The sequence below is a fragment of the Macaca fascicularis genome, chromosome 1 (genome assembly GCF_037993035.2).
Source record: "Macaca fascicularis isolate 582-1 chromosome 1, T2T-MFA8v1.1".
NCBI classification, from domain to species: Eukaryota; Metazoa; Chordata; class Mammalia; order Primates; family Cercopithecidae; genus Macaca; species Macaca fascicularis.
The window spans coordinates 222,926,147-223,051,248 of NC_088375.1; the positions used below are offsets into that span (position 1 = coordinate 222,926,147).

The following is a 125,102-nucleotide window of genomic DNA, read 5'->3' on the forward strand; positions in this document are numbered from 1 at the left end:
TGCAAGGACATTAATTAGCCCACCGTATCCTCCCTGCTCCAGCCCCACCAGCCTGCCAGGGCTCCTGAAACCACCTACATCCCTTCCACCCCTGCCTCCTCAAGCCCTGGCTTTGGCTCTGTCCTCTGCTGAGATGCTTTTCCCGAACTCCGGCTCTTCCTTATTCCCCCGAGCTCAGTTTAAACATCACCTCCTTGAAGACAACCTCTGGCCTATTCCAAGAAAAGAGCTGTGCCCAGTTACCCTTTGTGCCTGGCACATAGTAGTTGCTCAGTGCAAAAGTGTTGGTGACTGAGAGGCATAGAAACCCTCTGAGCACTTGACAGCCCCAAAGGGGAAGCCGGGCTTCCTGATGCCTGGAACATTCCTTGAGCCCTTCTTGCCTTTGTTCTCCCACATCTGGGCAGAGGATTTGTTGACAGCCCCTGCCCCTTCAGACACCAGTAACAGCCATCCGTGTTGGGCAGAGTTTGAGGTCTATGTCCGCACTGGCGTAGGCCTCAGGAGATGGGGCCTTGGTTTTTTTTTCCATCAAAGCTCATAGAGTAGGATGGGATGGGGAGGGGAGGGGAAGGGAGTGGCAGCACACATGTTTAGCTTTCGCTGCGGGCCCTGGACAGGAAAGGTCACTGAAGGGACAGCGTCTCAGGGCCCAGCTCAGCAACATCTGGCTTACAGCCTGCCTTCCCAGCATGTCCCAGAGGCCCTTGAGGACAGAGTGGCAGGTGACAGCACTGACATTAGTGCCAAACTTCCTGGGCCACTGCCACCCACCGGGAGGGGCTTTGGGGAAGGCATCTGGCCTTTCTATGTCCAGTATAATAAAAATAAGAGCCGACTTTTATGGAGCACTGACTCAGCTCCAGGCTGTGCTCATTCAGTCCTCGCAGTCACTGAGATAATGGCCTTCAGTGTGTAGAACCATTCATGGCAGCTGAAGAAACACCGACTTATTTCCCGGGCGAAATTCTTTGAAGGTTCTTGGTGTCCATCTGAACACAGAAGATGGAAGGGGGGAAAGATGAGGCGGGGGGAGGGAGAGAGCGACCAGGCTACAGGGTCCAGTATCCTGGAATAAGTGCTTCACTTCCCTGGAGGTGATTTCTGGATGATTTGTCTTGCTCTGGATGATTTATTCATTTGTTGATTTATTTGGCGTTAGCGTCCTGTTTATATAGACTCTGGATCCAGAAACAACTCGCCAGCAGCCGGCTGGCTGGACCAGCACACGCTGACCGGGCTGGACTATTGACAGGCCCATTGTGGGCTGTACCTTGGCCACCTCCAGGGACAGTGCTCAGCTGTGACCCCAAAATAAGTTAGGGCCAGCTGGGCGGGGTGGGGTGGGGCAGGGATGGGGTCTGTATGCGCCATGTGCTGGGGGCTCAGGGCCTCAATATTGTCGAGGGCTGGGGCAGTAAAGATGGCTGAGGCGGCCCTGCCCGCCCCTAGTGGTCAGTAACAACTAGAATCAGAGCAGCTGGGCAAGGCCGGGAGGCTCAGGCGTCCGACAGGCAGCTCTGGATCCGGTCCACCCACTGCTGGGCCGAGGGCCTATCCTGGGTACAGAAGTTGTAAACGCGAAGTGTTGTCTTCACATCAAAGAAGGCTTTGTCCCACAAAGACCTGCGCAGCAGCTGGCCCTTGCATTCCCCCTTCTCCTCGTACAGCATCCCCAGTTCAATGCGCTCAGTGTCAGAGTCAAGCAGGAAGGTCCAGAACGGCAGGACATATGGTGGCAGCTGAGGAAACTACGGTAGAACTGGCTGAACTCAAACTCTAGGGGAAACTGCAGATGGGCCCGGTATTACGCAGTCCAGGAACTGCAGGAAGGTGGGTGTGAAGCTGCTGCTCTGCCCAGTCAGGGTGTGGGCCCCGCAGTGGCTGAAGTGATGACCGAAGGACAACTACTCCTTCTCCACCAGCAGGCAGAAGCCCTCCAGCGTGCAGTAGAAGGGGTCTGAGAGCAGCTGTACCAAGGATACCACCTGGCTGGTTATGTCCCAGCCATCCTCTAGGCCCACCAGCATGGAGGAGTCTGAATCCAGGGCTTCCACCACCAGCACTGACACCTGCAGCAGCTTGCGGATTGGGGTCAGCCGCTCTGAGTCCTCCAGCGAGCGCAGGGAGGAGTCTGGGCTTATTAGCGGGGCAGCCCAGGACACATGCCTTCAGCAGCTTCTTGAAGTTGGCCTTCACCTGCTGTGCCTCGAATACCTCAACAGGCACCAGCTCCCACTGCCGCAGGGGGTCTGGCTGCACACCCTTGAGCTGGGCTTTGTTCCCGAGGATGCAGAGGGCTGCTCACTGCAGCCACAGGAAGCCCGGATGGGCGAGGGGGCCCTGTTGCGTGGGGTGGGGCCAGTGCATCTCTGCCAGCTAGCCAGGAGCCCATATTGGCGCCAAGCCCACTGCTGCGCCCACTGGTCTAGATACTGCCCCACTTACTTCAGGGTGCAGTCTGTCTGGAGGGCAAGGTCTCCATGGGGTTGGATAGTGTGATGACCCTGACTCTGGGGCTGGGACCGTGACTGCCCATGTGGGCTGAGGAGAAGCCGCTAAAGCACGTTGCATCCCGATGCGTTGGCATAGCGGGGCATGGAACTGATCAGAGCTTGCAGGTGCTTCTCCCGCTCCAGGCTGCTCGAGTCCACCTGGGGCTGGCCTGGAGAAGGTGCGTTCTGGGTCTTGAAGAGGCCGAGGACACCTCTGCCCTGCAGGCCCCCAGAGTGCAGCAGCACTGCCTTGGACCGCCCACTGCACCAGCAGACCATGGGGAAGCGGTTCTGGCGGTAGCAGCGGGACACCCACTGCAGGGCGTTGTCCTGGACACCCTGGGGCATGACCAGCAGCCCCGAGTAGCTGTGGCAGATGGTGGTCAACATTGACCAGAGAAATGCGAAAGGGCTTTGGCCCAGCTCAGGCTGCTGCTCAGGGTGCCAGCCCGAGGTGCTGGTAGTCGCGGCAGCAAGCCTCTTCCACCAGGATGCTGACGGTCATGAGGTCTGAGGGTTTCAGAACTGAGGACGGGGTCAGCATGCTGGGCTCCAGCTCCTCTGACACTGAGATCTCGTCCCCCGGTCCTCAGGGGGCGGCTGGCCCTGGTGCTCCCAGCTTGGGGGGTTGTACGTCTTGCAAGTGACATGCTGGCGCCCAATGGTCATCTTGGCATTCTTGAACAGGTTGCGGGACAGGGTTCTGAGGGAAGGACCCTTGTCCTTGGTGACTCGGGGTGGCCGGCCGAGTGTATGGACAGAGCCCAGAGTGAACGCCAAGGTGGCTCTGACGTCCGGTGGGTCCCGCAGCTTATGCAGCTGCCTGTGGAAGTTGCTCTGGATGATTTTTAAAGCTCCCTTTGGCTGGACGCAGTGGCTTATACCTGTTATCCCAGCACATTGGGAGGCTGAGGCAGGAGGATCCCTTGAGCCCAGGAGTTCAAGACCAGCCTGGGCAACATAGGGAGACCTCCATCTTTACAAAAAAATTAAAAAGTTATCTGGCTGTGGTGCTGCACGCCTGTAGTCCTGACTACTCAGGAGGCTGAGGTGGAAGGATCACTTGAGCCCAGGAGTTTGAGGCTGCAGTGAGCTGTGACCATGCCACTGCCCTCCAGCCTGGGTGACAGAACAAAATGCTATCTCTGAAATAAATAAATAAATAAATAAATAAGTAGTCCTCTTCATTCTTGTTTGTTTTGGAGGCTGAGAACGGCTGACCTGTCTTGGTGACAGGGACCAGCCTGCGGGCATGAAACTTAAAAACTCACCCAGACAGAAGGAACCGCTCACTCTCAGAGCACAGCAGACAGCTCTGCTGGAACTGGGATCTAAGTCAAGCAGGGAGTTGCGTGGCTCTTGAAGAAATGGCTTGAGTATGACCCTCACCCCAGAGTCAGAGACAAAAAACAGACTGATGGACTCCCAAGAACAGGAGTCATCTGTCACTTATGATGAACAAATTATGTATATATATAAAATATATATGTGTGTGTATGTGTATATATATATGTGTGTGTGTGTGTGTGTGTGTGTGTGTGTGTATTTGAGACAGAGTTTTGCTCTGTCGCCCAGGCTGGAGTGCAGTGGTGCGATCTTGGCTCACTGCAACCTCTGCCTCCTGGGTTCAAGGCATTCTCCTGCCTCAGCCTCCCGAGTAGCTGGGACTACAGGCGTGTGCCACCACACCTGGCTAATTTTTGTAGTTTTAGTAGAGATGTTGGCCTGGCTGCTCTTGAACTCCTGACCTCAAGTGATCTACCTGCCTTGGCCTCTCAAAGTGCTGGCATCACGGGCGTGAGCCACCATGTCCAGCCCGAATGGCATTTTTTTTTTTTTTTTTTGAGACGGAGTCTAGCTCTGTTGCCCAGGCTGGAGTGCAGTGGCCGGATCTCAGCTCACTGCAAGCCCCGCCTCCCGGGTTCACGCCATTCTCCTGCCTCAGCCTCCCGAGTAGCTGGGAGTACAGGCGCCCGCCACCTCGCCCGGCTAATTTTTTTTGTATTTTAGTAGAGAAGGGGTTTCACCGTGTTAGCCAGGATGGTCTCGATCTCCTGACCTCGTGATCCGCCCGTCTCGGCCTCCCAAAGTGCTGGGATTACAGGCTTGAGCCACCGCGCCCGGCCCCGAATGGCATTTTTAAATGATCTCTATAAGGGTTGAAGTTCTATCTGAAGCTACTTCACGTCATGCTAGAAAAGTGACCCCATTAAGATAAGCACGGTAGGTGCTGGGGTGGGAAGCAGAAGCTCTTGGTCGGCTTTTGTTCCCCAAGTGCTCACACCCTGGGGCATTCCCGCCACTCTCCTCCCTCCTCAAAGCTTCCTCTGGGAGCCCAAGTGCTAAACCCCAACAATGAGGGCAACGTGGGGCGGAAAACACTGTGTGTCTTCTTCGCCCCGGGAATGGAGCTGAACTTCCAATGGGAAGGGTTCGGTTCTCTCTCTCACCTGCACTGGAGGAAGAAGCTGGGGTGAGAGACAAGAATTCAGCCTCAGAGGACTTTCTTTGTAGGGTGAGAAAGCCCTGGGTGTTAGGATCACAAAAGTAGAGATTAGATTAGATTAAAGTTCAACCATTACTAAGCCTGTCTGTATCCCGTGCTCCATGAATGAGGGGTCCTGTATTCCTTGTTTCTGCTGCGGTCCCAGTGCTCAGACAGTGCTTGGCATACAGCAAGCACTCACTAAATAGTTGAATGGATGAATGGATGCCTCACTTTCCTCATTTATACAACAGAAGTCATGGTACCCCCCTGTATTCACTATCAGTTGCTACGTAACAAATTAGGCCCAAATTACTTGGTGGCTTAAAACAACAGTCACTTTATTCCTGCTCATAATTTCCATGGGTCAGGAATTTGGGACTTTTTTTTTTTTTTTTTTTTTTTTTTTAGGCGGAGTCTCGCTCTGTCGCCCAGGCTGGAGTGCAGTGGCACGATCTCGGCTCACTGCAAGCTCCGCCTCCCGGGTTCACGCCATTCTGCCACCTCAGCCTCCCAAGTAGCTGGGACTACAGGCGCCCGCCACCACGCCCGGCTAGTTTTTTGTATTTTTAGTAGAGACGGGGTTTCATTGTGTTAGCCAGGATGGTCTCGATCTCCTGACCTCGTGATCCGCCCGTCTCGGCCTCCCAAAGTGCTGGGATTACAGGCTTGAGCCACCGCACCCAGCCGATTTTTTTTTTTAAGACGGAGTTTTGCTCTATCGCCCAGGCTGGAGTGCAGTGGTGTGATCTTGGGTCACTGCAACCTCTGCCTCCCCGGGTTCTAGCAATTCTCCTGCCTCAGCCTCCACGGTAGCTGAGAATACAGGTGTGTGCCACACCACCCGGCTAATTTTTTGTATTTTTAGTAGAGACAGCGTTTTGCCATGTTGGCCAGGCTGGTCTCAAATTCCTGATCTCAAGTGATCTGCCCGCCTTGGCCTCCCAAAATACTGGGATTACAAGTGTAAGCTGCCGCACCTGGGATTTTGTGTGGCTCTGTCTCAGGGTCTTTCATGCCACTGCAGTCAGACAGTGGCTGGAGTCAGAACAGGAGGGGACTGGCCAGGCATTTCTCTCTCTTCGTGGAGTCTCGGGGTTTCTCCAGAGGGTGACTTTGGGCTTCCTCACACCATGGTTGCCCCAGAGCTCCCAGGCAAGTGCTCTGGTGGGGAAAGTGGAAGCTACTTCACTGCTATAACCTACTCTGAGAAGTCACAGAGCGTCACTTCTGCCACAGGCCCAGGCCCGTCTGGATTCAAGAGGAGGGAACGTGGACTCTGCTTCCAATGGGAGGAGTGTCGGTGTCCCATAGTAGGAGCACGTGGGGTGGGGGAGCTCGTGGCCATCTTTGGAGATTCAATCTGCCGCTGCTAGGAGGAGGCCAGACTGACATTCGAACCCAGGCAGGCTGAATGCAGGCCCTGACCTCTGCATCACCGCTGCATGGGGCTGCCCCAGGAGAGGCCAAGTCTCTCAAAGACCTGAAGGAGAACTACGCGTCCTACGCAGTGAGGCCCACAGCAAATACCCTTTGCAAATACAAGATGCCTGGGTTCGTTTACTGTGGCTGTTCTAACAAAGCACCACAAAGTGGGTGGCTTCAAGCAACAGAAATGGTCTCCTTACAGTTCCAGAGTCCAAAAGGCTGAGACCACAGTGGGGACCTGGCCATGCCTTCTCTAAGGGCTCCAGGGAGGGGCCGTCCTTGCCTCTCCCAGCCTCCAGGGTTGCTGGGAATCGGGGGTGTTGCTTGGCTTGTACATGCACCACTGCAGCCTCTGCCTCGGCTTTTACTCGGCCTCCCTGCTGCCTGTCTGTGTCTGCGTCTCTCCTCTTCTTACAAGGACATCAGCCGTATTGGACCAGGACCTACCCTAATCCAGTATGATCTCATCCTAACAAATGACATCTGCACAGATCCTCTTTCCAAACAAGGTCACACACTGAGGCTCTGGGTGGACATGAATTCTGGGGACATGATTCAACTCACTGATTTCCCAGTCATGCCCTGCCCAAGTTCCCGGCCCCTCATGAGGCTCCACACAGCCCTTTAAATGGGGGGACATGGCTCCTGGGTCACTGAGCACATCCAGGAGGATGCAACCAGTCTCGGAGGGCCTAAAACGCTGAGCCTGAGCGGCAGTGGCCACCTTCACTGGGGAGTAAGGTCGGGGAGGGGAGGCAGCCAGAGGGCCTTTGGTGGCCTGCCAGCGCCTCCCTCACTTCCCACCTGTCACAGGACTTCTTCCGGTCCAGCCAGCTCTGCTCCTTGGTTGACCCTCCCAAGCACAGTGCGTCCTCTCCTGGGATGGCTCTATTAATAACCCTCATGTGGATGTTCTGGGAAGGCCATTCATGCTTCCTGTCCTCACGTGTGGCCCCCACTCTACGCCATTCATGAGAGTGACCCCCAGGCGTGACTGGCTCCCTCCCTTTCTCCACCGCCAGCACGTCTGCAGGATCCAAGGTGTTTGCTGTTCACAGCGACCCATGAGTGAGAGGCGGCCGTGTTCACACCATAGTTTAAGTTAACGATGCCCGGCTGGGACGTGCGCTGTGTGGCCCTCCTCAGGGACTACAGTGTGGCAGAAACAAACACCCTGAGCTTCCTCTCTTCTCTTTCTCCTGCTGATATTTTGCTGCCCCCCCAACAATTGTTGAATCCAATGTAAGCTGTAAAAGGCAGCCTCACGAGTGCTAAGCGGGGTGGGGGGGAAGGATGGAGAGGGGTCTGCAGGGGCAACTAAAGATTCCTAGCATGAAAGGCAACCACTATCTATCAAGGATATTCATCCATCTAATGGGGATAATAATTTATCCTAGGGCTGTTGCTAAGGTTGAGTAAATACATCTAAAGTGTACTAGCAAGGTTAATGGCACCCACCTGAGTTCAAATCTTTGCACACGTCCTCACCTAAATGTAAAAACTCAACAAAGAATGCAAATGATGCCTTGACTCACTCCTTCAACATTACTAGGAGACAGAACCCAAAAAACTTCAAATAATCTGCAGGTAGGAAAAAGACCAAATACCAGCAGACCTCCCACTGCCACTATAGGTCAAAAGCAGCGTCAACAGGGCAAGGGAGGCTTAAAGGACTCAATACAGGCCAGGCATGGTGGCTCACACCGGTAATCCCAATCCTTTGGGAGGCAAAGGTGGGAGGATCACTTGAACTCAGGAGTTCGAGACCAACCTGGGCAACATGGTGAAATCCCGTCTCTACAAAAAAAAAAAAAAAGAAACAAAAAAATCCCCCCCAAAATTAGCCAGACATAGTGGTGCATGCCTGTAGTCCCAGCTACTTGGGAGCCTGAGCAGGGAGGATCACTTGAGTGCAGGAGGTCAAGGCTGCAGTGAGCTGTGATCATGCCACTGGACTCCAGCCTGGGTGACAGAACAAGACCCTGTCTCAAAAAGCACAAAACCAAAAAACCTGTACATGGATTTTAAAAATATAGATTAAAACATGTAAACACAAAATAAGTAAATGTAGTAAACATTGCTCAGGCAACACACCTTTGGTGAGGCTCCTTCCATGTGTCCAGTCCTGCACCAGCCATTCCAAGTACAAAATGGCTCATGTCCTGTGCAGCTTCCATCCCAGGGGGTGAAACAGACAAGGCACTGAAGAATGTACTGAACAGTGGCCTCCAAAAAGGTGTATTCATTTCCCAGCTCTTGGAACTTGTGAGTGTGACCTTATTTGGAATAAAAAGCCATTGCAGATGTCATGAAATTAAAGATCTTGAGAAGAGATCATCCTGGATATAGGGTGGGTCCTAAGCCCAATGACAGGGGTCCTTATAAAAGAAAGGGAGAGAGACACTTGAGACACAGAGATGCAGAGAAGGTCATGTGAGGACAGAGTCAGAGATGGGAGTGGTGCATGGACGAGCTGAGGAACACCTGGAGCTGTCAGGAGCTGGAGGGGCCAGGAAAGATCTCCCGTATAGTCCCAGAAGCAGCTTGGCCTGGACGGCATCTTGATTTTGGATTTCTGGCTTCCTGAATGATGAAAGATGCTTTTCTGTTGTTTGAAGCTGCTGAGTTGGTGGCCATTTGTTATAGCAGCCCTGGGAAACAAATGCAGGGAAGGCATTTCCCTTGCAACCAACTTCAAGATCATTGCTTGAGGCCAGCACGATGGCTCACACCTGTAATCCCAGCAATTTGGGAGGCTGAGGTGGGAGGATCATTTGAGGCCAGGAGTTTGAGACCAGCCTCAGCCATATAGTGAGGCCCCATCTCTACCAGCCCCCACCCAAAAAGCAAAAAAACAAAAAAAACCCAGAAATTAGCCAGACGTGGTGGCACCTACCTGTAGTCCCAGCTGCTAGGGAGGCTGAGGTGGGAGAATGGCATAATCCCAGGGTTTGAAGCTGCAGTGGGATTCCAAAGTGCTGGGATTACAGGCATGAGCCACCGAGCCTGGCCTGTTCCCTTACGAATATCTTTTAAGTCTTTGTTCCAACATCACCTCAATATATATATATATATATATATATATATATTTTTTTTTTTTTTTTTTTAGTCTTGCTCCATCCCCGAGGTTGGAGTGCAGTGGTGCCATCTTGGCTCACTGTAACCTCCGCCTCCCAGGTTAAAGGATTCTCCTGCCTCAGCCTCCCTAGTAGCTGGGATTACAGGCACCCACCACCATGCCCAGCTAATTTTTGTATTTTTAGTAGAGATGGGGTTTCGCTGTGATGGCCAGGCTGTTCTCAAACTCCTGACTTCAGGTGATCCACCTGCCTCAGTCTCCCAAAGTGTTGGGATTACAGGCATGAGCCACTGCACCTGGCCAGCATGGTCACCTTCTAAGACACAAAATACTCTAGTGATTTGGGTTATTGTTCATCTCGCCTCCACTAGAAGAGAAGCTCCCCCAAGACAAGGATTTTATCTCTTTTGTTTGTTGCTGTATCCTCAGTATCTAGCGCAGAGTAGGCATTCAGTAAATCTTGGTGGAATGAATGAGTGAATTAGGGCCTTTCCCAGGTTAAATGCAGCGACTAGGGAAAGAGAACTTGTTGGGTGCTACCTCTGAGTGGCCCTGCCTGCCCTCCCTGTCCCTGTCAGGACACAGGTCATGGGGGCTGTTCTGTCCTGGAGAGAACTGGAGGCTGGCCAGCTGCTCCCTGATCCATGGCCATCTGGAGCCTCTGAGCCCACTCCAGGCCCTCCAGCAGGAAGAAGATGTGAGCTTCTGATGGCCCAGCTCCAGTGCTGTGGGCCAGAGCAGCCAGGCAGGGAAGGAGAGCTCGGTGGAAAGGTAAGTATGAGTCACCCTCACTCCCCCAGACTGCATGTCCTGGGAGCCTTGAGGGAGATAGTGGCTGAGGGTGGGTGACAGGCGCCCAAGAGCTACCTCAAAATAAGTCCCTAGCAGAGCCATCCTGTGGCCACCCTGGCTTCCTCCTGCCCCATTTTCAGGCCTAGGACACTCCCTTCTCCCCCACCCACAGGGCTCAGCTCAACCAGCCCTGCCCCAACAAACTATGAGAATTGTCCAAATGGCAGGCACAGCAGGTGTAACTGGGAGGAACAGCCACTGAGCTCAAGCTCGAAAACATGTGGTGGAGGTCATGTTGATGGCCATGATGATGATGATGATGATGACAAAGGTATCAGTGAGAGTCCTAGTCGAAAACCAATAGCACACTCACATTAGAACAATTCAAGAAACATTAATAAAGGCTGTTTACAAAGATGTAGGCATAGCGTATAAAGGTATTCAGAGGCCAGGTGAAGTGACTCATGCTTGCTATCCTAGCACTTTGGGAGGCTGAGATGGGAGGATCCCTTGAGCCTGGTAGTTTGAAACCAGCCTGGGCGACACAGTGAGACCCCATCTCTAAAAAAAATAAAAAATTAGTCAGGTAGGGTGGTGCATGCCTGTGGTCCTAACTACTTGAGAGGCTGAGGCAGGAGGATCACCTGAGCCCAGGAAATTGGAGGCTGCAATGAGCCATGATCACACCACTGCATTCCAAGCTGGGTGATAGAGTGAGACCCTGTCTAAAAAAATACCAAAAATAAAAATAAATAAAGGCACACAGATAGAGAAACCACTAGACATTGTGCACAGGGAGGCTGGGTGCGGTGGCTCACACCTGTAATCCCAGCACTTTGGGAGGCCGAGACGGGCAGATCATGAGGTCAAGAGATCGAGACCATTCTGGCCAACATGGTAAAACCCCGTCTCTGCTAAAAGTACAAAAATTAGCTGGGCGTGGTGGTGCTCACCTGTAGTCCCAGCTACTCGGGAGGCTGAGGCAGGAGAACTGCTTGAACCCAGGAGGCGGAGGTTGCAGTGAGCCGAGATTGTGCCACTGCACTCCAGCCTGGCTTCAGAGCGAGACTCCGTCTCAAAAAAAAAAAAAAAAAAATTGCGCGTGGGGAAAACATCAACAGCCCAATTGCCACCCCTAAGTATGCAGGATCCTGACACAGAGAGAGCTGGGGAAGTGGTAGGTGCCAATGCTAAGTGGCATGGCAAGTCAGAGCTGGCAGAAAAAAAATACCCTGAGCTCCATCTCTTCTCTTTCTCCTGCTGATATTCTGCTGCTCACCAGCATTCATTGAATCCAATGTAAGCCATAAAAGTCAGCCTCATAAGTGGTGAGCAGGGGAGGGAAGGAGGGAGAGGGGTCTGCATGGGCGACTAAAGATTCCCAGCATGAAAGACAACCACCATCTATCAAGGATGTTCATCCATCCAAAGGGGATAATAATTTATCCCAGGGATGCTCTGAAGGCTGAGCTAATACAGCTAAAGTGTACTAGCAAGGTTAATGGTGCTCAACTGAGTTAAAATCTTTGAACGCGTCCTCACCTAAACGTATAAGGTCAACAAAGAATGCAAATGAAGCCATGATTCAGTCCTTCAACATTACTAGGAGACAGAACACAACAAACTTCAGATAACCTGTAAGTAGAAAAAAGCCACCAAATTCCAGCAGACTTCCCGCTGCCACTGTAGGTATTGAGCAGGGTCAACAGGTCAAGGGAGGCTTAGAAGACTCAACACAGGCCAGGTGCGGGGGCTTACGCCTGTAATCGCAGCACTTTGGGAGGCTGAGATGGGAGGATCGCCTGAGCTCAGGAGTTCGAGACCAACCTGGACAACCTGGTGAAACCGTGTCACTACAAAAAAATACCAAAAAATTAGCTGGGTGTGGTGGCACAGGCCTGTGGTCCCAGCTACTTGGGAGGCTGAGGCGGGAGAATCACTTGAGGCCAAGAAATGGAGGCTGCAGTGTGCAGATAATTGATCCATTGCCCTCCAGCCTGGGGGACATAGCAAGACCCTGTGTCAAAAAAGAAAAAGAAAAAAAAAAGGCACAGTATCAAGAGGAAGGAGAGGGGAGCAGAGTTAATAAACAAAGCACACACAGAGTCATCTTCAGAAAGGGTAAGTCCAGCACTGAGTGTCCAGATACCAAACACGGGTTTGGGACTCAGTGGCTCACAACGCCAGCTACAAGAAAGAAGCTTGGAAGTGAATGGCTCAAAGCCAGCAGCCTCAATAACGCATTGCCTCTGGGAGAGAATCTGATTAATGGAAGAGGTCGCTCATCTTCAGGATGGTCACCACCAATTCTCTCCTTTTCTATAGATGCATGTAGTTCCCAACGGAGAGGTGGAATCCATTCCTCTGCTCTCTTATATCTGGATTTCCCTGTGACTATTTTTGTTTTGTTTTGTTACGGGGTCTGACTATTGCCCAGGCTGGAGTGCAGGTGATCCTCCCATCTCCGTCTTCCAAGTAGCTGGGACCAGCTAGTATTTTTGTTTTTATTTTTAGTAGAGATCGTGTCTGGCTATGTTAGCCAGGGTGGTCTCAAACTCAAGCAATCTTGCCTTGGTTTCCCAAAAGTACTGGGACTATAGGCATGAGCCATGGCGCCCGGAACCCGTGACTGTTTTGTTTTGTTTTGTTTTGAGATGGAGCTTTGCTCTTGTTGCCTAGGCTGGAGTGCAATGGTGCGATCTCGGCTCACCGCAACCTCCGTCTGCTGGGTTCAAGCGATTCTCCTGCACCTCCGCCTCCCAAGTAGCTGGGATTACAGTCATGCACCACCACACCCGGCTAATTTTGTATTTTTAGTAGAGATGGGGTTTCTCTATGTTGTTCAGGTTGATCTTGAACTCCCGACCTCAGGTGATCTGGCCGTCTCAGCCTCCCAAAGTGCTGGGATTAGAGGCATGAGCTGCTGCGTCTGGCCACCCGTGACTATTTTAACCAATAGAAAATGATGAAGGAGATGCTGGGCCATTTCTTAGAAGAGGACTGGCAGCTTCCACTTTGGACCACTTGCTGTGGGGAAGTCCATCACCACTGAGGAACTCAGGCTGGCCACACAAGGAGGCTGCATGCAGAGAGACACAATGGACCAGCCTCCATCTGTCCTTGCCATTGCAGCCCAGGTAAGAGGCATGGGTGAAATCTTCAGGTGACTCCTGACTCAGCCACCATCCGGCTACAACCACATGAAAGATCCCAAGTGACAGTCATGCAGCTGAGCCTCAACCATCCCTAGGATCATGAGATACAATCAAGTGATTGTTCTTTTAAGCCACTGAGTTTGGGGTGGTTTGTTGGACATTGAAAATCATCAAAACAATAGAGAGTGGTGGTGCACCTTGGAGATGTGGCAATGAACAGAAGTGAGGAAATAAGGGGGTGTAACGAACTGAACTGAATTGTGTCCCCCCAAATTCGTATGTTGAAATCTGGCTGGGTGTGGTGGCTCACGCCTGTAATCCCAGCACTTTGTGAGGCAGAGGCAAGAGGAACGCTTGAGCCCAGGAGCTTGAGACCAGCCTGGGCAAGGCAACATAGTGAGACTCTGTCTCTATAAAAAATCTAAAAATTGGCTGGACGTGGTGGTGTGTGCCTGTAGTCCAGCTACTCAGGAGGCTGACATGGAAGGATTGCTTGAGCCTGGGAGGTCAAGGCTGCAGTGAACCATGATTGCACCACTGTCCTCCAGCCTGGGCAGCAGAGTGAGATCCTATCTCAAAAAAAGTTAACCTCAGTATCTCATAACGTGACTATATTTGAAGACAGGGCCTTTAAAGGGGCAATTATTAGGTTGGTGCAAAAGTCATCGCAGTTTGCCATTACTTTTAATGGCAAAAACCACAATGACTTTCGCACCAACTTATATTTTGAAATGTGATCATTAAGGTGGGCCCTAATCCAGTACGACTGGTGTTCTTATAAGAAGAGGAGGCCGGGCGCGATGGCTCACACCTGTAATCCCAGCACTTTGGGAGGCCGAGGCAGGCGGATCACTTGAGGCCGGGAGTTTGAGACCAGTCTGGCCAATATGGCAAAACCCTGTCTCTACTAAAAATACAAAAATTAGCCGGGTGTGGTGGCACACGCCTGTAATGCCAGCTATTCAGGAGGCTGAGGATGAGACTTTCTTGAACCCAGGAGGCAGAAGTTTGTTGCAGTGAGCCAAGAATGCACCACTGCATTCCAGCCTGGGTGATAGGGCGAGATTCTGGGATGGAGCGCTCATCCTTTCTCCGGCAGCCTCACACCGGCTGAGCCGTGTCTACTGTTGAGAGACGTGAAGAAAGCCAGGTTTCTGATTTTTCTCTCCAGCTCCTCAAAGTTATTGAACACATTTTCTGCTTTTTGTGTGACCACAGGGGACTCACTCACATTACAAAAGGAGAGAGTTAAATCAGACAATGTTCGGGACATTTGTCTGCAAAGACTCTGAGACCCCGGCTGTTATCAAAGGCTGAAATATCTTGTTCTCACACATTACTAAGAAAAAGGAAGGCAGTTTCTTTTGGAGATTGTCAGTTAAGAATCTTTAGAATGGAAGTGACAGAAATCTAACTTAAGTTGCTTTGGGGAAAAAGAGGTCGAAGGGACAGATTTATTGGCTCACAACTGCAAAGTCCAAAGTAGATTGACATCAGGCATTGCTGGATCCAGGGACTTTAATGCTGTCACCAGAATGCCAGCGATGGGGAAAATATGGGTGCAGCACAGTTCTTTCTGGAGGTGATAGGAAGGATAAGGTGACCCTTTCAGAGTCCCTTGCTCCTTAGCAAGGGGAGGGAGGGAGGAAGTGGAGGGGGTGGGGAGAAAGAGAGAGAGAGAGAGAGAGAGAATATTACCTGGCAATACACAGTAATTTCTATGCTCAGAAATTGCTGGTGAGGCTGGACATGGAGGGTTGGAAGTTTTTGGTTTTGTTGTTGTTGTTATTGTTGTTCTGAAGACAAGGTCTCACTCTGTCGCCCAGGCTGGAGTGCAGTGGGGTGATCCTGGGCTCCTGGGCTCAGGTGATCCTCCCATTTCAGTAGCTAGGACTTCCAAGTAGCTAGGACTATAGGTGACACCACCATACCTGGCTATTTATTTTATTTTATTTCTTTAATTTAATTTATTTTCTTTCTTTCTTTCTTTCTTTCTTTCTTTCTTTCTTTCTTCCTTCCTTCCTTCCTTCCTTCCTTCCTCTCTCTCTCTTTCTTTCTCTTTCTTTCTTTCTTTCTTTCTTTCTTTCTTTTTCTTTCTTTCTTTCTTTCTTTCTTTCTTTCTTTCTTTCTTTTTCTTTCTTTCTTTCTTTCTTTCTTTCTTCCTTCCTTCCTTCCTTCCTTCCTTCCTTCCTTCCTTCCTTCCTTCCTTTCTTTCTTTTTTGTTTTTGTAGAGATAGGGTCTCACAATGTTGCCCAGGCTGGCCTCCAACTTCTGGGCTCAAGCAATCCTACCACCTGGGCCTTCCAAAGTGCTGGGATTACAAGTGTGAGCCACCACACCAGACTGCATGGTGGGAATTAACTATTTTCTTTCAAGCTGCCAAGCTCAGCCCTCCCTCTGTTAACCCTGTCTAGAGATTTACTTCAAGAGCAGAGAAGATCTACAGACCCATGCTGGTTTCCAAAACACCCCCTAACACACACACACACACACACACACACACACACACACGCACTCTTGCATGCACACCTGCGTGTCTGCCACAGCTGTGAAGGGTCTGATGGTCCTATGCAGCTGGTTTCTGGCTTTTGGAGGAAGTCTAAGGGTCACAGAAGACAGAGGTACTACTAGGGGAGTGGGAGCAAGCAAACTGATCTATAAAATGGGGTAAGCTGGCTGGGCATGGTGGTTCACACCAGTAATCACAGCACTTTGGGAGGCCAAGGCAGGAGGATAGCTTGAGCTTAGGAATTCAAGACCAGCCCAGGCAACATGGTGAAAGCCTGTATCTACAAAAAAAAATACAAAAAAAATTCTAAAAATTAGCCAGGTGTGGTGGTGCATGTCTGTAGTTTCAGCTACTCAGGGGGCTGAGGCAGGAGAATCACTTTAGCATGAGGAGGGTCAAGGCTGCAGTGAGCCAAGGTAGTCCCACTGCACTCCAGCCTGGGTGACAGAGTGAGACCCTGTCTCAAAAAAAATAATAAAATAAAATAAAATAAAATAAAATGAGTTGACTTATTACAGTTAGGGCTTTTGTGCCTGGCAGAAACCTTAGTCTAGCCCTTTCATTCTACACAGAGAAACCATCCCAGAACAGAGAAGCAAACCGAGCAGAATCCTTGGAACAGGCCACGTGCGGTGGCTCACGCCTGTAATCCCAGCACTCTGGGAGGCTGAGGCGGGCAGATCACCTGAGGTCAGGAGTTCAAGACCAGCTTGGCCAACATGGTGAAATCCCGTCTCTACTAAAAATAAAAAATTAGCTGGGTGTGGTGGCACGCGCCTGTAGTCCCAGCTACTCAGGAGGCTGAGGCAGGAGAATTGCTCGAACCCAGGAGGCAGAGGTTGCAGCGAGCTGAGATCGTACCACTGCATTCCAGCCTGGGTGAAAGAGGAAGACTGCATGTCAAAAAAATTAAAAAAAAAAAAAAAGAATCCCTGGAACAGAGCCACACAGTGAGTCAGCCACGGGCAGAGATGAACTTGCCTCCTGCCTCCTGGGTCAGTGCTCCTCTGCCTCCTCCTTTGCCTTCCCCCAGGTGCCCAGTGCTCTTATACCATCCACTTTGGCTGCCCAGGATTGGGCTGGAGATTGAGGCCAAAGGAAAGCTACAGAAAAATCTTGCGGCTGGAGTCCTGCTCTCTGACCAGTCAAACCTTGTATTCTGCACAGCTTCTTCCTTCTGCAGAGAGCGTAGGGGTGGTAGCTGATCCATTACCCAGCCCTTCTAGACTCTGCTTATGCATCTGCCCTGTCCAGAGTGCCCTCCCCATCTTCCATCTTCCTTCTCGTGGCTAACTCATTCTTATCCTTCAAAGCCTTAGCCCAGCCCCACCTTCTCCAGCAAGCTCCCTTCTCGACTGCGCGCTCCTGCTGTGCTCACAGAGCATCCAGGACTCACTGCCACTGTATCTGTCACTCACTGTGGCAGCCTGGGGAGCCTGTGATTGTGCTCACCTTTCCTGCTGCACTGTAAGCTTCTCAATGGTAGGGACTTTCTTGTCCATCACGTATGCCCACCTTCCAGCAGAAATATTAGATTTTCACCTGCACAGTTTCATTTTATGCTCACAACAACCCTATGAGGTAGCCATGAGAAAACAAGGAGAGAGGAAGCAACTTGCCCAACACAGAGGTAGCAAGAAGTTGATATGAAATTGTGTCCAGACTGTTATTTCAGTCTTGACTGTGGGCTACTATGACCCCAGGCTCTCGGTGAAAGTTTGGTGAATGACTTAAGGTCTTATTTCTGTCTCTGTGGCCAGATTAAGCACTGAGAGTTGGACGGTGGTGGGGAACCAATACTTCTACCACAATAACCTTTACTGAGGGCTTACTATGGGACAGACACTATGCTTGGTGTTTGACATATACTCTGTTTCTTTCCCATCGCTGCTGAAACAAAGTCTCACAAGCTTGTTGGCTTAAAAGAACATGACTTTATTTTCTTACAGTTCCAGACATCAGAAGTCTGAAATCTGTTTCACTGGGCTAAAACTAAGGTATTGGCAGGCCCATATTCCTTCTGGAAGCTCTAGGGAAAAGTTCATTTCTTTGCCCTTTCCAACTCCTAGAGGCTGACTACATTCCTTGGCTCGTGGCCCTTTCCTCTATCTTCAAAGCCAGCAGTGTATTCTCTTCTCTCCTCTCTGACATCTGTTTCCATCCTTACATTTTGTCCCTCTGGGCTTGATCCTCTGGCCTCCCTCTTATAAGGATTCTTGCGATGACATTGAGCCCTTCTGAATAATCCAGGATAATCTCTCCACCTTGAGGTCCTTAACCACACCCGCAGAGTCCTTTTTACCATGTAAAGTAACATATTCACAGGTTCTGGGTATTAGGATATGGACATCTTTTGGGGACTATTATTCAGGCTACCACAGACATCATCAAATTTAGTCCTTGTACATTAATGCTGCAACAGAGGTGTTATGATTGGCTTCACTGAATAGACTTGGAAAGCACACGGCATATGACAGGCCCTTGATGCATGTTGATGGGGCTGATCTGCTGTGAGAGTTGATTGACAACATGTCCTCCTCCCTGTACAGTAGGCCTTGGAGGATGTGTTTAGTTCTGTGTCTTCCCTCAAGTCTTCTCCCACAGTCCTCTCCACTGGGGACAGATAGAAACTGTCAGAGTGTCTGACACTTAGACACTTAATTGTCCCACTTGGGGTCACTTTGTCTCCCCAATGAAATCACAATCTCCTTCTGTGTAAAGACCAACTCTCATATACTACTAATTATTTGGCCTTTTATACAGTGCCACAAGCTTTTGCAGACATCATTTTTTTCCTTTTAGTCCTTGCAAGGACTGTCCATTTTACCGAAGAGCAAAGTGAGGCTCTGGCGAGATGCACAGTCAGTTTTTAATGGTGCTGGTTGATGAACCCTGCCTTGCTCCAGATCCTTTATCTCATGGTACCCACCATGAGGGACTTTCTGCACCCCCAGCAGCCTCTCACCCACTGACTCAGCTCTGCACTTGACTGAATTTTCTTACATCTTTAGCTTCCTCTTAACCTTTTGATACTCTTACTGTGGCATGCTCAAGCACACACACACACACACACATAAACAGACACAAAACTACCCCAGCCCCCAGAACATTTCCAACACTGGTGTCTTTACACAGCCCTTACCCACCCACCCCCATTTATATTTCATCCGCAAAATGCTCATCTGAGCCGCTTCCCATTCTTTCTCCTGCACACACAGTCACCACTAGACTTGCACATCCCCTACAGCACAGCTCCCAGAGCCTTCATAGATGACAGGAGTTTCACCTAAGCTTGCTTTCTGTAGAAACACCTTGTGATCACCCTGTCAGTGATTATGAGCTTCAGGTCTGGAATCAGCCTGCCTGGGGTTGGAATCTGGGCTTTGTCATGTGTCAATTGTGTGACTTTTGGAAAGTAGATTAATTCATGAGCACCATTTCCTCGTCTGAAGTGAGGAATAATAACCATGCTTTTCTCACCTCAGGGGCAGATGCTATTTTTTAGGCAAGATTTGCTTAGAGGTCCCAGTTTCTTATTGCTGCCCTTCTCTGCCATAACTCTTCTCCCCTCGTAGACAGCTCCACTCCTCCAGCCTGCTGCTTCTTGACCCCAATTCTCTGGAAGGCGAGTGACATCAGTTGTATGCTTGAGGTGGGTATTTTAGCTGCCATGACTCTTTCCAGGGCAATTTCTCTTCAAAGTCTCATTTCTAATCACAGACAGGAGGCTCAGGACACCTGCTAATGAGAATTAGTTCATGGGTGACCAGATGAAGGAGGCACTGGGAGAGGGGAACTCCCCATATCTCTGGTGTCTCAGCAAATAGATAACCACCATTCCAGCCCTCCTTTTGTTTTCTTTCTTTCTTTCTTTCTTTCTTTCTTTCTTTCTTTCTTTTTTCTTTCTTTTTCTTTCTTTCTCTCTCTCTCTTTCTTTCTCTCTCTCTCTTTATTTCTTTCTTTCTCTCTCTCTTTATTTCTTTCTTTCTCTCTCTCTTTCTTTCTTTCTCTCTCTCTCTTTCTTTCTCTTTCTTTCTTTTTTCTTTCTTTCTTTTTTTAGTCTTGCTCTGTCACCCAGGTTGGAGTGCAGTGGTGTGATCTCAGCTCACTGCAATCTCTTCTTCCCAGGGTCAAGCGATTCTCCTGCCTCAACCTCCTGAGCAGCTGGGACTACAGGCATGTGCCACGATGCCCAGCTAATTTTTGTATTTTTAGTAGAGACGGGGTTTCACCATGTTAGCCAGGATGGTCTCGATCTCCTGACCTTGTGATCCGCCCGCCTCGGCCTCCCAAAGTGTTGGGATTACAGGCAAGAGCCACCACGCCCAGCCCATCCTTTTGTTTTCTATCCTGTGTTGGCTTGGTGGGGGAGAGGAGGTGTTGACACCTGGAGGACACACATATAAAGCATTCCTGGGTGACTTCGTCATCACTGGGCCCTGTCTCTCAAAATTCCAGCGAAATCTGCTCTTCCCTTTAAGGGGTGAAAGAAGGGTCAGCATTCCAGAAGTTCCTGGTCATACCCAGGCTTTTAATGAACTGCCATTGGGGAATCAGCAACCCGTTGCTGTAAGGGCTATAGGATGAGGGGTTGTGAGAGCATAGGGAAGGGTCTCAGAGGTCTCTTGTCCCTGCTCTACGCAGGTCTTTCTGGCCTGAAAATCCTGTCGAAGAGAGCAGCTCTTAAGAGTTTGCTCCAAGTTCCCTTGGGACGATCAGCACCACGGACAGCGGCCAGGGCGCCCTGAGGACCCGCAGGCGAGCAGGGTGCACAGCCGCGAGCAGGTGCTGCGCTACGTGCGGGCCAGGGAACTCGCGCGTGGAGGGAAGGGGAGACACGCCGTGGGTGGCGGGGTGTTGGCCGGGGTTGTTTTCGTTCTGAGTCACCCTGTGCGCCCCGCGCTCACGTCGGGCCTCGGAACGCCGGGGTTCTCCCTGCCTTTTCCAGCAACGGTGGGTGGGGAGACAAGACGCAAGCGCCAACCTAGGACACCCAGGCTTTTGCAGGAAAGGAAGAAGCGGGAGACGTGGACTTGTCTGTGTCTCCAGCGCGTTCCTGCCCCCTGCCCGACCTGGCCCATTTCTATACAAGGTCGGCTCTGCCCGGTCTCCACCTCCCGCGTTGCAGGCGCGGAGGGGCTCATTCCCGGGCCCTGATCTCAGCGGCCCGGAATGTGGCTGATAAATCAGAGATAACCCTGCAGGGCAGGGCGGGCGGACACTCAGCTCCAGGATAAAAGGCCACGGTATCCCGAGGAGCCAGGAGGAGCACCCGCAGGCTGAGGGCAGGTGGGAAGCAAACCCGGACACATCGCAGCAGCAGCAGCAACAGCAGCAGCAGCAGCAGCAACAGCAGCAGCAGCAGCAGCAGCCTCCGCAGTCCCTCCAGAGACATGGATCCCCAGACAGCACCTTCCCGGGTGCTCCTGCTTCTGCTCTTCTTGCACCTGGGTCTCCCGGGAGGTCGTTCCCACCCACTGGGCAGTTCGGCCTCGGACTTGGAAACGTCTGGGTTACAGGTGAGAGCGGAGGGCAACTCAGGGGGAATGGACAGCAGCAATGAAAGGGTCCTCACCTGCTGTCCCAAGAGGCCTTCACCTTTCCTTTGGAATTAGTGATAAAGGAATCAGAAAATGGAGAGATTGGCTGCCATGACCCTGTACCCAAGGCAGTCAGTTCACTTGGGTGCCATGAAGGGTAGGTGAGCCCAGGGATGGGTCCCTGAGGCTTGGACTCCCTCATCCATTGCAGGAGCAGCGCAACCATTTGCAGGGCAAACTCTCAGAGCTGCAGGTGGAGCAGATATCCCTGGAGCCCCCCCAGGAGAGCCCCCGTCCCACAGGTATCTGGAAGGCCCAGGAGGCAGCCACTGAGGGCATCCGTGGCCACCGCAAAATGGTCCTGTACACCCTGCGGGCACCGCGAAGCCCCAAGATGGTACGAGGGTCTGGCTGCTTTGGGAGGAAGATGGACCGGATCAGCTCCTCCAGCGGCCTGGGCTGCAAAGGTGAGCAACCCCTGCCACCCCGGCCGCCTGCCCCCATTCCAGTGTGTGACACTTTTAGAGTCACTTTGGGGTTTGTTGTCTCTGGGAACCACACTCTTTGAGAAAAGGTCACCTGGACATCACTTCCTCTTGTTAACAGCCTTCAGGGCCAAGGGGTGCCTTTGTGGAATTAGTAAATGTGGGCCTCTTTCATTACCATGCCCACAACACTTTCTCCTCACCTCCTACCTCTTATCAAACGGGCAGAATCTCCTTTGGGGTCTGTTTATCATTTGGCAGCCCCTCAGTGGTGCAGAAAGAGAACCAAACATCTCCTCCTGGTTTCCTCTAAACTGTCTATAGTCTCAAAGGCAGAGAGCAGGATCACCAGAGCGATGATAATCCCCAATTTACAGATGAGGAAACTGAGGCTCAGAGAGTTGCATTAAGCTTCAAACGTCTGATGACTAACAGGGTGGCGGGTGGTACACGGTGAGGGAAGCTCAGCCCCTGCCTCCATCTCCCACCCTAACCATCATCACACTCTGTCTTGCCCTGACAGTGCTGAGGCGACATTAAGAGGAAGTCCTGGCTGCAGACACCTGCTTCTGATTCCACAAGGAGCTTTTTCCTCAACCCTGTGGCCATCTTTGAAGTGACTCTATTTTTTTTAAATGTATTTATGTATTTATTTGATTGTTTTATATAAGATGGTTTCTTACCTTTGAGCACAAAATGTCCATGGTGAAATAAAGTCAACATTATAAGCTTTATCTTTTGAAACTGATTTGTCTTGGCGCATTAAAAATAATCCCTAATTTCAAAGAAACCAACCCAACAAAAACCACAAAGCCCTGTGATCTCAAGGCATCGTCATGGTGGGATGGGGACATGGCCTCAAGGGTAGCGGTAGCAGGCTTTCTTTTCTTTCAGAGTTTTTAATGCTCTGAAATGTTATTAAATATCTCAAGTACTTGAGGCACTTGGGAGAAACTGCTTTTCAAAGCAGGGCAGTTTCTTCCTGGGTGTGGAACGGGTCCTGACATATGTGTGCAACCTGAGGGCATGTGTCCAGCCATTTTCTCCACTCGTCCTTGCTCTGCCTGGAATTCCACCATTAAAGCACTCTCCCTGGGGATTATTGCTTTCAGGTCTCAGCTAAAATGTCAGTGACTGGGGGCAGTGTGTGTGTGTGTGGCTCATCTACATTCCCATTCGGGGGTGAGCCCTCCATCCTGCCCCAAATATCAGCTTTGAAACTCCAATTCCTGGGATCATCCCGCAAAGGAGCCTTCAAAACTCCAACCCACAAAGTGAGAGGGGTCTGGTGATCGGTCCAGCTTTCCAGGGTGCTCCTCCCCTGGGGCTGCATCATCTCTTCTTCTCTTTGCCTTAACCAGTGGGGAGGCCATCTCCCCTATGGGTCCCCTTCCTCCACACCTTGCAATCCAGGCCTCCCACAGTGCCGAGTTCCTCTCCTTTCAGATTCCTGGGAAGGGCCTCATGTCATTCCCTTTCTTACAATGCCATTTATAATGCCAGCTCAGCTGAGGGGTAAGGCATCATGAGGTCCACTATTATTATGCCCATTTTCCAAATGGGAAAACAGACCCAGGAAAACTAAGCGTCCTATCCAAGAGCACACAGCAATGAAGCGCTGGTGCTGGGAACTGAGCGGAGATCCAGGTGACTCTCGAGCCTGCGCTCTCCAACTCTTGAGCCCCACGCTCCTGGCCTTGAACTTCACTCTCAAGTCCTTTCTGATGTTCTCATCAGATGTTTCTTTGAATGAGAGGGACCTAGAGGGTGGGCCTTTGTGTTATTTAACCCAGTGTGCATCTGAGGATTTATGGATATCTAATGACATCAATTAAGATTGTTTAGACTGGGCGCGGCGGCTCACGCCTGTGATCCCAGCACTTTGGGAGGCCGAGGCCAGTGGATCACCTGAGGTCAGGAGTTCGAGACTAGCCTGGCCAACACGGTGAAACTTCATCTCTACTAAAAATACAAAAATTAGCTTGGCATGGTGGTGTGTGCCTGTAATCCCAGCTACTCAGGAGGCTGAGGCAGGAGAATCACTTGAATCTGAGAGGTGGAGGTTGCAGTGAGCTAAGATTGCACCATTGCACTCCAGCCTGGGCAACAAGAGTGAAACTCCATAGTCTCAAAAAAAAAAATTACTCAAAAGTGAGGTTTTAGGCCAGGGACGGTGGTTCACACTGTAATCCCAGCACTTTGAAAGGCCAAGGCAGAAGGATGGCTTGAGCCCAGGAGTTCAAGACCAGCCTGGGCAACATAATGGGACCCCCATATCTTCAAGACATGAAAATGAAAAAAATCATCTGGGCGTGGTGGTGCACGCCTGTGGTTCCAGCTACTCAGGAGGCTGAGGTGGGAGGATTGCTTAAGCCTGGAAGTGGGGAGGCTGCAGTGAGCTGTGATTGCGCCACTGTACTCCAGCCTGGGGACAGAGGGAGATCCTGTCTCAAAAAAACAAACAAAAAAAGAGAATAAAATAAATAAAAATGAGGTTTTAGGGGCAACTTATTTTTCCACCAACTGTGAGTCATGTCTAGTGTTTCCGACCCGGGGAGAGCAATGAGTAATTAGAATAGTTAATATTTGGCCGGGCAAGGTGGTTCATGTCTGTAATCCCAGCACTTTGGGAGGCCGAGGGGGGCAGATCTTGAGGTCAGGAGATCGAGACCATCCTGGCTAACACGGTGAAACCTCGTCTCTACTAAAAATACAAAGAAATAGCCGGGCGTGGTGGCGGGCGCCTGTAGTCTCAGCTACTCGGGAGGCTGAGGCAGAAGAATGGCATGAACCCGGGAGGCGGAGCTTGCAGTGAGCCGAGATGGTGCCACTGCACTCCAGCCTGGGGGACAGAGAGAAACTCTGTCTCAAAAAAAAAAAAAAGAATAGTTAATATTCATAAAATCCTCATTCATGTACCAGGCACAGTCATACAGTCCTCACAACAACGAAGGAGTTAAAACTATTTTTTGAGACAGCTCTCACTCTGTTATCCAGGCTGAAGTGCAGTGGTGCAATCTCGGCTCACTACAACCTCCGACTCCTGGGTTCAAGAGATTCTCTTGCCTCAACCTTCTGAGTAGCTGGGAGTACAGGCATGCACCACCACTCCCAGCTAATTTTTGTATTTTTTGTAGAGATGGGGTCTCACCATGTCGGCCAGGCTGGTCTCGAACTCCTGGACTCAAGTGATCCACCTGCCTCGGCCTCCCGAAGTGCTGGGATTACAGGCATGAACCACCGCGCCTGGCCTGGAGTTAAAACTCTCACATCCCTCATTTTACAGATAGGGAAACCAAGGCACAGAGAGATTATATAACTTTCTCAACGTCACGTAGTTAGCAAGTGACAGAGCCACGATTCGAGGACCCGGACCCCTAACCACTGTCCCACCCAGCTTTTTCCAAGCCAGTGAATCAGGCTTGTGGGTGAGGTGGAGGTCCCCCTCCTAGTGGCATCACTCAGTTCAACGTTTGGGGCCACTGCCTGCTGGTGGCCTTTCCCCTCTGCTCAGGTGATGAGGACACACCCCTCCCAAAATACTCACTCTGCACACCCAGCCAGCATTTCGAACTGCTGCAGATGACTCTGGCTCATCATAAATGGGGTTGAGATGGTGGAGGCTGTACATGCCATACATTCTGTTACTTGGGTCATTTCCCCAAGCAGGATAGAGGACCCCAAAGTGACCTGTGAAGGAGCCAAATGTGACAGTTGGACCTGGTAGGGGTAGTGAGCTTCCTGCTATACCCAGTGAGTGACGTCTCATCAAGCTCTCCACGTGGTTGGTGTTTACAGGCAGCTTTGTGGTACATACAGTCTGTGGCTGCCCTTAAAACCAGCCCTCCCTAACCTTTCCCCACGTAGCTGTAGCCATGGCCTTAACCTCCCTGACTCCCTGTTACCAACCTTGTCTCCCAAAGAAGCTGCCAAATGGTTTATCTCCATAGACACTTTTTTTTTTTTTTTTTTTTTTGAGACAGAGTTCTCTGTTACTCAGGCTGGAGTGCGGTGGCATGAATACAGCTCACTGCAGCCTCAACCTCTCAGGCTCAAGCAATCCTCCCACCTCAGTCTTCCAAGTAGCTGGGACCATAGGCTCATGTATCACGCCTGGCTAATTTTCTTTTTTTTACTTTTTTTTTTTTTGAGACGGAGTCTCACTCTGTCGCCCAGGCTAGAGTGCAGTGGCCTAATCTCAGCTCACTGCAAGCTCCCCCTCCCGGGTTTACGCCATTCTCCTGCCTCAGCCTCCCGAGTAGCTGGGACTATAGGCGCCTGCCACCTCGCCCGGCTATTTTTTTGTATTTTTTTTAGTAGAGACGGGGTTTCATCACGTTAGCCAGGATGGTCTCGATCTCCTGACCTCGTGATCCTCCCGTCTCAGCCTCCCAAAGTGCTGGGATTATAGGCTTGAGCCACCGCGCCCGGCCTCTTTTTTTTACTTTTAATTTTTTGTAGAAATGGGGTTTCACCAGGTTGCCCAGGCTGGAGTCAAGCTCCGGGGCTCAAGCAATCCTCCCACCTTGGCCTCCCAAAGTGCTGAGATTACAGGTGAGCCACTGTGCCCAGCCTTACAATTGTTATTTTATTTTTCATTTGTTAATTATTTTTTGAGACAGTCTTGCCTTGCTGCCCAGGCTGCAGTGCAGTGGCATGACCTTGGCTCCCTGCAACCTCTGCCTCCTGGGTTCAAGCAATTGTCCTGCCTCAGCCTCCTGAGTAGCTGGGACTACAGACGTGCACCACCACAGTTGGCTATTTTTTTTTTTTTTTTTTTTTACTTTTTTTTAATTTTTAGTGGAGACGGGGTTTCACTGTGTTGGCCAGGTAGGTCTTGAACTCCTGACCTCAAATGATCCACCTGCCTCAGCCTCCCAAAGTGCTAGGATTATAGGCATGAGCCACCGCACCAAGTCTCTTGTTATTTTAATCTTTCCAGAAAGACATGCTGGTGAAAACAGACCAAGGAGATTTAGTCCGTGGCTTAAGAGCTGGAAGAAGCTTCAATAGGGAGTGAACTGGTTTTTTCAGGTCTCCAGTGTTCAGGTCACACAAGTCAGGACCACGCTGGGCCTGAAAGCTTCATCTCATGTCAGTGATTTCGCACCTGGGACAGTCTCAAGGAACACTGAGCCCCTCTCTCTTCCTCTTATGGCTGCTTTGATCCTTTTTTTTTTTGAGATGGAGTCTCACTCTGTCACCCAGGCTGGAGGGCAGTGGCGCGATCTCGGCTCACTGCAACCTCTGCCTCTCAAGTTCAAGTGATTCTCTGCCTTAGCCTTCCGAGTAGCTGGGACTACAGGCACCCGTCACCATGCCCGGCTATTTATTTTTGTACTTTTCGTGGAGACGGGGTTTCAGCATGTTAGCCAGAATGGTCTCCATCTCCGCCATGTCCGGCCTCCCAAAGTGCTGGGATTACAGGCATGAGCCACCGCGCCCCACCTACTTTTTGGCCTTTCTGAGAATGATTTGTGGCAAGGAAAAAAAAATGCATTTCTCTTCCGGCAGAGCTGGTTCTAAACCACGTCATGAACTTGGCCGTTCGTCTTTGTTCATGTTGTAGATCTCAGCCTCTCTCTAGGATTTTTCATCCACTGCCTTAGCTTAAATAATCAGTGTTATTCCACCAAGCGATCCATTTCTCTCTCGGAGTCTGGAGCCTGCCCCCTACAGCTGCCTGGAGCATTTCTAAAACCAAACTCAGTACCTGCCCTCGGACGCTGGCTCCCACTCTCCTGCCTCTAGCTCTCCCGTCTCAGGCACGGCAGAGGCCCATAGCCCCTGATCTCACTGCTCCAGCACATGTCAATCCTTTCGTCCAGCAGCACCACACTTTTCTGCCTAAGAACTTTCTCTGGCAGCCAAAGCCCACTCAGCTCCTTGGGGCTGGCTGGAAGTGCTGGGGAATTGACATTGGCCTGAGCAGTGTTCAACCAGCATCTGACAGGAGTTGGCTTTTTTTTTTTTTTTAATAGACAGAGTCTTGCTCTGTCACTAAGGCTAGAGTGCAGTGGCATGATCATAGCTCACTATAACCTCAAACTCTTGGGCTCAAGTGATCCTCCTACGCCAGCCTCCCAAGTAGCTAGGATTACAGGAGTGTGCCACCATGTCCGGCTAATTAAAAGAATTTTTTTTTCTCTAGAGATGAAGAGTCTCACTATATTTCCCAGGCTGATTTCGAACTCATGGCCTCAAGCAATTCTCCTACCTTAGCCTCCCAAAGTGCTTGGATTACAGGTGTGAGCCACTGCACCTGGCCAGGAGTTGGCATTTAAAGACCCAGCTCATGCCTGGTGCAGCAGCTCACGCCTGTAATCCCAGCACTTTGGGAGGCTGAGGTGGGAGGATAAATTGAGTTCAGATGTTCGAGACCAGCCTGGGGCAACAAAGAGAGACCTCATCTCTACTAAAAATAAAAGAAAAAAAAATTAGCTGGGTGTGATTGTAAACATCTGTAGTCCCAGCTACTTAGGAGGCTGAGGTGGGAGGATCACTGAGCCTGGAAGTCAAGGTTGCAGTGGGCTGAAATTGCCACTTCACTCCAGCCTGGGTGACAGAGGAAGACTCTGTCTCAAAAATAATAATAATAACATAAAATAAAGCAAAGACCCGTCTCCCTTGAGTCATAGGTGGCACGTGTCTTACACCTGCTTGGAGTTCTCTGTGGGAAGAGCATTAAGCATCTGTTGCCAGAGGTGGTCACTGACTTCTACTTTTCCTGTGTCACTTCCCCACTCTCTGCTGACATTTCCTGGGCTTGTTTCCAAGATCAGTCACTAATACTGGAATCCCTGTCTCCGGTTCAAGAGAACTTAAACTAAGACACTTCCAAATAAGTCAGCCCTCCTGCAGAGCCCCGCCCTTGATGATTCTCCTGCCTCAGCCTCCCAAGTAGCTGGGACTACAGGTGCACGGCACCATGCCTGGCTAATTTTTGTATTTTTAGTAGAGACGGGGTTTCACCATGTTGGTCAGGCTGGTTTCGAACTCCTGATCTCAAGTGATCCATCCACCTCAGCCTCCCAAAGTGCTGGGATTACAGGCATGAGCCACTGCACTCAGCCAATGTCACCTTACATTTGCTCTCCTTCCTATTTGTGCGGGCAGTGATTTCAGAGGACCCCTAAAGATGCCCTAACTCCTGGTCTTCACACCCTCTGTAACCCCCTCCCTTAGACTGTGAGCGAGACCCAGAGACTCACTTCTGAGGGACACAGAACAGCACAACATGAAGAATGGGATGTCACTTCTGAGATTAGTTTACAGAGCCTGTGGCTTCTTCCATAACTTCTGTCTCTTTCTCCCCTGACTTTAACAGAAGACAGTTGCATCTCCATGGAGAGACCCATGTGGCAAGAAACTGATGTTTCCACCAGCCACCAGCCAGCAAGAACCTGTGGCTTCTGCCAACAACTGCAGGAGTGGAGCCTGAAAGCACATCCTCCCCCAGCCAACTCTTGAGATGACTGCAGCCCCAGCCAACGACTTAATTGCCCAGGGGCCCCAGGCCAAGCAGGGCCAGATCCCTGATCCACAGAGCACAGAGGCAATGAGATAATAGTTGTGCATTGTGTGAAGTTGCTGAGGTTTGGGATAACTTGGTTGTTTTTTTTTTTTTTTTTTTTTTTTTTCAATTAAAGACAGGGCTCTTTATGTTGCCCGGTCTGGTCTCGAACTCCTGAGCTCAAGGGATCTTCCTGCCTCAACCTCCCAAAGTGCTAGTATTATAGGCATGCACCACCATGCCTGGCTTTTGTTTTTTTGAGACAGGTTCTCACTCTGTCACCCAGGCTGGAGTGCAATGGCTTGGTCATGGCTCACTGCAGCCTCGATTTCTTGGGCTCTGGTGAACCTCCCACCTCAGTGTCCAGGGTAGCTGTGACGATAGGCACGCACCACCGCACCCAGTTAATTTTTTGTCTTTTCAGTAGAGATGGGGTTTTGCCATATTGCCCAGGGTGGTCTTGAACTCCTGGGTTCAAACGATCCTCCCAGAGTGTTGGAATGAGAGGTGTGAGCCACCACACCCAGTCTGGGGTGACTTGTTACCCAGTAGTAGTTAACTAAAGCACCCTCTCACTTCCTTTCCCCCTCACTCTTGCTTCCCTTGAATAGGAACCCCCACAAAACTTTAGTGAGTGACCTTTTGCCTTGGGCTTTGTTTTCTAGGAAAACTGTCCCTAGTGACCTCCATATTAAACCAAAGAAACAGGCCGGGCGCGGTGGCTCAAGCCTGTAATCTCAGCACTTTGGGAGGCCGAGACAGGCGGATCACGAGGTCAGGAGATCGAGACCATCCTGGCTAATAACACGGTGAAACCCCGTCTCTACTAAAAAAAAATACGAAAAACTAGCCGGGCGAGGTGGCGGGCACCTGTAGTCCCAGCTACTCAGGAGGCTGAGGCAGGAGAATGGCGTAAACCCGGGAGGCGGAGCTTGCAGTGAGCCGAGATTGTGCCACCGCACTCCAGCCTGGGCGACAGAGCGAGACTCCGTCTCAAAAAACAAACAAACAAACAAAAAACCAAAGAAACAAAACATCATTTTCAAAGTTAGCAATGATCATCCTTAAATATGTACCAATTTCTCCCAACTGGGGCTTCTGCTTCAGACCATCTGGGTCCTGCAGAATCATGCCACGAATGCGTTGGGGTTTTCGTACCAGCTCTGCACGTGGGTGACACTGCACACTCTGGGGCTCCCTGCAGCAGCCCGCAGCATCCCCCCAGAGAACCGTGAAGCCAAACTCTGGGCTGGAATCTGGCGACACCTGGATTCTGGATTCTCCCACCCATTTGCAGTGCTCTGCCCGTCGTATGACTAAGATGACTTCTTTCCAGTGATCAGGAAATAAAAGGCTTTTGATTTTTCAGCACGGAAGAGGTGGGGATGGGGGTGGGCCTGGCTTTCTGTGCCTGTTACTTTTCTTCTCTCTCACTCCCACAAGCTGCTTCTAACCACCCTATTAAATACCAGATCCCCCCGCACACATCTCTCCAGGCTGAGCGGGAGTATGGAAATGAAGAGAAATTTTATGTCAAGCTGCTTTCCGGTGTGGGCTTTAATAAGATTGGGGGTAATAAGTGCCTTTGAGGATGGTTTGTGTTTTTGCGGCGCTCTGTTAGTGCAGGCAGTGATGCTGGTTCTATTCAAAACGCGCAGCGCAGCACAGCTGAATATCCATTTCCTCCCCCTGGCAAAAAAAAAAAAAAAAAAAAAAAAAAACCTGGCTAAGAGAGACTCCACAGACGACACTCACGTCTCACTCGTTTCACTCTGGAAGAGGAAAAGTGACTTTAATAAAAGGAAGTGGGAAAATTCTGAAATTCTCTTTCTAGAACCTTGGATGGGACTTCCGCTTCTCCTTGGACTACCTACAGACTTCAGCAGTGGCTCAGGACAGAGGAGCAGCATTGCCACGGAAGTCTCTGCTTATATCAAAGGTTCATCTCAAAGGGCATCTCCAGGAGACAGGCGGAGTGACGCACACAGCACCAGCACGCGTTTCCCCCAGTGAGGGTGCCCACTGGATCCTCTTCGCTAATAATAACCCTTCCAACTGAGCAATTACGCTGTGAGCACATTCCAGGGACTCATCAGGATATGAGAGGTTTTTGTCCTGTAAGCTCCTACTTAGAATTGCAGCAATTTCAGGCTGGGCACAGTGGCTCAGTCCTGTAATCACAGCACTTTGGGAGGCTAAGGCAGGAGGACTGCTTGAGCCCAAGAGTTTAAAACAAGCCTGGGCAACATAGCAAACCCTGTCTCAATTTAAAAAAAAAAAAAAAAAAAAAAAAGAATTGCACCCATTTCAGGTTTCTTTTTTTTTTTTTTTGAGATGGAGTCTCGCTCTATGGCCCAGGCTGGAATGCAGTGGCGCGATCTCGGCTCACTCTGCTTCCTGGGTTCACGCCATTCTTCTGCCTCAGCCTCCCAAGTAGCTGGGACAACAGGCGCCTGCCACCACGCCTGGCTATTTTTTTGTATTTTTAGTAGAGACGGGGTTTCACCATGTTGGCCAGGACAGTCTCGATCTCTTGACCTTGTGATCCACTCGCCTCGGCCTCCCAACCATTTCAGATTTCAAGTTGAGCTTGGCTGACTCAAATCAATTGCCAAATCTGTGCCTGTTACTTTTCTTCTCTCTCACTCCTACAGGCTGCTTCTAAACATCCCATGAAATATTAGATCCCCCACTATACACATCCCCCAAGGCTTGCGAAAGAGGGTTCCTTTTAGCTTATCTTAGAATAATATCACCCTGGATACCTCTGTGACCTCTGGTCACTTGCTGCCCTGATTTCCAACCTTATGGCTGCACAATGCCCTGTCCACCTGGTCAGTCATGAGGTCAGCACACCTGGGGACAGATCTGGCCAGGACAGAGCTGGTCACTTAACACACATTTTCTGAGCTTCTAAGGAGTGGATTAAAACACATTCGGTGTAGAAATAGATCAGGAGAGCAGCCAAACACACACAGCCTTGGTAAGTGCACAAAAAAGCTACAGCCCCAGGGGCATGGGGAAGGTGAAGGAGCTCCCTGGGGCATCTGAAAGATGGGGAATGGTAGTTTTAATAGGGGAATGCAGCTAAGGGGTAAAGAGGCAGCACCCTACGTGAAATAGGCTAGGATGCGGACATCAGTGTCAGACCTGGGGTTCCAGTCCTGGTTCTGCCACTTAGGCACCTAGTGGCCTTGGGCAAGTGGCATAGCCCCTCAGGCTCAGTTCTGTTCCCTTGTAAGCAAGGACAATGCGGTCTACCACCAGCTGGGGATGATGATCAAAATAAAATCATTTCCATAAAGTTCTCAGCACAGTCTTTCTCATTTTACACACAAGGAAAATAAGGCTGCGAAGATGTATGCAACTGGTTGGTTTGGGGCTAGAGTGCCAGTCTGTCAGTCCTTCAAATTTAGTGTTTTCCCCCAGTATACGTTGCATTGAATGGTAATGGCTAACACTGAGTTCGGTGCTTAGCAAACAGGCCATTCGTTAAACATAGACAGGCTCGTTGCCTGTTATTTCTCTTTTGGGGGCCAGAGAAATTGTGACCTTGGTGGCTCAGTCACTTGCCCCTTGCCACGTCCTCAGGGAAGGATGTAGACGGCATTGAAGGAAACCGACTATACCTCCTTCACCCCCACCTCCCTCCCTTCATTGGCTAAGTTGCTATGGGCACAAGCCCAGGAAGGGCAGGGGGCTGTTACAAACTTCAAACACGAAGAGTCTGAGCATGTATAAACAGCAAAGGAAGAAACGAAATTCGCTGCGTCCTCTAAGCCTGTCCCCACAGCATGTTGGAGGAGGGTCGCGGGGGACGTGGAAGAGGAGGAGCTTTGGAGAGATGCTTGTGCTTCCCCGGCTTTTCTTGGTATTTCTATTCGGGGCTTGGAGCTTCATCACATTTGGTTCCTGGCTGACTTTATACACTAAAAAATAACTCCCTTTTGTCTGACCATGGAGAGGGACTGCCAGGGGTGAGGGCAGCCCTGTCTGAGGCCAGAGGTCTGCCCACGTGGCGGATGAGGCAGGTGTGAGGCCAGCTTGAGCATATGGACCCATTTGTCTCGGGCTGCTGGCTGCCTGCCATTTCCTCCTCTCCACCCTTATTTGGAGGCCCTGACAGCTGAGCCACAAACAAACCAGGGGAGCTGGGCAGCAGCCAAGCGTCACCCTCTGTCTCCCCGCATGGGTACCAGCATCGAGGAGAAAGAATCCTGAGGCATGGTGGTGAGATAACCAAGGACTCTTTTTTACTCTTCTCACACCTTTGAAGTGGAAGCCTCTTGAGTCAAATCAGCAAGAATGCGGCTCTTGCAGCCGAGGGTCTGGGGGGCTGTTGGGGCTGCCCAAGGCAGAAGGGCTGTGACAAGCCCTGCGGGATGATAACTTTAAAAGGGCATCTCCTGCTGGCTTCTCACTTGCTGCTTTATCGCTGCAAGTGACAGAATGGGGAGGGTTCTGTCTCTCCTGCGTGCTTGGAGAGCTGGGGGGCTATAAAAAGAGGAGGCACTGGGCAGCTGGGAGACAGGGACGGACGTAGGCCAAGAGAGGGGAACCAGAGAGGAACCAGAGGGGAGAGACAGAGCAGCAAGCAGTGGATTGCTCCTTGACTACGCCAGCATGAGCTCCTTCTCCACCATCAGTGTGAGCTTCCTCCTTTTTCTGGCATTCCAGCTCCCAGGTCAGACCAGAGCTAATCCCATGTACAATGCCGTGTCCAACGCAGACCTGATGGATTTCAAGGTAGGGCCAGGAAAGCGGGTGCAGTCTGGGGCCACGGGGCTTTCTGATGCTGTGCTCACGCCTCTTGATTTTCTCCAAGTCAATGAGGTTTATCCCTTTCCCTGTATTTTCCTTTTGTAAAGAATTTGCTGGACAATTTGGAAGAAAAGATGCCTTTAGAAGATGAGGTCGTGCCCCCACAAGTGCTCAGAGAGCAGAATGAAGAAGCGGGGGCTGCTCTCAGCCCCCTCCCTGAGGTGCCTCCCTGGACCGGGGATGTCAGCCCAGCCCAGAGAGATGGGGGTGCCCTCGGGCAGGGCCCCTGGGACTCCTCCGATCGATCTGCCCTCTTAAAAAGCAAGCTGAGGGCGCTGCTCACTGCCCCTCGGAGCCTGCGGAGATCCAGTTGCTTCGGGGGCAGGATGGACAGGATTGGAGCCCAGAGCGGACTGGGCTGTAACAGCTTCCGGGTAAGAGGAACTGGGGATGGAAATGGGATGGGATGGACACTACTGGGAGACACCCTCAGCAGGAAAGAGACCAATGCAGAAGCTCATTCTCTCTCAAGTTTCTGCCCCAACACTGTGAGTGCCCCATGGGTGTCAGGACACGCCATCTATTGTCCTTAGCTACAGTCTGCTGAGAAAATGCTTAAAAAAAAAAAAAAAAAAAAAAAAGGCCGGGCACGGTGGCTCACGCCTATAATCCCAGCACTTTGGGAGGCCAAGGCAGGCGGATCATGAAGTCAAGAGATCGAGACTATCCTGGCCAACATGGTGAAACCCCGTCTCTACTAAAAATACAAAAATTAGCTGGGCACGGTGGTGCTGGGTGCCTATAGTCCTAGCTACTCGGGAGGCTGAGGCAGGAGAATCACTTGAACCCAGGAGGCAGAGGTTGCAGTGAGCCAAGATTGCCCCACTGCACTCCAGCCTAGGTGATAGAGTGAGACTCTGTCTCAAAGAAAAAAAAAAAAAAAAAAAAAGAAGCAGCAACTGCCACTAGCACTGGGAAATTAAAATAGTCATAGGGCCAAGTTATCTTTGCATGGCTGATTAGCAGCTCATGTTCCTCCCCAGAATTGCAAGATCTTGAAGGGCTAAATTGAAATTTACTCTGATGAGTAACTTGCTTATCAATTCATGAAGTTCAGAGGGTCATCAGGCTGGGGTGGGGGCCGGTGGGAAGCAGGTAGTCAGTAATCAAGTTCAGAGGATGGGCACACTCACACATGAAGCTGACTTTTCCAAGACAGCCAGGTCACCAAGCCAGATATGTCTGTGTTCTCTTTGTAGTACCGAAGATAACAGCCAGGGAGCACAAGGAGGGCTGGGCCTTGGGACAGACGGCAAGAGGTTCCTGCCCGCTGGGGTCTCTCCTGCATTCGTGTCATCTCGTTGTCATGGAGTTGTGATCATCCCATCCAAGCTGCAGCTTCCTGTCAACACTTCTCACATCTTACACTAACTGTAGATAAAGTGGTGTGATGGTGGCTTCCTTGCCTCTCCCACCCCATGCATTAAATTTTAAGGTAGAACCTCACCTGTTACTGAAAGTGGTTTGAAAGTGAATAAACTTCAGCACCATGGACAGAAGACAAATGCCTGCGTTGGTGTGATTTCTTCTTGGGGAAGAGAATTCAGGCCGATCGATATTCCTTGTCATTTTACTCTTTGTCAGAGAACAGAATGCTGAGGTTTTCTTATTCCTTTCATTTCACCCTCCTTTTTTGGTGGGTGGTTGGGGAGGCCTCAAATTCCACTTAGTGCTTTTTGGTTACGGGGGTTTTTGTTGTTTTTGGGGGGAACATTCAGAAAATGAGAGTATTAATTAGATTTCCTCTGATACATTTCGAGAGAGTTAGGTGCTACAGCTAAGTTAATGGCACTTTTAGTTTTGAAAAGAGTAGGCAGAGTGTTGAGCTTAAAAGCTGAGTAGGCTGGGTGTAGTGGCTCACTCCTGTAATCCCAGCATTTTGGGAGGCCAAGGTGGGCAAATCACTTGAGCCCAGGAGTTCAAGGCCAGCCTGAGCAATAAAGACCTCATCTCTACAAAAAATTGAAAAATTAGCCAGGCGTGGTGATGTGCACCGGCAGTTCCAGCTATTCAGGAGGCCAAGGTGGGAGGATGGCTTAAGCCTGGGAGGCGGAGGCTGCAGCGAGCTGGTATCGTGCCACTGCACTCCAGCCTGGGTGACAGAATGAGACTTGTCTCAAAAAAATAATGAAAACCGAGCAAAGTGAAGAAAAGTTTGCCATGCAGACAAACTGCGAGTTCATGTACCTTTTGTGTACTAACAAGTATTTGGAAAACAGCCATAGTCTTTGCCTAATTTGGGTCCAAAGGGCCTGGACTTGTATTTTATTAAGATAAGAGCTGCTGGAGAAGAGGCAGCCTTTTTGTATCTGCTCCTGAAAAGGGTATTTGCTCTGAGCACACAACACCAGGCAATAAATTCACCTTAAACAGAGTTAGCTGTTTTCCCACCTGTTACCCCCATGGACCCCAACCTCCTCATCAGATCCTATGACACTCTAACACCCCACACCCACACATGCCCCTGTGCCTTTATTTCTGCTGTTCCTTCCACCTGGGGTGTCCTTCTTCCGGTCCTCCTGAAGACATTGTACTGATTCCTTAAGGCTCATGTGAACACTTCTTTCCTGATACCTCGTGCCTAGTAACAATGAGTCTCTTGGTAGGCAGTGTTGCACACATAACCGTTATAATAGCACACAACACGAATTGCCCATGTGCAATTGCTTGTGTCTATGTCCCTAGACTGCAAGCTCTTTGAGGGCAAATGCCCCTTCGGCACTCTCAGAGTTGATGCCCCATAAATGTTGGTCAAATTGCCTTGGTCTTGTCCAGAAATTGGGAAAAGAGGAAACAAAGTAGCAACTTGCTCCTTGCAGAGGAAAGTCGGAGACCCCCAGTGAACTGATGGCAAGGGGTGGAGGTCGGGGGAGAGCCTCATCTAACCACCTCCAATCAAAATGTTCCCTACCTGGACTTTAAATACCAGGACCAGGGGGCAGAGAATGACAAGGATGAAAGTAAGAGAGACAGGAGACAGCACTGGCCCAAACCTGGCTCCTGAGGTCTGGGATGGTGATATGGGTTGCTAGGAGGGGAAGTAGCCCATTCCCAAGGTGTCACCGTAACACAGGGAGTTCTCATTGAATGGGACGGACTGAAAAATGACAAAAACACAAGGCAGAAAACGCCCCTGGGACTTACAGAACACGTGGGGATGGGTGCAGGAGCTGAACTGGCCGCGACCACTGATGGAATGGCCACTTCTGTCACTATGGAATGATGACTTGACGCAGATCAGACAGAGACAGAGGTCATGCTTCTTGCAAAACCAAAAGCAAGGGAACAAAAAGCAATGGCAGATGGCGGTGACAGAAGCTGGCCACGGGGCTTCACCTCTCCAGACCCACAGCAGTTTCACTTCTTCGGGTTGGACATCAGGGCAATATGTTTGGTGGGGCAAATTCCTAAACACCACGAAGAAACAGAATGGATTCCCCATCTGCTGCTCCGGGACGCGGCTGCTAGCAGGAGATGATTTCCAGAGAGGATCAGGAAGAGTGTTCATCTGAAGGGAGAAACAGACATCGGTGACTTCTGCTAAGAGCCACAGGATGAAATCCGTTCTCATTAAGGTCGCTGCCTAGTACAGAGAAGTGGACCCCCATGAATGAAGAGGCCCCCTGCCCAGCTGCACAGGGAGAGCTCTGAGACTCGGAAACTATGTCCTAGTGTAATTTTCACACATCAGAAAGAGGGGAAGTAAAATACAACCCAACTATCCCTTGAAAGAAAGAGCAGCATGGAGACAAGAGGCTAAAGGAGACAGAAGACATTTTATTCTGACATGTTAGGGTTACAATGAGAACTCCCAAGTTCCAAAGGTTCAAATAAAAATAGCATTTTACAAATTAAAAAAAATACAATTTATATACACAGTGGAATTAGCTAACATCATACAAACAGTGCAAACAGAAAAAAGGAAGCTGACTGCGGCAATGGCCAAGGTCTGCAGAGCCGTGGGGCAATACGGCACATCAACACTGCAGGGCTGGCGAGGCCACCGTGGGCCTCTCGAAAGGCTTTCCTGTCACCCAGGGTCATGTCAGTGCATAATTCTGCATCACCAATGCCATACAGTGGACTGGGTCCAGAAAGTGTCCCTTCCAGCTGGGAACTGTTAAGTTAATCAAGGTCAGCAGCAAATCATCCCTCAGCACAAGGTCCCACAGCCAGGGCCGGGGACCCACTGGCCCCACTCCCTGATCACCTCGCCTAGGAGCCATGGAACACCGAGCTGGAGACAAACACAAACACCACCTCTGGCCACCGGCAGGCTCCCCATCCGCGGATCTGCCTTACTGAGGCGCCTGATCGCTGGGTGGTGGGGCGGCTAATGGGTGAGGTGCTGAAAAGGCTGGTTTCTAATGGACAGAAATGGAAGGAGCGAGGCTCACAGTTGATTTGTCACGAGTGGAGAAGTTGTTGTCTTTGGGCTTATCAGGAAAGGGCAGATGCAGAGAGAGGAGAACAGGAAACCACGTGCCTCTGCATGGGGCTGGGTTTGGGGCCTCCTTGGCAGCCGTCCAGTCAGTTTACGGGAGGGAGGTATTCGCATTCTACTGTCTATCTCTGGGCTAAACTGATGGGAACAAAATATCTGGTGACTTAAACACAACAGGATGTGCACGAGGGATGAATTCCAGCAACATTCACCAGGGCAGCCTCGAGGCAGGCGGCTGCTGATCCAGCCCTCGAGAGGCCGGGGTCCTCCTGCAGGACGTTAGCTCTGCCAGCTCTGGGAAGGGGCGGGGAGAGGGAATGAAGTGTCTGTGACAGGTGATCATATCATTCTCCTGACTTGGACAATTGGCTTCCTTCTTAATAAAAGGAAGAAATAATGTGATCAAGCTCTGAACACTGCCATAAAATACAACAGCAGCTGGCCAAACAGTCACATTTAAGTAAGAATTGCCTTTTGGGTCCTTGTGATGTCCTGCACTATTTCCTGGGAGTATCATCCCCGTTTCACAAGCCAGGTGCATTCTGGGAAGCAGAAACATTTAGAAGTCAAAGCAATTTTGGTCGGAGTGGTAAGAAAATGGGGGAAATGGAGGGGCCACAGTCAGCTGGAGAAAGACGTCGAAGCAGCCCTGTCTCTGGAGTGGTATTATTCCCTAGAGTGTGCTGAGTGCAAGATCTGGACCGGCAGAGCCAGGACTGACGCCCACCCCAGGGCGAAAGGCAGCCTTGGCCAAGGAGGTCGCCCAGGGCTGGGCCTGAGAGAGCTGTGCTGCCAGGGCCGGGTGCCGAGGCCCGTGGGCAACCTCCACGGTTTTGAAAAAAGCTAAACGTAAATGAAGGCCATCTTGAGCCAAAGCACGCCTGCCCCAGGGATGCCTGCTGGAACGGAGATGCCATGGAGAAGGTGGGGGAAGATAAGTGCAAATACTCGATGCCCAGATGCTCACTTTGGGTGCCTAGTCAGAGGGGGCCAGCCAGCCTGGAGAAGAATGACGTCACTGAATGATGGGGTGGTTCCCACGCTTCACGCGAAACCTTCAGGCATGTGCTGGCAGGAAGCATCCTCCCCACGCACCCTCCCTGCGGCGCGGAGGCCCTCCCGAAGGGCCTCTGTATGTGAGTGTGGGACGGCTAGTGCAGGGGGGAGAGAGGTGTTTGTGAAGGGCAGACACCCTCTTCCTCGAACAGGCCATCTGCATTATCATAGCGCGCACCTCTCAGTGGTCACTGGCTCAGAAGTGCTTCCTTTCTACCTTGGAAAAAAATGGCACCATTCCCCAGAGTTCAGTGAAGCTGTTTTACCTAGGAGTGCCCTGCTTTCAGCTAACTTTGGTGGGTGATGCCAAGATCCTCTGAGCTCTGCCTGCTTCAGCAGGAAGACGGAGATCAAAACTTAAGGAAATGAAAAGGCTCTGGGTAGCAACGTGTTACTGGGAGACTGGGAATAACCTGCAGATGGAGAGAAAGCTGAAATGTTAAGAACTAGGGTAGATGTAAATCTGATCCTATTATCAGATTGACCATCGGGGGTTATTAGTGTGATTTTAATGCTTTGTATTTCTGGTGGGTGGTGGTTCTAAGGAGAGTCAAACCACAGGGGCAAGACCAGAGCCTCTGCCCACACCCAGGAGTACAGTGTTTCCCTTAAAACAAACCAGTGAGGATGCCGTGTTCGGAGTCCCAAACAAGGGAAGGTCTCTCTGAAATACGGAGAATTTTCTCAGTGCCCAATTCCTAAATCTAGTCATGAACTGAATGTTGTCACTGGCGTCTCCCCAGCTTTTGCCTTGGCCAAGTCCCTCTCACACATTTAAGGCAACAGCCAGGTTCTCTAGGAAAGTAGCGAAGACGGCCAGGAACACGACTCGGAGTGCAGCCCGGGGCCCGCCTGATTCCACCTCTGCTTCTGGCTCTGGTGGGGCCAGGGGTGGGCCTGTGCCAACACTGGAGGGTGGGAACACGGGGAGCAGGAAGTGGGAAGATCCTTGCTGGGGAAGTCAGAATCTAAGTCCAAGCTCTGACGGTTCAAAACCACCCCCAGGACCTCTGACCAGCAAGGTGTCCCATGACTCCAGGCTTTCTGAGTGGGTGACTGGGAATCCTCCATGCCCCGGAACAGCCCCAGCCGCTGTGCCAGCCGGAGCGAGCATAAGCTGCCTCCCCAGGCAGCCCCGGGAGAGGGAGGGCTGGGCCGTCAGATGGTCTGGTAGTGCTGCCTCAGCCGGGCCTGCAGAAATTCAGAGGTCAGGTTGTGCCGTGTGACGATCCCGACGATCTAGGACAAGGAGAAGAAGGCCCGAGTCACCTTCAGGGTAAAACCCACTGGTAAGAAGAGGAGTGAGAGGAGCTGGCCCTGTTAGTTTGTCACAGAATGCGGAGGCCTGGATAGTGCAGAGCCAGACACAGCTTGACTTGGATAAACAGATAATGAAGGCTCACACACTGGAGGCTGAGGGAACAAGGTTAGCTCCAAAAAGGGCTTGGGCCAGCTGGCATCTGAACTAATATGTCCTTCCACAGGGCACATTCTCAGCGCTCAGCTCCCATCATGACCAGCCTGCTTCACAGATGTGCAAGTGGTGGGGCCCCTCAAGTCTCCTGAGATTATGACCCCTGCCACGCCTCATACTCACCACCTTGCAAAGTGACCTATGGGAGTCATTTGTTACAGGTCATTACAGGGGTTCCCACGTGTCACTGTTGTTGGGAACTCCAAAATCACGTCATAAACTATATTAGGACTCTGTCAGCGTAGTTGGCAATTACATTTCAAGGGACATAAGTTAACCTACTGTAACAAAACCTGTGTAAGTACGCACTATGCATGCCAGGGTCGTGCCACGTAGAAGACTGAGGTCAGGTGCAGTGGCTCACACCTGTAATCCCAGCACATTGGGAGGCCGAGGCAGGTGAGTCACTTGAGCTCAGGAGCTCAAGACCAGCCTGGGCAACATGGTGAAATCCTGTCTCTACCATAAATACAAAAATTAGCTGAGGCATGGTGGCACATGCCTGTGGTCCCAGCTACTCAGGAGGCTGAGGTGGGAGGACTACTTGAGCCTAGAAGGATGAAGCTGCAGTGAGCCGAGATCTTGCCACTGCACTCCAGCCTGGGTGACAGAGTGAGACCCTGTCTCAAAACAACAGCAACAACAACAAAAGACTGAGAGGGTGGCCTTGAAAAGTTACCACAGCTACCGCTACAGGGTAGGGACGAGGGTTTGGTTTTTGATTGCTTTTTGCTCATATGTGTTTTTGCATTTTCCTACAATGACATAATATTTGTGTAACAAGAAAATAATGAAGTTCTAAAAAGAAAAAAAGGAAACTCTGAAGCAATCATTACTAGGTGTTTTATATCTTTGTAAAACTCAAAGTACTTTGCTTGAAATTCTCTCATCTAATGTGCGAATCCCCACACAGGTGGAGAACCAAGGAACACAAGTGGTCCCGATTCCAGAGGAAGACACAGCCTGGGGGAGGCGGGGCTCTGGCCGGAAAGGACGGCCAGTGGGACGCTGGTGCCATCTGCTGGCAGGCAGGGGAAAGGGTCCCGAGTGTGTAGAAGCCAAGCAGGGTTCAAAGCCACAGTGTTGGGCCCCCCTCTCCCCTCCTGGTGGGATGCCTACATTTCTGATGAGAAACCTGGGTGCACAAACAGCACCTGGCTGGGGGATCCTTTCTCAAAGGTGGGGGCAGGGCCAGGGCCTCACTCACCTCTCCCACAGCATTCACCACGGGCAGGTGGCGCAGGCCCATCGTTCTGAACAGGTTGAAGACTTGGGAGACGTGGGTGTTGGGCGAGACGGTGAAAGGCGAAGGGTTCATGTATGGGGTGACATCCTGCAAAGAGACCGTGTGTCACCGGTTGCCTGAGACGCCAACAACGCGAAAAGGAAGCTCCACATGGGACAGGCCAGGGCGGCCCTTCTCACCACGATCATGCGCGGGTTGAGCAGCGTCAGATCCAGGTCGTGGATGTCAGGGTACCGCGGGTAGTCCTCGGCCATCTCGGCGTAGGAGAGGCGCGGCTGGCTGGCGCTCTGCAATTCCAACCCAGACACTGTCCGTGCTCGGGCAGCAGTGGCCAGCGGGGTCACCCGAGAGCCCCTTCCCTTGATGCCTGAATATGCCCAGCTCTGGGCTGCTGAGGCAGGTGGCACAGCAGCAGCAGGCACTCCAGAGTGAGAGCTTTCCAGTCAAACCCAGTCCTTGGCCAAGTCCTAGCTGTGGCACCCTGGGCCGTCTCCTGATCTCTCTGCACTCCCTTTCTTCCTGATTCATGAGACGCAAATGGCTTATTTGGAAGTTTAAGTGAGAAAGCGCTAAGTGGCTGGGGGGTAAATCTGTCCCCCCACCGAAAGATATGGCCAAGTCCTAAGCCCTAGTACCTATGAATGTGACCTTTCTAGAAACAGGGTCTCTGCAGATGTGACCAAGTTCAGATAAGCCCATGCTGGATTCGGGTGGGCCCCAAATCCAGTGACAAGTGTCCTTAGGGAAAGGAGAGAAGATACACAGAACGCCTTTGATGACAGTGGCGAGGATGGGGGCTGCATTCAGTCAGGAGCAACAAGGACTGCAGGCAACTCCCATGAGCTAGGAAGGGGCAAGGACAGCACCTCTCCCAGAGCCAGGGAGCGCTGCCCTGGTGACACCTGGATTTTGTACTTCTGGCCTTGAACTAGGAAGGAATAAACCGCTGTTGTTTCTCGCCACCCGGCTGTGGCAACTCCTCCCCTAAGTCCACTCTGTACTTCTTGCCTTGCATTCAGCTTTCCCTACAGCACTGTTTATGGCCTACCGGGCAGCGCCCAATCCCTCAAGCTTCATCAGGCCTGGCCTGGCTAATTTCTGCCTTGGAGAGACTTACCGACTGGCTTTCAGAGTAACAAACTCCTCGGACAAGCAGGGTGACAAGCTGCGACCGAAGGATCAGGCCGTGGAAGGTCAGAGGGCGGAAGCGCTCCTCCATGGTCCAGTCTTCACTCGGGGACTGGTCAGGGTATAGGTTGGGGTAGGGAGTGTATCTGTTACACAAAAACCAGATGCTGCCTGGGATACCCTCAGCGGGAGCTCTTCTGAGCCATGTCCCCAGCCTGCTCCCCATCCAACTTTCCCAGGAAACTCAGGAGCCACCTCACAACATCTGAGCCAAGGGCTGACCCTGCCGCCGTGTAGCCCTGTGGGCAGCGGGGGCCGCGCCCGGCTCTCACCTCCTCTCCAGCATCTGCTGCAGGAGGTCCTCCTTCTCGGCCGGCTCCTCAGAGGCGATGTGCTCATCACACATGTTCCGCAGCTCGCTGGAGGGGTAGGACTTCATGGACTGGCTCCGTTTGCGCTGCTCGCCGGCCCGGGTGAGGATGCTGGATTTCTGTGGGTGGGGAGAACACAGGCTACTGCGTGTGGGCAAACGAACACAGCAGCACTGATGGAGCTTGAGGATTTGGGTGACAGGGAGGGTCAGAGGCACACCCGGATGCAGGAACTTAAAGGGGCTGAGGTTCAAAGAAGTGGCTTGGGCTGGTGGTTCAAAGGAGTCTGAACCCTAGGACCTGGCTGCAGCCTCTGTGGTTTCCTTTCATCTGGGAAGAGCAGCCTGATTCTCCAGAGGGGAACAACATCCTGTCTTGATAGAACTGCCAATCAACGTGCCTGCCCCCAAAGCCAAGGAGTGGCACACGACCCAAGTGAGGCAACGGGATGCCCCCTCTCCCTGGATTCTGAATCGGAATCAAGAGGAACCCAGGGCCAGTGCCCCTTCCTCCTGGTACCCGAGGGGTGTCTGCTAGACCCTTCACCTGGTCCCCACAGCACATGGGTTGTGGTCCTTCAGCTTTCTCGGCTGTCCTGAGCTTTCCTGTGGATTTCCTTCTCTTTCTTAAGTAGGTCCAAGTCCATTTCTGTTGCTGGCATCTCTAGAACTTATCCTGATTCTCTCACACGTAAATAATAAACCATGAAAGCTGCTGACTTGAAAAACAGATCTATCCATACGCTCACTGCGGCAGGAACGCACACACGTCTTCATGGCCTGATAAAGCTGCCCCTGCTGTCAAATCTACTCTCCCTGTCGCATGTGATGAGAACAGCGCCAACTTCCCGAGAGCTGGCTGGGCAAAGCACTAAGCCGCGTGAGACGGGACCGCTTGTCTCTCACCCGCCTTTCCTCTCATGCCGTTTTCTTTACCTTGAACTTGATATTGTTGCTGATGAGCTGGTTGCCCTTCATGAACTCCTTCTCGTTGCCGCGGTTCTCTGTGACCACCGGGAAGGCGTGGTGGACTGTGGTGCGCAGGATGCTCACCAGAGACTGGATGCGGGTGTGCGGGTAGACGTAGGTCAGGTTGGGCTCCATGATGTCGCTGGCTCTCAGCCTGGGGGAGGAGGGCAAGTCATCCAGCCTCGTGACAGCGCCTGCAGGCCCCTGGGATAAGCTGTGCTGGCTCTCCAGCCCTGCTCAGACCACGCGGGGAGCTCCCTTCTGAACTGCTCCAGCCCTCCCTCAAACCCAGTGCATTCCTTTGTACTTCTATCCCCCACACATGCTGTTCCCCGCACCTGGAATGTCCTTCCCTGCTGTGCCAGGCTGATGGGCCCTGGCTCATCCCTCAGCTCAATAGCAACATCCCCTCACCAGGAAGTCCTGCTGCTAGTCCAGGGGCTGGCCAGGTCCTCCTCGGTGCCCTGCAGCACACTCCACATACTGCCCCTGAACTGCTAATTGTGCTACAGCATTTACCACAACGTCCGGGCCGGACACAGTGGCTCACGCCTGTAATCCCAGCACTCTGGGAGGCCGAGGCCAGCGGAATGCTTGAGCCCAGAAGTTCGAGACCAGCCCGGGCAACACAGCAAAACCCCATTTCTATAAAAAACGTTACAAAGTAGCCAGGTGTGGTGGCACGTGCCTGTGATCCCAGCTACTCAGCAGGCTGAGGTAGGAGGATTGCTTGAGTCTGGGAGGCGTAGGTTGCAGTGAGCTATAATCATGCCACCGTACTCCAGCCTAGGTGACAGAGTGAGATCCTGTCTCAAAAAACAATAATAATAATAATAATAATAATAATAATAAAAACAGCACTTGGGTCCCCCTTTAGATCAGGGCACAGCAAACTGTTGCCCACTGATCAAGTCCATCGTGCTCATTGCTTTCCTGCTGCAATGGCAGAGTCCAGTAGTCGTGACAGAGACCATACGGCCTGGAAAGCTGGAAATGGCCTCCCGCCTGGCCGCCCACAGAAACAGCTTCCTGGCCCCCGTGGTATCCCGTAAGGGCCTTGCCTGCTGTCTAGACACAGGAAGCCCAGGTACCTGTGGATTAGCAGGTGGGTTATGAGGTGATTATGCCCAGAACAATCACGGCTAGCAGCAGGGCATTCTGATGGGCACATGTGTAATAGGCTATTCTCACTCCTGGGGCTTGGCATACCCTTAAGCATTCAATCACATCACGAACTTGATCCAGAGACCTCACCTCATATCCAACCAGAATGCCATGGAAGCCAAACCACCATGAAGAGGCCCTGCCCAGTGCAGTCCCCGTGTCCCCTGCCCTGTCCTCGCAGCGCCCAGCCCATGGGCTGCTCCACATTCTCACACATGCTTAGGAATGGGTGCGCTGCTTCTTTCAGCCCAAGAAAAGTGAGTTACTGTTTCCTACCCTAATATCAACATTCCTTAGGCCTTAGAGCTAATACATTCTGAAACTAGGACATGAGCAAAATCACAGTCTTACTTGTCCATTTCCACCTCTGTCTCCCATTCCAAAAGCGGCACGCCTCGCAGGCCCACGTGGATATCATAAATGCCCTTATTGAAAAAGTCCCCTGTCCATTTGGCCACCTGAAACACAAAGCAAAGGCCTAAAAATAGGTCCTGTCGGGTGAACGTGGTCCTGAGCCTGACAGGCCTGGAGGGCGTGTGCTCACCATCAGTGTGACCATGATGGGAAGCCCGTAGGTGATCTCGTTCGTGGACTCGATCAGGATGACCGTGAGGCTGATGGTCATGCGGACCACCCCGCCCAAGAAAGCCGCTGCACCAATCAGGGCAAAGGTCCCCGAATAGATGTGGCCCAATCCAATGTAGCTAGTGAAGGAGAACACCGAGAACATGGCTTTGAACCACACTGACAGGCTGTGGGGGGACCTACAGCTCACACTCTTGTGCCTATGCACATACGTGCATGCACGGGCACAGACATGTGAATGCACGCACACACATGCGCACACATGCATACACACACGTGTGCACACACACAGAGTACCTTTTTAGGACATTGGCAACTAAACGTCCAAAAGCAGCTCCACACAGTAGAGAAGGCACAAAAAGGCCACTTGGAACAGAAACGCCGTAAGTCCAACATGCAAGCAAGAAATAGAGAATGAAGAACAAGGCCAGAGTGACGGGGCTGAAAGTGCCTGCAAGGGAAGAGCCAACCTGAGTCCCACCACCGGATGCCTGCCAAGGCCCAGCAGACCTACGGGGCCCGACCACACCCCATGCCAGTTCCCCTTCCAACACTGGAGGCAGAAACCAATCTTTTGTCTGGGTGGGCATTACAAAGAAGTCCTGGTCTTGCTCGGAATGAAGGGCAAGCCTGGCTGTGTCTCAGATGACACCAATCGCCCAGGAATGGGCTGCAGTGCAGACACCCACCGTCCTGGTGGAAGAGCTGGAGGATGGCAGACTCCTGAGGGTTGAAGAAGAGTGTGGCCATGTCATTGTAGGTATCATTGGGACAAAAAAATGTCTTGATACTTGAATTCACATCTTCTGTGACCTAAGAAGAAGGAATCAGAAAATCAGTACAAGGACACCTGACTTTGAGTCTTCCAGTGGGATGTCTCCATCCGGGTCCAAAACAGGTGGCTGCACAGCCAATCAAACAGGCCAAAAACTGACCTCTACCAATGGCAGCCACACGGGCAAGTGTATTCTTTACATTCTGAATGCACAGATGAAAGATTCGGGATGAGGGCCTGTGTTCATCCACACTCATGATGAAAATGTCACTATGGCCGTGATTCACCGTGAATTTGGCTCTGCTTCCTCTCCTGGTGCTAACTTTCTAGGTGATGCTGCTAGAAGCCTGGCCTGAGAGCCCTAGGACTGGGGAAGATGAGGCAAGTGACAGCAAGTGACTGGGAGTTGACAGGTATCTGGGGAGGAAAATCCAGGGCACTGCTTGACTGAAAGCCCCAACTCTGGTTCCAAATAGAGAAAGTCTTCGATTTTGGGGCAATTTGCTACAAAAAAAAAGTGCCCGAATTTGCTGCAAAAGAAAACCCACCTCCACAATGCCTGGAGAGCAGACCCAGTCCTCCAGGCTGCCTCTCCTCCTAAACCCCATCTGGGGAGCAGAACCCAAGCAGAAAAAGAGATGATTTCTACTTCTCCACATTGTAGACCTCATTTGCTTGCCATCATTCTGTGTGGGAAGATGGGATCCTTGCTGGAGGGCAAGGGTGCTTCAAGTATGCTGTTTTATTTTCTAGTTGACAGTGTACAACAATACAAGGTTGTACTTCACACCTATCACTGTGCATGTAAATAGGGAGTGTTATTACAAAGGTTAATCAAGGCTATGGGTTTCTTCTGGATGACATTTATTGATGACGCTGTGGAGATGCCCTTATGTGGACGTGATAACGATACCAGGGGGTGGGGTTTGTATGACCCCGCCAGGTGAAATGGGCCGGGCAATACAGAGGGATGCAGGCTGCTGTGGAAACAGTATGGCACTGCTGACTGGCAGCACCTGGCACAGGTGAGCCGTGTGCAGAGCCTCAGCGTTGTGGAGTGCATGGGGGATGAGCTCAGCTGACGGCTTCTTAATAGACACATGCAGTGCTTCCCAAACTGTCTGGAGGAAGTTCAGTCCTGAAGGCTTTCCGGAAAGAGTCCTGTGGTCAACTGCATTGAGAAACATCCTAGCAATTCTTGGAAATCAGTACATCTGCTAAAAGCTGAGCACAGGCTCCAAAATCAGATGGCTTTGTCTCTAACTCTGCCACTCTCTAGTGACCTTGAGAAGAATATTTCATTTTGTGACAGTTTCCTCACCTATAAAATGGTAACAACACCTACCCTCTCACCATATATGACTAGCTGAAGGTTTCTGGTCAAGACCACACTGTGCCTCAGCTTCCTTAGCTGTAAAATGGGGGCGCAACTACTGGTCAGCACAGTGCTAGTAAGGATTAAATGAAATCATATAAAGTGCTCAGTGGAATATCTGGTACACAATAAAGACACCAAACGTTTATAACACTTATGGGAATAAGGCCCCAGAAGTTCAGTAATAAAGGAACGTATTTAGGTTGGGTGCTGTGTCTTGCGCCTGTAATCCTAGCACTTTGGGAGGCCAAAACAGGAGATCGTTTTAGGCCAGAAGTTCAAGACCACCCTGGGCAACACAGTGAGATCTTGTCTCTGTAAAAATAAGCTGGATGTGGTGGCATGCACCTGTAGTCCCAGCTACTCGGGAGGCTGAGATGGGAGGATCGCTTGAGCCCAGGAGTTTGAGGTTACAGTAAGCTATGATCACACCACTGTACTCCAGCCTGGGTGACAGAGTGAGATCCTGTCTCTAAAAAGATGAAGCAGCATATTTAATTCTTAGCACATTTGACCAGAGAATCGTGTTTTGTATGCTTTAAATCACATGCATCAAGGTATCCGTCTGGTAACAAGCTCGGCTTGGGAATAACTAGTAACAGGGGTCAGCAAACTTTTCCTTAAAGAGCCAGACAATAAATATTTTAGAGGTTGCCAGTGACATACAGTCTCTGCAGCATATTCTTTTTTTTCCCTCGACCCTTTAAGAATATACATATAGGCCGGGCGCGGTGGCTCAAGCCTGTAATCCCAGCACTTTGGGAGGCCGAGACGGGCGGATCATGAGGTCAGGAGATCGAGACCATCCTGGCTAACACAATGAAACCCCGTCTCCACTAAAAATACAAAAAAATTAGCCAGGCGTGGTGGCGGCGCCTGTAGTCCCAGCTACTCGGGAGGCTGAGGCAGGAGAATGGCGGGAACCCGGGAGGCGGAGCTTGCAGTGAGCCGAGATCGCGCCACTGCACTCCAGCCTGGGCGACAGAGCGAGACTCCGCCTCAAAAAAAAAAAAAAAAAAAAAAAAAAAAAAAGAATATACATATATACACCAGCTTAGGCGTGGTGACTCACACCTGTAATCCTAGCACTTTGGGAGGCCGAGGCAGGTGGATCACTTGAGGTCAGGAGTTCGAGACCAGCCTGGCCAACATGGTGAAACCCCGTCTCTACTAAAAATACAAAATTAGCTGGGCATGGTGGTGGATGCCTATAATCCTAGCTACTCAGGAGGCTGAGGCAGGAGAATTGGTTGAACCTGGAAGGCGGAAGTTGCAGTGGGCCAAGATTGCACCACTGCACTCCAGCCTGGGTAACAGAGTAAGACTCCGTCTCAAAAAAAACAAAACAAACAAAAATATAATATATATATATACACACACTATATATATACGTGTGCGTGTGTGTATATATATAAAATATATACATATAACTAGGGACACTGAAAAGGCTGTCCTCCAAGACAAGGGCCCCAATGGGGATCTGAGAGTTTCGAGGGTTTACTGAGAAGCAACAAGAAGAGAGTACAGTTGTCCCTCAGTATTCACCAGGGATAGAGTCCAGGATCCCGATGGATACCAAAATCCAGGGACGCTCAAGTCCCAGATATAAAATGGTATATATTTGCATATAACCTATGTAGGTCCTCCTATATACTTTTAAATCATCTCTAGATTTATCATACCCTAATACAATGTAAATGCTATGTAAATAATTGTTATACTGTACTGTTTCTTCTTTGCATTATTTTTTACTGTTGTCTTGTTTTTTTTTTTATGTTTTGCATCCTGAATATATGTGCTCCACAGTTGGTTTGCCCTATGTAATTCCATGGATGCAGGATGCACAAATGTGGAGGGCCGACTTCTCTTAGAGAATGCTCACCCGTCTGCAGCCGAGGGCTGGAATCACACATCTGGCTGACTCACTGAACGACAGGTGTGGCTCTCAGAGCCACTGGGTTGGACCAAAAAAACAGCGTGGAGTAGGCTCCATGGACTACCTCATGGGACCCACTTCTCGGGGAAAGCCTCTGGAAAATATCACGCCCCCAAAGAAGGGAAAAGGAGAAGTGCAGGAGGGCGGCACACCTGCAAAGGACCCAACGCCGGGAAGAGGCAGAGGATGCTGGGAAGAGAGGAGCCTCCTTGACCTGACACAGACATTTCTTCCTCTCATCTCAAGAGTGACTGTCATAGTCACAGAGGTGAGGAGGTGGGTGCTGAGCCTCTGGGCTGTGGCCCCTTCAGGCAAAGGGAGGTGGAAGAGTAACTGGGGCTCGGAAAGCACCTTGCTGTCAGCTTCCCAAGTGTCTGTTTCCCATGAATGTTGTTCAACAGAGAGGAGTTCCCTCTGTGACGCCAGGGTTGTTCACAGAAGTGGCAAAGACATAGGACATTTGGTGTGCACCTGCTCTTAGGTAAAAAGACGACTACAAATTCCCGTATCTCTCAGCACTCGGGTATGGGTGTGGAAGGATGAACCCAACACATCTATCAGTTCTCAACAGAGGAAGGTCATACATTTCTGGATTCTTCCTCGTGGGTATGGGATAAAGATAGCAGGTGCACTGGGGTTACCTGGAGCTGGAATGAGTCATTACCGATTTGACTCGAAGAGGACATTTGTCGGCATTCTCCCAACACCATCGAGGCCACAAACACCACCACGGTGGTTACCAGAGACACCAGGAGGCTCTCTAAGACTCTAGGAGGCAAAGCACAGCTGTTATTAACGCCACAGAAAGAAGCTCCGGTCTCAGGAATTCAAAACATAACCCTGCCTACCCCCAACCCCGATTTCTCCAAAGAGCATTCACAGCAGCCCCTGGTCAGTCAACACATGTGCAGAATTCATCAGTGAATTGCTGTATTCCAGCAATTTGTTTGTAAAAAGTGGGCAGTTAAAGTGGGCTGCTACGTCCACGTCATCTCTCTCCAAGGAATGAATGGCTTTCCATTATAAGTCCTGGGGCGAGAAGTCTCCTGAGAGCAAGCTGCTCGGCAGGGTCATGGTGACCCTCGTGACCTTGTCATGTGTCCGAGTGGCAAGTCAGGACAGGCAGGGAGTCAACCAGCAACTCTGACATAAATTAAGCTGGCTCAGCCCTTTGGCCTATCAAGTAGGGCAGATGCATGGCCGTGTGCAGATTCTCAGTCTTAGATGAGAAATCAAAGCCGTGGAGGCAGGGTCTGCTCCTCAGGAGAGATGGCGCGGCCCACACCAAGCTCACGGAGCCACAGCAGGCTGGGGGGAGGCGACTGCGCAGATACCTGACGAGCTTAGGTTTCGGGTGCACGTTTCGCATACGGTACTTTGCAAGCCTCTTGTTCAGACAGTTGAATGTGGCTCCCAGGAGGCCCCCAATGACCCCCATCACGACGAAGAAACCCAAATCCATAGCTGTCCAGAGATGACATTTTTTATCAGAGTCAGAGCACTGAGAGAAGGGGAAAGGGAGAGGGAGAGAAAAACCATAGCAGCCATGAGAACCGGAAGAGACAGAAGAGAAGACAGAGAAGCAAGAGTGGGGCTGCTTCCCCGCACGGCAGAGGCTCATGGGCGAGACGTGCCCCTGGAAGCTGTACCTAGCCCTCTGCTCATTTCTCTCTGGTCCTTCACTTCACAGGAAATGTTCATGGGTCAAATTAGAAATCCTGCGGGAAAGGACAAAACATACCTTAAACTCGCCAAAGTTCAGCAATCCAGGGAGCTGGAAGGAACCCCAGCTTCCAAACTGAATCCCAGAACGGAAGAAGTTGAGGGTGAAGGTGGCAGACATGGAACAAAAGAGCTAAGGGAGAGGTGACAAAAGACAAGAAGGTTCAGGAGTGGCATGTCCTACTCTCTACCGACCCTTCCTCCTGGTACCCACTGCTCTATGCAGAGACCTGCAGAATCCACATCAGGGTACAGGGATCTGGTCACCCTTGCAGTAGATACACCCCAGGTGTGACCTACTCTAGATCGGGTTTTAAGAAGTTTCCATTCCAGCAGCCTACTCTACTATGACAGTCTATTTAGAGTCTTTATGGACAAGACCTTGCACCAAAAGGAAGGATCAATGCAAAGGGAAGGACGGCCTGCTCTGAGGGAGGAGACCAGCTCCAGTCCAAGCCCCATCACTTCCTGCTTTATGACAACAGCCAGTTTCACATTTTCATGGCAGGTGATTCATCAAGAGAGGATAACAAGGCTGGGCGCAGTGGCTCACGCCTGTAATCCCAACACTTTGGGAAGCCGAGGCAGGTGGATCACTTGATGTCAGGAGTTCAAGACCAGCCTGGCCAACATGGTGAAACCCCGTCCCTACTAAAAATACAAAAATTAGCTGGGCGTGATGGCAGGTGCCTACAATCCCAGCTACACAGGAGGCTAAGGCAGGAGAATCGCTTGAACTCGGGAGGCAGAGGCTGCACTGAGCTGAGATCGTGTCACTGCCCTCCAGCCTGGGCAACAGAGTGAGACTCCATCTCAAAAAAAAAAAAAAAGTGGGTAACAGCAGTTTGATTTGGGGTTGGGGAGGGTATTGATATGAGAAGTACAGACCGTCCAGTGTGGAGGTTATGGGCACAAGAGCAAAGCTGCTTCTGATCCAGTTGACACCCCCGAGTCTCATCAAAACGACCATTCCATGTACCAAGTAAGGGACACCGAGTGTAATTCGGGGCGTGTGGTTAAGTCTGGGAGGTGGCTTTCGCTGAAGGTCCTCCTCACCACTTTCCATGTGAGCCCTTGGTTCCAGAAGGACGAACCCTCCTCTAGACTGAACAATGTACCCCCGATTGGGGCCCCGAAAGCTGCAGCAACTCCAGCAGCCGCTCCTGCTGATACAAAGTCTCTCTTGTCTCTGAGGAGAGGAGAGAGATGGGTTATCCAAAAAAGAGCCCTCAGCCCACAAAATGCGGTTTCTGATTTCCTTATCGTGAACATTTTCTCTCACACCTATGAACTGAACAGGCACGGATCCTGAAGGGCAGGTCCCTGGGGAGGCAGCCTCTGCCGCGAGCGTGCCCACCCGAGAGCCACACACCTCAGCACCAGAGTCCCTGTCAGCACGGCGGCTACTCCGCCTGGGAACAGGAGCCCCTGACCTCTGTGTTTTCTGTGATCTCAGAATCTCAGCCCCCAGCTCAGCGGCAGATCAAAGATTGGCGCGATCACTGCGGCACCATGTTCCCACCAGGTCTTCCCTCCAGAAAACCGCGGCATCCGTAAAAACATCAAGGTGCCTTCAGGGTATGTGCCAGACTTGCAGGAATACAAAGAGAAAGTGGTCCGTGACTCTAAACCGGGTCTCTGATTGAAAGAGCCTCACAAGGCGTGCAGGTCAGTAACACACACATCTGATACAGGGCTAAAAAGTCTGCTACGTTCTGACCCAGGAGGGTGGCTGACCAAGTGAATCACTGGGGAATACAAAATGCCTTCCTAAGAATATGCCTGTCTGAGGCCTTTCTTGGTTGGGTTTTTAATCTGGGACCATTTTCACTTGCCTGAAATGCGTCTAGGGCTTATGGCATGACAAAATAAAAGTCACGATGCTAGCCTGGTGCTTTGGCTTATTTCCAGAAGAAAAGTTCAAAGCCCGCCCCCTTCTCCCACAGTCGGGTTTCCCAGCAGGGGACACCGTGCCAGACTAGAGCAAGTATCGAGTCTGACCCGCAGTGCATGAACATGTTGCTTCCAAAAAAAACCAATTTCTAACCTTTCCATACCTGTCGCTTCGGAAATAGGGGAAGTTAAACTGGATCTTCCGTAAGGAGATGCTCTGAAACTAAAGCGAGAGAAAAAGAGAGCCACTAAACAGCCTACTCATGTAACCAAATACCACCTGTACCCCAGTAATTATGGAAAAAGAAAAAAAAGAGAGAAAACAGGTTGGGACAGTCTAGAAGGACTGAAACTGCGGGAATCCACAGCACTAGGGGAGGCCCCGCTGCTTGAGCACACCTGGGTAAGTGTGCTGCAGGAAGGAAAGTCCAGAACAGCGACTTGGGAAAAAAGGAGGCCGGGCATGGTGGCTCATGGCTCACGCCTGTAATCCCAACACTCTGGGAGGCCAAGCCGGGTGGCTGATCACCTAAGGTCAGGAGAGTCAGAGACCAGCCTGGCCAACATGGCAAAACCCTGTCTCTACTAAAAATACAAAATTCAGCCAGGCGTGGTGGCACGTGCCTGTAATCCCAGCTACTCAGGAGGCTGAGCCAGGAGAATCGCTTGAACCCGGGAGGCGGAGGTTGTAGTGAGCAGAGATGGTGCCATTGCACTCCAGCCTGGGCGACAGAGTAAGACTCCGTCTCAAAAGATAAAAATAAAAAAACTTGGGAAAAAGGAGATTACCACCCCCATCCTCCGGAGGAGCTTATTTTTCCTGCCCCCAAATTTCTAGGACCTTCTGAAATCCCATTTTGTGCAGAGTCAACAAGTCAGAAAGAAAAAAGGGAAATGGCTGAGCTGAGGGGAGGGGACGCAGAAGCTGCTGCAGAAGACTTGAGTCCGCTCTGCTCGGCAGCACCAGGAAGAGAAGGGCCCAGAGCCTGTCTTTGGTCGGCTCCACAACAGCGCACGCTGATGCCCACTCCTTCCACCCCTTGGCTCACTCCTGCCAGACCTGGTGCTTGAGGCAGTAGCAGAAGAGAGACCAAAAGACGAGCTCTGGAAGAAAGAATCTTCCCTCCTTCACCTCAGAGACTCCCAACCACAGTAACTCCCTCTTCTCAGACTGGAGAGGGAAATGACTGTGAGTGACAGTTTACAGGGAACTGAGACTTCTCCGACGCAGCCTAGGGATCTGGAGCAGCCCCTAAGAACGGGAGTTTTGAGGTCTCCAGCTAGTGCCTCAACATCTCTAAACCTCAGTTTCCCCATCTGAGGATGGGGGTAACAATAACAAATCATTGAAGGTGGCTATGAGGAGAAAGCAGTTAGTATACGCGGCGTCTGGCACACAGACCACTCAGCTAGCAGCTGTTATTATGACTGTACCACGCCAGCTAGAATCAGCATGGAACTGTGCCTAAAACCATGTCAGTCGATGCTTCAGGCCTCTTGGATCTGGCAGCCCTGAGATGATCCACCCCACCCTATACGGAGGCGCCTGGCGATGGCTGCGGAGGCACCCAGTGACTTTCATCTGCCTGTGTCATAGTTTTTCTCTATGTCACATTTCTGCTCCTAGGGTTCAGCAGGGCATCATTAAAACTTCCAAGTATAAGTTATGCCCTTTCCTGAGAGACAGACACATGGTTTTCATATCAAGCCAGAATGGCACCAGGTTCCAATGTGATGTCAGGGCTGTCCGAATGGATTTGGCCCAGTGTAACCACAGACCTCCCACTAGGCCTGCCCGGGAGGCCCACACCCTCTCAGTCCATCTTACCTGAGGGAGGCCAGCTCCCACCACTGAACCACTGTGGATCATGGGACCTTCCTTCCCCACAAAGAGCCCTGGGCAGGGTGAAAAAGGGAAGACCATTGGTCAGCGCAGAAATGTCCCTGGGTCAGGAGACCTTGGCTACAAAACCTTTTCTCCTGACAACTAAACAGAGATGATCCTAAGACTTTATAAGAGAAAGAACCAAATTCCCACCAAATAAGCTCCATTTCACGTCTTGCTAGAAGAAAAAACACTCCACATTCTAAATTGCGTGTCAGCAAATGACCTGTTAGGCCAGACCACCAGCTCCCCGCCTGGTTTTGCACAGCCTGAGAACTCAGACCGGCTTTTACGTTCTTAAGTGGACACATGTAAATAGTTACATAAGCATCAACATAAGAGCTTCCATTCTGATTCTTGGCCCACAAAGCCTGAAATATTTACTATCTGGCTGTTGACACAAAAAGCTTGCTAATTTTGACAGAAGCGAATTCCACAAACTAAATTCCAAATTCCAAAACTGAAGAGTGTTTGTCAGGTATCTGAATGGTAACATACGAACAGTGTCTGCATTTTAAAAAGAGCCCATCAACAAAAAGTGCAAACATCAGTTGTTTGAGGCTGGGCCCTGCAGTTCAAATCTAATAACTGAAATATGTCATGCTTCTTGTCATCTCTGCCCCTTGAGTATTTGAAGGATATAAGTTGGACCCTTCTTACCTCCAGCCACACTGAACAGCACTCCAAGGACCTTGCAGAGCAGGGTCCGGAGACGGACGATTCCTGGCACCTTCACACCATTCAGATAGCATTTGACCTCGGGTATCCCAGAACCTGCTGCCACGGGCTAATGGAGTAGAGCAGGCACACCCATAACTCAAAATCCATTGGTTCTCTGGTTTACCCTCAACAACCTGGGCAGCGGAAGAGGGAGAGCTGGCCACCTTCATTAGCAGCGTCAGCATCACCTGGAGGGCTTGCTAAACCACAGCTGCTGGGCCCCACGCCAGAGGATCTGACTCAGGAGGTCTGAGGGGCAATGGGAGGACTTGTACTTTTTTTTTTTTTTTTTTTTTTGAGACAGAGTTTCACTCTTGTTGCCCAGGCTGGAGTGCAATGGCGTGATCTTGGCTCACTGCAACCTCTGCCTCCTGGGTTCCAGCAATCTCCTGCCTCAGCTGCCCGAGTAGCTGGGATTACAGGCATGCGCCACCATGCCCGGCTAATTTTGTATTTTTAGTAGAGACGGGGTTTCTCCACGTTGGTCAGGCTGGTCTCAAACTCCCGACCTCAGGTGATCCGCCCGCCTTGGCCCCCCAAAGTGGCCAGACTTGCACTTTTTAAAGAAAAATAATTTCAACTTTTATTTTAGATTCAGGGATTGCATGTGCAGGTCTGTTACAAGGGGATATTGCATGATGCTGAGGTCTGGGATACAAATGATCCTGTCACCCAGGTAGTGAACATGGCACCCAACAATTTTGTTTTCAGCCCTTTCCCCCTTTTTTCCTCCCCGCAGAAGCTGCATAAGTTCCCTGTGAATCAGCATCACTTGGGGAACCTCTCAACAATCAATTCAGGCACCTCAATTCCACAGGTTCTCATGTGTCAGAGCTGGGGCTCAGGTATGTTTTAAAAAAGTTCTCCAGGGAATTCTAATGTACTGCCAAGGCTGAGACCCACCATCCTAATCTGGATTTTTCTTCTTTAATCTCACCAGAGGGTGAAACCTTTATCTTCCGTCAACAAGAGGCCACTTTCTGCAGGAATCTGCATTCTCAGTTTCCTGACATTCTGGAAGGAGGTGGGGAAAAGGAGTGCGGGGCTCTAAAACCTCCTAAGCGAGCAGGTGAATCAAACCACCTCACCTCAATGAGAACAAGGAGGCTTGCCAGGAAGACAAAGGTGAGGTTAAAACCCAGGAGTTCAAGGAGAGACAGAGCGAGGCAGCCTTTCTGGCTACATTCCTCCACCGCTGCAGAAACTGGGTTAAGGAAACTGTGTTGATCAGCCGAGGGGTGTCCCCGTCATCACGTGAGAGGGTGCAGCTGCTTCTCCTTTGGATCATGCTGTCTGCTGAGTGCACTTTTTCTCCATAAATAAAATTTTTTTCAAAACGCCTGAGATGACTGGGTGCGATGGCTCATGCCTGTCATCCCAACACTTTAGGAGGCTGAGGCACAAGGAACGCTTGAGCCTAAGAGTTGGAGGCCAGCCTGGGCAACGTAGTGAGACCATGTCACTACAAAAAATACAAACATTAGTTGGGCATGGTGGTACATGCCTATGGTCCCAGCTACTCAAGAAGCTGAGGTGGGAGTATCCCTTGAGCCTGGGAGGCTGAGGCTGCAGTGAGCTGTCATTGCACCATGGCACTCCAGTCCAGGCGACAGTGTGAGACCTCATCTCTTAAAAAAAAGGCCGGGCGCGGTGGCTCACGCCTGTAATCCCAGCACTTTGGGAGGCCCAGGCGGGCGGATCACGAGGTCAAGAGATCGAGACCATCCTGGCTAACAAGGTGAAACCTCGTCTCTACTAAAAATACAAAAAAATAGCCAGGCATGGTGGTAGGCGCCTGTAGTCCCAGCTACTCGGGAGGCTGAGGCAGGAGAATGGCGTAAACTCAGGAGGCAGAGCTTGCAGTGAGCCAAGATCGCACTACTGCACTCCAATCTGGGCGACAGAGTGAGACACTGTCTCAGAAAAAAAAAAAAAAAAAAATTGTTTGAGATGCCTTTGACATTAGGAAATACTTCAAACATTACAAAAAGTAACAAATACCCATACCCTCACAACCTCAGCTTTAACAAATCTCCACAATATGCTATATGTGCTCCAGGTATTTTTTAAAAATAAAACATTCGACACCATTTTAAGAAACAAAACAAAACAAAAAAACAGTTTTCCTTCCTCTCTCCCCTGGGAGAAACCATTAACCTGAAATTATTGTGCATATTTCAAGTGTCCATACTGTTGTACACAGCACTTCTATATTCTGTAACTTCCTCTTTTTTTCCCTGAACATTAAGTTTTTTAGAATTAGCCATGTTGATACACACAGCTCTGTGGTTCGTTCACTTTCACTTCTTTTTTTTTTGAGATGGAGTCTTGCTCATCACCCAGGCTGGAGTGCAGTGGCACGATCTCGGCTCACTGCAAGCTCCGCCTCCCGGGTTCACGCCATTCTCCTGCCTCAGCCTCCCAAGTAGCTGGGACTACAGGCGCCCGCCACCTCGCCCGGCTAATTTTTTGTATTTTTAGCAGAGACGGGGTTTCACCGTGTTAGCCAGGATGGTCTCGATCTCCTGACCTCGTGATCCGCCCGTCTCGGCCTCCCAAAGTGCTGGGATTACAGGTGAGAGCCACTGCGCCCAGCCTCACTTTCACTTCTGTCTAAAATTATTTTTGTTTTACAATCTACAGAAATGACATGATGTCTAAAATGATACCATATGAATGCGCCACAATTTTTCCATTCCCCCATTTGGTGATTCCAGCTTTTTGCTATCACAAAGCTATAATTACCACCTTTGCACACGTCTATGGTTCACATCTGTAAGAGGAATTTATGAGTCACAGGAATGTGCACCTTCCTTTTTACTCAGTTTTTCTCTTTTGAGAATTCCAGTTCACATCCTTTGCTTGTTTTCCATCTATTGGACCATCTGGTTTTTTTTCTGATTGTGTTGCAGGAGTTCTTCCTGTATTCTTTTTTTGAATCAGTCTCACTCTGTCACCCAGGCTGGAGTACAGTGTTGCAATCTCGACTCACTGCAACCTCTGCCTCCTGGGTTCAAGTGATTCTCCTGCCTCTGCCTCCCAAGTATCTGGGACTAAAGGTGCACACCACCACACGAGGCTAATTTTGTATTTTTAGTAGAGACAGGGTTTCACCATGTTGGCCAAGCTGGTCTCGAACTCCTGACCTCAAGTGCTCCGCCTGCCTCGGCCTCCCAAAGTGCTGGGATTATAGACGTGAGCCACCACGCCCAGCTACTTCCTGTATTCTGGATACTAATTATCTGCCTCTTAACTGCATAGTAAATAACCTCTTTCAGGCTGTGGACTTGTTTTTCACTTTATGGTGTTTTATTGTTATTTTGGAGTTTTTGTCTTTATAAATAAAATATGTACTTTGATGTGGTCAAGTTTATTGATTTTTTTTTTTTTTTTTTGAGACAGAGTTTCACTCTTGTTGCCCAGGCTGGAGTGCAATGGCATGATCTTGGCTCACTGCAACCTCCATCTCCCAGGTTCAAGCGATTCTCCCGCCTCAGCCTCCGAAGTAGCTAGGATTACAGGCACCTGCCACCATGCCCAGCTAATTTTTTGTATTTTTAGTAGAGACGGAGTTTCATCATGTTAGCCAGGCTGGTCTTGAACTCCTGACCTCAGGTGATCTGCCTGCCTCAGCCTTCCAAAGTGCTGGGATTACAGGCATGAGCCACTGCACCCAGCCACTGATGTTTTTTCTTATAATCTGTGCCTTTTGGAGTTTTAAGAAATTATTCCCTAGTCTTGACAACATATAGTCTCCTAAAGTTTTGTTTTGCATATTTACATTTTCATCTGGAATTTATCTTTATTTATAGTATGAAATAGCAATAAAACTATTTTTCCATATGGATCACCCATGTCCCAGCATCTTTTTTTTTTTTTTTTTTTTAAGACAGGGTCTTGCTATGTTGCCCAGATATAACCATGGTACACTATAGCCTCAAACTCCTGGGCTCACCTCCTAAGTAGCTGGGACTACAGAGATGTGTATTTTTATTTATTAAATAACACAGCATCTTTTATTAAACCATTCAGCACTCCCTCACTGATGTGTAGTATTAACTGACATTCACCAAAGTTCCATGCATGTGAGGGCCAGTTTCTGCTTCTCTATCATTTTCCACTGTCTAGGTATTCCTGCACCAATGTGACCAATTTCAATGACGGAATCTTCAATTGTATGACTTTTTTTTTTAATTTTTCCTAACTCCCCAAACTTGTAAATTTTATAAGACTTGGTATCTGGCAGGGTCAAGTCCACCTTCTTGTTGTTCAGAACTGTACTGACTCACTACTTTTGGCCCTTTACTCTTCTACACAAATTTAGAAAGAACTTCTGAGTCCCACAACAAATTCTACTGGAATTTTGATTGGAACTACATTAAATTTACAGACTGGGGAGTACAGGCATCTTTGTGGCATCTGTAATCTCATCAACCACAAACATGGGTATGTCTTTGTTTATTAAAGTCCTGCTTTTGCGTCTTTCAGTGGTCATTAAAAATATTAAAGCTGAATAGCTAGTAAGTGGCCCTTCTAATATCATGCTTACTGTTAAACCCATTTCTATGTAAGAAAGAACCTTGGTGACCACTGAAGTCCACAAACACCAGGAACCGTGAAAAGGATACATGACTGTACCACTCCGAACTTGAGTTGGGTGAAGAGTCGCACAAAAAAGTCCACAAAGAGACCCACCTGTGAAGAGCAAGAGATCTATCACACAGCCTTATTTCCAAGTGTAGTACAGGTGTGCTTCTCTTGAAGGCATCTCCTCCCCCACTGCATGTATGGAGGCTGCTCACCAGCCAGCAGCACGTGAATGCACAGCAGAAAAGCTCAGAAGGATGAGATCCCTTCTCCAGCCCGGTCCCACTGCCCCTCCAAAGAACAAAGGCAGAGGGTACAGCTAAGTTGAGTGAAGCAATGGAAAACAAAGAGGGAAGCAGGTGCAGAAAAAGATGTGAGACCAAGAAAGACTACTGACACAGGGGTGTCCAATCTTTTGGCTTCCCTGGACCACATTGGAAGAAGAATTGTCTTGGGCCACACATAAAATACACTAACAATAGCTGATGAGCTAAAAAAAGAAAATCTCAAAAAAATCTCATGTTTTAAAAAGGTGTGTGAATCTGTGTTGGGCCATGGGTTGGACAAGCTTGCTTTAAAACACAACATTCATTTAAGTGTATGTGCTTTTTGCATGTTCGTTATTAGCAGGTTCTGTAAGTCATTATTTTGACTTAAAATCATCTTTTTTTGAGATGGAGTCCTGCTATATTGCCCAGGCTGGCCTTGGGCCTTGAACTCCAGGGCTCAAGAAATCCTCCTGCCTCAGCCTCCCAAGCAACTGGGACTACAGGCACACCCCACTGTGCCAGGCTAGACTTATAACCATCTTATAGTGCATAGTTACTCTGGGTAGAGAAAACAACCAAATTCCAATATTCCGCTCTCCAAAGTGCTCAGGGCTTAAAGGAGAACTAGAAAGACTTCTAATTTTATTGATTCAGGATCAAAGGCTTCTTGCCTTTACTTCTGGCCTTCCCTCAAGCCAATGCCTGGAGGCTTTTTAATACCGAAGCCATAAGTGGCCACACATCAGCAGACAAGAGTTGGGAGTCCTATATCATAAAGGCAGGTCTGCCTTCCTAAAATACAAAGGTAGGAGGTAAAGTTGCTTCAGCTTGAGTAACCCTTATCTGAAATGCTTGGGACCAGAAGTGTTTCGGATTTCTGATTTTTTTTTTTTAATATTTGCATTATACTGGTTAAACATCCCAAATCCAAAAATCTGAAATCCAAAATCTGAATGCACCAATGAGTATTTCCTCTGAGCATCGTGTTGGCATTCAAAAAGTTTTGGATTTTGCAGCATTTTGGATTTTCTGATAAGGGACACTTAACCTGTAGTACTGACAAGTGACAGCTCCAAAGAGTTTGATATAAAAGTAGCACAAACACTAACAACTAGAGGCCTAATGACTAGCTTATTATAGGGAAATCTGCAACCAGAAACATATACAGCAAAATAAATACCTTGAGATTTCTATTTTTTTTTTTTTTTTTAAAGAGACAGGGTCTCCCTATGTTGCCCAGGCTGGTCTCAAACTCCTGGGCTCAAGCAGTCCTCCTGTCTCAGCCTCACAAAATGCTGGGATTATAGGTGTGAGCCACCGTGCCTGGCCCAACACCCTGAGATTTAAATAAAACAATAAATCAACCCAAGTTCCCCCAAAATGGTATCCATCAGAATGTCACTGAAGAGGTCTTCTGAGTGCCATTAGTCTTACCTAGTAAGACGTTCCTTTATTTGGGGATTTACTATAGTAAAAATTTGATGCACGCCATGAAAATAAAAATCGCGATTGGCCCCTGTGGCTACATTATACCAAACACATGTGTACATCTTCCAGGCATGTCATGTCAAATTAAGTAGGAGGCTTGTGGCCAGTTCAAAAGAAAGTGGTAAACAGGCTGCTACTGAGAACAGATACCCTATCCCAACACTGTACTGACCGGAATCAGATTTGACATGGATCATTTTTACTGATGCTGATTTTTCCAGCTTCTCCTCTTCATATTTAACAATGTGAAGTCAGCAGTTCTGGTTCCAGACTTTTTGCTATCCTCATCTTTGGCCATGTTTCCAATCTTGCCCTGTCTGTGATTCACCTGTGAAGCTGCTGCCTCCACCAGCTCTGTTCATATGGGCATATCCCTTCACGCACGGCTGCTGGCTCTGTCTTCTAGATAACGTTAACGACAGGCAGGGAGGAGCCCAGGATAGCACCATGAACTCCCTGCATGAGATCAAGATCTGTGTTGTGCCATGCTGTTCACTGGCACACTGTGCTAAATGAAGGGCATGATATTCACAGTTCCGTACCCATGACTTTGCTTTTTCCCTAAAGAGTGATCTCATGCCTGCCTAGAGTCTTAACCACTCGGGAGGCTGAGGTAGGAGGATCACCTGAGCCCAGGAGGTCGAGGCTGCAGTGAACTATGATCACGCCACTGTGCTCCAGCCAGGGTGACAAAGCGAGACTGTCTCTATTTAAATTAAAAAAAAAAAAAAAAGTGACTTTAACATCCATTATTTACTCTACCCAATGCGTTCTCTACCCACTAGGGAGACATGTTATCTAGTTGATCAGGTAGATTACAGATTATGATCCATAATCATATCATAAAAGATAACTCCTGCCCAAACCTTTGAGCGCTTCAAGAGCACCATCGTCATGTGTCTCGCTTTCATTTCACAAAGCAAAAACCAGGGAAGTATGAAAAACTGTGCCACGATTATTCATTTAAAAAAAAAGAAGGGAAAAAGAAAAGGTACTCTTGATTATAATGACAAGTGTTATAGTGTTATAATGTTATAAACGCTATAATGACAAATAACAATGTTATTCACCAGGCCAGGGCTTTCCCTGTGAGTCCCTCCAGCCCTCTGGCCCACCATCCCTCCAGGCCCTGCCTCCTCACCAGGCCAGTGCAGACTCCAATGGCAAACACCACCATCCACTTCACCGCCTCATACCTTCGACCTTTCTGTTAACACAGGAGAAGAATGATTCAGTTTACAGGGTTATGGTGGCAGATGGGAAGAAACATATCTTGGCCAACCAGTTTTAAGCTAAATTCCACGAGGAGAGCAGGCACAGTGAAGATGATGTTGGGATTTCAGGTGCTTTACAATGCAAGAATGATGGACTCCTTAAGAGGCTGGGCAAGCTGCACTGACAGGGGGAACTCTGGTTGGCAGGATAAAGGCCTAGGGAATAAATGCCAACATAGGCTTACCTTGCAGATAGCATGGGTTTGGTTCCAGACCACCACAATAAAGCAAATATCACAATAAAGAGAGTCACATGAGTGTTTTGGTTTCCCAATGCATATAAAAGTGATGTTTACACTATATTGTGGTGTATTAAGTGTGCAATAGCATTATGCCTACAAAAATGTACATACCTTAATTAAAAAAAACCTTATGGCTAAAAAATGCAAACAAAATGCATGCTATTGGAAAAATGGCACCTTGCTCAACACAGAGTTGCCACCAACCTCCAGTTTGTAAAAACTGCAGTATCTGCAAGGTGAAATAAAGCAAAGTGCATAAAGTGAGGTCTGCCTGTATCGCAGGAAAAGGTTCAAAAAACAAGGGGTAAAGATACTTACTGGGAACTTTAGAAGAGAAAAAAAATGCCATGTTAAGACTGATTTGATCCCCAGAGATGAAGAATTGTTAAGACTCACCTTATTATCCATGGTCTCCAAAACTTCCAGGTAAGGGTCATTGATACAGCGATCATAATCCAAACTCTGAAAAAGAGGCAAAGGTGAGTCAGAAAGTCACATCAGGTGAGAAGACCTGCAAAGGGACAAACCTCTGGGTTCCTGCTACTCAACATGTGGATGGGCAGAGCAATGGTACCTGCAGCACCCAGGAGGAGCTGGTTCAAAATGCGGAATCTGGCCAGGCGCGGTGGCTCACGCCTATAATCCCAGCACTTTGGGAGGTCAAGGCAGGTGGATCACCTGAGGTCAGGAGTTTAAGACCAGTCTAGCCAACATGGTGAAACTCCATCTCTACTAAAAACACCAAATTAGCCGGGCGTGGTGGTGCGCACCTGTAGTTCCAGCTACTTGGGAGGCTGAGGCACGAGAATCTCTGGAACCTGGGAGGCGGAGGTTGCAGTGAGCTGAGATCGCACCACTGCACTCCAGCCAGGGTGACAGAGCAAGACTCTGTCTCAAGAACAAACACAGAAACCAAATGCAGAATCTCAGACTTTGGCTGCAGCCCTAGGTGACTCAGACGCACATTACGATTTGAGCGGTGTTGCTTCAGGTTCACACTTCATGCTTTAGGATAAGTTTTAAATTACCTATTTTTAAACTTCCTGTTTTGGCAAAATATGTAAAGACCTTTAGCTATCATGAGCTTTATGAAACTTACTCCATTAGATGTGAACAAAAGTTTCAGTTAGTCAGAACCAAATTAATTTAGAATGTCAATTAGTTATAATTATCTTTTGTAGTTAGTGTCTATGGAAATGAGGTTAGTCACAAGACAAACTAATATGGAAAGTATTTTTAAAAGCAACTTCAACTTTATGTTAGGAAGAGGCACAGACTCAGCGTGGCTCTCGGCTCCTAAAACTTCTACATCTAAAGCAGCATCCTTTACAACACGCATCACAGAACACAGAAATCCTGCAAGCAACCTGCAGGTATGCCACAGACATTTAGAGAAACGATTCAAAGGAAATCATTTTAGTTGTCTTGTTAGAGAAGCAGCAGTCTGGGCTGGGCGCAGTGGCTCACGCCTATAATCCCAGCACTTTGAGAGGCCGAGGCAGGAAGATCGCTTGAGGCCAGAACTTCAAGACTAGCCTGGGTAAGATGGTGAAACCCCATCTCTACTAAAAATACTAAAGTCAGCTGGGAGTGGTGGAGCACGCCTGTAAACCCAGCTACTCAGGAAGCTAGGGCAGGAGAGCTGCTTGAACCTGGGAGGCGGAAGATGCAGTGAGCCGAGATCATGCCACTGCACTCCAGCCTGGGCAACACAGCGAGACTCTTATCTTAAAAAAAAAAAAAAAAAGACGCAGCAGTTTGGCAACAAAGAAAAATGGTCGGCCATGAGCTCTCCTTCCTACAACCTGTTCCTACCCACATCAGCTGGACACTAGCCGGGTCGCAGCCACACTCCTGGACAACAGTTTCACATCAGCCAAACACATGTGATGAATGACAATTTATTCTATCTATATATCTACCTATAGTCCAAATTCCTTTTTTATGAGTCCTGGAGTACCAACAGGTGACTGAGTAAATCACTTATACATCCAAATATAGAAGACTATACACCAATAAAATGATTATAGTTAAGTCTATATAGAAAGATACGGAAAATGTCTAAAAATTGTTTAGCAAAAGAGTAAGATGCAATTAAAAAATAAAAATAAAGCAGGATGGAGAATTAAAAGTATAATATTCTTTTTTGATTAAACAAAATTAGGATTATTTGCACATCAGCATTCATAATGGGAAAACATCCGTGAGGTAGTGCTTAAGAGGATATTTGTTTCTGGGTGTTGTCTGAAATTCTCATGGCACAAATGGTGTGCTTTTTTATATTTTAAAAAATGATCGGCTGGGCACAATGGCTCACGTCTATAATTCCAGCACTTTGGGAGGCCGAGATGGGTGGATCACTTGAGGCCAAGAGTTTGAGACCAGCCTGGCCAACATGGCGAAACCCCGCCTCAACCAAAAATACACAAATTAGCTGGGCGTGGTGGCACACACCTGTGATCCCAGCTACTAGGGTGGCTGAGGCAGGAGAATCGCTTGAACCCAGGAGGTGGAGGTTGCAGTGAGCTGAGATCGCGCCACTGCACTCCAGTCTAGGTGACACAGTGAGACTCTGTCTCAGAAAAAAAAATCTTTTTTACTGATCAGAAAACAAAAAAACACAGTGAGGAAAAATGTACTTTTAGAAACCAGACTCATCCATAAGTGATTAAACATATACGCACATACATATATATTGTAGCGGCCAATGGGAAAAGCTTCCCCTTTCACCCTCCGAAGATCTGCTGAAAGTGAACTGACAAAAGGCAGATTAATGGAAGTAAAGGCATCCAGACTTATTTAACATGCATTGCACAGGGGAACCGCAGAATGATTACCCAATAACCCCAGTGAGGTACAGATGCTTCTATACTCTTCTTCAGAAGGGAAGGGGAAATGGGGATGTGGGAGGAAATAATTCTTAGTGGGGAATGAATGGATCTGGGAGGCAGACATTATCTTGTGAAAGACTCTTTGGAAATTGAATGGGACAGTGAACAAACAGTGGTTTGGGACAGTTTGGCCGGGGTCTAGGTATATTGTTTGGTCTTCAGTCTCCTCTGTGAGATGAGTTTTAACATTCTCTGGTTAATGACATTTCAGGAAAGGGATCAAAGACAACTGTGTTCCTCTTTGGTAGGTCCAGTTTCTAGGTAGATAAGGGAACGGCAGAGAAGGGCCTCATCCTGTGCTTTGGGAGAGACAAAGTGTGAGGGTGAAGAAGGTCAGAGAGAGACCCCCAGGCTATTTCTTCAGTTCAGCAAATGATACTGTATTTCCAGTATCATTTTCTGAGCCCCAACAATACACATACACACAAACAGACTTTGTCTTTTTTCCTTTTTTTTTTTTTTTGTTGAGCCGGGTATCTTTTGTTTGCTAATGAGATGAGTGGTGGCTGGGGGCCCTTAGATAGCTTCAGAAAAGAGGCTGGTCACCAGAAAGACCAAGGCAGGATTAGCGGGGTGGGAAACCCATCCCTCCAGGGAGGAGACTGAAGCTGAAGGTTAAGCTGATCACCAAGGGATGGTGATGTAATCAATGATGACTGCATAAAAAAGCTTCCATAAAACTCCAAAAGGACACGGTTCAGAGAGCTTCCGAATAGCTGACCATTTGGAGGTTCCAGGAGGGTACTTGTGCCTGGAGAGGGGATGGAAGCTCCGTGACCCCCTCCCACGTTCCTTGAATCTCTCCATCTGGCTATTCTTCTGTATCCTTTGTGATATCCTTTATTAATAAACTAGCAAACGTTAAGTAGCGTTTCTGTGTTTTCTGACCTGCTCTAGCAAATTAACCAAACTGGAGGAGGGAGTCCTGTGAACCTTCAATTCACTGCCAATTGCTGAGAAATAACAGATGACAACCTACTACTTTCTTTCTTTTTTTTTTTTTTTTTTTTGCCATGGGGTCTTTCTCTGTCACCCAGGCTGGAGTGCAGTGGTGCAATCTTGGTTCACTGCAACCTCCAACTTCTGGGCTTAAGCCATCCTCCCACCTCAGCCTCCTGAGTAACTGGGACTATAGGTGTGTACCACTATGTTCAGCTAATTTTTTTTTTTTTTTTTTGAGACGGAGTCTCGCTCTGTCGCCCAGGCTGGAGTGCAGTGGCCGGATCTCAGCTCACTGCAAGCTCCGCCTCCTGGGTTCACGCCATTCTCCTGCCTCAGCCTCCCGAGTAGCTGGGACTCCAGGCGCCCGCCACCTCGCCCGGCTAGTTTTTTGTATTTTTTTTTAGTAGAGACGGGGTTTCACCATGTTAGCCAGGATGGTCTCGATCTCCTGACCTCTTGATCCGCCCGTCTCGGCCTCCCAAAGTGCTGGGATTACAGGCTTGAGCCACCGCGCCCGGCCTTCAGCTAATTTTTAAATTTTTGTGGAGATAGGGTTTCACCATGTTGCCCAGGCTGGTCTCAAACTCCTGGGCTCAAGCAACCTGCCTACCTTGGCCTCCCAAAGTGCTGGGATTATGGGCATGAGCCACCACGCACGGCCTGCCTACTACTTTTAACTAGCATCTGAAGTGGAAACAGTCTCGTGGGACACAGCCCTCAACCTGATCTGACGTCATCAGGTAGACAGTGTTGGCACTGAACTAGAGGATACCCAGCAGGTGTCTGCTGGAGACTGCTTGCTAGGTGTGTGGGGAAACAACCTCCACACATGGGTGTCAGCAGTGTTGCGCGAGTGGTGCCTGAGAGCAGAGGAGAAACAATACTTGGTTTGTCCTTATCTCTTGCCTTCATCCCAAATATGTATGGAAATTACTGGTCAATTACTTGATTGATGGTTCTATCTAATAACTCTATGGTTCCATAAACATTTAGAAGGTTTTTAGATATCAGCCGGGCGCAGTGGCTCACGCCTGTAATCCCAGCACTTTGGGAGGCCGAGGCGGGCGGATCACGAGGTCAGGAGATCGAGACCATCCTGGCTAACACGGTGAAACCCCGTCTCTACTAAAAATACAAAAAAAAATTAGCCGGGCGTGGTGGTGCGTGCCTGTAGTCCCAGCTACTCGGAGGCTGAGGCAGGAGAATGGCGTGAACCCAGGAGGTGGAGCTTGCAGTGAGCCGAGATGGTGCCACTGCACTCCAGCCTGGGTGACAAAGCGAGACTCCGTCTCCAAAAAAAAAAAAAAAAAAAAAAAAAAAGGTTTTTAGATATCTAGAATAGGCAAATCTATAGACAGAAAGGAAATTAGTGGTTGCCTGGAGTCAGGGGCAAGGAGGACAGGCAGTGGCTGCTAATGAGTGCAGGGTTTCCTCTCGGGTGATGAAAATATTCTAAAACTGACTGTAGGAATTAGCCGGGTGCGGCAGCTCACGCCTGTAATCCCAGCACTTTGGGAGGCCGAGGTGGGCGCATCACCTGAGGCCCACCTGAGGCCACGAGTTCGAGACCAGCCTGACCAACATGGAGAAGCCTCGTCTCTACTAAAAATACAAAATTAGCCGGGCATGGTGGCGGGCACCTGTAATCCCAGCTACTCGGGAGGCTGAGGCAGGAGAATCACTTGAACCCGGGCGGCAGAGGTTGCAGTGAGCTGAGATCACAACATTGCACTCCAGCCTGGGCAACAAGAGCGAAACTCCATCTCAAAAAATTAAAAATAAAAATTAAAAAATTGACTGTGGGAATAGTTGTACAACTCTGTAAATATACTAAGTTTTAAAACCCCATTGAACTGTACACTCTACATGGGTGAGCTGAATAGTATGCCGATTATAGTGCAATAAAACCGCCAGGAAGGGCATTTAGAAACAACCACAACACTAGAACACTAGAATCCCTTTTTTTTTTAGTCGGGGTCTCGCTCTGTCACCCAGGCTGGAGTGCAGTGGCGTGATCACAGCTCTCTGCAACCTCCATCTCCTGGGCTCAAACAATTCTCCTGCTTCGATCTCCCCAGTAGGTGGGACCACAGGCGCGCCACCATACCTGGCTAATTTTTTTGTATTTTTTGGTGAGACAGAGTCTCGCCATGTTGCCCAGGCTTGTCTGAAGTCCTGGGCTCAAGTGATGCACCTGCCTCAGCCTAAAGTATGGGGGTAACAGGCGTGAGCCACTGTACCCGGGCCCCTGCCAATTTTTAACAAAATTTTTTATAGGAACAAATTCTCACTTTGTTGCCTAGGCTGGTCTTGAACTCCTGGCTTTAAGCGATCCTCCTGCCTTGGCCTCCCAAAGTGCTGGGCGTATAGGTGTGAGCCACTGTGCCCGACCTTTCTTTTTTTTAAAATAAATTAGTTGAGTTTGGCACTTCGTAAATATATACCAATGGAATATATGACCTATTATTAAAACCAGATACTGTTACTTCTCCTTTGCTATGACTAACTTCTTTTTATTTCTGCAGTATATGTTGCTCTTTGGTTTAGGGGACTAACAACTTTTTTAGAAAATAAAATTTTATATGTGTCTTGCAGGGCTATTACAGGGGGTTATGAGCAAAATGGCACCTGGCCGGGAGGGAGGTGGGGCCTGAACCAGCCCCAATTCAACCAGGAAGGGGCATCTTAGTGTTCACACCAAAACCACCTTCAACTGGCTGTGAGCTAGGGGTGCTGCTATGGCCAGTGGGGGAGGCCTTTAATTCTAGGTCTTACGTCTGAGGGTGCCTCTTTCTAATTCAAAGGTATAATATAAATAGACTGTGTGACCTGCATGAAAACATTCCTGTTTGTAATGGCACATCTCACAGAAAGTTACTATTATTCAAACCACCTATAATGAGAATGGATGTCAAAATGGGATTCTAACATTTTGTAAGACCCCGAATTTATCAAATAAAGAGTCAAATATATGCAATGAACTCTTCCTGAGACAGGAAAGAGAAGGGGCACTTTTTAGAAAGTTATTCAACAGAAGGGTTTTCTAGTTGATTGACTATCAAAGAAGGTAGAGAAAAGCCTATAACCCCATTCATTAAAATATGACTATTAACACCTTACTAAATATCCTTCTACATCCTTACCCATGTTTTTTGTTTTTTTTTTTTTTTGAGACAGAGTCTGGCTCTGTCGCCCAGGCTGGAGTGCAGTGGCCGGATCTCAGCTCACTGCAAGCTCCGCCTCCCGAGCTTACACCATTCTCCTACCTCAGCCTCTGGAGTAGCTGGGACTACAGGCGCCCGCCACGTCGCCCGGCTAGTTTTTTGTATTTTTTTTTAGTAGAGACGGGGTTTCAACGTGTTAGCCAGGATGGTCTCGATCTCCTGACCTCATGATCCGCCCATCTCGGCCTCCCAAAGTGCTGGGATTACAGGCTTGAGCCACCGCGCCCGGCCTATTACTCAAGTTTTTATGCACATGCTTTTAATACGTGTTTTAAGTAACAAAAATGCGATTCCACTAAATCAACTATTTTAACCTGTCCCACTCACTCCCCTCTTTATTATACTTTGTGTGTCCAGTCAATTTATTTATGGATTACATAAAATCCAGACTTTTCTGATTAAGTGCCTGAATGAATTTGGTCTTACACCAAAGCAAATGTCTCAAGAAGCTCATTCTTGAAGATGGTTGAGAAATATGAATGACTAATATGAAAAGAACATTAACCCATGAAATGTACATGAATATGGCCAGGTGCAGTGGCTCACGCTTGTAATCCCAGCACTTGGAGGCTGACGTGGGTGGATCACCTGAGGTCAGGAGTTCAAGACCAGCCTGGTCAACATGGTGAAACCCCGTCTCTACTAAAAATACAAAAATTTAAAAAGAAAAAAATACAAAAATTAGCTAGGCATGGTGGCGTATGCCTGTAGTCCCAGCTACTCGGGAGGCTGAGGTAGGAGAATAGCTTGAACTTGGGGGCGGGCGTAGAGGTTGCAGTGAGCCAAGACTGCACCACCGCATTCTAGCCTGGGCGTTCTGTCTCAAAGGACAACAAAAACAACAAAACTTGATATGAATATACATATCAGCTGAAGGCAAGTGCATTACAAATGTAAGCGCAATTTAGTAGAAGGGATGAGGGAGCCTGGGTGTCAATGGGGAAGCCTTGGTGAGCTCCTAGAAGTAGGATGAAGGCTGTGAGACAGTCTCAGTCCTGGTGATACAGTCAGGATGATGTAACAGGGTTCAGTGAGGGAGTGCAAGGTGACAGAACAATACAGAGTATCTTATACTAATTCCTGCAAACTTCTCCACTATGTGCAAGGAAACAAATACTTACGAAACAGAAGAAAACGGCCAGGCATGGTGGCTCATGCCTGTAATCCCAGCACTTTGGGAGGCCGAAGTGGGATCACCTGAGGTCAGGAGTTCGAGACCAACCTGGTAAACATGGTGAAATCCTATCTCTACTAAAAATACAAAAATTAGCCGGGTGTGGTGGTGGGCGCCTGTAATCCCAGCTACTCAGAAGGCTGGGGCAAAAGAACCCCTTGAACCTAGGGCGGGGCGGAGGTTGCAGGGAGCCGAGATTGAGCCATTGCACTCCAACCTGGGCACCAAGAGTGAGACTCCATCTCATATTTTAAAAAAAGAAAAAAAAAAAAGAAATAGAAGAAAACACAGCAGTGGATACACTGCTTTTTGGTTCATTCAAAGTGGTCCCATCAGAGTAGCATATTAAACTATACGAAAGGGTCCAAATGGCAAAATCCAGACAGTAGAAAATCCCAGGGTCCTAATTATGTTGTCAAATAACTTACAAAAAAAAAAAAAAAAAGATGAAGGAAGAACCTACAGATTAAAAGAGATTTAACAGATCTATCAAACAAATAAAAAAGGACCTTTTTTGGAACCTGATACAAACAAAGTTAAAATACATATGACATTTACAAGAAAACTGGAAAATCTGGACAGTAGATATTTGATATCAAGAAATTGCTAATTTTTTAGATGTGGTAATAGTATTGAGTTATGCTTTTTAAAAGTCTTTATCCGTTAAGAGATGCACATTGAATTATGGGTGAAATAATATGATGTACAGAATTTCTTTCAAAATAACATGGGAAGGGCAGCCAGGTATGGTAGATCATGACTGTAATCCCAGAACTTTGGGAGGTTGACATGGGAGGATCGCTGGTGTCAAGGAGTTTGAGACCAGCCTGGGCAACATAGGGAGACTGTCTCTACTTTAAAATACACACACACAATTAAAAAATAATACTAATATGAGAATGGAGAAGTAGATAATGAAAGCACAGACAAAAGAAGACAGGGCTTGAGTTAAATCACTGTGGAAGCTGTGTGATGAGGACAAGGGGTTTCAACAGATTATTCTGTTTTTGCATATAGTTGAAATCCTTCATAATAAAAATTAAAAAAAAGTGCTACACCACAAATCCTAATGTTGACACTAAATTCTAAGGCAAACGTAAGATGAAATATTGAAAAGAAAGTTAGCCTGGGAATGTTATTGTCTAGCATATTAATTTTTTTAAGTCCATATGACTCTTTATTTTTTTTTGAGACAGAGTTTTGCTCTGTCGCTCAGGCTGGAGTGCAGTGGCGCAATCTCGGCTCACTGCAATCTCCGCCTCCCGGGTTCAAGGGATTCTCTCACCTCAGCCTCCCGAGTAGCTGGGATTACCAGCTTGTGTCGCCGCGCCCAGCTAATTTTTGTACTTTTAGTAGAGATGGGGTTTTGCCATGTTTGCCAGGCTGTTCCTGACCTCAGGTGATCCACCACCTCGGTCTCCCAAAGTGCTGGGATTACAGGCATGAGCCACCACGCCCAGCCCCATATGACATTTTTAAAACACACTAGATATATACATGATTAATTCCAAGAAGTGGAAGAAATTAAAGATGGACAGGAAAGGATAGATGGATAGATGGATGTTCACCACTATGCAGTTCGTGATACAAAAAAGTTGGAAGAAACCCAAGACAGAGTAAATACATTGTGGCACAATAAAATACTATTCCTGTTTAAAAAGAGATTGTGGGCCAGGCATGGTGGCTCACAACTGTAATCCCAGCACTTTGGGAGGTTGAGGCGGGCAGATTAGGAGTGTGAGACCAGCCTGACCAACATGGTGAAACCCTGACTCTACTAAAAATACAAAAAATAGCTGGGCGTGGTGGCATGCGCCTGTAATCCCAGCTACTCAGGAGGCTAAGGCAGGAGAATCACTTGAACCCAGGAGGCGGAGGTTGCAGTGAGCGGAGATTGTGCCACTGCACTACAGCCTGGAAGAGTGAGACTCTGTCTCAAAAAAAAAAAAATTAACTGGTTGTGGAAAATTACCTAGTGATACAAAAAGTATAATAAAGGTGGTGAGTGGGACAGGTTAAAATAGATGATTTAGTGGAATCTCATTTTTGTTACTTAAAAAAAGCATGTATCATATATATAAAAGCATGGGTAAGGATGTAGAAAGATACTTAGTAAGGTGTTAATAGTTATCTTTTAATGAATGGGGTTATTGGCTTTTGTCTACCTTCTTTAAGTATACAGTTTAAGAATTTAATGATAAAAAGTCACACATGTTGTTTCCCCCCGGAAGTGTTGGTTTTACTAAAAACACACCCTCTAAGAATCCCATAGATGAAAGTTGGAACTTCAATCAAGAACATGTCAGAGACAAGCTGCTTGAGCAAGAAAATATCTGAAAAGCAAGCTCTCCTAGAAGAGAAGCAAGGCCTCCTTAACAGTTTATGAGCACACACCTGTTAGGAGCACATACTGCCAGTGCCTTTCACTCTAGGTCTCTCTGTAAGCTGTAAAAGCAAACAGTTTAATGGCAAATACATACTCTATCCAGATGAAGGTGCCACAGATTTATAAACGTGTAAAAACACTAGACTTTGTTTTGGGGTTAAGGTGAGAAAAGGGCTTGCTAAACAGTCTCTTTCCCAGAAGCAAGTTTTCTTACTCACTCACTCCCTGGGACAGAAGGTCAAACAGCATCTCTGGTTGGAATCATAATGTTTCGGCCTGAAGTGACCAGGCCACTCACTACTTTAGTTACCCAAGCAGTATCAAAGGAGCTCACCTCATAGTCTTTCCTTGGAAGAATCTCATCCTCCTCCTCCTGTGTTTCTCCAAGGATGGTCTAGAAAAACAGATCCGCAGAGGGAGCCCTTTTTAGTGGTTAAGAGTGGAAGGAGGTAGAAGTATTTACTGAAATCAGTGGCTAGCTTCCACATCACCTGGAGCCATTATCAAATAGGAATCAGCCCTTAAAAAAAACCTTTCGGAGGTGAGGGACCATGTGGGCGAGATCTACAGCCATCGGCTGAGCTCTTCATTTCCACTCATAGAGTCTCCAAATAACCACCCTCCTCCTCAGGACACCTCAAAGATGTCCAATGCCAGCTGAAGAGGGGAGTAAAAATTCAGGTTCCATTTGACAATGTGACGTATCTGAAATCAGAAAGGACTTGTCAACTCTGGGAACACAACTCGGGTTTTCCCAGGACGCTTTGCAAGGGGAAGCTGGACTGTCAGTGACCCAGAAAGGGTGAGGGATAGAGTAAGAAAGAACTGGGGAAGCTAAAACAGCCGCATGATAAGCACAAAGTCCTGTGAGGAAGCTCATTCTGAAAACGCTTGTTTCATTCCAAACTCTTTTCAGATGGAAATAAAAGGAAACATGGGTGGGATTTACTGGAGCTGGCCTGGATTCTCCCTCAGATTCCAGGAGCGGTTATGAGAAAAGACCCCAGACTTAGGCACATGAAGCAGGGTAGACGCTTCGAGAGCCGGGACTGCGGTCCGCAGACCCCACCGGCTGCCACCTGCAGGCCCAGATTGGCCCGGCCCCACCCCCGGCAACGCCTCTCGCAGTCCCTTAGCAACCGCCCCCTCCCCAGCCCGGCTCCGCCCGCTCCTTACCAGCTCCTCGGGGGTGCGGGTCTCACGCTCACCGCAGCAGCAGCACCACCTGCAACAGCAGCACAGAGACCCCCTGCACCCCGCCATCTTCCTCCTTTACTGCCACTCTGGACCCCTCTACCACCCCCTCCCACCCAGGATCTGCGCCTCACGTGACTGGTCCCGGGACGGTCACGTGGCCCTCTCGAGCTCTGGGACTGAGAACGGGAGTGGCTGCAGACGGGTGGGGCGACGGCTCGCGTCACATGACGGTAAAGACACGGCCTCCAAAGAGACCCGTGGGCGCGGCCATGTTGGAGGCGGGGCTTCCGGTCACCCGCACCAGTGGTTTCCGCCCTGTCGGGCCCGCCTCTCCAGCAACCTGACACTTGCGCCTCGCCCCTCATTGCGTTCCCCGCCCCTACAGAGGCCACGCTGGTGCGGCCGGCGGGCGAGCGTTCTGAGTCACCCGGGACTGAAGGGTGAGTGTCGGCGAGGCCGGGGTCGCCGGGAGGGAGATCCCGGAGCCGGCGAACAACATCCCGGGGGCAAGGACGTGCTCGTGGGCGGGGGGCGCTGGAGGCCGGCCTGCCTGCCTCTTTTCTTGGGAAGGGCTGCCGCCCCCCTCCGCGCACCCTTCGCGGAATTAGTGTAACTCCCAATGGCTACCACCTCCAGCGACCGTCAACCCTCAGGCGAAGACCCACTTTCGCCCCCTGCCTGGACGCAGGGGCCCCTGGAATGAGGGGCCCCTGAGCCAGAGGTGACGATCCCGCCCCCCTGACCGGCCCAGGCCCGTGTCCTCGCCCCCATCGGTGACCCAGTGACCTGGTGACTCGATTCTCGGCCATCTGGGCGCCGAGACGGCTTCCGGCTCCTGCCTTTTAAACCTGCCTCCACGGCGAGCACCTGGAGAAGAGCGCTGGGCCCGGGGCACTGCGGTCCCTGGCGCCCGCTGCGTCCCGCTGCGCACGGGGGTCCACCGGGACCTTTCTGGGAGTCGTGGGCTTAGTGTCCCAGTGCTTGGCGCAGACTAGGTGCTCAGTAAATGACAGAGGCTTATTTTAAGAGACTGGCAGCGCCTGGCCCTTTGGCGCTCAGTGAATGCTGGCTATCACCGTGTGCCAAACTCTGGGGATACTCCAGGCAGGACACCGGTCCTGGTCTCAGGGAACTGGGAAAAGAGAAAGGAGACAGGCCTTTAACCCAGTTACAACCCAGGGTGCTATGGGAATCCAGCTGGTAACGGATAAATCGTGGGTGTTGGCTTACAAATATGGCACGTGCCTGGCATATACTAGGAATGCAATAAGTCTTTGAAAATCAGAGGGTTTGCAGGTGGTTCAGCCTCCTCCCACTCTAGGTTCTGTTCCAGCAGGCAATTAACAAGGTGCTCCCTTAAATGCTGGAGAAAGGCCAACTGGCTGCTCTTGCTGTTACCCCTCTCCCCACCCCACCCCCATCCCCCATTCCTCACTCCCCACCGCCATCCCCACTGAGAATCTGGAGTTTGAGGTCTGAATGAAAGAGAGTAGCCCTAGGGGGAGAAAGCTTTGGCTTTCTTTCAGGGTTCTTAGTCTGGAATCAACTCCTTGTCTTTGGATGCATCCACGCGTAGTCTGTGCTCCTGTGCGTGTATTTCAGGGGTGAGAAGCAATGCATTTAATCAGATTGTCAAAAGAGTCTAAGACCCCAAATGGTTAGGTACACGGGGTTAGTGGTGGACAGTCTGAAAGAAATGAACCTGACCTGGTCTTTCCTCTGTTGTGCCATGTTACCACACACTGATTCACTACTGTGTGTTTGCCCATTGCTGTGCAAGTGTTTTGTTTTTTTAAGTGTTTGTCTTATTTTCTTCACCAGACTGCCAGATGGCACTATGCCCTCTGTTGGCCTGACTGTGCCCTGGTGGCTCTGATTACTTGTTTCTGTTTTTTTTCGCTCTTGTGCCCCAGGCTGGAGTGCAGTGGTGCAATCTCCGTTCACCGCAATCTCTGCCTTCCAGATTCAAGCGATTCTCCTGCCTCATCCTCCCGAGTAGCTGGGATTACAGGCGCCCACCACCAAGCCAGGCTAATTTTTATATTTTTAGTAGAGTTGGGGTTTCACCATGTTGGTCAGACTGGTCTCAAACTCCTGGCCTTAGGTGATCCACCCGCCTCGGCCTCCCAAAGTGCTGGGATTACAGGTGTGTTTTTTGTTTTTTTAAGAGATGGAGTCTCACTATGTTGCCCAGGCTGGCCTTGAACTCCTGGACTCAGGTGATCCTTCTGCCTCAGCCTTCCCAGTAGCTGGGTCCCTGTGATGATTTTAATTGAATTCTGTTGTGTGTAAGAAGACCAGCCTGCAAGGCAAGCACAGATGGGGCAGCTTTTGTTCTGAGAAATTCGTGCCCTTACTGAACTTGGGTCCGGCTATTTTTGGAATATGGCCAGCGTCCAGTTCTAACCCACGACACGGTCTTTTTGGAGTAGCATGAACTCAGGACAAAGCTGGCTGCATAGTCAAACCCTCACCCCTTCCATCCTGCACACACACAGTTTCAAGTAACAGATGTTCCAGGCAGAGCCAGCCAGAGTGAGCTGTTCCTCATCTCCACCAACCCCTGCAATCTCTGCCCGAGTCCCCCTCCTTCCATCCGCCTCCCCTTACTAGAGTCTCAGCCCTTCCTCCTCGCCTGGAAGTCTTGCCCCCGCCCCCTTGTGCTGGCTCGAGCTCAGGCCTCTTCCTTTGTCGCAGCTCCGCCCAGTTGAACACACCCACCCGCTGGGGAAGGTGCCTCTGTTCCCTCCCCACGCACTCTGGGCCTAGCTGACAGAGATGGACCATCGAAAAGCCAGGGTCCTCCCAGCTGGGCACTACTGCCCCTCACTAGGAATATGGGCCTCGAAGGCTGGCAGTGTGAGGTTCTCTGTGCCACCTTCCATCAGGTAGCTGTCACCGAGGAGCACGTTGTAGTGCCGGGTGGGGGCTGCCTTGCATGCAAGGAACCTGGCAGCAGCGGAGGGCTAGGCTTTGAGTGAGGCGGCCCCGACAGCCATAGCTGAGTAGCATGGAGCCACTGGGAGGGGGCAGTGTCACCTTTTTTGGCCTTCTTCCTGTGTGGAAATACAGCACCTCCGGCTTGAACCTGCCACTCAGCTGTCTCGATGTGCCGGGGGTGTGGCTGCCTGCCCCCTGATGCTCCCTGCCCCACCCCATGCAGCAGGAACCTGGCCATGGTGAACGAAGCCAGAGGAAATGACAGCCTCAACCCCTGTTTGGAGGGCAGTGCCAGCAGTAGCAGCGAGAGCTCCAAAGACAGTTCGAGATGTTCCACCCCGGGCCTGGACCCCGAGCGGCATGAGAGACTCCGGGACAAGATGAGGCGGCGAATGGAATCTGGTGACAAGTGGTTCTCCTTGGAATTCTTCCCTCCTCGAACTGCTGAGGGAGCTGTCAATCTCATCTCAAGGTAAATTGATGCAAAGTTAAGGTGGGGGCGGGGAGTGCTGGTTCCTGGGGAGCCAACTGTCAGCCCTGAGGCTGGGCTGCCCTTTAACCCGGCAGAAAAAAAGCAGCCAGAGCAGGCAGGAAGGAGAAGGCAGAGTGGGTCATCTGATCTGCAGCTTCTCTTGCCTGTAAAAGTCCCTCCACAGTGTCAAGGGTATTTTAGACACACTCTTCAATGGGTTAAAAATGTTGATTCTCACAGTATATTCTTTGGTGGAACTTGGGGGCTGGATCACGAGTGCAGTTTAGGAAGTCACAAAGCAGTGAGAATGTTTTCAGCAAGTTAGAAATTTGGATTATGCTTCCTGAAATCTAGAAATGCCAACTGAATTACATTAGCACTTCATGAATTGCAGTTGTTTTTTTTTTTAAAGTTTATGGCTTTTACTGTTTGCACTTCTCACGTGTCACTCCCGAGTTTTTGAAGTTTAAACGCACAAGGATGTTTAAATACACCGCTGATAGCTTGTAACACAAGTACTCGTGCACATCCAGGCTTTTGAGTCTCGTTTCGGAACTTGGCCTTGGTCTTCACAACTGTAAGCTGCTGCACAGGGCTTGGGGGGTGGCATGAAAGAAACGTGAGTCTGCCGACCCGCTTTCTAACTGTTCCTACAGCGAGGCTGTGCTTGCCACAGTTAGGATTCCCCTGACTCTCAACCACGATGTCTTAACTCACCCGAGATAATAAATGGGCAAACGCTGTGAAAAGTCTGAAGTGCTGCTCTCACAAAATGGTGGCGCTGTTATTGTGTCTTACCTCTGTAATAGTGATCACGATGGCACCTCATATATACTGAGTATTCGGTTTGTACACCAGGCACGGTTCTAAGTGCTGTGGAACCAGCTGCCGTCATATTCTCCTAGTGTTGTTATGGTTTTTTGTTGTTGTTGCTTTATTTTATTTTATTTTTTTGAGACGGAGTCTTACTCTGTAGCCCAGGCCCGAGTGCAGTGGTGTGGTCTCAGCTCACTGCAAGCTCCGCCTCCTGGCTCAAGCAGTTCTCCTGCCTCTGCCTCCTAAGTAGCTGGGATTACAGGCACCCACCACCACACCCAGCTAATTTTTGTATTTTTAGTAGAGATGGGGTTTTACCATGTTGGCCAGGCTGGTCTTGAACTCCTGACCTCAAATGATCCGCCTGCCTCAGCCTCCCAAAGTGCTGGGATTACAGGCGTGAGCCACTGCGCCCAGCCTCCTAGTGTTATTATGAAGTGGTTACCATTATCTGCCGCGTCTTATAAATAAGGAAACAGAACTCACAGAGGTTAAGTAATGTACCCAAGATCATACAGCTATAAGTAGCAAAGCCAGGATATGAACACTGATTGGTCTGTCTCCAGCCTTCATTTATGCTTCTCTAACCCCCGGGCCCCCTGGGAAGGCAGTGAGGGATGGTATTTCCCCTGGAACCTCTCTTCAGAAACAAACCCCCTACAGGTTTGACCGGATGGCGGCAGGCGGCCCCCTCTTCATAGATGTGACCTGGCACCCAGCAGGTGACCCTGGCTCAGACAAGGAGACCTCCTCCATGATGATCGCCAGCACCGCCGTGAACTATTGTGGCCTGGAGACCATCCTGCACATGACCTGCTGCTGTCAGCGCCTGGAGGAGATCACGGGCCATCTGCACAAAGCCAAGCAGCTGGGCCTGAAGAACATCATGGCGCTGCGGGGAGGTGTGGAGCCAGCACCCCTACACGCTGGGTTCTGGCTTTCCCAGAGGCCACTTGTAGCCTGAACTTGGTTCCTGAAACGGTCCTTTACTGCTCCCTGGGCCCCACGCTGAGGATCCACAGGATCCCATCCCTGCCAGTAGTGTCAGCAGGTGTTGTGGGCAGTGAGTCACCCTGGGCACCCCACACAGGCAGCCACCTCTTCCAACTCTTGACCTCGACGTAGGAGTTCCGTTGGGAATGCAGTCGCAGCCTGATAACCCTCTGCCCTGCCTATACCACTGCATCGATTGCTGGCTGCACCCAGCACTTGGCCCAATCACAGAGTATCCGGGAGGGAGAATAGCCGGTTAGGCCTCTGGTGCCTGCTGTCGTCAGGCCACCCAAGAGTGGGAAGAGGGAGCCTGAGGAGTGGGGTCCTGTGGCCTCCTGCTCCCCACCACAAGACCCCTTCACTTGAGTTAAAAATTCTCCCAGGAGGCAGGAGCCCTAAGGCCGTGGGACGGGAGAGGGTGGCAGGCATGCCCAGGTAGAAGTAGGGAAGGGCTCTCCAGTCCTCCAGGCACAGCGAGGAGTGGCAGTGGTCTCCTATTCTCCACCGTCAGCACAGGGTCAGCACACAGTGAATACTGAACGGGTGGGCTGCTTTCTTCTCTCTCACTGTCTTACCAAGGGCTAGAAAGAGAAGAACCAAACCTAAATAATACGAAGTTTCTGCCTTTCAGGGACTCGCAGTCCTAGGTGTCAGGGCTAGGTAGAGGGAACAGAAAGGCTCTCTGGAGGTTGGGTGAGACCCAGTGACCATGACCTCCACCAACCCTGCAGACCCCATAGGTGACCAGTGGGAAGAGGAGGAGGGAGGCTTCAACTACGCAGTGGACCTGGTGAAGCACATCCGAAGTGAGTTTGGTGACTACTTTGACCTCTGTGTGGCAGGTGAGTGACTGGATCATCCTGGTGGCAGGGATGGAGCTAGGGAGGCTCAGATAGCCTGTCGGTGTTCGGTGCAGGACACAGTGATCAGATGCACCTATGGGTCCGTGCTGGATGAGGGACATGCAGAGGTGAACAAGGAGCATGTCCTTGCTCCTTTTGTATCACCTACTCCCCTCCTGGGCCTGCCACCATCGACCCTTAGCTTTTTGTTCCTCTGCCTGGCTGTGCCCTTAGCCTGCTTCTAGGCCCTGTTCTTTTCTTTAAAACAAAAGAGGGGGCCGGGCGCAGTGGCTCACACCTGTAATCCCAGCATTTTGGGAGGCCGAGGCAGGCAGATCACCTGAGGTCTGGAGTTCGAGACCAGCCTGGCCAACATGGCGAAACCCCATCTACTAAAAATACAAAAATTAGCCGGGTATGGTGGTGCACACCTGTAGTCCCAGCTACTCAGGAGGCTGAGCCAGGAGAATCCCCTGGACCCAGAAGGCGGAGGTTGCAATAAGCCGAGATTGTGTCACTGCACTCCAGCCTCAGTGACAGAGCGAGACTACATCTCAAAGAAAACAAAACAAAACACCCCACAAAAGAGGGAAATTTACTAACAGGATTCCAGAGGGCAGGGAACCCAAGGTCAGGCGATGGCCTCAGATCTCACGAGGCACTGGAAGAGGTCAAAATGCAAGGACCTCCCTCATTCCCTCTGGTGCCACGGGGTCCCCCGTCTCCACTTCCCACTGCACATCTGTGCTTCGTCTGGGAGACCTGATGCCCATGCTTTTCCACACACCTGGCCTGCTCCTGAGTGTCAGCTCCAGCCAGTTCCCCAGGCTAATGGATGGGCCTCCGTTCCAGATTCCCAGGAGAGAGACTCACCATTGGCCACAGCCACAAGACCAGGTTTACCCAACAGAAATGGGTGGGTTGGACTTCCCTCCGACCCTTGAAGCTAAAGGCTGGGATTGAGCCCTCGGCATCTCAGACAGGGCTCAGGTATGGCGAGGCAGTGTGCGCCAGGGACAGGAATTCCCGGGATTGGCACATTTTCTGGGATGATAGTTTTTTGCCATTATTTTGGGAGAAATCCTACCATTTTTATATTAAACATGGCTACGTTATGGAGTGGTATCTAAAGTGATATGAACTAAAAAAAAAAAAAGGCCGGGTGCAGTGACTCAAGCCTATAATCCTAGCACTCTGGGAGGCCAAGATGGGCAGATCATGAGGTCAGGAGTTCGAGACCATCCTGTCCAACATAGTGAAACCCCGTCTCTGCTAAAAATACAAAAATTAGCCAGGCATGGTGGCGTGTGCTTGTAGTCCCAGCTACTCAGTAGGCTGAGGCAGGAGAATCGCTTGAACCTGGGAGGCGGAGCTTGTAGTAAGCCGAGATCACGCCAATGCACTGTAGCCTGGGCAACAGAGCAAGACTCTGTCTCAAAACAAACAAACAAACAAACAAAAACCGTGTGGCTTCAAGAAAATTACTTGTCGTGGGTGACTTTGGCCTTGTCCCTAATCCCCCATGGATATGTCTATTCTGTCAACAGGGGTGTTTAGGTGTTAAGTCTGGGAAGCACTGATTAGGAGTCAGAGAACAGGCATTTCCAACTGTTAAATTGTCATCGCTTGTATCAGCCACAATATAGTCAGTTAATGGGGGAGTGTGCACCAGTGTTACGTGATCATGATTGGTTTGCTGAATGGTTTCTTACTTTGCTGATCAAGTGGGTAATGAAGATCAGTGAATTAGAAAACACCAACCTGTTGGGCATGGTAGCTCATGCCTGTAATCCCAGAGCTTTGGGAGACTGAGGCAGGAGATCAAGACCAGCCTGGGCAACATAGTGAGAGTCCGTCTCTACAAAAAATACACAAAAAATTTAAAAAGAAAGCACTCAGCTGTTCATGATAGAAAAATAGAGTAAATAGCAAAATCTATATGTAATCAAATGCTAGATGTGTTTGGTAATATTAGGTATTATAGCTATCGTTTCAGCTGTTAAAAAGCCTTGTTTCTGAAATTCCTACTGGGAAAACAGCTTTCTTACTGAAAGTGTGAAGCCCCAGTGCTTTATCCCCCACTCCCTTACCCCTTGAAACCATAGTTTTTATATTCATTTTTGATGACTCTGGGTTTCTTAAGAACGGAACGGCCTTATCAGAGCAGAGCAGCTTGACTTTCCACCTGTCTCAGGGTCCTGCCCTGGGCTTGGGCTGATGAAACCAGCACTCCATGTCGTTACGTGAAGGCCTGTGGTCGTCCTAGCCTGACCAAGCAAGGCTGCTAGTAAGTTTAGTCATTTAGGAAAGGGGTCAGAGAGTTCACAGAGCCGGTAAGGAGCCTACAGGACACCTGGTCTCACCTTCCCAAGGAATTCCGGAATCCTGTCTTCGGCATCCACTGCCCCTGTGTTTTCAGGCTCCGGGAGCTCATTGTTTTGTGAGTGGCTTGTTGTACTCTAGGCAGCTCTCTGAACCGGATGCCGGTTTTGCCATTAGAAACAACACAGAATGGGCCGGGCGCGGTGGCTCAAGCCTGTAATCCCAGCACTTTGGGAGGCCGAGGCGGGCGGATCACAAGGTCAGGAGATCGAGACCACAGTGAAACCCCGTCTCTACTAAAAATACAAAAAATTAGCCGGGCGCGGTGGCGGGCGCCTGTAGTCCTAGCTACTCAGGAGGCTGAGGCAGGAGAATGGCGTGAACCCAGGAGGCGGAGCTTGCAGTGAGCCGAGATCGCGCCACTGCACTCCAGCCTGGGCAACAGCGTGAGACTCCGTCTCAAAAAAAAAAAAAAAAAAAAAAAGAAACAACACAGAATATGACTAATAAAGAACTTGACTAGGGAGCTGGGTACAGTGGCTCATGCCTGTAATCTCAGCACTTTGGGAGGCCAAGGTGGGAGGATTGCTTGAGCCCAGAAGTTCCAGACAAACCTGGGCAAGATAGCAAGACCCCATCTCTAAAAAAAAAAAAAATAATTAAAAAAAATTTTTTTTAATTAGCCAGATGTGGTGGCATGCATCTGTAGTCCCAGCTACTCAGGAGACTGAAGTGGGAGGATCACTTGTGCCCAGGAGGTCGAGGCTGCAGTGGGCCATGACTGCACGACTGCACTCTAGCCTGGGTGACAGAGCGAGACCCTGTCTCTGAAACAAAACAAAACAAAAAAACTCACCTACGGTGGATCCTTTTTCCCCAGGACAGACCTTTGGATATTTGAGAGGAGTTTCTGTATTCTCTTCACTCTTTTCTTTTTTTTTTTTTTTTTTTTTTTTTTGAGACGGAGTCTCACGCTGTCGCCCAGGCTGGAGTGCAGTGGCGCGATCTCGGCTCACTGCAAGCTCCGCCTCCCGGGTTCCCGCCATTCTCCTGCCTCAGCCTCCTGAGTAGCTGGGACTACAGGCGCCCGCCACCGCGCCCGGCTAATTTTTTTGTATTTTTAGTAGAGACGGGGTTTCACTGTGGTCTCGATCTCCTGACCTTGTGATCCGCCCGCCTCGGCCTCCCAAAGTGCTGGGATTACAGGCTTGAGCCACCGCGCCCGGCCCACTCTTTTCTTTCTTCTTTTTTTTTTTTTTTTTTGAGACAGAGTTTTGCTCTCGTTGCCCAGGCTAGAGTGCAATGGTATGATCTCAGCTCACTGCAACCTCTGCCTCGCGGATTCAAGCAATTTTCCTGTCTCAGCCTCCTGAGTAGCTGGATTATGGGCATGTACCACCACATGTGGCTAATTTTTGTGTTTTTAGTAGAGACAGGGTTTCACCGTGTTGGCCAGGCTGGTCTCGAACTCCTGACCTCAGGTCATCCTCCTGCCTTGGCCTCCCAAAGTGCTGGGATTACAGGCATGAGCCACCACACCCTGCCATCTGTTCTTTTCTTTGAACAAAACATCACTTTCTTCCGTTCTTTCTTGTGTAACTTGGTTTCTAGCTTTTCACTGTCTCAGACCCCTGAGTAATTTCAATGTTACATTAAAAACAGTGTTTAATCCAGTGCCTAAAGAAAAGTCAAGCTTTTCTTTTTAACAATGTTTAATCTAGTGCCTAAAGAAAAGTCAACCCCAGATGCTCTGCTAACTGTAGCATTTTCTCTTATCCATGGCCACCAAGTGCAGGCCAGATTTGCTTGGCTGCTCGAGGCAGGACAGTGTGGGAGTTTGGAGCAATCCACCCCGATTCTTGGAAGGGGGCTCTGAGCCACCTCCCCTGAGAGTCATCTCCAGGGTCGGAAGCATATCAGTCATGAGCCCAGCCATTTACCGTTTTAGTTCAGGCTATGCTGTGCTGTTGGAAGGTGCAAGATCGGAGCCTCCGAAGCAGAGGGCTCTCTGTGCCCAGTCCCTGTGGTCTCTTCATCCCTCACCTTGAACAGGTGGAGGCCAGCCTCTCCCTACTGTCATCCCTATTGGCAGGTTACCCCAAAGGCCACCCCGAAGCAGGGAGCTTTGAGGCTGACCTGAAGCACTTGAAGGAGAAGGTGTCCGCGGGAGCCGATTTCATCATCACACAACTTTTCTTTGAGGCTGACACATTCTTCCGCTTTGTGAAGGCATGCACCGACATGGGTATCACTTGCCCCATCGTCCCCGGGATCTTTCCCATCCAGGTGAGGGGCCCAGCAGGGCCCATAAGCTCCCTCCACCCCACTCCCACCACATCGTCCTCGCATAGGCTGGGGGCTCTGGGTGGAGTGCTGAGTTCACTGAGTTCTTCCCAGATCCCCTCTCAGGTCCAGAACTTGCACAGCGTTGCTTGGCCACCCCATTTTGGTTACCTCTAATTTTCCCCCCAAAACCCAGCAACAGTGTCTATTGAGGGGTTTGTTGTACTTTGGCCGACAGGCATCACCAAAAGGGATTCTCATTCTCTACAAATCCTGGTTAAGCCTGTGTTTCCCAAACGTGGCGGTCATCAGAACCACTTGATAAGCTTTTCCAAAAAATGGATCTCCAGGCCCCACCCCTGGAAGTTCTGACTCAGTAAATCTGAGGGAGGCCCTGGGAGTTTGTGTTTTGCCTCTTGAGCTTGGCAGGCGGTTCTGATGATCAGTGCAGCATGGGGACAACTGGGTGAGATGATACCATGTTATCAACAGACGCATCTAGTGCTAAAAGGCTGGCTCAACCCAAGGCTAGAATGCTTAGGGCAGCTGCTCTACTCTGTAAAAAGTAGAAAGGCCGGGCATAGTGGCATGTGCCTGTAGTCCCAGCCACTTGAGAAGCTGAGGCAGGAGGATGGCTTGAACCCTGGCATTTGAGAACAGCGAGACCCATCTCTAAAAACAGAAAAAAAGGGCAGAAAATGGCAGGTCAAGCTCAGGTGTGCTCCTGGCATATGACCAGATTTTCCTGGCTCCCTCTGCCTGACACTGCGGTTGGTGTGGAGGACGGAAGTGGGTGGGAGACGGGCTGGCCGACGGCTGCCACAGCCCCTCATGTTTTGGACAGGGCTACCACTCCCTTCGGCAGCTTGTGAAGCTGTCCAAGCTAGAGGTGCCACAGGAGATCAAGGACGTGATTGAGCCAATCAAAGACAATGATGCTGCCATCCGCAACTATGGCATCGAGCTGGCTGTGAGCCTGTGCCACGAGCTTCTGGCCAGTGGCTTGGTGCCAGGCCTCCACTTCTACACCCTCAACCGCGAGATGGCTACCACAGAGGTGCTGAAGCGCCTGGGGATGTGGACTGAGGACCCCAGGTGAGGGCAGTGGCCCAGCGATCCCCAGAGAAGGGTCCAAGAGCAGTCCCGGCTGCAGCGCTGGCTCCTCACGGTGGTACAGACGTATGTCTGTGTCATGGCTAGCTGGGCCCACCGAGGGCTCCAGTCTCAGAGGGCGTCAGATGGAAGAACCCAGCCTCAGTGGTGCTCCCCTGCCTCCGGCCCCCTCTAGCCAGTCCCTCGTCTCAGTTCTCTGTCCCCATCCTCACCCAGGCGTCCCCTGCCCTGGGCTCTCAGCGCCCACCCCAAGCGCCGAGAAGAAGATGTACGTCCCATCTTCTGGGCCTCCAGACCAAAGAGTTACATCTACCGTACCCAGGAGTGGGACGAGTTCCCCAACGGCCGCTGGTGAGGGCTGCAGACCTTCCTTGCAAACACATCTTTGTTCTTGGGAGGAGGAGGCAGAAGTTGTTTGCATGCTTGTGGTTGACCTGGGAGGAGTCAGGACAGGATTTACAGGAATGGCCTCCTGCGCCTGTGGTGGCACTGCCCTCTGTCAGGAGTGTGCCCTGACCTCTGGGCACCCCTCTGCCAGGGGCAATTCCTCTTCCCCTGCCTTTGGGGAGCTGAAGGACTACTACCTCTTCTACCTGAAGAGCAAGTCCCCCAGGGAGTTGCTGCTGAAGATGTGGGGGGAGGAGCTGACCAGTGAAGAAAGTGTCTTTGAAGTCTTTGTTCTCTACCTCTCGGGAGAGCCAAACCGGAATGGTCACAAAGTGAGTCACGCTGGGCTGGGGTCCCTGCTTCATCCCCTGCCCATGGCCTGACCCCAGCTGCAGGCCAGGCTGCGGGGCTGTGACTTCCCCACCCTGTGCCCTCCTCTCCATGCTGTGGACATGGCACCTTGGCAAAGGGAGAAGGGTGAGTTGGGAAGCCTCCACCTGGAAGGGCTTAGGGAGGCAAAGACAGGCTGGGTCTTTGTTGTGGGCCGTGAGAGGGACTTGGGGTGCCAAACCTGATGGTCGCCCCAGGCAGCTCACCGTCTCTCCCAGGTGACTTGCTTGCCCTGGAACGATGAGCCCCTGGCAGCCGAGACCAGCCTGCTGAAGGAGGAGCTGCTGCGGGTGAACCGCCAGGGCATCCTCACCATCAACTCACAGCCCAACATCAACGGGAAGCCGTCCTCCGACCCCGTCGTGGGCTGGGGCCCCAGCGGGGGCTATGTCTTCCAGAAGGTGTGGTAGGGAGGCACAGGGTGCCCCCCTCTCTTGACAGGCACCCACGGGTTCCCCAGAGCTTAGGGCAGAGCAACCTGCCTCTCCTGGGCTCTTAATTTTGAGTGAGCATGGATCAGAGCGGATGGGAGCTCATGCTTTAAGTCAGATAGACCTGGTTGGCCACGGAGCCCGGCCAGCACTTTGGGAGGCCGAGGCGGGTGGATCACTTGAGCCCAGGAGTTCGAGACAGCCTGGGCAACATGGTGAAACCCCTTCTCTACAAAAAATACAAAAATGACCCAGGCATGGTGGTGCACACCTGTAGTCCCAGGTACTTGGGGGGCTGAGGTGAGAGGATCGCTTGAGCCCAAGAGGTTGAGGCTCCAGTAAGCCATATTTGTGCCACTGAACTCCAGCCTGGCCCACAAAGTGAGACCCTGTCTCAAAAAAAAAAAAAAAGATCAGCTGGGCTTGGTGGCTCATGCCTGTGATCCCAGCACTTTGGGAGGCCGAGGTGGGCAGATCACAAGGTCAGGAGTTTGAGACCAGCCTGACCAACATGGTGAACCCCCGTCTCTACTAAAAATACAAAAATTTGCTGGGTGTGGTGGCGGGTGCCTGTAGTTGTAGCTACTCGGGAGGCTGAGGCAGGAGAATCGCTTGAACCCGGGAGGCAGAGGTTGCAGTGAGCTGAGATCATGCCACTGCACTCCAGCCTGGGCAACCAAGCGAGACTCCATCTCAAAAAAAAAAAGTAGAAATCAGACCTATGGAGGCAGGTCAGTTGACCTCTCTGAGCCTGGTTTTCTCATCTGTAAAATGGGATGTAGCTTGTGTTCTGGGCATGAAACCTAACAAAGCATGTAATGTGCTTGGCACATAGGAAGAGCAGGAAGTACTCCCTGAAAGGCAACTGCTGTTACTATCCTGAGTTGACATCTTTCTCCCAGGGCTGCTGGAGTTAACATTATGTTCTGAACCAGGCCCACGGGCCCTGGAGCAGAAAGACCTGAGTTTAAGGACCAGTTCTGTTTACTTTCAGAGTAGCCAACATGTTCAACTTCGCTAAACCCACTTTCCTCATGGGGGGATCACTGTGCCCAGCCTCCAGTATTATGAGCATTCTAGCAAATGAGTTTGAGTAAACCCAGCTTAATCCCTGATAGGCACTGGTCCTAGAGGAGATGTCATGTCATTGTCACCTTGCAGTGACTAGGGAGGATGGAATGTGTGGGGCCTCTCTCTCCTGGCTCAGCTTGTCAAACCAGTTGCCACTGTTCAGAAATGACTTCTTCATGGAGTCTTCCCTGACTGATTGGGAGAGGGGTGGCCAATAGCCCTCAAACCTGTCCAGACTGAGAAACTCACTTCCCCACTCCCCTCACCCTTTGCTTATGGATGTGCCAACGCCACAGTTCATTATTCTGCCCACATGGCCGCCACTAGTTCTGATACCTTAGGTGTCGGTGAAGGGGCGTCTGGCAGGGCTGGGGTTGGTGACAGGCACCTGTCTCTCCCACAGGCCTACTTAGAGTTCTTCACTTCCCGTGAGACAGCGGAAGCGCTTCTGCAAGTGCTGAAGAAGTACGAGCTCCGGGTTAATTACCACCTTGTCAATGTGAAGGTAGGCCAGGCCCCGGGGTTCCCAGAGTACCAGGCCCTTCGTTTGGCAAACACCCAGCACGTAACCTGCGCTAGGCATTGTGCAAGACAGAGAGATACAGGCAGAACTGGGCCCCTGCTCTTAAGGAGCTCCCAGCCTAGTGAGGGAGGCAGATCAATGTGTGACCACCAGCCAGTGTAAGTGGGAAAATCAAGTTCAGGAGAGGATGCTGTCGGATCCAGAGGAGGGATGTCTCACCTGGGAGGCCAGGGAAGGCTTCTCGGAGGGGTGGTGTGGGAATCACCAAGGACAAAAAGGAGTTGGCCAACAGGAGAGAAGGGTATTCCTGGGACAGGACAGAGGACAGGCAGAGGCAGTGAGCCGCACCATCTGGGGAAACCGGGAACACAAGCAGGAGGAGGTGGGAGTGTTAAGCAGGGGCCAGGCCCGCAGAGGGCATGGTTGTCCTGCTGGAATTTGAGTTTTCCCTAAATGCAAGGGGAGCCTTTCTCCAGCAATGGAGGAGCTTGGTTCCTGCTTTATTTGAGTCAAATAACGGTGGATCGTCGTACAGATGATAGGGACTGGGGAAGGCTAGAGCCGGTGAGGCCAGCAAAGAGACCCCTGGAGTGACCCAAGCCAAACACAGTCCTGGAGGTGGGCTAGACAAGAGGGAATGGATCAGAGAGAGAGCAGGGGGTGCTCAGGGAGGAGGGGGAAGTGGCCAGGACGCCTCTAGGTTTGGGCTTGTGTGGAGAGATATGTCATTCATAGATGCAGGTGGAGGAGGCCAGGAGTGGAGGCACAGGGAGAGGGGATTGGAGGTGCAGGGAGAGTGGAGGCCGGGAGCGGAGGCGCAGGCAGAGGGTATTAAGCCCGCATGGCCCCAGTGAGTCAAGGCTGTCCAGGCACTGGGACTCCAGTTGTCCTTGGCCCAGGTCTTACCCCCACACCACACCCCCCAGGGTGAAAACATCACCAATGCCCCCGAACTGCAGCCGAATGCTGTCACTTGGGGTATCTTCCCTGGGCGAGAGATCATCCAGCCCACCGTAGTGGATCCCATCAGCTTCATGTTCTGGAAGGTAAAGGAGCCGGGAGCAAGCTTGCCCCGCCCACCTGGAAAACCCTGGGGAGGGATTGGGACCAAGTCCCAAGCGTGTGCTGAAGGCCACACCCTGGGCCCGCTGGACCCAGCCTTCAGGGCATACCCGGCTCTGACTCACTCACCCGTGTCACTGCTGACACAGGGTGTTTGCTTCTGGGCAGGGGTGGGAAGTGATACTGGCAGTGGGCCTTGTTCTATTCCGGGAAATGTCCTGTTGAGCAGAGCCCTTGGAGAGCCCTGTTAATCTTGCGTCTGTGTGTGTGCGTGTGTGCATGTGTGCGTTGCGGGGGGTGTGTGGTGTGTGTGTAGGACGAGGCCTTCGCCCTGTGGATTGAGCAGTGGGGCAAGCTGTATGAGGAGGAGTCTCCATCCCGCACGATCATCCAGTACATCCACGACAACTACTTCCTGGTCAACCTGGTGGACAATGACTTCCCACTGGACAACTGCCTGTGGCAGGTGGTGGAAGACGCACTTGAGCTTCTCAACAGGCCCACCCAGAATGAGAGAGAGACGGAGGCTCCGTGACCCTGTGTCCTGACGCCCTGCGCTGGAGCCACTCCTGTCCCACCTTCCTCCTCCACAATGCTACTTCTCTGGGAATCCCACTCTCCTTCATGTCTCTCCCACCCCTGGCCTCCACTCCCCCACCTGACGATGGCAGCTAGACTGGAGTGAGGCTTCCAGGCTCTGGCTGGACTTGAGTTGGCCCCACATGGGAACCTAGTACTCCCTGCTCTAGCCAGGAGTCTGTGCTCTTTTGGTGGGGAGCACTTCCGTCTTGCAGAGAACCACAGCGGGTGGCACCTCCTGAGAAGGCGAGGAGAGTGGTTGTTGCCAGCTAAGCCCTCGAACCAAGGCAGCCTCCAGAGCCAGCCTGGGACTCCCAGTGAACTTACACTTGGAGCCTGTGCAGTACAGGCAAAACACGCATGGGCACCAGGCACTGGTGGCATCGTAGAAGAAATGTGGCAAAGTGCTGTACCCTTCCACCTCCTAGAGGTGGGCAGCTGGGCCCCACCTACTTGTGAGTGAAGGGACATACCACTGCCCTGCCTGCCCGCTTAGCCGTCCATGGCACCAGCCCCCTGGATGGGCATTGGGCTGACACCTACCATGCTGCTTTCTGGCACAGTTGTCTATTCCGAGCTTTGAGAGAAAAAATACCCCTTAAGGGTTGACAGCAGCAGTCTGAACCCTTGTGCTTGGTGGGGGTAGTGGCCTTCCCCTTTTCCCTGGCTGTGGAGGCCTAAGGCTACCCCGTTCCCTGTCAAAAGCCAAGATGAGATTCACCAGCACAGGGGCCCCAGACCTGCCTGGGGCTGTGCAGCAGCCCAGCTTCCTGGCTTATTTTTCAGGTAGAACCTCGTCCTGCCAGCTGCCCTCCTCGTCCCCTCGTCCTGTCCCAGAGGTTATCTGCCTGGCACAGCTCCCCAGGAGTCACCTGCAAGCCCCATGGCCCGGGGGCAGTGACTGGCAGGTGCAGATGGACTGTTTCCTGTCCTGGATCCCAGCAGGCTGGGTGGGTTGGGGTGGCCCGGAGCAGCCTGATGGCCAAAGGGGTGGACGCAATTGTGGGACGTCCTCTTTACTCCCTTCCTGGCCTCACTGGCTGGGGCAGAAGGGCGGCCGCTAGGAGAGACTAAGAGAAGCAGCTAGGACTGAGGAGTGGGTTTTATTGTCCTTCAGAGCTCTTCAAGCTGTCCCCTCTGTCATCACTCCCCGGATGTGTGGGGCATGGTTCCTTGCCTGGGAAAGCCGAGTTCAGTTCTGTTTTTTATTCTCTGGGAACATGTCACAGCTGCAGCTGGGCCCCATGCTCTGCCCCAAGCCCCCAACCCCGTGGGGCTCCGGCGGCTTCTGTCCACTCTCAGGGCCCTTAGGGCCTGGCTTGCTCCAGGGTCTTGGGCTACTGGCAGCTCCTCTCCTTGGGCTTCTGGCTGCCAGGCGTTGGTGCCACTTCTTAAAGGCCTGGAACCAGGGAGGGGAGGAAATGCTATTGTTGTGGGCTCTCTCCAGGGTCTGTGCCGTGCCTGCTAGAGCAACACCTGTGCCCAGCTCCTTTTGTCCCCAGGGCCCCTCCCTCTGCCCCAAGCAGCCAGCCAGTCTTGCCCAGGCCAAATGCACAAGCTCAGAATAGATCCGATGGTGATCTGGGAAGCTGTACTCAGAGCAGAGCAAATGAGGGAGGGGGTGCTCAGGACCTAGGCCCTCCATGGGCTAGTCTGAGCGGCAGCCATACCTCATGCCACGCCTTCCCAAACTGAGGGACCGGGTGGGCCTGGCCTGAGCTGGGGCCACAAATCAAATCAAGGGCTCCAGCATCCAGCCTGTGTGGTCTGTAATGGAACTGACCCCCTCCCCTGAAAACAAAGGGGCCCTGGGGCTGGCAAGCAGGGAAACCTCAGATCCGCGGTGAGCAGCTGTGGCACAGGCTTCTGGAAGGCTGGCTGGGTGGAGTGCGGGGAAGAGGGTAGTACCTGGGAATGGGTGGAGTGCGGGGAAGAGGGTAGTACCTGGGAATGGGTGGAGTGCGGGGAAGAGGGTAGTACCTGGGAATGGGTGGAGTGCGGGGAAGAGGGTAGTACCTGGGAAAGGACCCAGCCATCTTCCTGCTGCTTTAACTGCTGAGCCACTCGCAGTCGCAGGATCCGCTGCCACCACGTCCGCCAGGCCGATCTCAGGTGCCACTCTCTGAGCTTTGGGGACAGTTGGCAGAGGAGGCCTCTTGCGCTCACGCTCCCCTGCAGTCGCCAGCCCTTCTGCCTTTCTCCCCCCACACCTCTGCGGCACCAGAGTGAAAGGGCTATGGCAAGGGGGTGTCATCTGAGTATTAACAATGCAGATTCCTGGGCCTGTCCCCCAAGGTTTTGGAGTCAGTAGGTCCAAGGGCCATACTTTTGAGAGGGGTTAGGGTTCAGTATGAGGTGAAATGGGAGATGGTCAGTATGGAGAGGGGCTGCGCCCACTCACCAGGGTCCGTGCCAGCTGTTCTGCCCCTTGGGCATCCACCCAGTGCTGCCATGCTGCTGCCAGGCACCTGGCCTGCTGGGAACCCCGCAACCCACGAAGCAGTGCCTTAAGCCACCGGTGCTGCAGGTACTTCCTCCTGATGGCCAAGAGCATCGTGACCCTTCAGGGCCGGAAGGAGGGCAGAGCCATGGGCCTGGGCCTGCTTTTCCAGGATCCTACATGAAAGACCACTGGCCAGAGAGGGCCCAGCTCTAGCCATGGCTCCGGCGAGCCCCTCGGCCCCTGCCCCCATCCCTCGGACCCCCCAAACTGCACACACAGCTCCTCTCACCCCAGCCTCCTTTTATGGGCCTCGCTTTGGGCTTTGAGGGCCCTGGGCTCAGGGCTGGAGTGTCCTCTTGGTCCCTGGTCCCTCATCCACAGGGGCAGGCCTGGGACCCAGCTACTCTGTCCAGGCCACTGCGGCCAGAGCTGGAAGGCAGGGCAGAGAGAATGTTCTCTGCACCCTGGAAAGGGGAGTTGAGTCAGAAGAGCTTAATGTGGGTCCAAGAAGGCAGCTGCTCTTAGTGCCCGCCTAGGAGTTGAGTACAGTGAGGAGCGTGGAGGAAGGCGCTGAGCTCAGCCTTGTGCCCTGCCCCCCATCTTCCCAGGCCTCTAGCCGCTCTGGGCTGCTGCCCAAAGAGAAATCACAGGGCGGGACAGGAACACAAAGTTTTCTCAGAACACCTGAAACATTCCTAAGAGGGAATGGATGGGGAGAATGGTCAGTACACATAACACCGTGTCCCAAGGAGCTGATTTCCAGGCCCCTGAGGACTGGAGACCACTTCACCCCTGCACTTCAGACACTGTTTGTCCTCCGGGGCAAGGTCTCCTTACTCTGAGCCCAGGCCATTCCCCTTGGCTTCCTCTGTCCACCCAGGCTGCACTGCAGTGATGGCGCGGGCGGCACCAGCCCCGTGGCCTGTGTCCAGCAGCTGCGGGTCTGAAGGAACAACCAGAAAGGAGCACCTGAACCCCATGGGCTTGGACCTCCTGGGGCCCCACTGGGATTTCTTGGCTGGCAGCACACATCCCTGCTTCTTCCACCCATTCCCCCAGGTGGCCAAAGACATTCCAACAGTGGGGTGGGCCCCTAGAAGTTACCCCTCAGTGCCTGGGAGCACAGCCCTGGGAGGTGGCTGTTTCTCTCCCCACTTAAAACTTGTCAAAGCTGAGTTACTTGTCTGAGGCCTCATACCTCGAAAGTGGTCTGACTCCAGAGTCCGAGCCCCCGGCTAGTACTCTCTACAGAGAGGGGCTCTCCAAAGGGGCTGCTGGGGCATGTGTGCCTGTGGCAGAAAAGAGGGGGCCCTGGAATTAAGCACCCTAGGTGCCATTCCCAGCGTTTAGTTTCTAGAGGCCTCGGATTCTCCATCAGTATATGGGATCCTTGTCTTGAATAGAAATGTAAAAGTACTCTGAGAAGCAATTGCCCTGTAGCTTATTTAGAAAGAAGAGACCCTGAGACCCTAGAACCTGCTGTTGCCATAGCCCCATATGTGTGAATTCTGCAACTAGCCAAGGCTAGTTCCTTTCAATTCCATTTAAAAAACAAAAACCGGGAGGCACGGTGGCTCATGGCGCAATGGGCCTGCCCCCAGCGGTTGGGGAGGCCAAGGCAGGCAGATCGCTTGAGCCCAGGAGTTCGAGACAAGCCCTGGCAACACAGTGAGACCCCATTTCTACAAAAAAAATAAAATTAGCCGGGTGTGTTGGCACACGCCTGTAGTCTCAGCTACTCATGCAGCTGAGGTGGAAGGATCGTTTGAGCCCTGGAGGTTGAGGCTGCAGTGAGCTGTGATTGCACCATTGCATTCCGGCCTGGGCAACAGAGTGAGACACTGTCTGAAAAAAAACGACGACCGAAAAAAGTTACCTTAGCTTTTTCTCTTAGAACCTTCTCTAAAATGTATTCTTTGTGGCATTCTGAAATAAGATTCCTGATGATGCCTGTTGATCTTAGGGACACTACCTCACCTGCCAGTATCTTTGGGGCTGTGTCCTTCAAGGACATGTCCCCAGACTGCTGTGCAGTGTCATTTTCTGTTTGGTTTTGTGGTGGCTTCTTCCCTCTTGCTAGGCCATCAACCTCTTATCACCATTTGTTGGTGTCAGAACTAACTGCTTCTGGTCTGGAAAGGGACTGACCAATGCCGTTGGGTAGAGAGAATTATGAAAGAGATTTTGGTATTTTTCTACTTTATATTTTCTGACTTTTCTGTAATGAGCATATTTCACTTTTCCAATAAGGAAAAAAAAAAAACTTGACCTGGTGCAGTGGCTCACACCTGTAATCCCAGCACTTTGGGAAGTTGAGGTGGGAGGATCACTTGAATTCAGGAGTTCGAGACCAGCTTGGGCAATATGGTGAAACCCCGTCTCTACTAAAAATACAAAAATTAGCCAGGTGTGGTGGCATGCACCCGTAGTCCCAGCTACTCAGGAGGCTGAGGTGGGAGGATCGCTTGAACCTGAGAGGTGGAGGTTGCAGTGAGTTGAGATCACACCTCTGCTTCAGGCTGGGCAATTGAGCCAGACTCTGTCTCAAAAATAAAAAAACAAAAAAAAATGCTACTGTTCCGTGTACCTATCCTGATCTTCAGCTGCACCGTGAGAAAGCATGCATTTCAGTGTCTCCCTAACAGGCTGTGACCCAACACGCTGGTCTTTGTGTCCAGACCTGCAGTGGGCTGGCACTCGAGAGGTGCTGGGTTCATCTTTGCTGATGGATTCAGAGTTGCTTGTCAGAGGCTGACTGAGAACTGGGGAGAGGTGGTGTGTACAAAGCTGCTGGGCCCCTGGGGAGGCATCCAGCCATGCTGCCGCCATGGGCCGGATCAAGCTGATTCTAAGGCCGGTGGTCCGAGGGTCATTTTTGGACCTCCCGTCCTGCCTACGCTCCCCTCACCTGCTTCCAAGGGGCTGGGGCGTCCAGCAGCAGGCTCCCCCTGCTGGCCATCCGGGGCCAGAGCGTGAGGTCAGCCTGGGGCTTGGGGCGGACCTTGCCGGCCCCTGGGGCCTTGGCCCGCAGTCCAAGCCGCACCCTGAGCCGCGCCATCTGCAGGAAGCGTCTGAGCCCAGCCTGCCGGAGCTGGGTGACGATGGCTCGTTGGACACCGCCGCAAGCCCCCGACTGCGTCGAGGCCTCTAGGACCCTGCGGGAGAGGAAGGAGTCTGCAGCCAGGGCCATCAGGGCCAGGACTCTCTGCAGGGAGCCCTTCCAGTGCCCTGCGGGAGGGGGCCCTCCAGGCCAAGCCCCAGCCACCTCCCACTCCCTCTTCTGGAGGGAGAGTCTGGGTAAACAGGATGGAGAGCGACCTGGAAGGAGAAAATCGCAGACAGGGACAAACATCCTGTTTAGGGGCAGAGAGGGGACAGTCCTGCCAGTGCCACTTTGCCTCCCCTTCCCTGGCGTTTATGGCGCTTGCTGAGTGGCTGACTGTGCTGGTGACTGCCAGGCAGGACCATCAGAGACTTCCCCAAGGAGGGGACACACAGCAAGAGGTGGTGCCAGGATGTGGTCCAGGACGGGGTGACAGGGAGATGGCTAGGGCGGCCTCTCCCTGTCACCCCCAATCACCCTTGAGCCTTTGCCCTGCCACCCAGCCACGAATTACGCTCTACCCCTGCCAAAAACAGGCTCGAGGCCTGAGCTGGAAGCACAGAGTGGGGCTGCGCTTAGACCACGGCACTCACCAGGCTCGCAGCTTCCAGGAAGCATGGACTTGGCTGACCTGGCCCCGACAGCTGGGCGCCCACAGTGCCCAGCACCGGGCTGCCTGGGCCCCAGCACTCTCTCCTTCCTGCTGCTGGGCCTCACGGTGCACGTCCGGGGCCACTGGCCATGCTGGGAAGGCCTGAGGGGCCCGGGCCTTCTTTGGCTGCCCATCTTCCTGGCCTTGCTGCCCGCAGCTTCTCCAGTGGGCAAGGGAGGCCTGGGCCACATGCTGTTCCTGTGCCCCGGCTGCAGCTGCCTGGGCTTCCCGCCATGTGGCAAACACGGCCCCCAGTGCCCTTCTCCTCAGGTCATCCTGAAAGGCTTGACGCTGGGCCCGGAGCACCCCTGTGTCTCTTACAACCTCACACCAGGCCTGGAAGTAGCTGCAAAACAGACGCATGGGGCCAGGCGTGGTGGCTCATGCTTGTAATCCCAGCACTTTGGGAGGCCAAGGTGAGTGGATCACCTGAGGTCAGTTTGAGACCGGCCTGACCAACATGGTGAAACCCCGTCTCTACTAAAAATACTAAAATTAGCCATGTATGGCGATGGGCACCTGTAATCCCAGCTACTTGGGAATTTTAGAATTGCTTGAACCCAGGAGGCAGAGGTTGCAGTAAGCTGAGATCGCGCCACCGCACTCCAGCTTGGGTGACAAGAGTGAAACTCCATCTCAAAAAAACAAAACAAACCAAAAACAGATGCATGGGAGGGCTTGTCTCGTTCTCAGAGTCAAAAGTCACATTTATTCAATGTTACACCAGCAAAGCTCCCACAAAACACTAAAGGACTAGGAACGGGTGAAAGCACTGGCTTTCCGTCTTGGAATCTCAGCCTCAGAGGGCAGGGCCTGCCCTGCAAAGGCATGGGAACCAGTAGTATGGGTTCAAGTCCCACACCAGCCACGTCCTGCCTCCCATCACATGCCCAGGTGGTTGGTGAGGGAGAGGAACACCATCTCCCACTCACTGAGAAGCCAAGAAAAAAAAACATTTACAGCTGGGTGCAGTGGCTCACGCCTGTAATCCTAGCACTTTGGGAGGCAGAGGAGGGGCAGATCACCTGAGGTTGGGAGTTCGAGACCAGCTTGATGAACATGGAGAAACCCCGTCTCTACTAAAAATACAAAATTAGCCGGGCGTGATGCCACATGCCTGTAATCCCAGCTACTCAGGAGGCTGAGGCAGGAGAATTGCTTGAACCTGGGAGGCAGAGGCTGCGGTGAGCCGAGATCGCGCCATTGCACTCCAGCCTGGGCAACAAGAGCGAGACTCCATCTCAAAAAAAACAACCCATCTACACCCTCAGATGCAAAAGCACAGACGTCAGCCATTCTGTAGCCAACAGTTCACTGCCCCTATGGGGACACTGAACATTCGCATTTGTACTGAACTGTGGGAGGAGCCATTCTGCGTCCCTCTGCTTGGTTTTACAATGTGCATTCATAAACTGTATACATGTTCCACCAGAACATCTTTACTTAAATGAAGATTGCACTGTCTTCTCTTAGCAACGGTGTACAGCAGACACCTCCTTGCTGTGACTCCTCACAATGGGCATTATGGTAGATTTCTGAGGAGTGGATTTCTCCTTTTTTTTTTTTTTGAGACGGAGTCTTGCTTAGTCACCCAGGCTGGAGTGCAGTGGCACAATCTCGGCTCACCACAACCTCCACCTCCTGGATTCAAGTGATTCTCCTGCCTGAGTGTCCTGAGTAGCTGAGACTACAGGCACCTGCCACCACGCCTGGCTATTTTTCATATTTTTAGTAGAGATGGGGTTTCACAGGCCGGGCGCGGTGGCTCACGCCTGTAATCCCAGCACTTTGGGAGGCCGAGGCGGGCGGATCACAAGGTCAGGAGATCGAGACCACGGTGAAACCCCATCTCTACTAAAAATACAAAAAATTAGCCGGGCGCGGTTGTGGGCGCCTGTAGTCCCAGCTACTCGGGAGGCTGAGGCAGGAAAATGGCGTGAACCCGGGAGGCGGAGCTTGCAGTGAGCCGAGATCGCGCCACTGCACTCCAGCCTAGGAGACAGAGCGAGACTCCGTCTCGAAAAAAAAAAAAAAAAAAAAAAAAAGAGATGGGGTTTCACCATGTTGGCCAGGCTGGTCTTGAACTCCTGACCTCAAGTGATCCACCTGCCTCGGCCTCCCAAAGTGCTGGGATTATAGGCGTCAGCCACTGTTCCCAGCTGATTTCTCCCATGTTAATCATATCCTCTAAAACCAAAGAACTGACCTGGCCAGGAGCTGGACTCCCAGGGCTTGTTGGGGCCACAGGTTAGGGTTGGGGTTTGCCACCACTCCCAAAATAGATAATAAGGTATCAGTGGTCATGGCCCTCTGTCTCCGGGCTAGGGTCTCCCTGCATGCCCCTTATTCCCCAGGCCATAGGCCTCCTATCTGGGCCACCCTCTGAGCTTCCCACCCCCTGAGCTTCCCACCCCCTGGGTGCTCTTCTTGCTATTACTTGGGTGGGGAGGACCAACACCCTCCCACCCCCAGGCCCACCTACCTCTGCAGTAGCAGTTGCTCTGGCCGGGTCACTGTGCGTCTCTGACGAGCTGCTGCCTGCTGCCAGCTCCGAAACACAGCCCTCTGCAGGCCCTGGAGGTGGCCCTGCACCCACGTCTGGCACTTTTCATGCAGGAACTGCTGTCCTGGGGCCAGAGAGATGCTGAAGAGCCACTGGGTGCTCACCCCAGCCTCTCCCCATGGGTCTCTGCTTAGCCAGCCCTTCGCTCCCTACCAGGTGGGAACAGACAAGGCCGCCCTGACTGTCTGGGTTAAAAAGCCTCTATTACGCGTGTCCTGCTGGTGACCAGGCCAGCCCAGCTCATAGAGTTGTTGGGTTTGTTTTTGTTTGTTAATTTTGCCACAATGTTTTCGAATCTGGAGAATTCCGGTAAAAATCTAATTTTCTGGTTTTTTTTTTTTTTTTTTTTGAGACGGAGTCTCACTCTGACGCCCAGGCTAGAGTGCAGTGGCCCAATCTCAGCTCACTGCAACCTCTGCCTCCCGAGTTCACGCCATTCTCCTGCCTCAGCCTCCCGAGTAGCTGGGACTACAGGTGCCCGCCACCTCGCCCGGCTAGTTTTTTGTATTTTTAGTAGAGATGGGGTTTCACCGTGTTAGCCAGGATGGTCTTGATCTCCTGACCTTGTGATCCGCCAGCCTCGGTCTCCCAAAGTGCTGGGATTACAGACATGAGCCACTGCGCCCGGCCCAAAAATCTAATTTTCAATTTTTCTGTAAAAACTGGAAGTTCTGGAAACACTGGCTCAGTGTTCCCGCTGGGGAATGACTGGGCTGCGTAAGCAGCTGTCCCCAGCGGACAGGACATGACTTTCCAGAACAACCACAGCCCTGTCTGCCAGCATTAACGCGATGTGTTGGTGTAGTGGGCAGCCTCCAAGATAGCATCCTGTATTCCTGTCCCGGGCAATGCCCCGCCTTGAATACAGGCTGGGTTTATTAATTTGCTTCTAACAGACAGAATTTGGCAGAAGCAATGGGATGTCACTTCTGATATCAGGTTATAAAAAGATTGCTTGGGGCCAGGTGCGGTGGCTCACGCTTGTAATCCCAGCACTTTGGAAGGTGGAGGTGGGTTGATCACTTGAGGGCAGGAATTTGAGACCAGCCCGGTAACATGGTGAAACCCTGTCTCTACTGAAAATACAAAAATTAGCCAGGCATGGTGGCAGGCGCCTGTAATCCCACCTACTAGGGGAGCTGAGGCAGGAGAATTGCTTGAACCTGGGGGCAGAGGTTGCAGTGAGCCCAGATCGCACCACTGCATGCATGGGCAACAGAGTGAGACCGTCTTGAAAAAAAAAAAAAAGAAAGAAAGAAAGACTGGTTGGGCCATGCAACAGCTCTTTTTGCCCAGAGGCGGAGACCCAGACAGCAAGCCTGCCTTGGGACTATCCCTTCTCCCTTCACTGGTCACATTCCTTAGGGCTTCTAACACACTGCACCCTCAGCCAGCTCTGCAAATCCAGTCCTTCCCACTGCCGTATTTTGCTGAACCCTTCCCACACCTCAACTTCTCTCTCCATTGCTCTGCCTGCTGAGCCCTCCTTACCTCTTCCTGGGACCCTCTCTGACTAACTCTACTGGCCTCTAAGGGCACCATGACTCTGCCCACTTCTCCCCCAGCTCAGGGCTCAGACCAGTGACTCCTAAAGGCCAGGTAAGGATAAGGATGAATATTAAGGTGATGAGGTAGGGACTACATTATCCCCATTTTACAGATGTGTAAGCTGAGACTCAGAGAGGGTAAGTAGGTTGTTTAAAGTTCACACAACCAGGGTATGGAAGAGCAGGGATTCAAACTCAAGACTACAGAGTCCAAGCCCCCAGGTTCTGCTCAGCCACCCGACTCCTGGGTGTAGCCTGTGGGGATCTCATCACCAGACTTTGCTAGGGGATGGGAGGGTATGGGGGATGGTGAGGCACTCTGCAGAGTCACTGTTCCTCTAGGAAATTTCACAGCTGAGGTCCATTCATTTACTCATACATAGCACAATGTGTAAGAATTGGTCAGCCTGTTTTCTTTGAATCCAGCTAAGTCAGTGTCACAGCTCAGCGGACCTCTCTGATCAACTGCATTTGTTATCTATGGCTGTGTAACAAATTACCCAAGTACTTATTAGTTTTAAACCACAGATGTTTGTTATCTCACAGTTTCTATGGGTCAGGAGTCCAGATGTAGCTTAGCCTCTGCCTCAAGGCCTCCCATGAGGTTACAGTCAAGTTGTTGGCCAAGGCTGCAATCGGTCTCAGACAGACCCTGGCCCTGCCCTCACCTGCAGTGCCCCCAACCCAGTCTCCACTCACCCTGCCAAGAGGAGTGCCAGTGGCATAGGGCATCTCGTGCCAGTCGCCAGCCCCGCTCCTGGGCCCACCTCTCCACCAGCCGCAACTGCAGCAGCCGCCGACGCCACAGGCCCAGCACAGCCCTGCAGCTCCGATCCCAGGCCCAGTGGGAAGCCAGCTCTCTCCAGGCCCCTTGGGCTGTTGCCCAGCGGCTCCAGCTGAGGAAGATGCTGGGAAAGGGAGGGTCCACCCTGAGGATGGCCACTGTCCCCCAAATCCCAGGCCAGCCCTGCCCCGCCCTCCTCTCTCTTCTCTCCAGCAGTGGGGGGCTCTGGGTGACTCTTCTGTTTCCATTATGGGAGGGTGGGTTGCTGAGGACTGGAGGGGCCAAGCACCTCTCCAAGGGTCATGATGACTAGTGGGAGGGATACGGTGGGACTCTAGACCCCCACTGCCAAGTCCTGTGCTCAACCACTAGCCATAAACATTGCTATGGACTGAGCACTCACAACGTACCACACACGGCACTGGGAAATGTTTGTGCCCTGCCTCGCCACTGCCCCACTGGAGCGAGTACTATTAACCCCATTTTACAGATAGGCAAATAGAGGCACAGAGAAGTTATGCAACTTGCCCAAGATCACACAGCCAGTGAGGGGCAAAGCTGGGATTAGAACCCAGGGAGACCAACTCTTATGCATTGTGCTATAAATGAATGAACCTCGGCTGTGAAATCTCCAAGAGGAACAGTGACTCTGTAGAGTGCCTCACCGCTCCCTGACACCCTCTCAGTAGGACAGGGCAGGAAGACAGGAGGAACTGAAGGCCCCTGAGGTGCAGACCCCAAGGGGCTGCTTCTGTGAAGGCCAAGGGTGGATGGGAGAAGGGGCTGGGAAACAGTAAGTCCATAGAGTGGCAGGCGGATGGGGAGGGGTCCCTACCGCCTCTGGAGGGTATGCTGGTACCACCTGGCTGTGCCCTGGAACTGCCAGGCCCGTGCCCGCCAGAGCCGAAAGCACTGCCCCTGCTGCCGCTGCCCAGCTGCCCACAGAAGGCTCCCCTGGAGAGTCTCCGGGAGGGTGGGGGCCCTGGGAACCTGGGGAAGGAGGTGTGGAGTCCTGGGTCCCCCACCCTGTCCCCTTCCCACAATCTCCACCCACCCACCCCTACCTGCCCCAGCCCCTCCCCACCCACCTACCTCTCACCTTCTCCAGAGAGCCTTGGGATGTGCTGCTGCCCATTGGCTCCGGAGCTGAGGGTGTCTTGGTGTAGCTTGATGTGGCATCTGGGCCCAATGCCCTCATGTGCCACCATCTCAGGCTGCACTGCAGCATCCGCTGCTGCAGGCCCTGGAGGAAGGAGCTAGAGAAGGGGCAGGTGAGTGCCCAGCCCAGCCTCACCCCCAGGCTGGGCAGGGTGGCCAAGCAGGGGCTACCCCACCCTGGCCGCTGTGAAAGAGGTGGGCTGGAAGGGTGCTCACCACAGGCCAGACACTGGGCTAGCATTCCACACTGCCGCCCGCCACAGCGGCTGCATGCTGGGATCGCTGGGGGCTTCGAGAGATACCGATGCCCACCAGAGTCCTATCCCTGGATTCTGCTAGATTCTGACTTAATGGTCAGGGTACATCCTGGGCTTCCAGACTTTTCTAGAGTTCTCTGAGTGACCTCAGTGAGCAGCTGAGACTGGGCTGACTGGGCTAATGCTTTTTTGTTTTGTTTTGTTTTGTTTTGTTTTTTAGACAGCGTCTGACTCTGTGGCCCAGGCTGGAGTACAGTGGCACAATCTTAGCTTACTGCAACCTCTGCCTCCTGGGTTTAAGCGATCCTCCCGCCTCAGCCTCCCGAGTAGCTGGGATTACAGGTGTGTGCCACCACGTCTGGCCAATCGAGCTAATGCTCCACCTGCATTACTGGCTGACTTCATCATGCTTCTGGGGCGGGCTGGGAGCCCACGCAGTTGATCAGAGATGGAGCTGAGCCCCAGGCCCAGGGACCCCAGACGCCAGGGCCCACCCCCACAACCACACCAGTACTTCTGCCTCCACTCACTTATAAAAATAAGAAAGCTGAGTCTGGGGGAAAGTCATTTCCCCAAACTCCAGATAGCAGCAGACCTGGGATTCATCTAGGCCCTGGAGGGTGCCCCGGGAGAGCTGCCACGAGATATCAACTGTGCCCTGAGGTCCAAAGGCCAGAGGATGGGCTGGAGAGGGAGGGCCTGGGGGCTGTGGGGCAGGCATGTGAGTAATGAGTGGTACCCTCACATTCTGAAAGGTCACGGTGAATTGAATTCTCCTGGACTTGCAGGGGTACACTGAAAGAGGCTGAGGGTCCAAGTGGACCATGTGGGTATGTGGCTTTCAAGGACAGAATTCTTTTTTTTTTTTTGAGACAGAGTCTCACTCTGTCACCTGGCTAGAGTGCAGTGGCATGATCTTGGCTCACTGCAGTCTCTGCCTCCTGGGTTCAAGTCATTCTTCTGTCTCAGCCTCCCAAGTAGCTGGGATTACAGGTGCTTGCCACCACGCCTGGCTAACTTTTGTATTTTTAGTAGAGACGGGGTTTCGCCATGTTGACCAGGCTGGTCTCGAACTCCTGACCTCAGGTGATCCACTGGCCTTGGCCTCTTAAAGTGCTGGGATTACAGGCGTGAGCCACCGCACCCAGCCAAGGACAGAATTCTTAACCCTGCAACTGCTGGCCTCCATTCCTCCTGACATCCCCTCGGGGAAGCTGGCTGCTCCTGATCGCCACCCTCCCCTCACCCACAGCCTTTGTCTGGGCTCTGAACTCCAGCAGTGACCATCTTGTGTGGGGGCAGCAACAAGGTCTTACCACAGGAACTTCTTGCTCCTGACTCCCACTGGGATTTAGAGCAACCTGCTCCGGCCCTCTGAGCCTCACTTTCTCTAGTTGTGTAATGAGGCTGATGGGGGAGGAGATGAGCTTGATCCCTGGCTCCTGCCCTTGTTCCTTTACAGTATTTACTCCATGCCTGCAACATGCCAGGCACCTGCAGGGAGCTGGGAGCCAGCAACGACAGCCACACAGACATGGTCCCTGCCACCACGGGACTTGCACTTGGCAGGGAGACGGGCATTCACTAGGGCTCCGGCCACCCCTGTAGAGCTCTATGTCTGTGTCTCTGGCAGCCCCCTGGCCCCCAGTGGACCTCTGCTCAATCATTGTTCCAGTGTCCCTAGGCCACCTCCCAGGGCCTGACATTGGCTGGGCACCACAGTGTGCCAGGGCCTGTGCAGGGCCACGGGGAGGAGTGGGATGCAGTTACTGCCCTATGGGACGTTCCTCCCGCATTCCTCCTGGTGCTGAGCACTGCTCATGTGCCCATACCACAGTCCCCAGGCCCAACCCCAGGTCACAAGCTTGGGGACACCTACTTGGCCCACTGGCACTGGAAAAGCCGCGTCTTCCACAGCAGCAGCGCCCGGCAGAGGGCCAGTGTCCGGCAAGCATCCTGCAGAGAGCCCCGGCCTTGCTCCTGCAGCCCTTGGGCCTGGCCCACTGTACCCAGGCCACAGGCTGCAGGGCCTGCAGTGTGGAGAGCCTCACGTCCTGAAAAACCGTCAAGAGGCCAGTCAGCTGCCCCCCTACTGACCTCACTCTGCCCACAGCCATTGATAGCTGCTGCCTTGGGCTCCTCTTGGGAGCTCTCGTCTCTTGTCCCCTCCCAGCGCTTCCAAGCCCTCCCCTCCAGGTGGCCTCAAAGATCCCATCTTCCCCAGTTAAGTGCTTTTTTTTTTTTTTGAGACAGAGTTTTGCTCTTGTTGCCCAGGCTGGAGTGCAATGGCGTGATCTTAGCTCACTGTAACCTCCGCCTTCTGGGTTCAAGCGATCCTTGTGCCTCAGCCTCCCGAGTAGCTAGAATTACAGGTGTGCTACCACACTTGGCTAAGTTTTGTATTTTTAGTAGACACAGGGTTTCACCAGGTTGGCCAGGCTGGTCTTGAACTCGTGACCTCGGGTGATCCACTCTCCTTGGCTTCCCAAAGTGCTGGGATTATAGATGTGAGCCACTACACTGGGCCCCCAGTTAAGTTTTGGGGTAGAGATTAGGGCTGTGGGTCCCCCATCACACCAGGAGCTTCCCAAGAGCAGGGCCCACATCCCTTCCGGGCGGGATCTGGGATAACCAGCACCGAGGGAGCCTGCAGTGGGAGGAGCAGAACCAAGTGTCTCACCCACAGCAGCTCGCGATGGGACATAGGGATGTGGCTCACCCGGGGCCTGCCCACTTTGGGACCCCTCCTGCCCCCTCCCAGGACTACACGCTGCCCTCCTAGAAAGCCCCAGTTCTACCACCTCCCACAAGAATTCACATATTCAACTAGGGCCCACTGAAGAAGGGGATTAAGTGACATGGTTTGCTGGGGCAGAAGCCAATACTAGCTCACCTGCTTTCTGCCGGCAGAGGGACAGCTGGGTCACCTTTGCCCCATCTGAGTCCCGGAGCTGTTTCATCTGCACCCACTGTTCCAGGCATTTCCTCAGGGTCCCCGTCCGGCGGTCAGCCAGGTGGTCTCGGTACTGGGACCCTCTTTGCACGAACTGCTGCCAGGCCCCAAAGCACCTGGGAGAACAGAGGGAAAATACCCATGTCAATTGCAAGGTCTGATGACTGCGGTTCCAGCTGCCTACCTTTGCCAGACACACTACCCAGGCCTTGGGCAAGCCGCTTCATCACTCTGAGCCTCCATATTTTGTTGTTGTTGCTGTTGTTGCGGTTGTTGTTTGTAGACAGAGTTCCGCTCTTTTGCCTAGGCTGAAGTGTAATGGTGTGATCTCTGGTCACTGCAACCTCTGTCTCCTGGGTTCAAGCGATTTTCCTGCATCAGCCTCCAGAGTAGCTGGGATTACAAGCATGCACCACCATGCCCGGCTAATTTTTTTTTTTTTTTTGTATTTTGTATTTTTAGTAGAGATGGGGTTTCTCTGTGTTGGCCAGGCTGGTCTTGAACTCCTGACCTCAAGTGATCCAGGCACCTTGGCCTCCCAAAATGCTAGAATTACAGGCTTGAGCCACCGTGCCCGGCCAAGTCTCTGTTTTCTCATCTGTAAAACGGGGCTGCTTTGAAGATGCATCGCACGTCACCTGCTCAGGCCATGACACTGTCACCTCTGGCAGCGCGGTGGCCTCAGCAGCCTCTGACCTGGCCTCCCTGCATCCACCTCAGCCTCCTCCAGTCATTTCCTATTCCGTAACCCAGTGGTGTTTTTCCAATCTCAAATCAAATCATCATAGTCGCCTGCTAATCCTCCAGTGGTAGCCTCCTTGCTCTACCATCAAATTTCAACCCCTCCCCATGGCCAACAAGGCCCCCACAGATTTTTCCAATCTCATCTTCAACTACCCTCAGCCCCCCTACCCTGTACTAACAAGGCTCCAATTCGGCTCTGCTACACCTCAGGATCTTACCCTCCTGGCCAGAGGCCTCTGAACACTCTACCCTTCTCTGATCTCCCTCCACCAGGCAACTCTTCATCCTTCACATCGACACCAAACCTTGGTCTAGGTCAGCTTCCTGTGCTAAAAGTTCTCACGGAAAACTACACTGGGGGATGTAGTCAGCAAAATGCAAAGAGTGAGAAACTAGCAGGCAAGCAAATTAGTTTCTTCAACAAATAACATGCAATGAAAAAAAAAAAAAAATGAAGGGGAGCCTATTATAAAGATTTTAACAGGCTGGGCATGGTGGCTCACACCTATAATCCCAGCACTCAGGGGAAGCCGAGGTGGGAGGATTGCTTGAGCTCAGGCTGGAGTGCAGTGGTGCGATCATGGCTCACCAGTGGGACTCTGTCTCTACCAAAAATTTTTAAAATTCGCCAGTCATGGTAGCTCACACCTGTAATCTCAGCACTTTGGGAGGCCAAGGTGGGTGAATCGCTTGAGTCCAGGAGTTCGAGGCCAGCCTGGGCAACATGGCAAAAAATTAAATCTCTACAAAAAATTTAAAAATTAGCCAGGTGTGGTGGCACCTATAGTCCCAGCTACTTGGAAGCAGAGATGAGAAGATCCCTTGAGCCTAGGAATTTGAGGCTACAGTGAGTCATGATTGCACCACGGTACTCCAGCCTGGATGACAGAGTAAGACCCTGTCTCTAAAATTTTTTTTTTGAGATGGAGTCTCGCTCTGTCGCCCAGGCTGGAGTGCAGTGGCCGGATCTCAGCTCACTGCAATCTCCACCTCCCGGGTTTACGCCATTCTCCTGCCTCAGCCTCCCAAGTAGCTGGGACTACAGGTGCCCGCCACCACGCCCAGCTAGGTTTTTGTATTTTTTTTTTAGTAGAGACGGGGTTTCACTGTGTTAGCCAGGATGGTCTCGATCTCCTAACCTCATGATCCGCCCATCTCAGCCTCCCAAAGTGCTGGGATTACAGGCTTGAGCCATTGCGCCCAGCTAAATTTTTTTTTTTTAATTAAAAATTAAAAGACTTGGCCGGGCGCGGTGGCTCAAGCCTGTAATCCCAGCACTTTGGGTGGCCGAGACGGGAGGATCACGAGGTCAGGAGATCGAGACCATCCTGGCTAACACGGTGAAACCCCGTCTCTACTAAAAAAAAAAAATACAAAAAACTAGCCAGGCGAGGTGGCGGGCGCCTGTAGTCCCAGCTACTCGGGAGGCTGAGGCAGGAGAATGGTCTAAACCCGGGAGGCGGAGCTTGCAGTGAGCTGAGATCCGGCCACTGCACCCCAGCCTGGGCGACAGAGCAAGACTCTGTCTCAAAAAAAAAAAAAAAAATTAAAAGACTTGAATGACTTATCAACCAACTGCCATACGTGGACCTTATTGCAAACTCTAACACAATATATACTTGCAAAACAATTGGAAATGTGAATACTGGCCAGATAATTCGTGAGTATTAAGGAACAGTTGTTTCATTATTTTTCAGGTGTGAGAGTGGTATTGTGGTTATGTATTTATTTATTTATTTATTTATTTCTGAGATAGAGTCTCACTCTGTCGCCTAGGCTGGAGTGCAGTGGCATGATCTTAGCTCACTGCAACCTCTGCCTCCTGGGTTCAAGCAATTCTTGTGCCTCAGCTTCCCGAGTAGCTGGGATTACAAGTGTTCATCATTACGCTCGATAAATTTTTGTATTTTTAGTAGAGACGAGGGTTTCACCATGTTGGTCAGGCTGGTTTCGAACTCCTGACCTCAAGTGATCCACCTGCCTCGGCCTCCCGAAGTGCTGGGATTACAGGCATGAGCCACTGCGCCTGGCCAATGGTTATGTTTCTAAAGAGTCCTTATCTTTTAGAGAGGCATGCAAAAGTATTTATGGATGAAATGGTATAATGCATGGGATTTGCCTCAAAATAATTTGGAGCGGGGGATGTATTTGGAGTACATATGAAACAAGCTTCAAGAGAGGCTGATTTTGTTGAAGCTGGGTAATTGGTGCGCTGGGGTTTATTATCCTATCTGCTCTACTTTTGAGTAAGATAAAAATGCCCCACAGGGCCGGGCGCGGTGGCTCAAGCCTGTAATCCCAGCACTTTGGGAGGCTGAGACAGGCGGATCACTAGGTCACGAGATCGAGACCTTCCTGGCTAACACAGTGAAACCCCGTCTCTACTAAAAAATACAAAAAACTAGCCGGGCGAGGTGGTGGGTGCCTGTAGTCCCAGCTACTCGGGAGGTTGAGGCAGGAGAATGGTGTAAACCCGGGAGGCGGAGCTTGCAGTGAGCTGAGATCCGCCACTGCACTCCAGCCTGGGTGACAGAGCGAGACTGCGTCTCAAAAAAAAAAAAAAGAAAAAAAAAATGCCCCACAGGCCGGGCGTGGTGGCTCATGCCTGTAATCCCAAGCACTTTGGGAGGCTGAGGTAGGTGGATCACCTGAGGTCAGTAGTTCGAAACCAGCCTGACTAATATGGTGAAACCCGACTCTGCTAAAAATACAAAAAAAAATTAGCTGGGCATGGTGGCATGTGCCTGTAATCCCAGCTACTTATGAGGTGAGGCAGGAGAATCGCTTGAACCCGGGAGGTGGAGGTTGCAGTGAGCCGAGATCGTGCCACTGCACTCCAACCTGGGTGACAGAGCGAGACTCTGTCTCAAATAATAATAATAATAATGCCCCATAATAAAAAGTTAACCACCAGGAAGCAAAAAAAGAAACTCATAGATCTGTGTTCCTTCTCTTCACAACACTTAAGCCAGGTGGTACTCACATACACCCTTGGGACTGCCAGTTTCCTGTCTGTTCCCCCACCAGCCATGGGTTCCACTGTGATGATGGGAAGAGGTGGGAAGCTGGGACTAAGCTTTGCTTATAACCAAATCCCAGCCAGTGGGGCCGGCTAGCATGTTCTAGGCATGCTCAGTCGATGGCTGCTTTCACTTCCCATTTGCATCCTTGCCTCTCAATACTAGGAGTTAAGAGCTGACTTAAAGGGAAGTGGGGGCCAGGCACGCTGGCTCACGCCTGGATTCCCAGCACTTTGGGAGGCCAAGGTGGGCAGATCACTTGAGGTCAGGAGTTCGAGACCAGCCTGGGCAACATGGTGGAACCCTGTCTCTACTAAAAATACAAAAAATTAGCTGGGCATGGTGGCGCGTGCCTATGCTCCCAGCTACTTGGGAAGCTGAGGTGGGAGGATCGCTTGAGCCAGGGAGGTGGAGGGTGCAGTGAGCAAGATGGTGCCACTGTACTCCAGCCTACGTGACAGAGTGAGACCCCATCTCAAAAAAAAAGGGAAGGGTGTCCTACCTGCACAGCCAAGCTCTCTGGTGCTGGGGGCTCAGTGGCGCCACCCAGGCTGCACCTGCAGCAGTAAAGTGCCAGGCATGGGGGAAGCTCCCTGTCGTCTGTGTGGCCCTGGTGGCCTTCCGCAGACTCTCCCTCTCCTGTCTGGCCCGTTCCTTCTGTTGGCACCACAGGAAGAAGACTAAGGAGGCAGGGAGGAGGGAGAGAAAAGAGAGAGTAAGCAGACGGGAGGATCCGAGCCAGGAGGGGCCCCTGACACGTGGGGTGCCCGTCTCCCCCATCTCTGAGTAAGTTAAATCTAGCTCCAATACTCCAGTCTCCGGTGTGGGCCTGCATCAGCGTATCAGCCCAGAAATGCAGGCTGTGCTCCTCTCATGCTGTGTGTCCTCAAACTAGTTGCTTAACTTCTCTGTGCCTCAGTTTCCCATCCGTAAAATGGGCACAATTCCTCTTGGGGGTCACTGTGAGGCTCAAATGAGAGTGTCTCTGGGAATGTGCCAAAGCAGATGCACAATAAACATTCACTCAAACTGGGTCCCCCGCCCCTGCCCAGTGCGGAGCTCAGGCCCTGCATGTCCAGGCTCCACCTCCCTGCTTTCCCAGCACCCCACATCTCACCCGCCAGTTGCAGGGCCTCCAGTATCTGGACTGTCTCATCTCTGCTGTCTGTTCTCTGCCCAGGATGTGACAGAAGCCACTGAGCTCTCTCCTCCTCCCTCAGACTTCCTGGACTAAAAGTGAAGTTGCCCAGAGAGAAGCCGATGACCCGGGAGGGAGGGCACACGGTCCCAACCTGTCCACCCCACCCCAGGCAGATGTGGTCTGCCCTTGGGAGCAGGGGGCGCTGAGTCCCCCATCCTCTTCTGGACGGTTCATTTTATGTCAGATTTAAAAGCTATTGCTGGGGGGAGGTTCTGCTCTTGATTTATTCTCTTTAATACTATTTGGATTTTTTTTAAACAACAAACATGTATTAAAATAAATATCATTGGCCGGGCGTGGTGGCTCAAGCCTGTAATCCCAGCATTTTGGGAGGCCGAGACGGGCGGATCACGAGGTCAGGAGATCGAGACCATCCTGGCTAACACAATGAAACCCCGTCTCCACTAAAATACAAAAAAATTAGCCGGGCGTGGTGGCGGCGCCTGTGGTCCCAGCTACTCGGGAGGCTGAGGCAGGAGAATGGCGGGAACCCGGGAGGCGGAGCTTGCAGTGAGCCGAGATCGCGCCACTGCACTCCAGCCTGGGCGACAGAGCGAGACTCCGCCTCAAAATAAATAAATAAATAAATAAATAAATAAATATCATTTAAATAATTATTTAAATACATTTGTTCAATTTAAAAACAAGAACATGGCCAGGTGTGGTGGCTCACAACTGTAATCCCAGGACTTTAGGAGGCTGAGGCGGACAGATCACTTGAAGCCAGGAGTTTGAGACCAGCCTGGCTAACATAGCGAAACCCATCTCTACTACAAAAAAAAAAAAAAGATTTTATATATTTTATATATATATATATATATATTTAAACACACGCACACACACAAATTAGCCAGTGCGGTGGCACACACTCGTAGTCCCAGCTACTCGGGAGGCTGAGGCATGAGAATTGCTTGAGCCTGGGTGGCACAGGTGGTAGTGAGCAGAGATCGCACTACTGTACTACAGCCTGGGTGACAGAGCAATGCTCTGTTTAAAAAAAAAAATGGCCGGGCGCGGTGGCTCAAGCCTGTAATCCCAGCACTTTGGGAGGCCGAGACGGGAGGATCACGAGGTCAGGAGATCGAGACCATCCTGGCTAACACGGTGAAACCCCGTCTCTACTAAAAACTACAAAAAACTAGCCGGGCGAGGTGGCGGGCGCCTGTAGTCCCAGCTACTCGGGAGGCTGAGGCAGGAGAATGGCGTAAACCTAGGAGGCGGAGCTTGCAGTGAGCTGACATCCGGCCAGTGCACTCCAGCCCGGGCGACAGAGCGAGACTCCGTCTCAAAAAAAAAAAAAAAAAAAAAATACCCAACTATAGTAGAAAATTGGGGAAATAAAGAAAAATATAACCAGAGGCCAAGCGCAGTGGCTCACACCTGTAATCCCAGCACTTTGGGAGGCTGAGGCAGGCAGATCACTTGAGGCCAGGAGTTTAAGACCAGTCTGACCAACATGGCGAAACCCTATCTCTACTAAAAAAAATACAAAAAAAAAAAAAAAAAGAAAAAAAAAGAAAAAAAATCAGCCGGGCGTGGTGGTGTGTGCCTGTAATCCCAGCTACGTAGGAGGCTGAGGCGGAAGAATTGCTTGAACCCAGATGGAGGTTGCAGTAAGCAAGACTGTTCCACTGCACTCCAGCCTGGGCAAAAAAAGAAAAGAAAAGAAAAGAAAAAAATAACCGACTTTAATCCCACTGCTCCAGAGATAAGCATAGTTTCCATTTTAGTATTTTTCAATTAAATATTTATTTTTCACTCCTTAATTGTGGTAAAATACATGTCAGAAAGTTTACCATTGTAACCTTTTTTTTTTTTTTTTTTTTTGAGACAGAGTCTCGCTGTGTCGCCCAGGCTGGAGTGTGGTGGTGAGATCTTGGCTCACTGCAAGCTCCGCCTCCTTAAGTGTATGGTTCAGCAGTGTTAGGCTTCGCATTGCACATTTTCGTTTTTTTTTTTTTTTCCTTCTGGTCCTTTTTCTATGCACTGTGTGGTTTCTATGCAACTATGTGGTTGGGAAAAATATTTTTGATACATTTTTATGCTCCTTTAAGAAAAATTTAACATTGCCACACCATTTTCCCTTGTTTTTAAAAATGCTATGTAAATATTCTTTTTTTTTAATTTTTTAAATTTATTTTTATTTTTTATTTTTTGCAAATATTCATAAAAATACTTCCAGGGAGGGGGCTATGAGAGGATGAAGCTTTCAAGTTAATTAATATACTTCCGACTATTTGGAATATTTTTCAAATTGAGCATGCATTACTGCTATGATTGGAAACAAAACCAATAAAAAATCTTCCTAAACATCATATTGGATGGTTGCTAATCGTTCATTACATGGTCAAACCATCATTTCCTCACTCACTGTTGAGCATTCAGGCTGCTTTTCAGCTTATTTTTTTTGAGACAGGATCTTGCCCTGTTGCCCAGGCTGGAGTGCAGTGGCATGATCATAGCTCACTGCAGTCTTGATTTCCTGGCCTCAAGTGATCCTCCTGCCTCAGCCTCTAGAGTGGCTGGGACTACAAGCACGCCCCCACGCCTGGCTAAATGTTTACATTTTTTTGCTAGAGACGGGATCTCGCTATGTTGCCCAGGCTGCTGTCTAACTCCTGGCCGAGGCCTCCCAGAGTGTTGGGATTACAGGCGTGAGCCACCATGCCTGGCTGTTTTGAAGTTTTTACAATTATAAATGATGCCGTGATGGACATCTTTTTTGCATCAATCTTTGCCCACATCTGCTTATTTCATTCCCATTCTTTTGTGGGGATGAGGAAGTAGTGGGGGTAAGGCAGGAAGTGGGAGAAGGAAGGCCACCAGCTTCCCAGGCCACGCTGACCAACCTGATGTGTTCCAGCCTGCTTCTCTGGGAGAGGTCCGCCACTGTGCTTCTTCCCAAGGAGGGGCCTTGGCCCTGGGCTCTCCTGGAGGGCGGGGACCCTGGCCCAGCCTGCATGTGGGGCTGTACTTGTTTCTGCTGTAAAGCCAGGTTTCTCCACTGGCTCAAGAGAGAAGGGGAAAGGAGATGTTGGCCTTGAATCTGCCTCCCAAGGAAACACCAGGCAGGGGAGGGGACAGGAGTAACACACGCCTATCAGATTCCACAGCCTGTGGTCTTAACCATTACTCTGCCTATTCGTTCCTTCTTTGGGCATGAAGGAATGAATGAATGAACAAATACAGAGAGATGCATCCCAAGAGGCAACACTTTCCTTAGAAGACGAAAGCTGGGACTGGACCCCTCTCAGAGCACCCCTTTCCCAAGGAGGGAAGGACACAGATACTCCCTCCCAGCCCTGGCTGGCAAACCACTAATAAAAAATAGCAGCCACTTATCTACTAGCTTGCTGTACGCTAGGCAGTGTTCTGAGTCTCTTATTAATTTACTCTCACAATGACCCTGAGAAAGGTATGTACTATTATTATCATCATCCCATTTTAGAGAGAAAGAGACTGGGGCACAGTGAGGTTAGGTAACTTGCCCAAGGTCACACAGCTAGCAAGTGGTAGAGGGGGCAGGATTTGAACTTAGGCAGAGCTGATTCGGGTGTGTGGACTCACAACTACATGATCTACTGCTGATCATTCATGAGGTGCAACCTATGCCCAGTGGGTGCCCTCTCCATAGGCTGAGTCTCCTCCCCAGACACACTAGTGCTTCACACAGCCCCCTGGCCCAACCTGGGGACTCCTGACCTCTTGGAAGCTCCAGGCCAGCAGAATCTTTGTGTACTGCCCGCATGCTGCCTCCAGCTGAGCCTCCCGGAGCCACAGGGCCTGAAGGCCCTTTCGCAACAGCTGCCAGCGGCCCAGTGCCACTGCCGCCACCACTGGATCCGACTGCCTCTTCACCAAGTGCCTCCAGGATCGAAAACATCTGGACAACAGCTGCCAGCTGGGGGCAGACCACGGCTGATCAGGGGTGGACTGCCCTCCTATCCCCAGGGAGAGCCCAGTGGCTGGATACCCTCCGAGATGCCTTTCCTGCAATCAGTCGGGTGGTGACCCACACCACAACAGAAGTAACACACTGCAGACTGGAAGAACTTCCCTCTTACTGATGGCTGGACTTGGAAACCCCACACAAGCAAGGCCCTGGGGGTCGGAGAATGCCATCTTTATTTCTTTTATATATATATATATATATATATATAATTTTGAGACAGAGTCTTGCTCTGTCACCCAGGCTGGAGTGCAGTGGCATGATAATGGCTCACTGCAGCCTCGACCTCCTGGGCTCAAGCGACCCTCCCACCTCAGCCTTCCGCGTAGCTGAGACTACAGACGTGCACCACCACACCCGGCTGATTTTTGTAAAATTTTTTTTTTTTTTTTTTTTTTGTAGAGACAGGGTTTTGCTATGTTGCTCAGGCTGGTCTTGAACTCCTGAGCTCAAACAATCTGCCTGCCTCAGTCTCCCAAAGTGTTGAGATTACAGGCAGGAGTCACTGCATCCAGCCAGAGATTGCCCTCTTTGCCAAAAACCCAGGGTGGCCTCGGAAGTTCAGGACACTGAGTGCCCTAAACCCACAAGCATCCCTTCATTCTCGTCCCTGGGGCCCTGGAGGCTCCCTTCATTCCCCAGCAGGGACAGGAAATAAGTTCCTCTTCCTTGAAACCCTGCCTCATCTCCATCAGGCCCTCATCTCCGTTCGCACAGGCAAATGGAAGCACAGTCCTGAGCATGTGTCCCCCCCCGCTCCAACCCCTGTCCCCACCCCGCCATGGCCTCACCAGGTTGCCTCAGACTCTGGGGCTACGATGTTTTGTGCCTTGTTCTGGGAAAGCAAGAGTACATAACACAGTTCTCAGGCCGAGCAGCAGGCAGGACAAGGCACCCCTGCCGAGCCTCCCTGCCCCGGAGCAACGCCCCCCGCCCCCCACCCCACCTCCAGCCTCCCCCAGCCTCTACCTTCGAGGCATTGCTCGCTGGGATTGTGTCTGGCAGATGGAAAGCCGTCCTCTCCTCCTCCCTGTGGACCCGCTCCCTCGGGGCCCCCTCCTCTCCTTTCTGCTTGGGTGGGACTCCCCAGGCTGTGTTGGAGAAGGCTGAGGAACAGGGGCCGGCCCCCCTGCTTCCCACCCCTTGAGGGAGACTGGGGTCACCCTTCTGTGCCCTGCCATCTGGAGACGCGGGAGAGCAGCTGTCCCCTGACCCTAGGGGGTGGGCGGGAGGGAGCCCCTGCCCAGGATTAAGGGAATCCCCAGTCAGTGTCCCCAGAGTGGTCTCAGGTGACATTAGCTTGCTTTGTGCCCAAGAGTCTGAGAGACTAGCCGGGGTCTTCAAGAAAGCTGCAGTTTTCCTTTGGCCTCGAAGGCATCTCCGCCTCTCATCCCAGGAAGCAAGGAGAGGCTGGTGGGCGGAGAGTGGCTGGCCACTGCTGGTCCAGAGGTCCTGCTGCACAGCACGGGGAGGTTCCTGGGGTGCCTGGCACCTGAGTCTGGCTGCCTCCTGCGCCAGGCAACGTACAGAAGCCAGCAGCTGCTGGATGGCAGCATGGGATGGGGCCCGAGTCTGGTTCTGACTGGGGATAGCCAGGTCCTCCAGGGTGAGAGGCTCCCCCACCAGCCTGGACCTCCAGCTCCCCAGGCCACCCCAGAATCTGAGGCCTGGCCGTGTGCGCCCATCAAGAGGGGCAAAGGCTTCAGTGGGCCTGAAGTCCCCGCTAGGGGTGCCTGGGGCCGGCAGCCTGGACTGCCTCAGACAGGGAGATGGGCGAGCCAGTGGCTCCTGGGATAGGAGACGACCCCAGGGCAGCTTGTGGGGCCCAAAGCTCCCCCCAGGCTCTGGGCAGAGGTGGGGGCTGCTGGTCTCCCTGCTGCTCAGGTTGCTCTGCTGAATGGCAAACTCTCGAGCCTTCCCTTGGCACCTCCGGGCTGGAGGCTGCAGGTTGCTCTGTTGCCAGACGCTTGAATTTACCAGTCGGCCAGTCGTGTCCTTCAGGGCTAGGCCCAGGCGGGGACCAGGGCTGGCCAGGTTGGTCTGGACTCGGCAGGGCTCCTGGTCTAGCACCGCCCCTGGGGAGGGTGTGGCAGCACGCCCTCCCCTCTCCACCTGGCACCCGGGCACCCACTGGTCATGTCTACTGCTCAGGCTGATCCCCAGGCTCCTCCGGAATCTTCGTTGCTCTAAAGAGAGGAGAGACAGTCATGCCTTGGGGGAGGACTTGGGTGGCCGGCACTCAGGTGGGACAGGTGGAGCTGTCCAGGCCTCAGAGCCAGGGAGGGGACGGGGCCCTAGCAGCGGGAGGGAGCTAAGACTTCCGGGGTCTGCTGCCAGCTCTGTCTCCCTAGGTGAAGCGATGGGCAGTCCCTGGGGCTCTTGAAGTGGGGGGTTCTTGGAGCTGGACAGAGGGAAGCAGAGAGATATTTAGGAGGTGTTGAGGGGGTCCCAGGAGAGAGATGATGGTGGCTGGGATCGGGGGTAGCAGGTGGGTAAAGAGAAGATTCAGACAAGCTTCAGAGGTGCAGCCAGCAGGCTTGGCGGAGTCAGGTAAAGGGGAAAAAAGAAAGAATCAAGGGGGACTCCTTGATTTCTGGCTTGAGCAAAGAGGTGGTGGGGGCAGTGGTCTGGGGTGAAAGCAAGACCCCATAGAGCAGTGGGTAAAGGTGAGCTGCTCTGGGAACACGGAGAAGGGCCTTGGAGGCCCTCCCCAGCCCCTAAGCCCACTCCACAGGCAGAGTCCTCATGGGGATGGATGAGGTCCCGGGAGGCTCTGGGCGCGGGGCCTGGCAGGCAGAGTGGGCCATAAAAGTTGCTGCCTTTGTGGATGGGAACTAAAGCTCAGAGAGGTCAAGCAACTTGCCTCATGGTCACACAGCTGGAACACGAAGAAACTGGGATGTGAATTCAAGAATCCACATTTGTTCTTGGGCTGCTCCCCTTCTTGGCTGGCCCAGCTGTGTGGCTTCCTTTTTTTTTGAGAGGGAGTCTTGCTCTGTCGCCCAGTACAACCTCCGCCTCCCGGGTTCAAGTGATTCTCCCACCTCAGCCTCCCAAGTAGCTGGGATTACAGGCACCCACCATCATGCCCGGCTAACTTTTGTATTTTTGTAGAGACGGGGTTTCACCATGTTGGCCAGGCTGGTCTTGAACCCTTGACCTCAGGTGATCCACCCGCCTCGGCCTCCCAAAGTTCTGGGATTACAGGCATGAGCCACCACTCCCGGCTCTCTGTGACTTTCTTAAAGCCTCAGCAGCCTGAGCAGGGATGTTCCCAGCCCACCGCCCCTGGTACTGGCTGACCTGTGGGGGCCCCATCTTAGCCAGGGGCACCAACCAGGCCTACTCCTGGTCCCCTCTCTTCCTGACCTTACTTTCCCAAGACCCCTGCTCCTTAGGCCCCAGGCTGGGAAAACTGTTCTATGTGCCGCTGACCATGGTGGCTGATCTGTGGAATTAGCCAGGCCCTATAGGCTGGCCTGCCTGGGAGGGGGGTTCTGGGCCAATACCGAGACGGGCCCTGCTCCTGTAACCTCCCATCCAGGCCCTCTAAGCCTCTTGCCTGGCTTCAGGAGCACTGCAGGCTTTGGGGACACATTCTCCTTGTGGCTGGCATCAGACCTTAGCTCCATGGGCTCAGGGACAGGGGTGTCCTTGGTCCACCCCACAGTGAGTGGCCTGGTCTGTTTAATAAGATGGGCCCTGCGGGGAGAGGACAGGTTGCCCTGGCTCTCATTCAACCCCACCCCATTCTGATCCCTACCCCTTCCCTTTAACAGTACGCCTGGCTGCTCTTGGCCTGGTCCCAGCTGCCTGGGGCTTGCCCCTCACTGTTCTGGTCTCTCAGGGGCTCCTCTCCCTGCCCTACTTATCACCCCTCTTTCCATGGTAAGTGTCCAGGTCAAATGCTGCCCCATCCTGCCCCCTAGACCTCTCGGCTGATCTGCACACAGATCTCACCATGCAGGTCCAGCGACCTCCTCCACGCCTACCCAGATGTCTAACAGGCATCTCGTGAGGTGAGCGGCCCTCATCTGCCACCTCCCAACTGGTCACCCTTATTCTGCCCTCGTCCTCACACCCGACAGCCTCCTCTTCATGCAGTGGCAGGGTGATCCTGTGAACACTGAAATCAGATCATGCCCTGCCTCAACTCTAATGCCACAGAGGCTCTCCAGCCCACTCAATGCCCCTGCGAGCCTTCAAGGCTGTAGGCGAGGGGTTAGCAATTACTGCCTGGGCTAGTGGTCCGTTATGTGAATAAAGTTATATTGGAACAAAGCCCATTTGTTTACAGACTGTCTGCTTTCCAGCTGCAATGGCTCAATAGCTGCAAGATACCTTAGGCTGCAAAAAAATTTTTTTTTTTGAGACAGAGTCTCACTTTGTCGCCCAGACTGGTACAATGGCATGATCCCAGCTCACTGCAACCTCTGCCTGCCTCCCTGGGTTCAAGGGATCCTCCCGCCTCAGCCTCTAAGAAGCTGGAACCACAGGCGCATGCCACCATGCCTAATTTTTGTATTTTTTGGTAGAGATAGGGTTTCGCCATGATGACCCGGCTGATCTCGAACTCTTGACCTCAGCCGATCGGCCCGCCTCGGCCTCGCAAAGTGTTGGGAGTACAGGCGTGAGTCACCACACCCAGCTCCGAAAAGTCTTTAATCCGGCTCCCAGTGACGGTCCTCCCAGAGTCTTCTTCCCCTTGCCCACTGTCCTCCACACACACCAGCCCCCTGGCTGCTCCTCCAAATGGCACACATGCCCTCACTGCAGGGCCTTTGTGCTGCTGTCCCTTCTGCCTTCAAGTCTTGCCTCCCACATCACAGTGAGCCCTCCCAGCCCACTGTCTCTCCAACTGCAGCGACCTGGCCTCTCCTCACTCTCTTTGCCCTGCACTTGCGGCCACCTAATATAGTGACGACATTAGTGAATTTCTTCCTCCATTGACCTAGGAGCCACACGAGGGCAGGCTGGTCTTGTTTTTGTTTTTGTTTTTTCCCTGCTGGATTTGCAGCCCATAGAACAATGCCTGACCCCCAGCAGGGGCTTGTAAATGTGCATTGAATAAATGACAACCGTCCTAGGCACCGTGCAGCCTTCAGCAGGCGTCCTGCCATTTAATCTGCACCGCAGCCCTGGGACTTAGGTTCCCTGTTTTAGAAACGAGGACGTGAGCTTAGAAGGGCTGCCTGCCCCGCCCAGGGCCTCAGAGGGGCGCCCCAGGGCTGGCGCCACAGCGCAGGCTCTAACCAGGACCACCCCACCATCCCCTCTTGCCCAAGTTGACTTGAGGCCGCTTAATCCACAGGAGACCTTCCTGCACCCCCACCCCTCACGCCGGGCTCTTCTGTCCATTTCTCTGCTCCTCGTCCCCCTCCCTCAGACTCCCCCCTCCCACTCCACCCCCACCCCTGTCCACTTAAGGGGGCTCACAGCCTCCCTCTTCTTCCCACCAAAAGAGCCTGAGGTCAGTTTCCTGTCCTCATGGACCTGGCCTCACGTGCGTGGGTCCTCCTCGGGTCCTCCTTCACCCAGTCGGATTTGAATCTAGAGGGGGCTCGGGCTGGGACCGCTAACGACCCCCGCAGGTCGTGGGCGGGAGAGCAGAGCGTCCTGCCCCGCGCTTGGCCCCGCCCAGCCCTGAGCCGTGGGCGTGGCCACCGACTTCCGGCACAGGTTTTGCTGGGTCCTCCGCAGGCAAGGCACGTGGTCTCAGGGCAACTTTTGCACGTGCAAGATGAGCGACTTTCTCTTGGCCATCAGGTCCCTGGGAACTTCCTCCACCCTCTGCCCTGAATCCTGTGGCAGCATCATTGGGGTCTGGGCTTCCTCCACCAGGCGTGCCTCCTCCTGGCTCCTTCCCACACCTAAGGCTGCCTCCTGGAGCCCCCGCCCCACACCTGGGATACCCCTAGCCATGCCCCCACCACCTGTGCCTCCTAGGCTGCAGGACATGCCCCCGGCTCCCATTGGCAGGAACCCCAGGGGCAGGACATCCAGGTCATGGACACTCGCATCCTCACCCATTCCCAATAGGTGCGATGCCCCGTCCAGGGATCTCAGATATGGCTGGCACACCATGGCCCTCATGGCTGAGGACACCCCCGTGACGGGCCCCCAGGATCTGGGGGGCAGCCCCCACCCTGATCACGACCTGGAATGCCTCATCCTGGACGTCCTTCAATGAGCATGTGCCCCAGGGGGCCTCAGTCTGGATCTCCCATGGGTCACCCAGGTACTATGCCTCCATAGTATGCGTGGACCTCCTCCACTGATGCCGCCTCGTGGATACACTGGCTCTCCCCAACCCCTACCCTATGGCTTCCAGCGGAGGCCTCTCCCTCCACCCAGGCCCACTCCCTAGCCTCCAGTTCCCCCTCAACGCCCACTTCGGGGCCCTCTCCCTCAGTAAATTCACATTCTTCTTCCTCCTGTTATATCTTCCCAATATCTTTTTGATTCCTTGGACCGGAGATGCTGCAGCTCCTTGCAACTAAGGCACTAACCCTTTTCAGCCTTCCCATCTTCATTTTTAATGTCATTTTTTCCCCATAGAAGGTATTTCTTTCAGGCCGGGCGCGGTGGCTCAAGCCTGTAATCCCAGCACTTTGGGAGGCCGAGACGGGCGGATCACGAGGTCAGGAGATCGAGACCATCCTGGCTAACACGGTGAAACACCGTCTCTACTAAAAAATACAAAAAAAAAAACTAGCTGGGCGAGGTGGCGGGCGCCTGTGGTCCCAGCTACTCGGGAGGCTGAGGCAGGAGAATGGCGTGAACCCGGGAGGCGGAGCTTGCAGTGAGCCAAGATCCGGCCACTGCACTCCAGCCCCGGCGACAGAGCAAGACTCCGTCTCAAAAAAAAAAAAAAGAAGGTATTTCTTTCTCATGTTGGTCTAAGTATTTTGCAAATGCAGAGGAAAATAAAACTATAACAAATTCCTTGTTTAAAAAAAGAAAGAAAGGAAAGAAGGAAGGAAAAGAAAAAGGGAGGAAGGAAGGAAGAAAAAGAAAGAAAGAAAAGAAAGGAAGGAAGGAAGGAAGGAAGGAAGGAAGGAAGGAAGGAAGGAAGGAAGGAAGGAAGGAAGGAGACCGGGCGCGGTGGCTCAAGCCTGTAATCCCAGCACTTTGGGAGGCCGAGACGGGCGGATCACAAGGTCAGGAGATCGAGACCATCCTGGCTAAACATGGTGAAACCCCGTCTCTACTAAAAATACAAAAAAACTAGCCGGGCGAGGTGGCGGGCGCCTGTAGTCCCAGCTACTCGGGAGGCTGAGGCAGGAGAATGGCGTAAACCCGGGAGGCGGAGCTTGCAGTGAGCTGAGATCCGGCCACTGCACTCCAGCCTGGGCGACAGAGCAAGACTCCGTCTCAAAAAAAAAAAAAAAAAAAAAAAAAAAAAAGAAAGAAAGAAAGAGAGAGAAAGAAAAGGCCAGGCACAGTGGCTCACACCTGTAATCCCAGCACTTTGGGAGGCCGAAGTGGACGGATCACAAGGTCAGAAGTTCAAGACCAGCCTGGCCAACGTGGTGAAACCCTGTCTCTACTAAAAATACAAAAATTAGCTGGGCGTGGTGGTGGGCACCTGTAATCCCAGCTACTCGGGAGGCTGAGGCAGGAGAATCGCTTGAACCCAGGAGGCAAGGGTTGCAGTGAGCCGAGATCCTGCCATTGCACTCCAGCCTGAGCAACAGACCAAGACTCCATCTCAAAAAAAAAGAAAAAAAAGAAAGAAAAGAAAAGAAAAAAAGAAAAGAAAAGGCTGGATGCGGTGGCTTATGC

General features: G+C 51.4%; 5 protein-coding genes and 2 pseudogenes across 19 annotated transcripts; 4 read left to right on the plus strand and 3 right to left on the minus strand.

Moving 5' to 3' along the window:
• Positions 1–1,200: 1,200 nt before the first annotated feature.
• LOC102138196 (myotubularin-related protein 5-like) lies at positions 1,201–17,446 on the minus strand (annotated as a pseudogene).
• A 3,667-nt stretch (positions 17,447–21,113) lies between these two features.
• On the plus strand, positions 21,114–22,703 carry NPPB (natriuretic peptide B). Its single transcript, XM_005544772.5, has 3 exons — positions 21,114–21,463; positions 21,696–21,951; positions 22,493–22,703. Exons 1-3 carry the CDS (start codon positions 21,338–21,340, stop codon positions 22,507–22,509), a joined length of 399 nt encoding a protein of 132 aa, XP_005544829.3. The 5' UTR covers positions 21,114–21,337; the 3' UTR covers positions 22,510–22,703.
• A 10,649-nt stretch (positions 22,704–33,352) lies between these two features.
• Positions 33,353–35,808, plus strand: NPPA (natriuretic peptide A). 2 transcript variants are annotated; one of them, XM_005544774.4, is made up of 4 exons: positions 33,353–33,712; positions 34,160–34,228; positions 34,351–34,677; positions 35,503–35,808. In XM_005544774.4, exons 1-4 carry the CDS (start codon positions 33,707–33,709, stop codon positions 35,512–35,514), a joined length of 414 nt encoding a protein of 137 aa, XP_005544831.2. In that variant the 5' UTR covers positions 33,353–33,706; the 3' UTR covers positions 35,515–35,808. The 2 variants fall into 2 exon arrangements, with proteins under 2 accessions (XP_005544831.2, XP_005544830.2); XM_005544773.4 differs by lacking the exon at positions 33,353–33,712 and having other exon boundaries at positions 34,007–34,228.
• Positions 35,809–38,060: 2,252 nt separating this feature from the next.
• On the minus strand, positions 38,061–76,856 carry CLCN6 (chloride voltage-gated channel 6). 5 transcript variants are annotated; one of them, XR_274050.5, is made up of 23 exons: positions 76,699–76,856; positions 75,857–75,916; positions 65,302–65,367; positions 64,531–64,596; positions 61,674–61,740; positions 58,134–58,240; positions 56,986–57,112; positions 56,269–56,336; positions 54,605–54,663; positions 53,604–53,736; positions 52,567–52,680; positions 52,160–52,326; positions 51,467–51,593; positions 47,429–47,552; positions 47,037–47,190; positions 46,699–46,858; positions 46,506–46,612; positions 44,958–45,144; positions 43,984–44,141; positions 43,641–43,763; positions 42,703–42,810; positions 42,485–42,610; positions 38,061–41,042 (listed from the first exon to the last, which is right to left on the minus strand). XR_274050.5 is itself a non-coding variant. In XM_005544780.4 (23 exons), the coding sequence occupies exons 1-23, from the start codon at positions 76,783–76,785 to the stop codon at positions 40,962–40,964; spliced, it is 2,610 nt and encodes an 869-aa protein (XP_005544837.1). In that variant the 5' UTR covers positions 76,786–76,856; the 3' UTR covers positions 38,061–40,961. The 5 variants fall into 5 exon arrangements, 4 of the variants coding, with proteins under 4 accessions (XP_005544837.1, XP_073876194.1, XP_073876197.1 ...); XM_005544780.4 differs by having other exon boundaries at positions 43,641–43,797; XM_074020093.1 differs by having other exon boundaries at positions 43,641–43,797; positions 54,595–54,663.
• A 205-nt stretch (positions 76,857–77,061) lies between these two features.
• On the plus strand, positions 77,062–93,557 carry MTHFR (methylenetetrahydrofolate reductase). 10 transcript variants are annotated; one of them, XM_074020133.1, is made up of 12 exons: positions 77,062–77,440; positions 79,883–80,131; positions 81,611–82,010; positions 82,672–82,782; positions 87,197–87,390; positions 88,232–88,482; positions 88,717–88,851; positions 89,039–89,219; positions 89,496–89,678; positions 91,183–91,284; positions 92,229–92,348; positions 92,681–93,557. In XM_074020133.1, the coding sequence occupies exons 5-12, from the start codon at positions 87,346–87,348 to the stop codon at positions 92,897–92,899; spliced, it is 1,236 nt and encodes a 411-aa protein (XP_073876234.1). In that variant the 5' UTR covers positions 77,062–77,440; positions 79,883–80,131; positions 81,611–82,010; positions 82,672–82,782; positions 87,197–87,345; the 3' UTR covers positions 92,900–93,557. The 10 variants fall into 10 exon arrangements, with proteins under 10 accessions (XP_073876234.1, XP_065385956.1, XP_073876228.1 ...); XM_065529884.2 differs by having other exon boundaries at positions 81,611–81,849; XM_074020127.1 differs by having other exon boundaries at positions 77,062–77,159.
• Positions 93,558–94,027: 470 nt separating this feature from the next.
• Positions 94,028–121,077, minus strand: C1H1orf167 (chromosome 1 C1orf167 homolog). Its single transcript, XM_015442618.4, is given in 21 exon segments — positions 94,028–94,234; positions 94,237–94,343; positions 94,977–95,070; positions 95,345–95,574; positions 95,676–95,850; positions 96,224–96,329; positions 98,388–98,541; positions 99,083–99,487; positions 101,624–101,768; positions 103,951–104,159; positions 104,871–105,025; positions 105,135–105,291; positions 107,330–107,504; positions 108,344–108,519; positions 112,670–112,847; positions 113,285–113,397; positions 116,218–116,372; positions 117,071–117,269; positions 118,109–118,152; positions 118,287–119,503; positions 120,880–121,077. Coding segments are annotated over 21 exon segments (4,332 nt in total). The 5' UTR covers positions 120,950–121,077; the 3' UTR covers positions 94,028–94,166.
• A 1,727-nt stretch (positions 121,078–122,804) lies between these two features.
• LOC135965016 (uncharacterized) lies at positions 122,805–123,732 on the plus strand (annotated as a pseudogene).
• The last annotated feature ends 1,370 nt before the right edge of the window (positions 123,733–125,102 follow it).

What these genes read in the sequence shown, in the direction of transcription:
- CLCN6 (XM_005544780.4), bottom strand. Translation starts at nt 76,785, where the DNA reads ATGGCGGGGTGCAGGGGGTCTCTGTGCTGCTGTTGCAGGTGGTGCTGC. An exon ending in GTTCGGAGTGGTACAGTCAT is followed by an intron (nt 58,241 to 61,673) that starts GTATCCTTTTCA and finishes CAGTTTCTGCAG; the next exon opens with CGGTGGAGGAATGTAGCCAG. An exon ending in CAGCAGATGCTGGAGAGGAG is followed by an intron (nt 43,798 to 43,983) that starts GTGAGAGCCGGG and finishes TTTGTGTAACAG; the next exon opens with ATACACTCCCTACCCCAACC.
- NPPA (XM_005544773.4), top strand. Translation starts at nt 34,106, where the DNA reads ATGAGCTCCTTCTCCACCATCAGTGTGAGCTTCCTCCTTTTTCTGGCA. An exon ending in CAGACCTGATGGATTTCAAG is followed by an intron (nt 34,229 to 34,350) that starts GTAGGGCCAGGA and finishes CCTTTTGTAAAG; the next exon opens with AATTTGCTGGACAATTTGGA.
- MTHFR (XM_065529868.2), top strand. Translation starts at nt 79,498, where the DNA reads ATGGACCATCGAAAAGCCAGGGTCCTCCCAGCTGGGCACTACTGCCCC. An exon ending in TCTGTGCCACCTTCCATCAG is followed by an intron (nt 79,608 to 79,882) that starts GTAGCTGTCACC and finishes CACCCCATGCAG; the next exon opens with CAGGAACCTGGCCATGGTGA. An exon ending in CATCATGGCGCTGCGGGGAG is followed by an intron (nt 81,850 to 82,671) that starts GTGTGGAGCCAG and finishes CCAACCCTGCAG; the next exon opens with ACCCCATAGGTGACCAGTGG.
- NPPB (XM_005544772.5), top strand. Translation starts at nt 21,338, where the DNA reads ATGGATCCCCAGACAGCACCTTCCCGGGTGCTCCTGCTTCTGCTCTTC. An exon ending in TGGAAACGTCTGGGTTACAG is followed by an intron (nt 21,464 to 21,695) that starts GTGAGAGCGGAG and finishes CATCCATTGCAG; the next exon opens with GAGCAGCGCAACCATTTGCA.